Source organism: Rissa tridactyla, chromosome 4 (genome assembly GCF_028500815.1).
Source record: "Rissa tridactyla isolate bRisTri1 chromosome 4, bRisTri1.patW.cur.20221130, whole genome shotgun sequence".
NCBI lineage: Eukaryota > Metazoa > Chordata > Aves > Charadriiformes > Laridae > Rissa > Rissa tridactyla.
The window spans coordinates 3,708,668-3,812,375 of record NC_071469.1 but is presented as its reverse complement, the minus strand read 5'-3'; the positions used below and the strand labels follow the sequence as shown (position 1 = coordinate 3,812,375).

Below are 103,708 nucleotides of genomic sequence, written 5' to 3'. Positions count from 1 at the left end.
GCAAAACCAGCTGGTGTACTTCACCAATTTTACTATCAATCAATACCTTTGAAAATCCTGAGTTTGCTTTCGCACATAATGTAATGCCCTTGGTTGTGCCTTTCCTCGGTTAGCATTCTTACTGTTTTGTAGAGTAATATTATGAGGGATACTTGCATTTAGGTTGAACTGAATTTTTTAAGGGTGACTTTTAATAATCGGTGACTCAAATAGGGTTGTACCATGTCTTCTGCCAGAAGAGGCCTCACCAGCGAAGTCTGATGTCTGTTGCTCAGGTCTGAGTTGTGGGGAGCTCAATTTGTTTTGCGAGGTCTGAGAAGTTCCTGCAGGCTAATTCAGAGGAACTAGGGAAAGAATTATGGAGAAATTAGATCACAGTTTCTCTTATTTAAACGGTACCTGAAGTGCCCTATAGGCTTGTCCCATTTTCTTCTTTAAAGGTTACTTTCATCCCTTATCTCCCTCCCTCAAACTCACACCCCCCCCATCATTAAATGTTGAACAATTATAACACACAAGCCTGAGGGAGGACAAACGCTTGTTTTCTTGGTGGTTTGAAGAGGACTTTGACATTTCTCGAATCGTCCCTAGTTATTCAGACAGACGGTTCCTGTGATTTTTAATGTATTCAAATAGGATACGACAACCTCAGCGAGGAAGAAATGGGCACGGATGGAATTGCCACAATACTTGTAAGCAGGTAGGGGATATCCTGTTTTTGAAACATTATCATGTCAAATGTTGCAGCAGCAGTAGCAGCTTCCTGCTTTTTCCATGCCAAGAGAAGGAACGGGGAGCTGCTGGCTCAAGATCACTGCCAGCTTCTTTTGGTCACGTATTTTGGTACTACAAAGGTGGCATTATTAAAGGCAGACAAAAAAACCCAACTCTAATCATGCAGCCAAACTGAAGTCTAGGAGCTGAAAAAACCTTCTATTGTGCACTCATAAACCTTGCTAAGAACTAACTGGTGTCCGTATACGCCGGCTTTTCTGCAGTATTTTGGCTGCAAACCGAGACAGGTAAGAGATGCTGTCTCTACGAACACTTAAAACGGGGAGTCAAGAACCTTCCCCGTTGCTCCCGCTGGACATCCTGACCTTTCTGCAGAATGCGTGATAAAGCAACCCAATCCAGCAAAACATCGCTGGATTTGGTACCTAAAACTTTAAATTGTCCTGTAGATTTTTTTGCTGGCATAAAATTTGATGATTCTGTTTACAGCAAAAACCTGGTACTGCGGAACTTATTTTTGTTGTATCACTTATACCGAATATTCCCCTTTTAGCTGAATATCCACGGATATGTAGCAGGTAAATACTTATGCATTTGTATATTTTGTAAATATATATTGGAATCAAACTTGTGCCGTGTTATTTTGGTGAAAGGGAACTGTACGGTTTATTATGGGAGACAAAGAAAGCGTTGGACGTGAAAATGACGTGCCTCTCAAATCCTGGTGTGCTTGCGTATATGTATATATACGCACATATCTCCCTCCATGTGTATATAGCCTGTGTATACATATGCATATATACACACACCCTTAAGTAAATTTATTTGATATAATCTGGAAAACAAGATTTTCCTGACAGGGCTATTTCTCAATACTGCTTCTTGAATTTACGTCTCTCACTGTAAGGAAATATCTCCCTACGACAATCTCCAGGAGCAGCCCTAGTTTTGCTAGAAACAACTGTGTCGTATTTCTGGGACAACACTAAACATTAAATACAAATTCAGGGCCAGCTGCTGCATCTTCAAGAGGCAGAGCAAAAGTGATTTTAAGCCATTGTTTTAATCTCACAGATTTAAATGCAAGAGTTGGCTTAATTCCTAGTATATGTTGGAGCGGTCATCAGTGACAATAATTTTCAACATTTTCCTTCAATCTAATATTTTGGGTCAATGCAAGAGCTGCGATGCTGTTTTCTTCCCTGTTACTTCTGCTCTTGCAGGCAGCAGCTTGTAGACACCAAAAAGAAAAGATTGAACAGGTACAGTGCAGTTTAGAAACGATCTACCTGACCACAGCGGATGGAAGACTCCTTCCCTCTCGTTCTGCGTGCACTTTCATGGTGCCCCTAAATGATTACGACAAAAGATAGGCGAGCCCCTGTCATTTCAGTCTTTGGCTTCACAGGTAAAAACTACAAAGAACAAGTTAGCGCCAAGTTCCTCGATGGCTTTTGTGGCAAAGGCAACAGTTCACTAGACCGAAACCACCAAATTAATCTCACCTTGGCTAGCCTTAATATTTCACATTCATATATGAAGAAATGTTAATGATTCCTGGAAGTTTTAGGCATCAGCACTTAAAATTGCTTCAGGGACAAAGGAAAGTTAGAAGTTTATTTAGATTTGCGAGAGGATGTGACCTGTATCTGGAGCACTGACTGACTGATTGATTGTAACACGAAAGGAAAAAGTGACCAATATTCCTCCAGCTCTTTGCGCAAAAGCTTAAGTGTATTGCGGCAGCTTAACTTACAGGCCTAAGCCAGAACCTGATCGTGAGTCAATATTTATGTTGACTCTTTTAAATGTGAATTACAATGCAAACAGATGGTACGGGTCAAAGGGTCTTTAATATGAACTGTGTTCAGGAGAACAAGGAATTTAGCTTTGAAATAAATCATTTGCCCTCCTTGTTACGGCACAGATGAACAATGTCAAGTCTGCTATTTTTTCTTTTATGAGTTATTACCCTTTATATTTTACATGTGGCTTTTAAACATTTCCTAAATGTTTTTGTTTTTTTTTATTTTCGCTTGTGAAAAAGTCACAAGATTTTTTCAGCTCTTGTCCACCTTCCTAGAAATAATGATTTCTTAACCAAGAGCAGGGAGAGGACTACCTTTCATACCCTTTTCTCTTGTCTTTTTTTCTCTTGCAAGCTACATGCCGTGTAATCTTACTTTCAGCAGCTAGATTGTAAATGGCTTTTTATTTAATAACTGCCAGCATTAATTACGTGTAATTTGACGAAAGCTATGTAAATACCTCCGTACAAAGGAACAAAGCATTCAGGCAAAGAGAAAAAGGCAAAAAGAAAACTCAAGTGACTAAGATATTATTTGGTGTAATAAAGGACAAATCGTTTGTTGGTAGCTAAGATGAGTCAAAGGAATACACGTGAAGACCTGGCACATGACTAGACTGGCACAAGACTACACGTGAAGAACAGCAGCTGAGGACACGCTGGATCAAACCTCAGGTGAAGATAAACACGCTCCTGTAAGATGCTCGAACTCCGAGGAGTGACCCACAGGGATGGGTCAAGAAGCACAACGTGCTTTATAGAAAGTGTGACTCCAGTTAGAGCAGGCAATGTGAACCGTGGTGGTGCCCGTGCTCATAAATGTCCACATGAGGGGCGGGAGTCCATTTTCACTCTTAGCCCTGCTATCGGCGCTGCCATCTCCGCAGGATGGCACTCTGCCGTGAGCGTCTGTGCACACCACTGTAGCGTGGGTACTGCTGCACGCACAAAGCCCAGCCTCATCTGGCACCTGGCACTTGTGGTTTTGGGCCAGACAGAAAGCCGTGTTATGTCAATATCAAACAGGAGGTTAATATAATTACTTATGGCAGCATTAGCTTCAGTTCCCAATGTAAGTACTGCTCAGTAGTAGCTCTCTGAAGCTGCATATGTCTTGCTCTGTTCTTAACAACAGATCTATTCTTTTTTCTAGAAGGGGATGCAGAAATTGGCCGTTTTCAGCTGTATAATTGCACAATTATACGCTGGGTTATCTTAGCAGCACTAAAATTATAATTTCAGACTGGAACCCTGAAACTGCCTTTCTTTAAAGGAAACATGAATCCAGCGGTAGGGACAACGTGTGCAAGCAGGGCGGTGCAGAGGCAGCTACCGCTCCTGTTGACGTTAGAGAGGATGCTGCTGGCACCCTGCCTTCTCCGGCAGGCACTGCCGGTTCTCCTCCCCGCTGCACCTCTCGCCCCGGTCGTGTGCTGCACGCCCTGGGCTTATAGACTTGCCGGGAATTTTGCTCAAAGTCATGGCATTTCTTTAAAAGCTAAGGACGAAAGCACTCGCAGCTCTCTTGGCTTACATGTTGACAGGCATGCGCTACCTTCCATGTATTTGTTAGTTCAACATCGGGGTAGGGTAGACTTTTCGGCACAAGGTATACTGCTGAAAGGTAAGGACAGACCAATAGAGAAGCAAGCAGGGAAGGAATTTACTTAAAAAGAACCTATGGTAACTGTACAAAAGAGGAGGAGGTCCACTTACTATGTTTCCATCATTTTTCTTCGTATTTGTTTCAAGTTCACTTGAGCACTGTTCCCAAAGGTCTTGGGTTTTTTTCTCTGGCAAAAGTAGAGCTGCTTTTTCTAAAGTATTGTCTGTTTTCCCTGAAGGTTCTCTTCTGACTCTGATTGCTCTTAAATGTCACTCTGCTGCTTAGGGCTACTCGTAGGTGGGCTGAGCTGAATGTTTACCATTAAATGGCTTATACCTATACTTATTTTCCATGTCAGATCCTGACCTAATAACCTTCTTCTCAAAATGCCGAGGGTGAAATTTAGTTTTAAATGACTTGCTTGCCTAGGCAGAATTGCTATTAATCAGAACAGGAAAATAATACTGGGAAATTAACTTTCTTTGATAGCAGCGTAATACACCATTATCTATTGGCAGACAATTTCACCTGTGCCTTAGGATCACCTTGAAACTGGGAATGGTTTTTTTGGTAAAACACATTGCTGCCATTCCAAGTTTCCATAGTTTTTAGAATTTGTATCTGTTGCGGTTTTCTTTATGACTTCATTTTGAGGCTGTGTTGTTTTTTAGTCACCATCTCAGCCAATTAATGTTAGCAAATTAATATTTTTAGTAAATACTGTGAAGACAGTGGGGAGTTCTCAAATGGTAAAAATAAGCATTTAACTTGTGTACATAAACCAATGATTCACTGAAAACGTTATTTGCATTGTCATTTGCCTATAAGCTGAAGCTGGTTGCACAGAAAAATCATTTTGCCGTGTTTACACCCATAACAATTCGGGACTGATACCTTAACAAAATTATTCTCGTCACATACACAGGTTAATATTTCATTTCAGCATGCATCTGAATAACGAAGATAGCGATTGCTGCATACAACTTCATGCGGGCAATGTGCATGTAATGAAAGGTATATTATCACTTGAAATCTAGTCAGTTAAGGATTAAAAATAGGCTAACGTGCTATATGAGTTCTCTTTATTTTTAAATGCTGTTCTCTACTTTACAGTAATATGAAGGTCTAATAATAGAGGATCCTGAGTACATAGAAATCATGGTCTGATTTGCTTAGTGCCTACTCCAAAGCCACTTGAAACAGTAGGAGCCTCTGCATAGCAGACAAAGTGAAAATAAACTTCTTTTTCCCCTTCAAATGCCGATTTACAGGAACAGAAGTGTTACTTCCCAGGCAAATCCTTTTTGCTCTAGTCAGACTATTTAGAAAGCTGATTGCATGTATTATTAAAATAATACAATCCTTTATTTTTTTTTTCTCTTAACAGGTCTCAAAACGTTCTAAAAGCTGGAGCCTCAATTTTGAAATGATCTGTGTAGAAACCAATTCCCGTTCTCTCTTGGAGTCTTGCGAAATAAACAGGTGAAAGGCTCAGCATCTACAGAGCTCACCCTGGGCTCAGTGCATGCGTAGACAAGGTGTTTTGGAATAAAAATAACATAATTCTTTTTTCTAGGTAATTGATTTTTTACATATCCTGATAGGTTGCCATGGTTCTGAAGCTATAGGCTCCAGTCTTGCAAATACAGTAACTTAATTCCAGACCAGTTAAAATTAACAAGACAGACAAATCTTGGGCTGCTGAATCCAAAGCAATGGAGCCAATAACGGCACTGCTTATTTCTATGGACATCCACATTCATTTTACTTGCTTTCCTACAAACAAATTCTGCTGTTTCTTGCACGTATCCAGCATCCCAGCCCAGATTCATCTCACGCTGGTTTAGACATCTAACCATGGCTCCCACGGCAGGAGTCCGGCTGCCTTAGGCTGCCTCTGTAGTCAATGAGAAGAGACAAGCATCTTGAGCGGGTGATTCATGGACCACACCAAAGATCTGAATCACTCCCATGGAGCGGCTCTCTCGCTCCACTGATTACAGAGGCAACCGAGGGTAAATGGGTTCATGATGTAGGTGGTCAGCCAGGTGGAATGTATCCAAACCTGTTCTAGTTAGTCAGGAGCTGCATTATCACAGCTGGTTCTGAATTCTTGACTCCAGACAGTTTCTTCTTCCAATATTATTCACAACTATGTCACATGAATCTGGCCTTTCCTAAAAGTATTCTTTAAAAAAAAAAAACACATAGCTAAATAATGTGCAACCCTATTGTCCTGAACTTATAACTGAATGTACTTTCATTATAGTTCCAAAAAAAACTATTTGAAGTTGTGCTGCAAGCAGTGCATTCACTTAGTGTAGACTATGTTTGCATTAGATATTAGAGGTATATTTCACTCAAGATTGAAATAAATGATACTTTGCTTTAGAAATTCTTTTTTGCTCAGGGGGATTTCTGCTGCTGTAAATCCATACAAAAAAGACAACAGCTGCAACAATTCTGAGCTGCAAATTGCACAACTGAAGCTGAAACTAAGCTGAAAACCTTTTTGAGTTCAGTGGGTTTGTACTTGAGTGGGCTTATGTGGCTTTGCAGGAATAGCAGCTAAATTTGGAAAATATTTATGGCATCGACATAGGGTATGATTCCCATTAAAATGAATCGTGTAAGTTTATTTGGTCTCTTAAGAGCTTTCTGCATGTCTTCACTTTCCTGTGTGTTTTGTGCGGACTTTTCTTCCTATCAGATGCAGTACGTCCAAATTCGGATTTGATTTACACCTGCTTAAATCTGACATAGATCCCTGTAGACCCATATTATATAAATAAAATGTCAATGTAAAGAAGAACTGTGTCAAGGCACGGTTTCTACAAGTCATGGCTTCTGTTGCCGAAGGGCTGACACATTTACTAGTGCACTTATCTTTATACATGGGCATAACCATTAATTACCTCCGTCCTCTTCTTTATAGGCCACCTTCCAGCCTCTTCCCCTCTTGTTCCTTCTCCCTCAGGCAAAGCGTCTCTTCTGTCTAGCAACCTCTGGAGACATTTGTTACGGTAACAGAATAGCCCAGGTCACGTCTATCTACTGACAAAAGAATAATCAGTGCTGTTGGCAAAAATCCTGTTCTTTCATCTATTCATTTTGGTATGAAATGCCTGAAATGTGTTCAAAATGCATTTTGCTGATAAGTCATTAAGTCATCTGTAAAGGACAGGGAGTAAATAAGGTACCATCGGCTTGATTCAGAAGGAAAAAAAAATGCGTAGGCGCTCTTGGACTATTTTCAGCGGAGGTTTTGTGCTGGCACAGGGTGGCTTTGAGGCTCACAAAGGAAATTTCAGTACAAATGAACCATGAAGCACTCTGTGGGCAGAGAAAGCAGCGGATGCAAGCCTGTGCTGCTGGGAAGTGAAGAGAGGAGCGCTTTGCTCCTTCACCTTCTGGTGAGAAGCTCTTCCTCGCGGGGAGCGGGTGGCAGCAGGTGTTTGTCCTCAGAGCCCCGCTGCCAACAGGGAAGGCAGCTCGGAACGGCCGGACCCTGACACCGACACCTCACCCTGCAAAACTTGCTGGCAGGAAGAGGTTGCTGTTTTGCTGAGCTTGGATAAACACTAGGATCTAATTTATCATGTGACAGGAAAGGAAAGCTGTTTTGTTTTGTTTTTTCTCCTCCCTGTTTTTAACAGCTTTTGTTTGAATTTCATCATGTGGATTCTAGGTGCAAAGAGATAATTTAACCTGGGTCTCTGAACTGATTACTTTGCTGTCAGCTGCTTTAGAGCATGGCTCTTTCTGGACATGTCTACAAGGGCGACGTTTCGCTAAATGACATGGACAGGGAGCCAGACCTCTTGCTGAACTTACAGAAGAAATATCATACTCAATTAGTTAAAAAGCCCTCAGCTGATAGTACTCATAATGTACATGGTATATCACGGGTTACAGGCCCAGGAGGAAGAAAAAAAGGCAACTGTTTCCCTTGTACTACAAAGTAAATAGGAATGCTGAAAAATATTTTGGTATTTTGCAGTAAACACCTAGGAGTTCTCCTGACTTTATTAGTTCATGTGTATTATGTGCAACGCAGAGCGTTATGCAAAGACCTGATTATTCAGTCATGTTTGTGGTATTTGAAGCGCTGACCCTACAATGATCCGCTCTGGGCTAGGGTGGACTGCACACAGGGATAGCAGTATGGCTTCAAAATCAGGCCTTTCAGATATTTTTGAGGCATCGCAGAAATTCTGCTGCATCCACAGGCTGGGCTTTGAGCGTAACGTTCACAAAGCAAGGTGCCTAACGAAGGTATCTGCAGTATGACATGTGGGAGGCATATTCCTTAGCTAGGATATTCTGGATTCAAGTTCCCTCCTGGACTGAGCCATCCTTTTGGGCATGAATAAATACCGAGCTCTTTATACATGAGGAGACAGTGCCTCCCTTTTATATAGCAGACATTTATATGCCATGGGAACGCTGTTCCCACCTGAGGCTGAAACCCATTTCTCAAGAAAGTGCCTAACCACTGACATTTCCATTTCTCCTCTGAAAGTTGTGTTAGGAGCGATACGTGGTTTGAAGGTGACAAAGATAAAGGTGACAACTCCTTGAGGCAGAGGAGGGTCTACAGCTAAAGCCACTTAGATGGGAAGTCCAACCACAGACGTGAGGAGCTGGGAAAGCTGAGTGTGAGAGTGTTTGTGCCTTGTTAACAAACTGGTTGAAGTGAAGATTAATATACAGAATTCATTCGTATTTATTCTCCACTTCAGAATTGTGTGGAAGGTTATTTGCTTTCATAACAAAGCATGATTATAGTTGGCAAGACTGTTTTTTTTTTTTTTATTTTAACCATTTAAGGACAAAGCAAAACTTAATTTCAAAAGAAAAAACAACCTCATTCCAAGTCATCCAAAATGGAGAGAAAAGGTAACGACACCTTTTAGGATCTAGGTGAATACTGAGATTCACTTACTAATTTATTACATATAACCTGGCTCAGGATCAGTTAATCTGACTGGATGTATTGCAGTGTCCAATCTGATACAGATTATCAACTCTGTGCCTATTACGGTGTTTAACATTTTGCCTTTGCATTCACAAAGTCTCCATTTGACTCGTATCTTAAATGCAAATCAAATCAGACCAGATGCTTTTTACTAACGTTATTAGGTTTCAGTTTTTATGTGTGATGAGCTGAAGTGAAATTGTGTTTGTTCATGCAGATGTAAATTCCACTTTATTTTTCAGCCTTATTTTGGTTTTGCTTGAACACGTTGTTCTGAAGATGCTACCTTGACGGCTCCTCAGACTGAAGTCCACAGAAGTGGTACAGCAAAAGTAACCAAGACGAAAGGTGAGGACTTTGCCTTTCCTGGCATGCACTTGAATTCTGACGTGGAAGGACTTCCTCAACTTGCAACATTGGGTAGGTGGAGGCAAGTCAAACAGTTTCAGCACACTTGAACTCTGACTCCCTAAGGATGAGGACAAAATAATGAGCACTATCCTATCAGTAAAGGTATCTCATGACTCCATTGCCCTCACCACCACAGCTGACACGCCTGAGAAACACATTCACAGGGAACAAAAATTCAGACCTCAGAGCTTAGGAAGGGGCAAAACACAACCTATAAGGTCTGCAGTGAAGATCTCCCCTGTGATGCTGGAACTGTTCATTGCTTGTCGACTAGTGGCAGGAAAAAAAACCTTGAATCTCCCAAAAACTTACTATAATTTTTTTAAAATGCTTTTCAGTTTTTAAAGTCTCACTTTACTAGACTGGTATCAATTTGATTTATTTATATTTTTATATTACCCTGCTGAATATTGCATAACAGAGGAAGGAAAGAATTATCTGAAATCCTAGTCAGAGAGGTAAGGAAATACTATCTCTCCTTTTCTGCCAATACATTTTCATTCTATGTATTTGTGATCATGCTTAGAAAACTGGGTTTGTTTTTCACTTGCACATGAAGAGTTTAAGTATTTTTACTAGTGGTTTGCTTAACTTTTTAACAAGCGGGTCAAGCTGGCAGGGTATTTTTGTTTTCTTTAAAGAATCAGACAAAATCAGCACCTCTTGTCTATAAGGAATACAGTCATCGATGAATTGTGAGCTATGGGACACAATTTTGTTGGTGCAGGTAAAGACAAAGAGAGAGTTTGGGGCAATGAAATAGAAACATTTACCTGTAGGAATGTGCTTAGAAATAAAGAGCTGATTGTGGTCAAGGTAATCTTCAGGACCTAGTTTTAAGCATTAAGTAACTGCCTTTGTTTGACCCCAGAAATACGTTGCTGTGCTTCTTAAGTACGGCCCGCATTCTGCTGACAGTTCTACATTGATGCGAATTATGTGAAAGAAACCCTCAGTTTGGGTTAAACCCTCAGTAGCAGGTTGAAGGAAAAGGCCAGGTGAATGATGCTTTCCTTCCTCCCCTCCCACAATCATTTTAAGTAGTTTAAGTTAAAATCGAAGCCTAGAAGTTTCTAAATATATCAATATAAATATATCAAAGCTTGTAAGTAATAGCATTGAGCTATGCTGAGACTATTTGACAACACAGGTTAATTCACAACATTGGGAGGTTTCCTCAGGAAGAGCCGAATTGATTTTGGAAATTTTTTTGCTACTCTCTTTATATTGAAAAGTCAGATGTCAGTATTTATGCAATTACACTTAAATAGTGTATTACTTGGCGTTAAACCTGTGCTAACCAGTATTTGGCAAAACTTGTGATTTGAATGTGCCTCATAATATTTGATTTTTTCCTTAAAGTTCCAGCTCCCGGAGTTGTGTGATTATATGAGAAACTTCAAGAGGAAAAAAAAAATAATCTTAGACCTCATGGCTGTAGAGGAAAAGTTTAAAAATGTAATCTGAACTCACCCTAAAGCTCAACTACCAAAGGAAAATAACACAATATAGTAAATTTGTAATGGTAAAGATTTTCGTATTTGGGGGAAGGATGAGTGACTCATTAACGATCCTTTCTATGCAGCGCTAGGTGTCGATATGTTGTATTTACAAATTAAGCGTCATGTAATCCAGTCACAAACCTGCACATCCTTCAGTGCAAGGACTGCTGCTTTTTGGCACGACCTGCCTCTCTCTGCGTAATTGGCCCTTGATGCTTTTCAAAGCTTTCCACTCTGAAAAAGCAAGAATAGGGTCTAAAATGCAAATGCTCTATTCATAGTGGTAACACAAATGGAAGAGAGAAAAGCTACATTTTTTTCTAAGCTTTGCCTACAAACTCCAACCTTACTCAGGTGCACGTAAAAAGCTTTAGAAACAGGCTCATCCAGGAACAGAGTAAAAGCAAGTGGAAAATGTTTATATGCTGTTTTGGAAACAGATTACAAAGGGAAAAAATGGAGTTATTTTGTCAGTGCAGCCCAAGCCAGTTTCCTGTGGAGAATAGGCGATGACGGCAAAGTTGTCACGCTGGAGCTGTGCTGAGGACATGGTGGCACCGCTTCCTCACAGGGCGAGGCGGGAGAAGCCTTCGTTGCCCACACCAAGCCTTCACACAGCACATACGTGGATGAATTACGGCAGCAGATGGCTTTGTTACACCACTTCAACTGTTCACTGTGTCCCACAGACTCACACAGGTGTTGGCTCCTCCGGTGGCTTTACTCACCACACAGCCATTAGTTACACCGTTTAATTGGTTAAACCCATCACCTCACAGCTCTGTGAGGCATAAGGCTTGCACACAGGGCTCACCACCATTCGAATGTACGTTGCAAGGGTGCAGGTGGAAGGCACTGGCTGCCGGCTGAGGCCGGGGGAGCAGGTCAAGGACGAGAGGGTGGGCTGAGGCGACGGGAACGGGCTGAGGGATCGGGGCAGGGCCCAGCTCCTGCCCAGCGGGCGATGCCTGTATGCAGGAGCGGGCAGACCCGCCTGGCAGGGCCCTGCCGTGACACGCAGGCCCCGGGAAGGACTGTGATTGCCGGGGCGACTCTGGCACAGGCAGCGCTGATGACTCCCGTCCTGCCCTGTTGCTCAGCCCCACAGCGAGCACGCCTCCTACCCCGGGGCTCTGCTCCGGAGACGCGGCAACCCTCCTTTTGGGCGGGCACCCGTGGGCGGCGGGAGTGTCGCTTGCCGGGGAAGAGAACGGGCGCTCGCCGGGGCCTCCGCGGGGGAGCGGGTCTCGAACCCGCGCTGAAGGGGCGCCCGAGCCTCCCCGCGCGGTGCATTCTGGATCCCGCACTGATTTATGCAGGAGCCGCAGAGGGCGCCGGGAGAAGCGGGAGGAGGCGGTGGCGGCGGCGCTCGGTGCTGGCGCGGCGGGTCAGGGGCCGGCGGCGGCGATCGGGGCTCTCCCCAGCGCGCAGGGCCTGTGCCGCCCCCTCGGGCCGCGGCACCGTCGTCGTGGGACACAGCGGCACCTAACCCGGCCTCAGCCGGCCCATCGCCGGCCACCACGGACGTGGAGGCGGCGGCGGGCGGAGCCGAGCCGGGCCCGGCCCGGAGGGACGCGAGTCCTCCCGCCGCGGGGGAGCCTGCCCCGCCGCTCGGTAGCGAGGGCCCTCACGGCGCCGGGGCCTCCACGGCCGGGCTCGCTCCTCCGGGGCAGCGCTGAGCCGCAGCCGGCTGTGTGCGGGCTGCGGGGCTGCGCTCCCGGCGCCGCTGGGGCCTCCGGCGGGGAGGGAGGGAGGCCCGGCCCGGCGCTCCCCGTGAGGGGAGGCGGCGGGGGGGGGAGAAGGGGGTGAGCAAAAAAGCCCCATCTCCGCGGCCAGCAGCTTTGTTTGTCGGGCCCTGCCGCGGGGAAAAGGAGCGGCGAGACCCGGGCGGGCGAGGTGCCGGTGCCCCCGTCTCCCTTCGGGGCCTTCCTCGCCCGCTTCTGCTTCCCGGGCGCTGCCTCCCTTCTCGGCGGGTTTCTTTCACCCCCCTCGGCTGGATATCGCCGGTTCCGGAGCATCGCCGGTGGGACCCGGCTGGGGCGAGAGCGAGTGGAGGATTAATGCAGAGGAAACAACAGGTCTCCCTTCTCCGCGCCTTCCAAAGCGATACCAGCGCCTTGCTCTTGGGATTATAAATGTTTGAACTAAGACCCAGGAAACTGGAAGGAGAGCCTCCCGTTGGAATTAACAGAAGAGGAAAGAAGGGAGGCTTTTCCAAATCCTTTACGAGAAAGCTCGTGCCGTTTTCCCATGCTGTCCACGCTCTCTTTAATAATGCGATTGTGACCTGAGTGGAATTTATGAGCGATGAACTATTGAAGCTTATTGCACCACTGCATCGGACTACATTTTTTATTATTTTTTTTTTCCTCAGCACATGATTCCCCCATGCCAGCTGTTTCAGGACCTATGGGCCAGTAATAGAGGGACAGGAAGCTGAGACAGTTTATTTTCACATTCTTGTGTTCTGGGGACTTGGCTAGTTAGCTGAAGCTGCTGCTGCTTTTTACCGGATCTGCTCTTTTCTCAGCAGGTTTACTTGTTTTCATGTGCACGGGGTGTTTCAATTAAACAGACATTGGACTAGAGCTGAATGGATGCTTTGCAATCCGAAAGGTTTTTGGGGGTAACAAAAAACTACTAAAAACAGAGAAGAACTGGTACTGCAGGAAACCTGGGGCCTGTTTTCCAAGCCTTTATAGTTTATTGAGCAAGGTAAATAATGTAGTGGTGTTGAAAATACAGGGCTTATGGTAATCATGCATGAAAATGTTATAAATCACTTCAGGCTGTTCCAAGTCTTTCAAGGGATTGAGAGGTCCCACTGTAAGGCTCAGAGTAAGTTTAACTGTTCTTTAAAATAAGTGTGATATTGAAGGCTAAGAACAAACTTTGTGGTACCTGAGAGATTGAAAGAACTATTTTTTTTGTGATCTGCCTTACGTTCTTGTAGGTTTGTGATGTTGAGAGAGGCGGTCTGAAGAACTTTAGAAGCCTTAGTGATTCAGCGAGCATTTGCAGTAATTATATTAGGGATTTTTTTCCATGCTTTTAAAAAACGTGATGCCTTAGCCCCTTGTAAGGATCTGTTAGGGTGTCTTAAAAGTCTTTCCAATTTAACAATAGTACAGTGTTTACATTTGCATTGTTAATTATATTCGTACTCTGCCTGAATTATTTTTGCTTACTTTTACTTTTGTTATCCACAGTGACAGCTGCTACCACTTCATAATGATATTTTTGCTTTTTATCTTCCTTTACATGTATATCTCCTGAATTGGACTAGTGGATTTACCACTAATTTACATGCATCACTTTTACCATAGACACAGCCAGCATAAGCTCACAGTACTGTTTTAGATACTATCTTTGTATGTTTCAAGTGTTAGAAGAAGCAGATAATGATTCTTAAAATATGCAGTGTAATCACTTACTGGTTTAAGTGTGTAATTTTTGGTGGCGTGCTGCATGCCTTATCTTTGTTTTTTTAAAGATCTCAGCAGCAGTTTACTCTTAACAAAAATATAAATCCATTAAAATGAGATCACAGTTTGAAACATAGCTGTAAAAATCTGGTTTTGCAAGAAGTCACAAGATTCTCATTATGAAGTGATGCCTTGATTAAATTGACTGTATACCTTTTCTCCTGCAGTCTTAATGAAATAGTGGCAAACACTAAGGTGTTGGCAACCTTTGCTGATGCTATCATTGGGAAAGCTGAGTTGGTATTATGGGTAGTATCCAAAGTTCCTATGCTTATCCTGTTTAGATTTGTTTGACTTTAAATTTATGGTCTTTGTTTTGTCTTATTTTGTTTCAAGATGATGTGTGAGGTGATGCCAACCATCAGTGAGGCAGAGATTCCCTCTGGGGGAAATGGAGGCCATGGTTCAGGTTCCCCGTTACAGTCAGATGCTGATTCCCATTTTGAGCAATTAATGGTATCCATGTTGGAAGAAAGGGATCGCCTTCTGGAAACACTAAGAGAAACTCAGGAGACGCTAGCATTGACCCAGGGCAAGCTTCATGAAGTTGGTCATGAGAGAGATTCCTTGCAGAGACAGCTCAATACTGCGCTTCCACAGGTATGGACATTTTGAAAGGAAGGTATCTTTCGATAATTTTTGTATTCTTTGTGGGTTTTTCTGTTGGCTTTTTGCATATTTAATTTACTGAAGAGTCAGGCTATGTTAGGGGAAGGTGAGTCTCGCTTAGTACTTTCCTGAAGTATCTGTTGGTGCTTGCTCACTTTGAGAAGGACACAAAAGCAAGGTGAGCAGGGAACATCAGCCCTTTCCCTCCAGTATGCTTTCCCAGTTTCTGCCATTTCTTTGGCTTAGCTCAAGCTTGAAGTCTTATCTACATCCTTTTGTTTTATAGAACTTGATGGACTTTCTTGTGTCACTAGTATTTTTTAATGTTGTTTCTAACCAGCTGATTCATTCACATGCTTAAGAATAACGTGCAGGCCATTCTGGGAAAGAAAGCAGGCCTTTCTGTTACAGTTACGGACTTTGATGTAAAAACTTGAGAAGTTTAGGACTGCTACCTTGTCATGGCAGTGTAGAAGTCTGAATGTGTTGTTTAACTCATAGTTTCTTTTGGAGAGTTTGGATTTTTTCTTTTTTTAGGAGTTACTAATTGACTTCTGGAGGATGCAGTGTACCAATATACAGCCTGTAGTGCTCCATGTGTTACGTAGGGCAGTAGTGTGTAGTTAGGAAAGGTGGTTGGTGTCTACAGGACTTGTTTTTTATCCATCCTAGTTAAAAAGGATACAACTGAACTTTGAACGCTTTGAAAAGCATTTGACTGTAGGCAAAGCAGAGGCCGCTTTCAGGTGTCAGTTAACTGTTGATAGCCTTAAACTTTCTAGCATGGTCGGTTGTTGTCCCAAGCATGTCATGATGATGTTATACTTGCATACGTTATTTCAAGAATATTTACTGTTTTTACAAACGTTTACGTATGCTTAAATATTGTGGTTCCTGTTTATACACTTTAAAACAGTAGTTCTAAACCCGTCTGTTTCTACTGCTCTCATTATAATGTAATCATCATATGACTCTTGGTATGGTAATTGGTACTGGCAATTACTCAGGGATAGAAACTAAAAAGTAACACATGTTAATCTAGTTGTGTTACAATGGTATGATGGAGATCAGAAAGGGGATGTTTTCAACCTTTGCTGCTCCCTGTGTTAAATCATGTGCTGCAGGCAAAAATCATTCTTTGGTGTTTTTTTTTTTTTTTGTAATAATTGTGGCTTCTCTTTAGCCGCTATTTCAGGTCTGCTACATTAATGGATGCCATTAACCAATTGTATCATCTGTAAACTGTTATACTTGAATTTGTGGATAAGTAGAATCACCCAAGCTCTAAACTGTACTGTTCCTCTTTTCCCTTTTCAGTTCTCAGCTTTCCTTCCTAAATCTAGTAAGCTACTCACATGTAAACATTTCTTTCTAAACATTTCTAAAAGATTAACGCATTTAAAAAAAACAATTCCCATTTTCAAGAATGTCGTAATTGTATGGTTTCATGTGAAATCTGTAGGAAGGCAAGTCTCACGGTTCAGCTGAGAGAGACATTTTAGTGCAATTTTATATAAATATATAGCACTGTAGATTTTGTAGATTGCTGTTGAAAAATACTGCTGTCGTGGTGTGAAAACTATGCCACTTTTGTCCTCAGTGGTGCTTAAGCTGAAAAGATTGTGGAAGGTGACGATTGATGCCTTCAAAAGTCAAAAATACTTCATTGTTCTTGCTGCAATCAGGAATAACTTCTGTATTTGACAAGTTTTTGTTGTTGTTATGGTGAAGATTCACTTACTTCATAGGTGTAAATTTCTGATGAGGTGAAAAGATGTGGGTTGTTTTTTTAAAAATTCTAGTAAGTGTTCACTAGGAAAACTTTGCGGTGACTGTAATATTTCAAACTATTCAAACGTTTTTGTTAATTATTTCAAGCTGAGCATTCTTTTGAACCTACTGCCTCAAATGACTCGTTGTTTAGCTGTGGATTTCAAGGAGGGGTTGAAGCAGGATAACTTTAAATTTACTGACAACCACGTTGTATTTTTTCAGGAAAGAAGGGATTTAGTAGTCCACATTTTTTTTTTTTATCATAGTAGTTGTTTTCAATTTAGTAGAAAGAGATGTGAAGATCAATTTACCTAGTTGTAGAAATACTAGTATAACTGCATGAATTACTACATCACTGTGTAACCAATGTATTATTTGTCCCTCAGACTTGGCATGTAGCTGTAACACGTCTTTGCAGCTGATTTTGGAATACTTTATCTTAAGGAGTATTGAATTGAATTGTTTGTGTGTACACTTTTCCTGTTTCATATATTTAGCTGAATCAGCCAGTTAGACCATTCTGATAACAGATGGAAACTCCTTGAGTAATAGAAGGAATGCCAGATTGACTGCTTCTGTACCAAAATGACTTTGCTGTTTTTAGTATGAAGACACACAATTTTTAATGGCATCACTGTACTTGATTCCTTACATTAGCTGAGTTTCTGTGTGTAAAGAAGAGGCTCGCACCGGTGTGTATGTAGTTATAAAGTGGCAAATTGGTGGTTGTGTATTTGCACATCTTGTAGATTATAAAAGTAAACAAAATTTTTTCCGCAGCAGTGATGTGCATTCTCTGAAGTATCAGAGAAGTAGACTTTTCTAGTGTACTTGTAGTGTGGTGGTCAGCTAGTAATTTAAAGACATCGGTTCTAGCTCACGTAAACCCGAAACAACTGTTTAAAGTAAGGAGACTTTTGTTCTGGATGTCTAATTCACAGAGAGGAGAGCTTTCTACTCTTACATAGATGTGCTTTATCTGTTCCGTTTACACAGAGTAAAACTGACAAGTTTTTCTTGTATGGACAGCTGGAAATGAAATACATCAACACTGTCTTGATAAAATAACTGGATTCTTGGCAATGCTTTTTGTTTTCTGGGAGTTACCTTCTGTTACATATTACCCTAGTCAAACTGTACTCTGACCTTGGAAAATGAACTTGATGAAATCAAGTTGCTGTGCAAGAACTTAAAATTAAATTTATTCTTCCTATAATTTTTCATGGAAAAAATGAAAATTAACTGTACTTTGAGAATTTAGAGAACTGTTACTTTTCATGTAAACACATTCAATTATGATTTAATTATGGTCAGAAAAATAACTCCTCTCTGTTATTTTTCATGCCCTCAATGTGTCTTCTAGAGTGTATTCCATAAAATTCAAGGTTAGCATGCTTAAAATTTGTAAGTTAATCTGTGAAACATACAGGATGCTACTGCATTTAAAAGTTAAATTTTGAACTTAAGGTAGCTGAGGTCCAAGTGACTATCGATTCTTGCTACGAAGGTGTTGCAGGCTAGAGTTCATTTTGCTGGTAGAATTTGATGTAGAAATTTCTGTAAATAACAAGAAGATGGTTGTTTTAGATGGAGAAGACTAGAGTTGAATTTACAGGGAGTCTGGTACCTAGCACAAATAAAAGCATAGTTGATGAATGTCACAGGATGACAATTTTAATATGTATTTTAAGAGTTTTATAAGCTGATGTACAAACATGCTTCTGTAAGACAGAAACATTCTTATGAAGATCCATCTTAAAATTGTGCTTCTAACCTTTTGGTCTTAAATTTGTCATACTTTCTTTTCATTTCTATGCAAGGTAAGGAAAATAAAAGAAGTTTTTTCTGCATTTGTGATGGTCCTGTTCAGAATTTCTGTATTTAGCAATGTATATATAGGGGCAGATGAGAACTTTCTGTCAAAGGCTGTGAGTGTCTGTGTGTAAATATATTGTAATGTGGATTTACATGTGGGAATAAAAACTGCCTATAACTTTGGTTTGGCTTCAGCTTTACTAGGTTGCCCGTCACATCTTAATTTAAAGTGAGTCCATGGCAGGCTGTCTTTAGTTGCTCTCTATCTATAGTAAATATTTTATTGCTACTGCACACTTCAGTTAAAAATAGTGTGTGATCGTTTATATTTGTATTCAGGTAAATTCAGGCACGTCCCTATAGAATGATCTTCCTTAGACCATCTCAGAAATACTGTTTGATGTCTCACACAAGAAATATCTAAACGCTTGGTCAGAAAACTGTCCTGTTATTGTTTTATAATGATGAACTTAAGGATCTAGTTGCCATTTTAATAATGGTGTTACTTGGATTTCCTCCAGACAAGTTTTCAATAATACAGGATGTCATAGATGTAGAAGGGAGGTTTTGAATTGTACATAATCTGAAGAATACAGTTGCAAAAAGTACATTAAGTAAAGGGCTTGCCAAACTTTGCAGCAGCTGAGATTTCCTTAACATTTTAAGTGCAATTCCATTTACAGTATTCACAATTGTTCAGCCTTGAGGTGACGTAGCTTATATTTCTTGCTCTAGCAAGATGTGGTACTGACTTCTAAATAAAAGACACTAATCTCAGCAGAGCCATGTGTCCACAAATGATAAAGATCCAAAAGGATTTCAGATGTGCAGATGTCTGTCAGAGCAGACATGTCCTCCGTTTCTCATCCCGTTCTGGCAGCAAAGATGGACATGAGTCTTTCCGTTGCGTTTTGGCAACTGTAATTTTAGTCTCATCTATGTAGAGTTTCAGTTGCTAAATTTTACTTCGCTTTTACTGTTAGTAAATTACTAAATAGATTTGTCTTTACCCTAAGTGAGATGGAGATAGGAGTTAATGTTCTGAATTCTTCCCTGACCGTATCAATAAACCTTAACTTCCCTAACATTTATTTCTTTACAAGGCATAGAAACAGACAACTTCTGTCCAAAACCCTCAGAATATGAAGTTATCTGAAAGTATGCTCTACGATTGGGCAAAAAGAGCAGTAGCTATGCTTAAATAATGTAGTGGAGTATATTGAGGACCAAGTGTCTAGCATTTGTTCTGACTTCTTAGTTTCTCATTTAAATACGTTTGGATGAGTTTGTTTATTGAAACATCCCATCCCTGCCCAGCAGACATCTGCCTGCCTATTGTTAGCAACTTGCTGTTTATACTGTGCTTTTAATTTAGGTTATCTTGATTATAAATAAACCTTTTAGCTAGATTAAATTTAGAATGAGTTTTAGGTTTTCTTGTATTTGAGGATAAACCTTAGTGCTGTTCTGATGTCCCATCAATCCTTTAATAAAAAGATTTTATGAAGTCTGAACCTATTGTTTTTATTTTCCTTAGTTTATTTGTAGGAACAATGTTTTGGTGACTACGCAAAAATGCTTTTTGTTTGTTTTTAATAGTGGATGTAGCCCAGAAAGATGAGCTGGTGATTATTTTTTCCCACTCTTCTGTTACTGTGTACAAATGTCTGATAATGGGTTTATTAATGTTTGGTGGGCTGCAGTCTAACAAACAGGCTGTATGTAAGCTTGGGTGAAAAGAGCTATATAGGAAACAAGCTGTTTTAAAAATATATGGTATATTTAGAACCAGGTGAACTTCACATATTTATTCATCTATGCTAACTTGCTTGTAGCCTCTGGTACAGCAGGTAGTGTTTATTTTGGTATTCTGGGAATTCTTTGTCTGCAAGCCCTTCTATTTTTCTCAGTTCTTTTTAAGAGTATAACTAAAAACTACCTTAAAGATGTTTGTTAGCAACACTTACAGATTCAGTTTGTCTACATAGTTGCAATTTCCACCTAGATCTTTAATAAAAAAAAAAAGGGAAAAAAAAAAAACCTCTTGGATTTTTTTTTTAAAGATAAATAAGAATTAAAAATGTAATTCCCTCCCTCACTTCCCCTTACAAGGTCTTAATGTTTTAACATTCAGTGGCCTGTGGCTTTGGTTTATCCTTTCTGGTACTTTTTTAGGAGAGGTGGATGTTGGTTTTACACACTATAGGATTTGACGTTAGAACTAAGAGTACACATTTGTTTGTGTTTTGATATATGTAGATCCCTTATAGTTAACAATGTTGTCAGAGAACCTGAATTTTTGGAGAGAACATTTCAGCTATCTATTAGTAATTTTGGGTTGCTTTTCCTAAGTTAGCACTGCATCCAAGAACTCAACTAATATACCTCACACTAACTTAATGTTGCCTTTTTTTTTTTTAGTTTTCCTGCTTGAAAGAAATATGATAGAGGTCTTCGTGTAAGCTACTTTTAGCAATTTAGGCAGCTTAAGTCACTTTAAGCATGTAAGGCTGACTGTTATCTGTTGACATATATTAGAAAATACTTACCATAATCTCTTGCACATATGGATCTCAAGCTACAAATACTGAGAAAGGATAAATTCGCATTGTGTGTGTCAGGTAATCTGGGTGTTCATCATTTTCCAAGTGTATTTTTTTGTAAGCCTGCCTGTGGATTCTCCCAAGTGTAAATGGGGAAATGTGTGGCAATTCTTGCCAGGAAAAATGTTTTCACATTCTCCAGGCTGAAGGAAGAATGATTATTTTGCTGTCGAGTGGAGTGAGCTTTTTATTCAGCTTGACTTTTCACGGGAGCACTTGGAAATACTGTTTCTGCATTTTGTAAACCCCAGATAATTGTGTAGTGAGCTGAATACGTATCTGTAGATTGCTTGAGGAGATGACTCTCCTAGTTCATATATTCAGAATTGGAGGAGGACTGCGGTTACAATACTTGTGAAAGTCAATGCTCAGTTTCCTTCTGATGTGTTGTTTTCCTTTAGGTTCTCTGTAAATTGATGTGAATAGTTGGTTAACTTGGTTTTTGCCTATGACCTTTATCTATTTCAGACTTTACTTTGGGTTTTGTATAAGCTCTACTGAAAATCATCTCTCTTCCTTCTAGTCGGCATGACAAGGCTCTGGGGCCTGTTCCTACAGTGTCCGGTGTTGTAACATTTTTAAGAAGAAAAGCTTTGTTGCTTAATGTTCTCTTCTGCTATTCCGTGGTGGCTAGCCTTGAACTTTGCTCAGGTGTTTATGTTCATGTCTACTTGGGATATAGTTTTTGAGGATGGTAGTGAAAATCTTAATGGGAATACAATTTTGGTTGCATTTGAAATAGACTATGACTTTTGATGGGTACATAGGAATAAGAACAGTCAACATATCTTTTCCTGCAGTTCATCTGTTTTATGGTTATGTTTTCAGAAATAGAAATGTTTAGAAATAGTATTTTGTTTTAGAACTTCCATGAAGTGCTCCAAGATTCCTTAATGAAAAGATCCTTACACTACCAGTATTAGGCATCATCAGATACCATCAGGACAGATCTTAAACAAGGACCATCCCTTGTTTAAAGGGCCACATGGAAAAAAGCTTGAAAAATTTGATATGAATGTCCTAGTTTTGTTGAGGAGAAAAAAGAACTTCCACTTGGAAAATAAGCAAGTGTTTTCTATTTCTTTCAATAGGAAAATGTGCAGCCTTTGGTTATTTTTTTAAATTTTCTTTAATTTTTAATTTTTTTTTCTTTTTATTCCCCCCCTGCATATAACGTTAGTCTCTATTTGGGTATGCTCTGAGCCATGCTGTGTTGTGCTGTACTCCTATTGCTAGTACGTGGTGGAGTTTGGTATCTAATTCTGTTTCATATCTAATTGTCTAGAAATATTCTGAAGCACAGTGCTTACTTTTTTAAATCCTACCTCCCATATAAATACATACTGGATTTGGTTCTGTTCAGTTTACATTACATGTAGGGAAACATTGTTTTTAAATGTGTTATTTTCCTTTTATAAAGAATTGCAGGGTAGAATATCTGGTAAAAATGAGTAAAGAGTGTAGACTTTTTACTGTTGAAAGAAGTGAGATTTTTTTTTTTTTCCCATCTCAAATTTACAGAACTGCGCACAGTATAAGGATATAATTATATAAGCTTAGGTAGCTGAATAATTTATATAGTAAACAACAAAACAAAGCCTTAAGATGTGTAGTTTAAACAAAGAATTTTTGTGTCGACCTATACAAAGTTTAGGCTGGCTTGATGGGTAGTTGAAAGATCTAACTAAGAATGTTCATGTGAAAGAACTACCTTGGAACTGGTGCCCATTATTAATAATTGTCTTCTCAACATTGACAATTTCCTGTAATGAGAAATGGTGTTTATTTTGAATTCCTTGAAAAGAAATTTTGGCTACCCAAATCCTTGGTGTAAAACCTAAAACTTTCTTTAACGTGGAGAGGTCTCACTCAATAAAGAGGATCATAAATTCCTGTTATTTTAATGATACTGGATTCCTGATTATCTCAGTAAATAGTAACCAATTTTGTTAAGCTGTTTTAGTACTATTTCTGAATTTTCAAGCACGATCATGAAACAACCCACTGAAAAGGGAGAAAGAGAGAGATCTGAAAGTGGAATTGCTCATTTGTTTTATTGTGAGCTTCACAGAATGCTTGATATGAAAGTTTTCTCACGGTGTAAATCAAAATTGTTCTAAAGAAGAAAATTAAGGGGAAAAGGGAATTCTTCTGTACGCATCTAAAAACATCTAAAAGGGCTTTTGTCTTGATCAACGGCATGATTTAAATTGTGGATTGGCGAGTTGTGGATTCTCAAATGTCATATGTGAGCCTATCACAGAAATAATTTAGCAATACATACTTTTGCCAATGTCATAGTCAAAACTCTCCTTTTCTTTGCACTCCTGCCCATAAATGGGAGATCTGCTAGCTGAAATGGTGGGTTCATAGGTCTCTGTAAAGCTTCCGGAATGAATAATACTGGATCGAAACTCTGTTACTAGTTGTGCTTTTCACTGTAGTTTGTGCTTGAGTGAGATGTGCGTTTACTGTTACCAAGGGGAACCTGAATTCTGTGTAATTCTATGTTCTTTAAGGTTCTGTTGTGTATTGTATTTAGAGTCCTGACTCTCATCTCCCACTTGAATCTCTTGCTTCTACTAGGATTTAAGACATGGGCTACCTTTTGTGTTTTAATTTAGAAACTCAGAAATAAAAGAAGCTTTTGACCCAAATCAAAGGTCATTTAAAGATTTAAGTGGGATTCTATTGTTCAAAGAGTTACCTGTAGTACTAGAAGTTCTTCCGATAACCTAATCATGGGGGTAAAGGATGATGTGAGAGGCCAAGGTTGGAACAGCAGAGCACGTATGGAGAGCAGTCTTGGATATTTGGGTGAATCCTGTTGGGGTTTTTATGTGTGTCTTAAGTAAACTTGTAATTTCAGAATATCTCTTCAAAGCGCTCCCTATTTGCTGGATTACATTTGGGTGAACAACTAAAAGTTTGGTTTAGATAATTTCAGAGGATGCCTTGGGATACCACTGTGAATCTTTTTTTTTTTAATTATTACTTAGGAATAAAAATAATAATACATTTTTCATGCAGTATTATCACCTTTTTGTAGTTCATGGGGGGAAAAGGCTTGGAAGGTCATAACGTTCTTTTAGCTTTGTGTGGAAGAACACGAGGCAGGTGCATCTAGGAATTTATTTCTCTTAGAACATGCAGCTTGAGTTTTCAGAATGTCTTTGGAGGGTGTGGTTCGCCAACATTATCTTCCAAAAGATGAGCCTTTGTTTTAAGAAATCTGGAATTACTTTACTTCATGTAAAGTGGAAATGAAAAAAGCTTTTTAGGATTTTGGCTCTCGCTGCTTGTCCATGCAGGAAAGAAGCCGTCCTTTTCCCCTCCTGTAATCTTATTTATGCTGATGCTTATATTCGTGTAACTCTGATCCCCTATAGGAACTGTGGTCTTTAGAGACTGCGTAATACTCTTCTCTATTTTGTGCAATGGTTATAAAAGATTAAGTCCTGGGAGGCAGGGAAGAGAAATGGGCCGAGCATGCCTTGGCTCTCTGCGGAGTAGGAGGCTGCAGGGTTTCCCAGTTGCATCATCTTTCCCTTGTTTGTAGCCCAGCGTGGAATAGAGCAGGAGCTTCTTCCTCTCCTCAGACCAGGTTCCTCACCAATCCATCTTTCACTTCAGCATTTGTTACTGGTTACAGCACATTAACAGACCGTCTGCATCTCTTCATCTCTTCCTTTTTTTTTTTTTCTCCTTCCCTGCCCTTTCGCGTTATTCATGTCCCTGGTTTTGTTCTGTGATGCTACACATTTTCTGGGTTGAGGTAGTTGATTATGGATATCTTTTGTGGCATACATACTTTGAACCTTAAAAGAAGCTTAACACCCCCCAACACACCCCCGCCTCCCCCATAAAACAACTCAGTCTGTGTTGCTCAGTTAAGTTTTTCAGTGTTTAAATACCAGGCTTGTCTGTTGTAACACCTGAGACTATACTCTTTCTGCATGGGCTTTAGAGTTGCCTTTATTTGTAAAAATTGAGCAGCTTTTCCGTGGAATAGTCCAGTTATTTTTATTCTGTATATTGCAGATTTGGATATATTTAACTTCAGTCAGCCCAGTAAACGCACTTAGCATGTAAACTGGGGTGATAGAGTACAAAGAAATAGAAAAATAAAATGCAAAGAGCCTGCAAGTTGAATTTCCTGCTGAAGGCATGTATCTGTGCTCATTGAGTATTACTTGCTTAAACAAGTTTGAAGTTATAAGACTGAAGTGTTCATCACTTGGCAAAAAAAATAAATAAATATATATATAAAATAGGAGAGCACTGAGGGGGAAGTACGTGTTGATGCTTGTTTAACGAGGGTGGCTTGGCCAGCCTTATTCAGAGATTCCCAAGCACTCCCTTTTAACATGGTGTGAAAAACGTACTTTACAACTACTGGCCACAGAACTAAACCTGACAACTGGAGGCCAAGATGAATGATTAGAATAGGGCAGGGCTGTGCCTCAGCTGCTGCTCACAGTTTCTGCAAGCAGAAGTATCTTGTCACTGAAATAATCGTGCATGACGGATCTTGTCCTGGGTCTGTTTCTAAAAAATAGTGAAGTATTAGTCATGTGAGGATTAATTTTTTTTTAAACAGACTAGAATGAAGTGTTTAGGATTAAATAATTTTTAGTTCATAAAAGTCACAGGAATTTAATAATAAATGTCAGCTGAGCCAGAATTGTGCTGTTTCTTGAGTGCAGTATGTTTAGAGTTGATATAAAAAAAAAAATATTTTTTTTTTTTTCTTGCCCAAGGAAACTGACAGTTTGTTGTTGTTTACAACTTAGAATACCTTGCTACAGCTTTTGTAGTAGCTACTTAGCCTTCATAATGGGGGATCCCAGGAAAAATACTGAACTTGTTAAATTTTCTCAGCGTATCTTGCAGTTTTATGGTTTGGCGTTTTTGAGGGACATTGTGTGCTGTGAAATCCTGTATGGGATCCCCGGAAATCTTGACCAACTTTATGCCGAGAGTAGAACTTCAATGCAATCTCTATAGTGTCATATTAAAGATGGAGGCTGGTTTTGTCCCATACCTTGTCAAACTGGTAATGCAAGATTCTTCCTCTTTAATTAAGTACAACTGTATTCTCCTTTTGCCATAGTGGGTATGGGTGTGGGTAGGTTTCTTCACTGACATGGACTCCAAAAATGGAGATGCCTAAAGCTACAACTAAGAAGTTGTGCTACTACTTACTGTATTAGTAACTAATCAAAATAGACTGGGCTAGGGGTGCAGGAATGTGGTAATTCAAATTGTGGAACCCTTAGAATTCACTTGATTCAGAGTGTATCTGAGAGGCATTTGGTTTTCTATCGCCCCTCCCAAGTACTGTAAACTTATTTCTGTGTTAAGATAAACTATTCTTCTGAAATGTTGGTACTTGGACTGGTTAGGACTTGGACTGGTGCAGTATTGGAAAGGATTATTCTGTTATTGACCAGTCCCAACAGTGACAGTTCTACACAAAGTAGTCAGATGCATCCCAAGTTGAAAAGCCTGTTTTTCAATGATGACTAAAGTTTTCCTGATACGTATTTTAGCTGATCTTGTACATTTTTTCCAAGTTGAACAAGCTTGGTATGGTTTTGAATACTTTGGTGCCATATCTGCCCTTTCAGGGGGCGTGTTCATGTACATCTAAGAGCAGCTTAAGGTGGAGCATAACCACCACGATGAAAAGATTCTAGCCATGTGATGGAAGATGGTTTTCTGCCACCATTGCATGTGAATAGATGTTAGGTTCCGTGCAAGTCTGAAGAACCCTTCTGTATTTCCTATCTTGCTGCTAGGCAGCTGTTACCTTAACAGCTGTTATAATGGTTCCACTTTTGGACTTCCTTACTTAGAGGATTCACAATGCTGCCTGAGTAGGGATAAAATTTTAAAAGTATTTTACAAAGACAAGAGAAGAAAGTAGCTTAAAACTAGAAACTAGTGTTTCTAGTTAGTGTTCAGTTTGCTCACTTCTTCTTAATCCTCTGTGCGTGCTGTTAAGCTGCAGGGTTTGCCCCCCCCCCCACTGGAGTATTTGGAGAAAGCTTTTCGGAGGAAAATAAGTATTTTGGTAGTTGGTTCACTGGTTTGATATGTAATCTTTGATACACACCTGTAGCTTTAAAAGTAGTTTAAAAGTCTGTGTTAAAAAGGTTGTGGTGAAAATGGGTAGTGTCTACTCTGGATTATCTGAAAATATACCCTGTGTGATCTACCATGCTTTGAACAAGCCTCAGATGCTGGCAGTGATTTGTTAAGGTCGATGAAAAGATTAACAAACTACCTGGAGAAATTATGGATTCTAAATCTTTCAGTGATCACGAGGCTAGTTGCCCCACAGGAAGATGCTTTGCAAACTGCAAGTTGTTAGACTTAAAGAGGAGTAACTGGATGAAATTTTCTGACTTATTTAAGGTACTTCATATTTTCTTTCCTTAATTTTGCAGACCTACAAAGAAGTTGTAGGATGCAGCTGTGGCTTAGTTTTGACTTCCAGCATGTTACCAGCAAAACAGTCTTAGAGATACCATTTGTTTCCTATATGACTGTTGTATTCACTGTGTTGTATGTTGGTCTAACTAATGGTGGAGCTTGGAAGATGCTGAGAGATCGGCGTGTGTACCTAGGAGTGCAAAGTACGGTATGTAATCAGTGACTGTTGGCTCTCTGGTGATGAACAAAGATATGTTTTAGCATGAGGCTTTGCCCCTAGTCTTGTGTACATAACAGTGCTGTTTTGCTGGGTTTAGAGAAAATTAAATGCAAGAGTATAGGCGGTAATGGTTTTGCTACTCTGGGTGGTTTATACAGGCTGTAGTTAATGATTTGAGTGTAGGTGGCTCCTGTTTGCCCGTGTTCGACCTACGCTTTGCTGTGTTTACTCGGGTTTACAGGCTCGTTTTCTGAGCTGTCTGTAGGGTGTATAAAGTTTGAGCATTGATTAGTGTGGTGAAAGGAAGACCTCTGGTCCTTCAAGGAGTAAGAGGCTGGATCCATCCATGTCTGCGTTTCGGTACTTTTACTGCCCTGACACCAAATAGGACCTGTCACAAACGTGTTAGTCTGGTGAGGGGGAGCTACAGGAGGGAGAACATGGAACTTGATGTCTTTCTACCTCCCTTTCCTGTTACTTTTGCATTCCTCTTGCAAAGCTGTCAAATACCACCCTCCTTCTTTTATGTTTTCTTGCACTTCAATACGCAGCGCTTCCTGACAGCTCCCAGCAATGAAGTCCGGATTTAGTGTTTTGCAGTTCAGGCTCAGTGAACACCGCACATAAATTTAAGCAACTCAGTCAGGATGGTAACTGGAAACCTATTTATCACCATGGAGACTTGGTCTTGCTATAAGCTTTTCCATTTTGCTCGTGGGCATATGTTTGGTACCTACTGGCTGTGAGTTAAGAGTTCTTTTGCTCATCGCTCGTCAAACGCTACGCAGTTGATTCTACCTTCAGCTCCAAAGTGGACTGGAAACAGCGAGTTTCATTCCAGAGCAATAACATTATGCAACTGTAAACACTTTAAAACTTAATTGCCTGTTTAGGATTGAGCAGTGTGGATGACAAAGCCTAGATAGGTCAATTCAAGAGGTAAGCTTGAAGAATACCGTACTAAAAAAGAGGGCCGGAATCATAAAAAGTTACTCCGGTTTAGTATTAGTCACTGACTGTCATCTGGCAGCAACAGTATCTTGAGTGGGTTTGTGCTGTGTTACAGTTTTTCTAGAGTGGGGGAAAAAAAAAAGTATTTTTTTTGAGTCAAGAAAAATGCAAACTTCTGAGCATTGACCAACGATGGTATTAAACATTTTAAAACACCTCAATGCCTCAAGTTGGCATGTGAGATTTTTTTTTTTTAATAGTAAAGAAGTCTGCACCTGTGTTTTGGTAGCAGTCTTCTGAGTTATAAACATCTTATGCATAAGGAGAAATAGGGAAGGAGGTTGACATGCTGTAGTTTATAATTAATGTATTCTCACTATGGTGAGTAGTTGGCTCTAGGTGGAAAAATAGCTACATTGAGCAGGAAAAACCTTTCAATGCTCTGAAACACAAGAATTCGACATAACCACATTTCAGTACTACATTAAGTATTTTCTTACATTCCCTTTTAAATTCTTGGGGTTTTTGAGAACAAAAGAGAAACTTATTTCATAGAACTGATTCTCTTAAAGCTTGAAATAAGTTTCATGTTTCCAGGTTAGAAAATCCAGGCTTCTTGATACTTCCTGGAAGTTAATTTCACTAGGTGAAAAGCAAAATATTTTTCTTTACACACTGTAGGCTGATTTTTCTCTTTCCCATTAGCACATGCCAGAGATAAGGGAAGGCTGAAAGCAATCTGATTTATATGCACAACAGGCAAAGCACAATTTTATTTCTTCTGGATTTGTTGTTGTTAAAGTGTCTCTAACTCTGTTTGCTTGGAAGGCTGAATTTAATGATTAAAACATGTCAGTTCTTTTCAGTTTTAACTCTAAGTACCCTTGAACTATTTCATAATTCTGACTGTTAGCTTAAAAAAAACCAAACCAAAACTGGTGTGACATAATAGGTACAAAAATTTGCTTGCTAGGAACTTCCAGATACACTGGGGGTATTGGTCACTGTGTGCTATGTAAACCCCTTAGGTTTCAAATGAAGTGGCTATGAAATACCCTGTTAAGCTTAGATGTTTAGGTTTTCTTTGCTTGTTTTGTTTAAGACTGTTTATTTGGCATTTTCACGCATGCATCGTTTGGAATAATTGTGGTTTATATGTAGTGTAAATAACATGATGGAAACTTATCTCAGATTCCATTGGTTTCTCCTCCCTGATGGCCTGCACTTTCCCCAGTTGTTCTTCTCGTGCTCTCTTCAGCTTCTCAGGTTTTTGAGTGGGTTGTTTGATATGCGGGCTACAGAACAGAATGTTAACAGTAAAACAAAATATTACTTAGAGATTAAACAGATAAATTCCGCTATCATATTTCTGGTAGAGATGTTCCTAAAGGCCTAACAGTTGCATCTTCATCCTTGTATTGCGAGAAGATACTACTTTAATACTAATTTAATAATTTCTGTGATAAATTTAATTTTTTTTTTTATATATATAGTTTCATCCTTTAGATAAGCTTTCTGGTCATGTTGTTGACTATAATCCATGATTCCTTTTGCAGTCAAGAGTGGTGTTGCGTATTGTTGTGGAATAAACTTTTTTGCGTGAGCACATTCCAGGCAAACTTACGGTTCTTTGTAGAGCATCCCTAATATGCAGCTGATGTTAACTGACTTTCAGGGACTACCTCTGTTTCTTCCAGGTATTTCCCTAAGTTAAACACTGTCTTTCCTGTCATGTAGCATTTATTGGTTTGTGATGTACTACCTGGAGAACCTATAAATTACGCTTGTAATAAACATGAAGAGAACCTGGTCCCTGAAAGCTGTAATGTTCCTGGACCGAGATCTCACAAGTAACCAAGTGGCTGTCAGCTGGGACATCAGCAATGGACGGGATTGACATCTAGACACTAGTTGGTCCAACTTTTAGAAAGATGTTTATGTTGTGGCCTCTAAAATACTAAAGGCTGAAGGTCAGTTCTGAAGGTTGATGTAGAAGAACCACTATTGCTTTAAAAAATTATGGAGTTTGTGGACAAAAAATCCCCCAGAAAATGTATTACTGAACAACAACAAACTTACTTTCTCTTATTTTAGCTTTTTGTTGAGAGTATTTATTTCTGGCAGCAAGAGTCATATTTGGAATGATTCAGTTGCTTCAGAACGTTACTTTCTTCAGTAAACATTTCAGTTCAGCATTGAGTATGGGTGTTTGTCAGTATGTTCTAATCAACAGGGGATATTTACCTAATATATTCGGCACTCTCCGACTAATTCTTGTAAGTGCTCTAAAGTGCATATTCTGAGTCCCATTCTTGTCAGTCCTCAGAGTTGGGTATTTATTATTTTGGTGGCAACCAGAAGCAGAGCAGAACTTCATTCTGAGATTCCAATCTTCTCCTTAATTGCAGAATAAGTAACCCAGCTTTTTGGATAAGCAGAAAAGTTTCTCAGGATTTTTCTTTTTCCTTTACTTCGTTCTGTACATTCATCTAATGCCAAGGAAGAAATGATGAGACAACTCAACCTTTTTTGAGATGATAAAGTTGCAAATAGTTTCTCTCCTTTTGAACTGCTTGAGGAAATAAGAAATTTTCTACAGTTGAAGGTTAAAACTAGAAAGGACATGTCTTTTGGCAGTGTCAACTGAAACTAAGGACATTCAAGTGTTCTTTATTAGGCAGCTTATGGGACTCAAAGCAACTATATTTTGTCAAAACAAACAGCGATGGAGGTATTATGCAATGCCAGAAATACGTGTCAGTCTGTTTATGCAGCAGCAATATAAATTCCTGTGTGCATTGTTCTTTTTTGGGTCATCTGACCGCGTGATGGTTCGTGTCATAATTGTGATATATTTGTGCTACAATTTATATTTGCACAGAAGTAGGCAATGGAACAGAACTGTATGTACTACAATCACTTGAAGAGCGAATAGACTGCCTTTCAAATATACAGCTGTTTTTCAGAAGATGAAGCTCATACATGTCTGAGATAAGAAAATGTATATTAATGCTATACCATGAGTTTAAGTTGAGAAAGGCTGATGGAACAGTGTCTGGTAGTCTGTACTGCTTTCTCTATCCTGTTCTCAGAGGTAGAGACTGGAAAAATAGACATTTCCATGTCAGTCCGATGTCCTTTGGAGAATTTGTATTGTCAATGCTTGTAAATTTTGATGTTGGCATTTTGAGTTCTCTTTAATTATTTGTTTTGAAAAGGGCAAAAATGCATATAAAGAAAACAAGTTCACATCAAGCTCTTTTGTGAATACTCTGATTCTATTAGTACTTCTGGTAGTTTCAATAGTACATAATTATCAAAGGCATAAAGATAAGTAGGGAAGAACTGCAACTTTGAAACCATATTCTGATTTCCCGAAGCTTGTATTGGAGCAAAAGGGATGTGTTCCATCAATTGCCTGTGAGTCTTGGAAGTTCCCACAGGTGGGATGTTGAAGGTACAGGAAAAGTTGGGACACGAAGGAGCATTCTGCAGGGAACGCTCAGAATAGAGTCAATTTTTCCATCAGCTCTTGTAAAGCTTGAAGTAGGTTTTTCCTTTCTTGGTTTACCTTGTACTCAGGAACCTTTTGTAGTTTAATTTGTTTGTTTAAAAGTTCAAGTAGCTGTATTTACAGCCCAGGTTGTTTTATTAAGTGTATTTCCAGGGATTTTTACTTGAAAATAGCAGGGCTTTTTTTTTTTTTTAAGGATGCAAATGAAATACTGCAGTGAAATATTTATGTGAGCATAGTTATTAAGTATGTTAAAGAAATCAAATATATTTTTTTTATCAGTTGAAAAAGGAAAATAAATTAAGGCTTTTTTGCAGTCATTTGCTGATTAACTAGGGGGACTACGGTGAATATTTTTCCCAATGAGCAGGTTTTATTTAGGAAGAGGGATTATGAAGATGGATTCTGCATCTGTGATGGCGGTATTATTGTCTTTTTCATAGCAACCTTTAAAAGCCTAATACGTTAATAATTCCAAAGGGGTTCACTGTAGGTACATGTTGCGCAACAGTATTTCTTGTCTTTACAGGCACAAGTGTGTGTTAAAATAAAGTTTACCAAATTAATCTTGGAATTTGCAAAGAGTGTCTTTTGACTCTGCTTATTTTAGCCGCATGCTAGAATGCAGCTAAAATAAGCTCCTGAAAGGAGGTTGTAGCGAGATGGGGGTCGGTCTCTTCTCCCAAGGAACAGGCGATGGGACAAGAGGAAACGGCTTCAAGTTGCGCCAGGGGAGGTTTGATTGGATATTAGGAAAAATTTTTCACTGAAAGGGTTATTAAGCATTGGAACAGGCTGCCCAGGGAAGTGGTTGAGGCACCATCCCTGGAGGTATTTAAAAGACGGGTAGACACAGTGCTTAGAGATATGGTTTAGCGATGTTTTTTGTCAGAGTTAGGTTGATGGTTGGACTAGATGATCTGAAAAGTCCCTTCCAACCTGGGCGATTCTATGATTCTAATCTGCAGATGTGCTAGTATAAACAGTTGATACGTCCTTTTGTTTTTAAGCATGTGTTTTCTGTCACTTTGAATTTCACTGCAAAACAGCTTCATCTTAAAGCTTTTACTTGATAGGCAGCTACTGTCTATTAAGCAGTATATCTTGCAGAGTTTGGAAAATTTAGAGAAGCAGCATTTGCACGCACAGTGTGTTTCCACAGTACGTGCTTCTTAGTTGGGCTTTTGTCCTGTTCGTCTTGTCTCGGTCATTGCCAGTTCAGCTGTACTAACCTACTGTTTATTAGATGTGACTCTTGTTTATTGAGTGTTTTCCTTATTTTAGACAATAGAGAAGACTAATTAATTTACTAGCATTTCAATGTTTTCTTATACAAGTGCTTCTGAAGTATTCACTGACCATTGGAGTGACTGATGTGTATTTATTTTTGCATCCTAACTTGCACTGATGACACAACAGTTTTTATTTTTCCTGTTTCCTACAAAGCCCTCTTCTAAAGCATGGACTTTCACGCTTACTGTTAATAATTTCTAATGTGGTTCAGATTACAACTTAAATTTTGCCAGAGTAAGTGGGTAGATAAGCTACACTCCGTATTTGCTTGTAAAGGTGGTGTATAGTTGTCTTTCTTGTTCTATCCAGCATCTGCTCACTGAGTTGATAGAAAGTTTACATGCCTTTTATGTTGAGTATTTTTAGTGAGGCTGTTGATAGAGTGGAAGTAGTTTAGGATGTAGTAGCTCTTTCTGATACTCAGTACAAACGTGTCTTCCTGACACAAACCCCAAAATCTAGAAATATATTCTTTAGATTTGACTAATCTTAGTGTTCAAAAATGTTCAAATAAACATGCAGTAACTGCTGTGATTTAGTTTAATTCCTGTTCCCCGATGACTTTGTACTCTGTATACTATTTCGCTTTGGTTCGGTTTTGTTTGGTGAAAGCTTTGTTGAATTTGAAGTGGAAGCCTTTTGAGGGTTTTGAACCCAAGGGCTTGGCTTCTAGAAAATTCTGATTCCAGTCCTCCAAGTTTTCTAGCAGGACTATAGGGAAAGGGCTGTTTCAGTTCTGTTCTGCGAGATTTGAAAGTAGGTATAAATTAAATCCCTGTGTGTAGCTTAAGTAAATAAATATCCATAAAGGTCTGAGACCTCCAGTGGTGAAGCTTCAAGCATGCTCTATTGCAATGAAGTGACCTGTGTATTCTGGTAGGTGCCAGGTGATTGTCTCTCACAATTAAATACTGACTTGAAATTTGTCACGTTTTGCTGGGTTCTGTTTTTGCTTAGCACACTGGTTTTCCAGCCTCCCTCACCAATCTTTTAAAAAAACCAAACTTTTTGAAACAATAACAAAGTGCATTACGAATAGGTTTTTTCCTTTGCTTACCAGGGATACCTCAATTCGGATAACTGCTTACAGAGATAAACAAATTCGCAAAAGTACTGGTCAGACATCTTTTACCTTTACGTTTGACGGTGTAACGGTTTTAAGTGTCTGAGCTTAAGCCTGCTTAGCATGACTAATACAACTGTATTGGCTTTAGATACCCGAAATGAATACTTTGAGAAATATGTGAAGTGTTCATATGAATCTACTTTCACTGTATCCTGATATTTGATGTGCTTATATTTCTGTCTGGTTCATTTCAGGAATTTGCAGCGCTTACGAAAGAGCTCAATGTATGCAGGGAGCAGCTGCTGGAAAGGGAAGAAGAAATCGCTGAACTGAAAGCAGAAAGAAATAATACGAGGGTTAGTTCCTTGTCTTCTCCAAGATTATTGTTGTTAAAGCATCCAGCTACATGGAGAAAAACATTGAATGTTGAATTTGAAAAGCTGAAAGTATTTTTTTTCCCTGATATTTGCACGTGAGCACCCCTGGAAGTGCGAATGTGTGTTAATTAAGAAAGTTTGGAAGCTTCTGTGCCGTTCCAAATACTGCTGTGCAGAATCAGGAAAAGCTTGTAGGACTGCACTGCTGTCTGTCATTCAGCATGCTGCCTTGTTAAAGTTTTGTAATCGTACAACACCCAAGATCAGCGGAATAGAGCGGCCAAACTGTAGCGATCTCTTCCAGCAGCTTCCACGGCTGCCAGCAGAAGAGTTGCTCTCCGCTTTCGAGCATTTCCTATGTGTATCCTTCTGACAAGCACGCGGTTCCTCAGGTTGGTGGCGGAACTGAAAGGACCTGGCTAAGTAGAAGCCTCATGTAAAAGCTGGACTGAACGAGCGAGGTAGGAAACGCGTTAGCCCTGGTATCGCTTCTGATAGGGCTGAAATGTTAAAAACAGGTCCTTATGCTTCATGCAATAGTCGTGTGCTCTCAGATTTGAAGTTTAGAACTCAAAACTCAAAGCTTTAGGAGGCAAAGTTTCCTGCAGCTATGCAGAACAAGAATAAACTTTGTTCCTTTTTTTTTTTTGTTTTAGCTGTTACTGGAACATTTGGAGTGTCTTGTCTCCAGACATGAGCGATCTCTCAGAATGACTGTTGTGAAGCGCCAAGCTCAGTCTCCAGCAGGAGTTTCTAGTGAAGTAGAAGTTCTCAAAGCACTAAAATCTTTATTTGAACACCATAAAGCCCTTGATGAAAAGGTAATGAAATATGGTAGCTAACATCTAATCATCCTCTGCCCTCTTTCATATGGACCATGCAGCTTTTTGTACTAAAGTTGTAAAAGTCAGGTCCTCAGAACTTTTCTCTGTGTTAAGATAGTGGCTTTGCTAGAACTACATTGGTAACTGCCCTCCTAAATTAACATGTACTTCGTTAACTGTGCTAATGTAAGCTAAGGGTGGTTCAGGGGCAATATATTTGTTGTAGGAATGCATACATTTGCTTACCTGTATAATATCAGGATTTAGCCTTTCGATCATGTAATACAAGAAATGGAGTAGAGGGAACAGAAGGAGAGGAATCTGCTCGCTCTGTGGTACAAAATAAAACTGAATTAAAGGAGCTCCGCCCTTTAGCTGTGCCTGGTGTTGGCAACAGGATATGCAAGTGGTAAAGTTTACTGTGAATTTTGCTGCCAACTCATCGTTTGCTTAACGTTTGTGACCTTTGTGTGTAAAGTCTGGCAAATTAGTTTACGTGGAGTTCTGTCTCTTCTTCCTTGTGGTAAGTAAGCAAAAGCGTAAGCAAAAGCGTACACACTCTGTGCCTTACAAAAGGATAGGCAAATTCTGGATATTTTTAATTCTTGCCTAAATGTGCAGGTCATGTTGAGATATGACTTGCTTATGACAAAAAAGGAAAAGCTAAATTTTAAGATACTCATTGTTTCTCTAGAAGGTTTTTTGTAGCATATGTTGTAATTAGTATGTAAGATTAAGCAGGTCTCTAAGTGTAATGGAAATAGTATCATTTACAATTTGAAAGGGGATAGCAGCATCGCAATCAGTGAAATTGATTTCTTTTTAATTGGAATGATTTCAAATTATTTGAAATTACTCTTTCAGGTAAGGGAGAGGTTACGAGTAGCACTTGAAAGATGTAGCTTATTGGAAGAAGAACTAGGTACTACGCATAAAGAGGTAGGTTTCTTTTTTTAAAAGAAGTCTTCACGTGTGCATTGTGGGTGTATTAATCAATATTTGAACACAGTAATTTATTCAGTTATTTAAGGTTCACGTCTTGTTTTTGATTATTTTTCCAAATGGGATAACTACAATTTTTAACATAGTCACTTTGAAAGAGCAGGCAAGGGGGGAAAAAAACCCCAACACTGCCCCCCCCCCCCCCCCCCCACCCTGCAAGCCAACAAAAAACCCCAACAAAAAGAGTTCCTGTGGCTTTCAAATAAGAATTTTTGGGATGCAGTGGCATAAGTTTTTGAGTGCCTGTGCCATATTTTATTAATACATACCTTGCAGTAGAATCAGTAATTGTTTCGCTCCTTTGCTTTTGCAGCTGTTCCTTATATTATTAGTGAGAAAGGAATTGACTTGAAACATATGTATATAAACTTTTCTTTTCTTTTAGTTAATGATTCTGAAAGAGCAAAATAATCAGAAGAAAACACTTCCAGATGGGATGCTGGATATAAATCATGAACAAGAAAATACACCAACTACAAATGGGAAGGTACAGCTATTGACTTTTTTAAGCTGATGTCTGATTTTTTAACCATTACCTATATTTTAATTTTAAACGATAATAAAATAGTTTGAGTGATGCTTTAATTAAGACGTCTCAGTTACTATAATTTCAATTTTTGCAGTCTATCAGGTAATAAAATTATCTTGGGGGAGGGGTGTTTACAGATAAGTAACAGTTTGTTTTTCAATTTCTGTGTAATGTGCAAATTTTTTTCCTGTTTAATAGCGATCCTCTGATGGTTCTTTATGCCACGATGAAAACCTTGCTAAAGTGATTGAGCTCCAAGACATCATAGATAAGCAAAACAAAGAGCAGACGCAAATGAAAGAACGTCTTACTGCTTTGTCTAGCAGAGTAACAGAGCTGGAAGAAGATCTTGACACAGCTAGAAAAGACTTAATAAAATCTGAAGAAATGAATACAAAGTTACAGAGAGATGTACGAGAGGTGAGGAATAAACTGTCAAAATTTGAGTAGTCGCAATTGCTTTATAAAATCTCAGTGTCATTGGCGCTCAGTTAGACCTTTATGCTTTTGAATGCCTTTGGTTTGACAGGTGATGTAGCGCATGGTGGTGCTACTTCTTATTTAAAAGACCAGTCACTTAAGAAAACTTGTCTTCACAATTAATCTATGAATAACTACATATTTCATGAATTTATTAAAATATAAGTTTAGTACTGTGAACTTTAATGTGTTCTTGAAGAGGTGCTTGATCTTGCCATAAATGCTAAGCTTATTCATGAAGTTTAGATTTTTTATTTTTAAAGCTGGTTGAGGAATCACTTTGATTTCAGGGGTGTGATTGACAATTCCTGTTACTGATCAGTCACTGATCCCCAAGGTGCTACGTATTGCTGTGTACTATATCCTTATTAAACAGAAAGGGAGCTTACTTAAATGCAAGAACACTCTTTGACTGTCCCCAGGAAGTAAAGATTTGCTGTTTGCTGTTGAAAACGTAAATAGCAGATCTGTGGTGGAATAAAATAGACCAGTCTTTTTTAGCATTCACCATTTTAAAAAAAAAATCATTGAACTTGTAAGCCTAGGTGAGACTATTCTTTCTTCTCCCTTTTTTTTACTGAGAGAAATAACAGACTATATCTGCTTTTTATTTTTTTCTAATCACTATTTTTGGTTTGTGGGTTCTCCCCTCAGTTAGATCGCTAAATAATTATCCCTTATATTCTAAATTCTCTCTTGTTTCTTGCATAGACTATGGCCCAAAAGGAAGACATGGAAGAGAGAATTACAACTCTTGAGAAACGCTACCTCGCTGCACAACGTGAAGCTACATCTGTGCATGACCTCAATGATAAACTTGAAAATGAAATCGCCACTAAAGACTCCATGCATCGACAGGTTGTGATTTGAAATAAGATAAAGTACATTTTGCTCAGCATAAAAGATGGGAATAATGGAGATAATTAGTGTTCATACTGTACTAAAGCTTTTGCTTTTAGGAAGATAAATATCATCTGTAATGCGCTATTGTTAGCGATTGTATTCCAGTAACTGGAGGAATGCATTGTTCAGGGTTTTACCCTGAAAATTAAGATCAGACAGTTTACAGGAAAAAGGAAACAGTTTTGAGCATTTTAGTGCACTTGATCATGGTGCAGCAGGGCTGTGTTCCCTACTAACGGGGGATTTTTGTTATATGTGTATCCCAGCATCTTTAGTTTCATGTGTGAGATTACTCATTCTAAGCTGAAACAGTTTTAAAATTTGTGTAGTGATTATTATAGCTTGTAATAGAAGTAAACATTGCCGTCCTGCGGGAGGAAATTTGACATGTGCTTGTCTTACTTTAAAACCAAAGTGGTTGTTTAGCCAGTCGCTTTCTAACTAGAGGATGCCAGGCAACTCTTAGTCAACAAGAGAAGTCCCTTTTAATAGAATTTTTAAAAGAAGTTGTGCACACACTTTAAATAAAAATAAATTGTGCGGTAACATGCATAGCATTACTTAAAATATGAAGGAATTGTTTCCTTGCTGTAACTTAAAGCACAGCCTTGACATTGAAAATTCACAACTTGTTCTATGCTGCTTCCCATACCATAATTATGTTTATCTGGTGATGTAGTTGCTTTCGGAATACACAGAATTGTCTGCAGAAAAAAATTTGTAAAGAAAAAAGTTTTCTCGGGTAATGAAGGAGAGGATGCAACGTCTTTGGTTATGAACAATTTTGGACAGTTTGTTCTCCATAGGTCTAGTAAAGGCAGTAATCTGTATCCTTACCTTCCTCTTTGATGAAAATTAATTGCCGTTTTAACACTAAACATTTGCTGATCATAATCTTCTGTAGAGTGAAGATAAGAACAGGCAATTGCAAGAACGACTGGAACTAGCTGAGCAAAAGCTGCAGCAGACTTTAAGAAAAGCCGAAACTTTGCCGGAGGTAGAAGCTGAGCTGGCACAGAGAGTTGCAGCACTTTCAAAGGCGAGTCAACGTCCTCAAGAGACTTTCTTCTCCATTAGTGTCCCGCTACATGAAATCTGTTCTTAAAGCGTTGGGTTTGTTGTAGTGTGTTTCTGGTTTTTGTCCAACTAGTTCAGAAAATGTTTTTCCTTGTTTTCTGCATTTTCTGTTCATCTCTAAGAACAGACTCTGATTCGCTTTTTTTTTTTCTTTAAATTTCTGCTCCTTGGAACTTGAGCAAGTTTTCTGTTAACTCTCTTACATGATGAAAATGTCTCTCTGAATTATTGTTTTGTTGCTTTTTGTTAAAATTCATTCAATAATAGGCATAAAGTCTTCTAGAACAAGAACTGTTTCTGGAGGGGAACCCCAAATTTCTTCCACTGTTAACAAAGAAAGGAATGTGGGGAGAGAGAGAGAAGTAATAGTACTCATTAAGATTTTTAGAAGGCTGCAAATGGAATAATGAAGCCTAAAGAATTCTATGTTAGTAATGATAAATGAGCCTTTTCATCTGCGTGTGTGTGTGTTTTCTTTTAAAGCCTTGGTTTCATTTCTTTCCCTGTTATCTTTCCTGTCCCTAACTGGCTCTGTAGTCTGACCTTTTGTCTCCTGGGAACTCTGCTGCTAAAGATGCTAAACTATTGGAACTTACCACCAAGCTTAGGAAGGTAGAATTTGTATCTTAGTCCTTGTTTCTGCTTGCTGCTTTCTGCTTTGTCATGATTACTAACAAAGGGTCATGTTGTCTAGGTTAGTGAGGAAAAGCTGAAAATGCATTTTTTTTTTTAATTTATTTTTTTTTATTCTTGGGGATATGAATGAACTTCTGCTGTTGCAAGCTCATTTGCAAATAGTAGTGGATTCATGGTACTTAAGGTTGAGAGGCTTCATCATTTTGTTACTTACCATATGAACTCTTAGTAGGTTCTTTTAGTGACAGAAAGGCATCTGTTCTGCGTTGTGATTTACCATAAATGGCAGTTGCGCAAAGCATGTTAGATATATTACTGTGCTTCAATGTTTCTATGCTTTTGAAACCTTCTTTTAAAAAAAAAAAAAAAAAAAAAAAACAAAACCAAAAAACAACCAAATTCTAATTTTGTTTTCCAATTGACAGGCTGAGGAGAGACATGGCAATATAGAGGAACGACTGAGACAGATGGAAGCACAGCTAGAGGAAAAGAATCAAGAACTACAAAGGGTACCGTATATATTCTTGGCAAAGATACAAAGCTGGAAGAAAGAATCTAATTCCCTCCATGGCTGCCTACCACTCAACAAAGCTGTTCTTATTTCTCATCTCTAAAATAAAGCCAGAGTTTAGGCTGGTTGATAGTTGGAAGATTGGAGCCGCTGCACTGTGGCTGACCTTAGATCTCAAGAAAAAGCCGAAAGTCTCCGATGGAAGTTTGAAAATACCTAATTGCTAGTCGTACTTTCTAAAGAGGAGACAGATCAAAAGCTTGCTGAATTAAATGCCTATGGAAAATTTGGTTCCTAGGTTATAAATAATGGAATTGGTTCTGAAATGTGCTTTTTCTTGAAGTGTTAGCTCAGACTTTCAACCTTCTGATCTTGGAGCAATTACTGAAGTCGTAAGTGTCCCTTGTACTCCCTTATAGAACCATGGAGGTACATGCAGTATTCCTTTTTCCTTGGGAAAAACATTTCTATTAAAGAAAATGCATTTGGATTAAATAAAACTTACTGTTTTTACAAACTGGAAATTGTTGTAGACATTATAAATTTTAAGTTGTTTCAGTAGCTTTTATGTATCTTAGGCTAGACAGAGAGAGAAGATGAATGAAGAGCATAATAAACGTTTGTCAGAAACTGTTGATAAGCTTCTGTCTGAATCTAATGAAAGGCTCCAGCTTCATCTCAAGGAAAGGATGGCTGCCTTGGAAGATAAGGTAACGAGTCACATTCCAGCGTATACATTAATTAGATGTTCAACATTCTGTAGTGATTTGTGTATCTTGCAATATGTCTGTAATTTCAGTGAATAAATACTAAATCTTTATTAATAAGTAGTTTCTGTTAAGGCTGTTTTCTAGTGAGGATTTGGAAAATACAGTCTTAAAAATCTTTTTGGTTTTGAGGTTACCTGTGGGCATTGTACCACAGTGTTGAGAAGGCATCTTTTCAGAAGCTTTATCCTTTCCTAAGTGTGGACTGGTGTGGACTGCATAAATAGGCTCATCCAGTGTAATACAGGAAGGCTACAGAACTAGGACTAGAAGTCTGGCCTTTTTACAGTTCGGTTTCTTGTATTTCCTACTGCTTTTGTCTGCAGCAGTTACCCTGAGTCATTGTGGGATCCTTGCAAGTGGAAACAATCTTGCGTTTTCTTCCCACGTAGACCATACTTCAGAAATTCTTATGGTCCTTGTTATGACATCAGCAAGGTTGCTCTAACAGTCTTTGTAAATTCCATTTTTGGGAAACAGCTGACTGTGTTTATTTTTTTTTTAAATGCTTGAATATTGGGGGGGGGGGGGGGGGGGTGTTTGTCTTAGGGTTAACCTTTTACCTTCCAAACCCTAATTGCGTTCGTGAATAATGGGGAAAATATGGTTGTCCCTCACTGAGTAACAGCTTCTAGAAGAGTATTCTTGCTGTGGCTTCCAGCTCATTCTTTTATGATAAGTTGGGAGGAAACACGCATGTAAAATGTTAAGACTTTCTTCTGATCACTTGGGCTTTTTTCCCCCGGAATGATTTATTTGTTCATGTATGAAACTTTATTGCACGTTTAAGATGCAAATAATGGTATTACATACTTCAAAGAAATGTGTTCAGCAGAACTTTTTGGCAATGGTGGAAAAGGCAAAGAAGGTGACGCAGTTATGAGTTTCCTATTAGGAGGAATTTCTGATTATTTTTTTTTTCTTGGTATCACCTACTATAGTCAAATACAGTTGTTGAACATTGATCATTGTAGCTCAAATGTTTCTTAATTCTCAGGTGATTCTTAGTCTGAATTTGGAAATTGCTTTGAGTAAAGAGATTGTGGTAGTCATAAGTATTTATATTTACTGGAGTTGTTTAGAAGTCACAGTATAGCTGTAAAGATGACAGCTCTGACGTTAATGAAGGCCCGTCAGTCAGTGAGTGTTGCAGTTCTGGAGGTACAGTACATCCAAGAAATTACTGTATTATAATTTTGTAGGTCGGGCAAGTGAAAATAAAATGAAAACCTAATGATAACAGCCAGTAAATGCCTTAGTAACCGCTCAGTGAATTGCTTTGAATTATTTTAGCTGCCTAATTATTCCTTTTTTACCAATTTTGTCAAACAGAGCTTTAAAAGGCTGGTATTGGTGTTAAATTTTTTTGGAGCTTGTACTATTGCTAAATCCATTATTTAGAGGCCTGTACACTTGAAAGGAGAAAACTTCAAATATAATCAAAGTGAAATGATGAAAGCAGCAAAGTAGCTGTAACTTCAGATGCATCTGTATACTGTTGACTGAAATTTTTTGATACTCAACTTAGTTATGGTTCAAGAGTTAAAAGCTTTTATAAGTAACTTAATTTGTGATACATTTTATTTTAGAATTCACTTCTTCGAGAAATTGAAAATTCAAAAAAACAAATAGAGGAACTTCAGCATGAAAAGGTATAATACACTTTTTTTTTTTTTTTTTAAATAATATATCGGAAAATAATTGCTGTTTTGCTACATAGCAGGACCAGGTTTGAATTCCCTGATAAAACTTAACATGACCTGGTCTGTTTAAAAGTAGGAGGCTGTTATTGCTTATTTTATGGTATTGTGTGCCTCAGTTTATGATGATTTTATAGGTAATTCATAGCTTTTTACCCAGAGACTTAACACACCTCTGAATATGTATAGTGGCTGGATATATTGGCAATTTGCTGAAGTTTGAAGATTGCATAGAATTTTTGTGAAAAGATATATAGACTTTTTTTTTATATTAATCACAATGTGCGTATGACGTTGAACAGAAAAAAGAAAAGAGAAATACTCTTAATGTTGAGTATTTTCCCCCAAGATATATATATTTTTTTAAAGCATTCAGTATCATGAAATGCTTGTTCAACTGACAAATATTGAAAGTTTTCTGAATTGGGAGGGAGAGAGAGCAATATTTATTAGACTTGGCTGCTCCTTCGCAATACCAGCTGTCTGGTGTTTTGCTTGTCCTGGAGCTGACAAGTTCCCTTCTTGAATTTTAGTGGTGCGGCCTTTCGTTTCTTTGCATCCTTAAGCAGTGGCAACTGATTTTTGTGGTCCCGCTATCTGTTTTGAAACAAGCATCTCCCCAAATCATTCTAGTAAGTAGCTAGGCCAAACTGTAGAGGCTCTGCTTCTGTAAGAAAAAGAACGTGTTCAGAATGTTTTGCAGAACGTGCCTTGAATTTTTGTGTGTGTAGGCCAGCGGTTTTCACACAAGGCACAGATGTTCATCATCAGCCACTTTTTATTAGGCTTTTGCTATTTTCTCATTCATTGGATTTCTCTGTTGGTAAATTCTGAGTTTCTAGAGCATGTAAAAATGTCCAAGTTAAAAATGAATGCATTTAGAACCTTTCGCGTGCAAGGCTTGAAAAAAATCTTCTTGTTTCTTATTAAATATTATCGCTTAATTACAGTAATGTTAGTAATACGTAAATTTCATTTAGTAGCTGTGTTTAAAATGCATATTGTCATTACCTAGAGTCACAGCGTAAAGAGGCAGCAGAATTGTTCTTGGGTGCCCTTTTGTGATGGTACTGTATTGTGTGTAGCAAAAAACATTTTTATATTTTACGTTGTTGAAGGGTATGTTTTAAAATCTGTTATTTCTGAGTTTCATAGAAATGAGGTCAAAAACATAAATGTTAATTTATAAATTAGTATTTGACACTGATTTTTATTTTTTTTTTAAAGCATATTGTTAAGTATTGTATCTCTTTATTTTACAGGATCAACTTGTATTAAATGTTGAAGCGTTAAGGGCTGAAAATGACCAAGTGAGACTCAGAGCCACATCACTTCATCACAGGTACCAGCACTTAATTGTAGTTCAGTTTTTTCTTATTTCTTTAAAGTCACTTTGCTAAATGTAATTTTGTCTATTATAACTGAAAATACTTTAGTCATAGCTATAAAACTTTATAGCTATGTATTCTTTATAGAGCTTATAAAGGAGTTCTAATACTGCTTAAAGAAAATTGGCACTGGTGGGACAATAGGAATCATTTGGGTGGGTTTTTTGGTTTGTTTTCCCCTTCCCCCTACCTTCCAACGGGTAAAATGTCTCTTTGTGTTCTAGCCGACCAGATTTCAGATACCCTGTGACATCTTCGTCTGTGGCTGACAGTCACACGGACTCCTATGGCACCTCATCAGTGTTAAGACGTCCCCAGAAAGGACGTTTGGCAGCTCTCAGAGATGAACCTTCAAAGGTAATAGAACTCAGAAATTAAAATGAAAATAAAACTTTGGGGGAAAAAAAAAAGTTAGATGAGGCTAATCTGTTGCAAGGAGTTTTTGGAATAGGAATACATAGCAATAAACTGATATATATATCCTGTTTTACTAACTAATGCACAGCTAATAGTCTTTTTAATTGGTAACAAATAATTGCAAAATTATTATTTTTAATTCCCATTTGTATTAAGTACGATAAGCCTGTAAAATATAGTTTGAAGGCTTTTTGTGTCTATACACTAATCTAACATTACTCTTCTGCAAGCAATTTTAAGTCCCTTTCAGGACACATAAGTTGTCATTACATAAAGCTGATTCCAAAATTCTCATTGGATTTGACAGTGAAATTCTACTGTAATTTAGAGTATATATAGCCAAGACGTGACATTTTCATTTATTCAATAGGGTTGTCCATTTTAAAATTCCACTTAACTGTAAGATGCCAAGTTTTCTACACTATAGCTTTTTTTTTTTTACATTTCTCTAAACATTGCTGTCTTGATGGATGCATTCAGCATGTAAGTGGGCTTTTTAAAAATTATTTTAAACATTTTGAAAAAGCGTAGAAATGCCATGTTTTTCCCATTTGAGTTTGGATTTTTTTTTTTTAATTTTTTTATTCTCTTAGGTTCAAACTCTGAACGAGCAGGACTGGGAGCGAGCCCAGCAAGCAAGTGTATTGGCAAATGTGGCACAAGCGTTTGAAAGTGACGTCGATGTGTCCGATGTTGAGGATGACAGGGAGACTATATTCAGTTCAGTTGATCTCCTGTCACCAAGTGGTCAGGCTGATGCTCAGACTTTGGCCATGATGCTTCAAGAACAGTTGGATGCAATCAACAAAGAGATTAGGTATGGTCTATCTGCTGTTAAGGTTTTAATAAAAATGAGTTCCTGTGATGCTAGAAATCCTTTTTGTGTGGTTACGCAGAAAATGGTGGTTGCCCATTCGGTTTCCTGGCAGAGAGAGTTGACAACATAACTAGTTTGTTTATGCCCAAGTACTCTTCGTTTTTTTTTATCTTCAGTCCAATTTATGGAAGGGATTGTGTGTTACTAGTTTGACAGAAACCCCTGCACAGTGGTAATAGCAGTGTGTTCGCCACTTTTTCAGATTTTTCAGTCTATTTATATGCTACTTGTTTCAATGTCACGTTCCTTTGGAACTTTTTTCTTTTAGACTTATACAAGAAGAAAAGGAAAACACAGAGCAGCGTGCGGAGGAGATTGAAAGCAGAGTGGGTAGTGGAAATTTGGATGCCCATGGCCGATTCCGGTCCATGAGCTCCATTCCTCCTCCCTATGCCAGTGGTTCACTTGCTGGTTCTTCCCCACCTGGCAGTGGCCGCTCCACCCCAAGGCGAATTCCGCATAGTCCAGCTCGGGAAGTGGACAGACTAGGTATCATGACACTGGTAAGTATCCATTAACTTTAATTTTTTGTAAGAGTGTTCCTTTTCTCTAGGAAATGGGTTGTTTAATTTCCCCTTCCTCTTCTTCTTACTCAGCTGTATTTTTCCTTTCTCTAGGTTTTTCTACTGCTTCCTTTCAACTTCTATAAAAAGTGTAAGATACAGTCATAATGATTAGGAAAAACGTTCACAACTCAAGTCTATTAATTGGTCAACATCTCATGCCTAAGTATTCCGTCTGTTGTTATGGTCTTTCTTCTGATTCCTCTCGCTAGAAGAAATAATGTTTTCTTTTCAACCCCTGGTACAGCAGTCAGTTTCTCCCTCTGCTTTAAAGTTGATTGTTAGCAGTCCACTGTTCCACTAAAAACTCATCTAAAAAGTGATTTGCATATATTGCTTTAATCTTGAAGACCGTGGAGGTATCACAGCTGTTTTAATGAGTGCTAGTGTCTTGTTTTAACCTGTTAAGACTGGCAGGTAAAGGAATGATCTGTTAGACCTAGTAGCTGATGAAGTAGCTTGGACTTAGCAGTTCAGTGAGTAGAGAACGATGGATCCATTCTTTTGACATTCTTATGACCGCTTAGAAAACGTAATCCTTCTAGGAGCTGCTTTGTGCATGTAAGCCTATCTGTAAAAACAAGATACAAGTTTTCCACTTTTTTGGTTTTACATAAATGTTAAGCAAACCGTAAGAGCTTCTCATATTTGGAATAGCTTTCGCTAAGGTGCCTCTTGGATACCGGTATTTATTTGCAAGCGCTCTCCAGGAAAAGCTCCTTCTCTAACTTAGCTCTAGAAGCATTCCTTTGTCTCCATATTTGCATATGCATTTGGAAACTGTACTTCCTAGTTGTACATGCCACACCACGCTTACTGTACTTTATTGTCTTGGATTACTGCCCCTGTATCAATGTCTGTACTATACCAACCAGTAGCCAAGGAATGCTCCCCATCGCTCTAAGAGCAGGTGGACTGTAAACGGTCCTGGTCTTGTAAACGGACTTGACTCATTTTAGTTTCTTATTTGTTTTTGAACACCCCTAGATTTCAGCTAGCTACTTTTGCTGGCTTCTTAAAATGAATGTGTACCTATACCAAAAAGTTTTGGGTTTGTTTTTTTTTTTTTTCATAAAAAAGGAATCATTTTGCCTTTCTTGCATTAAATAAAAAAATCATTGTACTAGCTGTAGCCATATATGTAGGGTTCAAGCACACTTCTTTTACAGAAACTAACAAATTTCAGAATGTGGAGTGCTTTACATCCTAATTTTTCACAGTAGTAAGTAGTTAAGCTAAGTACTTCTCTTACAGAAAACCCTATACAAATTTTAGTAGCTATTTTCATGAAGACTAGATCAGAAGAATGTTAAAATTCAGTGTAACTGAACAAAAGTAAAAAAATTAAGTTCACTTTAGATCATAAGAATCGTGACTCAAAGGCACTTGATCCATTGTTTGCGGTTGTATTTGTGTGACACTTCAGTACCTGGCAACTGATTTCTGAAAGCTTTTGTGAAAGCATGAAGCCATGCTTCTCGAATTGCAGAACAAGAGCTTTCTAGAAAGTTTTGGAATGGCTTATAAATTATCAGACTGAATGGGTTCTCATGTTCTCTTTTCCAGTGTTTTAATAGAAAGTTGCATTAGTTTATGAGCAGGATGGCAACATTAAATTAATGCCAACTGCAGTAATGGTGTTAGGCAGTTCAGTTAGCCGAAAACCCCTCGTGATTAAATTAAATGAAAAGTATCAACATGATAAATTGTGAAACCTACAGCTCTCTCGAACCGTTCTTGTGGGCAGTTTTTATTCCATATGGTAAACGTTTTCATTTTTATGGATTATCAGATTTAATAGGTGAAAGATCCAGTAAGGTTAAAAAGAATCTGCTGCGCTTTGTCTAAGAACTTGAGGAGGGACTAGATGATCTTTAAAGGTCCCTTGCAACCCTTCTGAAATAATTTGTCCCCGAATACAATGGTAATTATTAAACAAATTATCTCAATTAAACTTTTGTCAGCCTTGGTCTGAATAATGTGATAGCTTGTTTGTATAACTCAGGGTTGCTGCCTTGCTCTGTGCGCCGGCAGAGGTGGGGAGCACCTGGGAAGCGAGATAGAGGAGAAATGAAACTGGTGGTAGACTTCTGTGCAAACATTCCAGCAGTTTAAACTTAGTAAAAAGTACAAAACGCTGTTACTGTATAGAAAACAGCTGTTGTTGGCACTCTGTCTTTCGCAGCTATTAAAGCGTGGCCGCTGTTCATGCTGTGTAGGAAGCGGCTGCAGGAATGGCTAAGGTGTGAGAAGGGACTAGTGCAGAGACCGTACGAAGCTGCTGTGGCTACCCACGTGGCTTGTAGAGTTCAAGGCGAGTCCTTGACATACAACAGGAAATCCTCTCGCTTTTTAAAAGCAACACCTTACACCCCCGTGAACCTTACTGCTTTTCTTGCTGAAGACAATGCACGTTTCGTGTGCTAATTTGCCTGTGGTACCAATACATTGAAATATCTACAGTACTTCTGTAGATAAACAACACTAAGTCTTGTTTATGGTGTTTTTTTCTTCCTTATCCCCTCTTCAGGGTTGCATTTAAGTAATCTGTGATTTGAAGAGTACTTCATGCAACGTATCTTTCTCTGTGCCATTGCTGTAATTGTTATTTATATTCTCCCTCGTGTTTTGTCTGTAGTAGTTGTTTCAGTCTTTGCTACAGTTTACAATAAATATGGCTTTTCCAAATTTCTTCTCTTTGCATGCATCTATCAGCCTAGTGATTTAAGGAAACACCGTAGAAAGGTAAAAATCTTTAGTTTATTTACTGGTGTACCCCTTCTGTCTCCTTCCCTGTCCCCAAACTCATTAATGGATAACAGGAACATAAAACAAAGCACTTGCAGGGTAACCTTAATGCAAGATCATATGCTCTTTGATATTAAATGTAAAATGGTTTATCATCTTAACATAAGTGTGAGTTGGGTTTGTTTTGTGGGGGTTTTTTTTTTGTTTGGCTTTTTTGCTGGTACGGGGCACTGTTCTGTTGCTTTCTGTCTGTAACCACTATTTTGCGATCTTCATGAAACGGCATTTAATTTTAAAGGTCTGTTAGTGCACACACAAATAATTTCTGTTATTCAAACTTTGAGATAAGCCATAGCCACAGGTATGTAGAAACTGACTTCATAGAATTGGTAATCTTGCTAACGATTGTCTAAACACATAACAGTGAGAACTGAGACGCCTTCTGTTCACAGGACTCTGGTTTTTTTGTCTTTGTATATTAGTTTTATGGTGCTGAAGATGTTACTTTATTCATTCATAGAGCTAAGAACTAAAAGATGAGTGCAGCTTGCTCATTTCACTAGTTAAGACTGAAATTTAGTAGTTTGTCACATGAAGGTAACAGAAAATCCAGAAAGTCAAACAAAAAATAGGCAACTGCAGAATGGTAATGGCAAGAGTAATTAATCACTGAAATAACTGAGTTTTCCTTTCAATATTTTGTGTAGTGTTGATGTTGCATTCGTGTTTTGGTATTTCCAACTAACCCCTCAAGTTTTCATTAATTTTCCTTTAGTCTCCAGCTTCTAGAGAAGAGGTACGAGATGATAAAACCACAATAAAATGTGAGACATCACCGCCTTCTTCACCTCGGTCGTTGCGTTTGGACAGAGTCCAAAAAGGAGCTTTGCATACAGTGAGCCATGAAGATATCAGGGACATAAGGAAGTAAGTAGCTGTGAATCAGTCAAGCCTACCAGTAACTTGGTATTTCACTTAATGTTTCAGGATTTTGGCCTAGCTATTGAAGTGTTTCTCAGAAGTAAAAAGCATGAATGCGTAAATGGGTGTTTATGTTATATAAACAGTAAGAGCACAGATTTTTATTAATGATCAGAAGTGGCTTTATGTGATGAATTCTTCTGGAACTCAAGGTCTGCATTAAGTTTGCTTTGGAAATGCAAGACATACAATTCCAGTCGTCTTTCATAGATGGGAATTTAGCTAGAAATTCAGAAATAAGTTGCAGAATTACCATCATTTTGACTGACAGATGTTCTTTTCAAAGTGCCTGAGTATCTGGGGTGGACTGAACTCAAGTATTGTAAACCCTTGTCTGCCTCAGTTTGTCAGGAACTTGTGTTGTCAACTTTAGTCTCTCTGAATTGCACTCTAAACACTTGAATTCTTGTTTCTTAAAAAAAGTAAGAATTGACCTGTAGTTCCATGTTATAGCATATAAATATTATATCCCTTCGTTTCTTGCATGATTTAGTCCTTTCCACTGTTTTTTCTATTTAATGATAAGTATTTCATAGATACGTTTCTTTTCATGACTCATTAAAAGGTGAAATTAGATGTCATTAATGAGTTACTTTTATAAACTTGCACAGAAACCTGAACTTGTCCCTCACTGTTATCCCAGTGAATTTGTTGTACGTGCGCTTCTTTATGACTCGTCTTTTTTTTGTGAAGTTCAACAGGCTCACAAGATGGGCAAACAAGTAATCCTAGTAGCAGTAATAGTAGCCAAGATTCACTTCATAAAGCCCCCAAAAAGAAGGGGATCAAATCCTCTATTGGCCGCTTGTTTGGCAAGAAAGAAAAGGGACGACCTGGACAAACAAGCAAGGAATCGTTAGGACAAGGTTGGTTTGGGGTTTTGTTTTGCACAATAAGAGAGAGAGTGAAAGACTGAATTTTATGATGTATGTGTCAGTTTGTGCATATTTATGACTGATTATTATGATGCTGATGTACAGCATTTTTTGGAATTAGTATCCCTAAATCTTCTGGTAGGTCCTTTTAAGAGTGTAGGATGCAAGTTCAGCTGTTCAGCTATTGCTGTCTTTTAGTCTCATGTAGTCAGGTTATTGAACCTTATTGACCTGTTCTGGCTTGTTTTATGAAACCAAAATTCCAACTGGATCTCGGAAGTGAAAGAGGCTTTTGTTATTATTGACACCAACAGTCATGTCTTCGTTTCGGACCCAAAGGAACTCCCTTGAAACGAACCCAGCTGGCTTAGTAAACGCTACGGTTACCTTTCTCTTTTGTGTAATTCTTTGCCTAAAGCAGTACTCTTCATGCTGACGCCAGCCATTAGTGATATTGGAACACTGAGAATTCACCTTACAGATAGCTGAAACAGGAGGTACTTGGTGTGACTCCAGCTGGTTTTAGACAGCACCTGTTTGAGTCCATACAAATCTGATTTTCCTGTTTTTATACGCCATGTTGATGGGTATTAATTTAATTAGAAAATGGAGCGATAGATGGGACTGGAGGTTTGGCTTTGTACATTTTTGATCACTAATCACCATAGAATCGTAAAACGTTTTGGGTTGGAAGGGACCTTAAAGCCCACCAAGTGCCCCCCCCTGCCCTGGGCAGGGACACCTCCCACCAGCCCAGGTTGCTCCAAGCCCCGTCCAGCCTGGCCTTGAACCCCTCCAGGGATGGGGCAGCCACAGCTTCTCTGGGCAACCTGGGCCAGGGGCTCACCGCCCTCACAGCAAAGAATTTCTTCCTAATATCTAATCTAAATTTCCGCTCTTCCAGTTTAAAACCATTAGCCCTTGTCCTAATATTAGCAAGGATTAAATACTTGTGGTCAGCAAAGCAACAGTGATTTTTGAGTTATAGCTGGCCAGAACTGAGAAAATAACAAGACTGATTTTTGTCTTGGTTTTTTGTAGTTGGCATGGCAGAAGCAGATGGTTCCTCTCAGGATGCATTAGGTCTCAGCAAGCTTGGAGGTCAGGCAGAAAAAAACAGGAAAATGCAGAAGAAGTAAGTCATTGAATATTTTTAATCCTTTTTTGTTAAGGTATTGCTTTGTTTAAAAATGTATTGTTTTCTTTTTTATTTTGTTTTGTTTTCAGGTATTTTTCCCTAGTATGGTGCTATGGCTAATAAGCCTCTGTAGAATGTTTTTAAATTATTTTTTATTTATTTTTTATTATTTTTAGTAGTGGCATAGTTCATGATAAGTTTGAAACTAATTTCAATGCTGAAAGCTTAGTGCTGTAATAAACAAACTTGGAGATAAAAGTGGACTCTTATCAAACCTTTCCCCCGGATTTGTTATGTTTAATACCTGCTTTGGGTTTAATTCATTTGGAAGATTTCCCAGAGTTGTCTTTGGCTGTGACTTGCTCCAGAGTGTGAGAGAGTAGAGAGGGTGAAAGCGTGAGCTGTTCTGTACAGCCATCCTTCTGTCCTTTCTAGCAGGTGACTCTGCAAGTCTTTCCTTTTGTGCTACAGCTGCTAACTGCTGCTGTGTGCACTAATTTTTTCACTTCTGTTTAAGGTTCTCTCGACATTTTCTCTCGTACATTTCAACAGCTGAAATCTTTTTTCCTTGCACCATATACTCCTGATTTCCTCTTTTTTATAAATTGTGACTATTTCCTTTTTTTTAAGGCACCTTTTAGGTACGTAGTTACCTATTCCTAGTCGTGAGAATTTTTTCAGTGTGTGTCTGAGGACAATCTGTAGTTTCATGTTTACCTTTTGAGTAATGCATGCTTTGTTGTTCCCAGACTTAGAAGAGATGAAGCAAACGCTTTAGTCATAGTCATAGCTGAAAAATAGCTGTTGCTACTAGTAGAAATCTTGACTTAACGCTTATATGGTAATACAGGAAACGCTAAAATGTATAGAAGTAGGATCAGGCATTCTTAGCATTTTTCCACCCGAAGCTGAGCCGTATACCTTGCACTTTTGTTGCTTCTGTTCTGTTCAGCTTCCTTTACTCTGCCCAAGGTCAGACAGGTTTTCCTTTTCTTACTTGCCTTCTGAAGACAGAATAGCGAATGTTGAAAAGAAAATGTGCTTGTTTTCTCTTTGCAAGAGATTTCTTGCAGTACCTAAATTCTATTAACAAATAAGAATAATGCCCAGTGACTGCTAATGAAAACCAGCAGTGTGTTGGTTTGAAAAGTCAGAATGGAATGTGGTTTTGTTTGGATAACAGATCGCTCAGCTGTTTTTCTTCAGCCTGTTACACTGAAGGCAACCGTACATTATTATGATCCGGTATTTTCCCTTTTCTACAGAGCTTTAAAGTCATACCACATCTTGGTTGAATAAATAGTTTTAATCTGGTCATGTCGAAGTAGCGGTAGGCCTGTTCTTTGAACAATACAGATCGTTCTCAATGCCAGCAACAAACTGCATTCTAAAGTAAAGCAATCTATACTGTCTTGCTTTAATAAATGCAAGAAATGCGGTTGCAGATTAATCATGGCTTTCAAAAACATCATGGTATTTACTAAAAGTATGCCTCATGGCTGCATGTTGTTGGTTGCTTCAAGTGTCTGTATTAGACAAATGAAAACTTAGTTTGAAATTGCCTTGCTTAGCAATTAAATATGAGTGTGTGCTTATTCACAGGAAAGTGTCTATGATTCAGATACTTTAGTGAAAGGAGGTATGAAACAAGACTGAGATGAAGATAGGTATCATCATATTTAGTTTTATTACTCTTACTGCTGAGAGCAGCAGCAGGGTGCTTTGAACTTGCATAAGAAGTAAATCTTACCATTTTAAAAATCCCAGCAAAATACTTTAATCCAGCTGTTCCAGAATCCTGACAGGTATTCTGAACGTAGGAAGCAATATTATCACAGAGTGTCAAAGATCCCTTGCTGCCTTCGCGAGGTGCTTTGTTATCAAAAAGAAAAAGCGATAAAGCTGCTCTGAATTGCTTTTCACTTTGATATTGGAGGAGGGTGGGGTTAAAATAAGTTCTGGAGGCCGACTGTTCACTTACAAAATCCCGTATTCAGTGAAAATAATTCCAGTTACCTGAATGCTTGGAACAATGACAGCTATTTCTATTTATAGTTGTCTCTAATCCCTATTCACTTGCGTATCTTCCTGATTTCTGCATGCATGCACACAAACAGGCCGGGGGCGGTATTCAATGTCTTTACTAACAAAACCCTATTTATAGTTACAGAATTAAATTACAGTATTCATTATTTGTCTGTTTTTGTATGCTTTTAAGTTCAGTTTAATCCTAGTTTTATATTTTTTTCCTTCATTGTTTTATTTTCCTTTTGTTTACCATTTGATGTGGTAGTGCAAAATCAGGGTAAGTTTATATTTATTTTATTAGGATTGTTGTGAAATTATGATAAATCTCAGTTGGATTTTTTAGCAATATATTAAAAGCTTTAATTTTTTTTAAAAAAGTCTAATTATGAGAGGAGATATGAGATTAAAAAGAATTTATTGTGAAAATGTGTTGCTGAAATAAATCCATTGTCGTCTGGTTCAGTGTGAATGTTACTTCAGTGTCTCGTCTTAATTTGCACGGTGTGAATTTTTATAATGGAAATATTAAACCCTACTTAGATGGAATTAGTTTTGTAATTTGGGTTTTGAAAGCTGTTTTGCAATAGTAGATGTTTGTGGCAATTAATTTCCAAGGTAGATGTATTTCTGTAAAACTGTTGCTCTTTGTCTACTAAATTTAAGTTGGTTTTAGTGTTTTGTTCGTGCTGCTCATCTTCTTTGTGAGCTGTACTGTTGACAGTGTTTGCCACAACCGTACTTGTGCTTTTCTGTGTGCAACACAACAAACTTAATACTGTATTAATCAGACAGGAAGGCAACCCTAAATTTAAGATAGCCGCTCTTAAAAAAAAGTTATACAGGAAAAGTTTACTACATACTTGAAGTCAATGTATAATATGGATATTAACTTTACACTGATGCTCTGCCTGAAATTAGTCTATTTTCATCTCATATTTTAGTACTGTTGCTTCTCAGTTTTTACACCTTGCAACTCTGTCGTTGCCATCAGTATCACTCTCTTCACCACCTTCCCTACAGTCCCTCTTCTCTTGGCTTCTTCCAAATCCGTTATCTTCCGTTCCATCTGAGAAATCTAGAATATAGCATTCCCCTTTGGCTGCAAGTTCTGGATTTATCCCTTCCCAAGCTGTCTTAATCCAGTGACAAAGTGATGTTGCCCCGAGCTGCTCTGTTTTCCTTGTGGGGTCAGCGTATGCTTGCCTGCCAAGAGCCATTCTAAATACAAATTCTTCAAATAATCTTTAAAGGGCCTCGTGTGTTGCTACTACATCGAGCACCTGTGGTTTTGACATCATTTCTCATCCCGTATGACCACAATTTCTTTGCTCTCTCCACAGCTGGCATTAGATGCCTTTTGAACGTGTCTAACAGCAGCATTCCCCTCCTGCAGCAGCACACTTGGTCTGCCGTTCCAAGTGAGGTTCAGCCAGCTTTTTATTACGTCCGTAGACACCTATCCCTTGGGTTTGTCACCTAAGAGTTATTCCAGTAGCCAGCTACTCCTTTGACATTCTTTTGACCTTGAAGGTGCCAGCTTTATACCATCTGTTAAGATTGCCAACACTACTGCAAGATTTTTTTTTCTTTTTTTCCTCACAAAGATACGAGGCTGGATTTTTGCACTTGCTTCGGAAATGGTATAACTGGTTGGCCTGGGAAACTGAACTGGCCCATCAGTTGTGATCTTTACATAATCTGATCACGTATCGCTGGCACGCAGTGAGTTTCTTGGTGAAGTTGGAAGGGGATTGTTGGAAAAGTGAAGTTCCCTGCTGCAGGAAAAACCCATTGATGCATTGCTTGCAGATAAAACAGCAGCTGCCTTTGAATTCTTTCCATGAGCTGTTTTCTGCCTGTGCTCTGTCTTGAACTTTCAGGGGAGTGAATGATTTCCCGTGCAAGCAAGCTTCTGTCTCTTCTTGCATACGAACAAATTCCGCTATTAATTTTCTACTTCATGGATGTGTTTGCTCACTGAATAATTTCTGCATGAAGTTATCTCATAAACATTTTTGCTTTATTTGTTTCTATTTCTCCATGTTTACCTCCATCACATAACCCTTCCCTCCAGGCAGACGATTGTTTTCTGCATACGATTCCACCATGAGTTTAGAGTTTGCATCATAACCTCTCCTTGCACTTTCGGTACATGCCCTGTACTGCTCATCTCCGAATGATTTGCTGAAGTACCCAGGGGGACTTATAAAACTACCAGGAATTAAATTGCACTTCTCTGAACTCCGTAGGATGCCTCCGTAGGGGGCAGAGGCAGCGGTAACGTGCTCTCGTAGGGCCATCTTTGGGCATGTCTGTGCTCTTTCATCACTCGTGGACCTTCCTCGCGGCACCCTCGTCTTACCGCAACCACCAAAAGACAAAGACGCCAGTTTGGAAGTTAAACTACTTGGGGGGAAAAAAACTGCATTCCTTTCTGGCAAATACAGTATTAAGCATTTTATTCTGTTCTTACCAAGCAGTATTTTTTAATATCTTATTAATTTATTTTTCTCGGGTTTTTTAATCTTTAAATAACGAAGTGAAGCAGAACTGCATGTGTTCAGGGCTAGAGATTTGTGGGATTAATGTAATGTGTTCCGCCGTAGCAGGACAGTAGGTGATCCTTTATTCCTAATTTTGAAATATATGTAGATTTTTGAAGTGCACAAATATGTATTAGCTTTTATGGGCTTCTCTTCTTTGTTAGTGAAATCTAGCTATTGAGCTGCTAACTGCTGAACACTATTTCCACCTTAATTGTTGGGTCTTAAAGTGGGTACGTTAAAATGGTTATTTGTAACCAGTGATCTGGCAGTTCCTTCCTCTCCTTTTTTTAATTCGTAGGCAGCACATTTAATTAGGATCAAGTATTGGGAGATTCCTGTAGAGCAGTATTCATAAACCAGTTGCTAGTATATTTATTACTTCATTGATTATTTTTTATATTTAATTCTGTACCAATAAAACGCGAGGATCCTAGGTGTGCTGAACACTGCATATCTGTTTTGCAGAGGTAGCAAAGAAAGCTACTAGTCAGTCAGTGACCCCTTTGCAAGATGTCTTGCGGAGTAGCTCTTGAATATCTGTAGCTTTTAAATATTTCATCATCTTAGGTCTATTCAACGGTACGTTTCTGAAGGCAGGGAGATTTTATTTGTTTTAAATTGTGAGAAAATGATAAATACATAACATGGGATCTTGAATCTGTAGTATTGCTGCTTATCTTCTTAATTCTACTCTTGCAGGCATGAATAAAAAGCATAGAACAGTAAAAACTCTCCCATTAGGTGAAATTTTTCTTCTAAACTTCTGAGGAGAGTGAGTGGAGACTTAACCATATACAATTAGCTCTCAAAGGCAACTTAAATATCCTTTTTTCAGACTTGATCCATTTTTTTCAGACAGATGTATCCAAGCAACATTGCTTGCTTAAACCTGCAACACTAGTTTTTGTCTCTTGGTTTATCAAATATTTTTGGCAGCTATTTATAGGGCTCTTGTGGGCTTCTATTGTTTTTGTAAGCTGAATTGTCAATATTAAACGTCAGTCTCTTCTGTTTCAGAATAACAAAGGAAATGGTGTCATCGTAGGAGATGAAAGCTGAGTTTCAGTACCCGGCCTTTCAGAATACAATTGCCAAAGCGTGGCGCTCTGAATAGGATGCTTGTCTGAAGCTGGGCCTGAAATTCTGACAGGCTCACTGGTGCACACTAAAATTCACCAGTTAAAGGGTTACTGCCCCAGTTCCCAGCCTCGACAGCCTGATGGACAGTACCGTTTCGATGGCATGGGTATCTGATGTGCTCAGACATTTCCCCAGGTCTTAAATCCGCATGTGGAGGAAAAATGACTACTTTGCTTCAGTCTAATTTGCTGAACGGAAGATTGCAGCAATTGAGAATCTGAATGACAAATAAGTCTGACATCTCCACTTTGTGTTGGCAGTGCTGGTTAGAGTGTCAGTGACAGTTTCAGACACAAACTTCCGAAAGGCAAGGCATCTCTCCCACTCTGAAATTTCCCGTCCGCTTCAGCTTCCATCGCTATGTAGTCCTTGTGCGTGTGCTGTGACTGCCTTAGTGGCTATATCATATAAGGCTGAGAAAGGATGAAAGTTAACTGTTGAAAAGGAAATAGTAAATTGAATGCAAAGTTTAAATTGTAACATCTAGTTATAACTAGCTTCTCTTTTTTATTAATAACTTTTTCTGTAATTGTAGGCATGAGTTGCTAGAGGAAGCCAGAAGACAAGGTTTGCCTTTTGCACAGTGGGATGGACCTACTGTGGTGGTGTGGTTGGAGGTAAGTGGTCTCTCCAAAATAAATAAAAAAAACCCCGCACCTCAATGTACAGACTTCTAAAGAATTACAGGTTTTGGAGGCCAGGAATGTTTTCCAGATCCTGCTTACTTCCTTTTTTTGTGTTTCAGCTGTGGGTTGGGATGCCAGCCTGGTATGTGGCTGCTTGCCGAGCAAATGTGAAAAGCGGTGCTATCATGTCAGCGTTGTCTGATACGGAAATACAGCGTGAGATCGGAATTAGTAATCCTCTGCACAGGCTGAAGCTGAGGTTGGCCATTCAAGAAATCATGTCGCTAACAAGTCCATCTGCCCCTCCCACCTCAAGGACGGTAAGGAAAGTCATCCAGCATTTAACATCTTTTAGAACCATTAGAATTTCCAAAAATTCTACTGCAGACATGTAACTGAAAGGATTTGAATGTCAAATAAGAATTTCTGGAAACATTAAATCGTAGAGGAACGCATTATTTAAGTATAGGGTGGTTCTTCCTTTCATGAAAATTAAATGAAGGAATATCTACGTTTTCTTTCTCAAAGGAAAGAAGTTTATATCAGTGTAAGTATGTGGTCCAAAATATTTAGAGGACATGTTATTTGCCTCATCTTTTGGACTCAGAAGAATTTATAATACAGATAAAGTACGTAAAGAATGTGCGTACAGAAATTAGTAAAATAGTTGGAGGCTCTGTTAATTGAGGTATGAGGCCATTAACTCCAGAATACATAAACTAGGAGTCTACGTGTCTCTCTATACTATAGTATATTTAGACACTTAAAGTTAGTGTGAATTCCCTCTCATGAATCTGTCTGCCCTGCAATCTAAAATTATTTCTGAGATTCCTGGGATTACGTACTAGCCTACAAATGGATTTTTTGCATTAGAGCAAAGTCAAGTGTTTGCCCATTAATTACATCAGCGTAAGCTATTTATCGCATTCGATTTTGTTAATGTCTGTGACGAAAAGTGATCCATGGTAGTAGGCTTTTATTCCATGCCATTACTTTCGATAGATCTACCTATACTTAAGACTTTAGAAACCATTGCTTTTGCCCATGCCTGCTCCTTACGTGTACCGATTGCTTATATGTTCTGCAACCTTTCCTCTTTGTTACTGCTTTCCTTTCACTGGATGGGATTGGTTCCCTGTGGGGTCATATTAGACCACGGGAAATGTCTGGGTAACACATGAAGAAATGGAAAATCTTACAGCCACACAACAAACGGTTAGTTTATAGTGTTGCCACTTCTGTTCCTTAGAGTGCTTTTCCCACTTTTTGAACACTTGAATCAAGTGCCTTTTGGTCTTTTTTTCTTTTCTTTTTTTTTTCTTTTTTTCAAATTAATACATTAAAATTCTGGATCATTGCTTCTTCTAATTATTAACCTTGTAATCTGCATCTTGATAGTTTTTTTTCCAGAAGGGGGGGGGGGAAAATCAACACTGATAAAATTGTAAACAAAGCTCTTTCTAATCTGTAAAATGGAGCTCTGATTTGATTAACTAATAGACAAATTGAATTATTCGTGTGGAAATTTCTTCTCTCCGGAAAATTTAATCAGTAGATGGGTTTTGCAACCTCTCATACGAAAATGAGTGCCTTACATTTTCTTTTTTTACAATGCATGATGCTTGCTTGATCTAGATTTTTTTTGGTATGCAGTAGACGTAGAGTCTTGCAGTGCATCTTTTATCTTTGATCTCCTTACTAAACTTAAAATACTAATACGTATGTGTTCTTTTGCTTTTCTAACCACGTAACAGGAAGATGAGGAGGGAAGCTGGGCTCAGGTTGGAAACTTTATGTAATATTATGTAAACTGTCATGATAATTAGAGCATGTTTCCTTTATAGCAGTTTCTTTTAGTGATTTTTGGTGTGGCTTGGGGGTTGGAAGTGGGCTTATCTCTGTGTAATACATACTTGGAAGATACATTTTTATATTTAGGTGATTTAAATATTTTAATGTTTTCTAGAACTTCCAAGAGTTGGTGGTTCATTATTCAAAATTTGTAAAATACGTTGCTACACAGTACATCACAAAAAAGCTATGCATGAGGATTTTTAATAATAGGGCTGTTAGGGGGAAGAATATTCGGAAGTCTTTGTTACCATTAGCTTTCCGAAATACTTATCCTCTAGCTTACAAGTCACCAAAACGTGGTTACTCTTTCTTTATAAGCATTGTTGTATTCTATGCATTGAACATACTAGATCAAATTTTAAAATAATTTCATGACATAAAGCGTGGAGTGTTTTGGTGGGGGATGGCTCTCTGGGAAGCCAGAAGTCCGAGAAGAATATCTGCTTTGTGCAGAAAGTCCCTGTTCAACCTGGCCACCGTCACAGGTGTGCTACAAGAGCCTGGGTGGTTAAGTAGATTTCTGTGCACTAATTCTGTAATCCTCCTTGATCAATTGTTTTCCCTTAAAGTGGTGACAAATCCTAATTGTATTTTCAGGCATTGATATAGTTGAGTATTTTATACAGGGATATAAACAAAACTCAGGATTTGCCTGTGACCCATATCTTTGGACAGTAGAGTTTCTTCTCACCTGGCTGCCCTCCAGCTTAAACCTGTTTAAGTCTCATTAATTACGACTGGGATACTCATTTGCAGATTGTCAGTGGTAATAATCGTAGCTTGCCTCCCTGTTTCAGGAGTAACATGCTCTTTCAGTCCGCTACCTAGTGATGGCTTGTAGAAATGCGTTTCTATGGGGCCTTGCTCCTTTCTAGAGGATACTTCCTCCAGAGGAGAAACCAAGCTTTCGACATTTAATTGCACAGTAAAAATGAATTATTACCCTCGACTTTTGAAAAAAGGAGCTGCGTTTTTTTCTTGCTCAAGGAATGATAAGATGCGTAGTTACAAACTCTTCTCATGCAAGCTTTCTCCAAAAAAATGCCTGGTGATTTGCAGGTCAAAAATGCAGTGAGATAAGTCCCCCGTCCCCCCCTGTCAGGATAAGGACTAGCATTTAGAATTGCTTGTTCTTCAGTAGTGGGTTTTTATCAGTTTCTGAAAACAGTTAAGTGTATTAAAAAAAACCTGCAGGGTGGTTTGGTTTTTTTTTTTGATATCTTGTGTTTATATGGTCATGTGAAAAATAAGATCCCCACTCGCCCCCCCAGTTTTCAAGAGATACAGTATTTTCAACATTTTAACAAAACGAAACTCCATGGCTCTTGCTATCAAGACCACGTAGATTAGTCTTTCTTTATTTTCATTAGCTTTTGCATATTTTTTCATACTTGCTGATCTGGGTGTTTAAACTTGCTTTTCTTCATGCAGAGGACTACTTCTTCAGAAAACACACATTTTTCAGTATTCAATTGAAAATGTGTATTCACAGTAGTATTCAATGCTTTTATTTGCTTATATTTACAGGCTTAAGAATTAAGCAAGCGTTGTTTCACTTTTCTTTATTCTTTAAAATATGTTGCCTAAAAAAGCTTTTTCTCTTTTATTTCTCACTTTAACAAGCTTATTCCTTAATCTTTTAAAACCAGACGCTAGCATATGGTGATATGAACCATGAGTGGATCGGCAACGAATGGCTCCCTAGCCTGGGGCTCCCTCAGTATCGCAGCTATTTCATGGAATGTCTTGTGGATGCTCGCATGCTGGATCATTTAACTAAAAAAGATCTGCGTGGGCAACTTAAAATGGTGGACAGCTTTCACAGGTAAATAGATTTAAGTTGGAGACCTAACCTACAGTAAATGTTTCCGTTATCTCTAAATGATTTTATTTTCCTAATTTTTTTTTTTCCTAAACAGAAACAGTTTTCAGTGTGGAATTATGTGCCTACGAAGACTGAATTATGATCGAAAAGAACTTGAAAGAAAAAGAGAAGAAAGCCAGAATGAAATTAAGGGTTAGTGCATTGTCTTGACCTCGGTCTGATTCTACTGTCTTTTCACTGATCTGCCTCAAAAATTTATTAAAAAAAAAAAAAAGGCATTAGAGGGAGGAATTATTTATAAAATATCAAAAGTTAGAGATGTGTCTGGATGGAGGCCCTGAACAGCGAATCATGAAACACGTCTTTAAATTGCTCACTCGTGCAGAGATGTGCTACAAATGCAGGCATTTTTGAAACTCTGACTGCTCTGAAGTTTGAAACAGTGTTTTAGAAGGGTGAGGTTTTTGAAAATCTTTTTTTTTTTTTTCTCCCCCAGTTCTGACATAACAACTTTGCATCTACATGATTCTGTTGTTGCTTGTGGCTGGTAATTTTTATTGCCCATCACTTTATGAAAAAATATCCAAGCGACTTAGGTGTTTGTCTTCCAGATTCATGGTGATTATCAAACAAGAGAGGAGGAAGAAGAAAAAGCGGGGTGGGAATTCACAGTCGTTTCCAAGACTTCCCATAGAAATTTTGTCCCCTGCCTAGTACGAGATGTCTTAGGCTAAAATTTTAGGGTTACCTTAGACGCAATTTCCTTAGAAGCCTCTGTGCCTGCTCTTCCCCTTTTCCTTTTAAAGCGTTGATACCCTCTGGAGGTTATTCTACTAATTGTGCCTGAGAACATTCCCAGGAGTTGCAGGTAACTGCCATGAAACAAGCCTGTGTTGTGGCTCGTAAGCCTTTTTTAGTCTCTGAAGTGGTATGGCTGCATCTATTGCCTACAGGGAGTTGCTTCTTGAAACATAAAACTCGTTAATTCCTCCTGGGAATTGTTTGGGTAGAATGCTAGTTGTCACAGGCCAGAAACATGCTGTGGATCATTATAACAGTTCGATTGACATAGACATTCCTGAATAGTGTAAAGACACCTACCTGTAAGAACACAGTTGTTTTCATGTTTGGGCTGAACATGTAAATGCTGCTTTATAATATTTTTCCTTGAAAAAGTTCTAAGATGAGAGTATATTGGTTGTTAGACTGTTACAGTATGAAATGCCTTCCAGAAAGCTTCAAATAGGTTTACTTTCTACTTTAAATTTCTGATTGTGGGAAAGCGTAATGGTATGCGTACACAAGCTGAAGGAAAGTCTGCATTACTGAACCGAACACCTTCAGAACTTGAAGGTAGATAAGATATAAAACTAGTAAATAATAATTAATTAATAAATCGTTAAACAATAATAATATAACTATTATAATATTATTACAATGTATTTAGAAATAAAATGTTATAATATAATAATACTAAATAGAATAATTACATAATAATAAATAATAACTGAGGCCCCATCCCTGGAGGGGTTCAAGGCCAGGCTGGACGGGGCTTGGAGCAGCTTGGTCTGGTGGGAGGTGTCCCTGCCCAGGGCAGGGGCTTGGAACTGTATCATCTTTAAGGTCCGTTCTAACCTAAACCATCCTATGATAATAAAGCTTTAAACAATAATAAATAAAGCTTATTGTTCAAATTCAGTAGGAGGTACATGAGAAGCTGCTATAAGATGTCTTTTTTTTCCTTTCGAGTAGTAAAATTTTTTCCCCAAAGTACTCGATCTGTCTTGGGCGAGGTCCAGGCCCCTAAGTGGCTGTGTAGAATAGAAGGTCCTGTCTTCCCCATCTGCGCTTCTGAACTTCAGTGCCCAGCTGAACTTCTCACTGTGACTGTAGCTTCCCTCTGCAGGCAGAGAGAGGAGGCTGCGCGAGGACTATTCCTTCTGGGTGCAAGGAAGAGCGCTGCATGGAAAGGATCCAGCACCGAGCGCTGGACTCGAAGCATGAAGTTTTGTTGCCAATTCAGAGCATTTCATGCACACTAAAAAGGCGGGGGCAGATTAGATCACAGCCTAAATGTTAAATAACACAGTTCCTTGAGGGCTACAACTTAACAGCATTTATGATGAATTGTGTATACGTGAAAATCAATCCTGACACAAGCATACAGATCAAGAAAGAACTGTGGGTTTTTTCTTCAGAAAGTTGTATTGTTGTAAATTGGGCAACTTTTTTTTCTCCACAGATGTCCTTGTCTGGAGCAATGAAAGAATGATCCACTGGGTAGTGTCCATTGGTCTTAAAGAATACGCAAATAACCTTATAGAGAGCGGAGTTCATGGTGCACTTGTGGCCTTAGATGAATCATTTGATTACAATGCATTAGCTCTCTTGTTACAAATACCCACTCAAAACACACAGGTAAGCAATAAGTAGTTACTTTATTGGCAATAGGATTTTTCTCCTCTCTAGGAAGGTTAAAAACGGAACTGAATGTGGTTTGTTTTTTTTTAATCTTAGGTAAGTGTATGTCTTTCTATTCCCAGCTCTAGAAACTTTAGAAGTGGAAGGTTATCCTTAATCATTTTATCCTGTAAGAGAAAAACATAGAACTGTGCTTTTCTTACTGTTTTCTAATCGTTACTAACAATTGTTTGATAAATTTGGTTTAAAAAAATATGTTAGGTATTATCCTCATAGCCCATCTTCACAGCATTAGCGTAAAACTCATCGTTTTTGTTCTTTGCTAGCTTTTACTTGTAAATAATTAAGTTTGAGCAAAAAATAATGAACTTTCTTATCACAACTAAGGGAAGGGGGAGCTGTTAAGTTTTCCTTAGATTTTTTTAATAAGTTACAACTTAAATTGTAACTTTTCAAATACTAAGTATGTTTATTAACTTGATAAGAAGGCATTAAGCAATTTGGGTTATATTAAGTTTTAAAAATTACTATAGGTTACCAATTAGTAATCTGCTGGAATTAATTTCCGTTTCTTCTGTACTATAAACTTTAGGCTCGTGCTGTTCTGGAGAGGGAATTTAATAACCTTCTTGCTATGGGCACTGACAGAAGACTTGACGAAGTAAGTTACTTGACTCATTTTATGGTCCTGGGAACTTTGAGAATTGTTAAGTGAAAGAAGTTAGCTTGAACCTCTTTAAGCTATTGACAGAATAGGGACAGAAATCTTAACTTGAAATTCTTTGTCTTGACAGTTTCTGAGTATGGCAGGTCTTGTGTATTTAGGTGAGATGACTTTGAATATGAAAGTATTGCAAGTTTGTTTTGTGTAGTTTGTGTGGTTAATATCTAATAGCAGCACTTTAGGCTGAATCTTTTTCTGTCTAAAATGTGGAAAAACTAGTGACCAGTGTTGCAGATGAATAAGCTGTAATGGAGAAAAGCACTGTATAGCTTGTCCAGTATTTCAAATAGTTTGGAATGTATTTCAAGAAATTTTGTGTGTTAATACCTGTTAATACCAGTATAGATGACCACCAGCTATGTTTGCACATCAAAGTGATTTCTGTCAGGCAGTCTGTGCTCTTACAGTGTATACGCTTCATTCAAATGTAATGAGTATAAAACTCTAACAAACTAGGTGTAAGACTCTTCTGTAGACCCTGTGAACCCATAGCGTAAAGGAGAGAGCGTTGCATCTTTAACGTTTTAAGTTGCTATACGCTGTAACTCGGTGAAGGGTTTCAAGCTGGTGTTACTTCCCCCAGAGACTCCGAACTCTGAGCTACCCCTTCTTTGGTGCTCATGGGAGTTTGTGGTCACCCGTCTGGGCGGAAGTGGTTTGGGTTAAGACTAAGGTGGTGAAACCCTGACGTGGTTAACCAGGCCACGGAACCAGTCAGATATCTCAGAAACATTTGTGTTAGTATGAGGAAGAGGACGGGGGAAGTGTGAAAGTCCTGACTTCGGCTGCTTTTGGATCAGCGAGGTGAAGCACAGGCCAGTATGCTGAGGAAGGAGGCTGCTGTGACAGACCTTGATTGGTTTTGTGCTCATTTTTTGCCTAACAAACTTGTTGCAGCCCTTTTGTGGCACATCCCGACAGCTCTCAGGATGCATCTTTACTAAGGTTTTAATAACATCATCAAAAAGCAGCTTGATATTTTTCTAAGGTGTTTTTCCTTAAGTGATTTCAAACTGCAAGAGTAGGAGCTTTGAGGGAATGGATGTTTGCTCTCTTCTAGCGGCACAGGGCAGTTTGTTGATCTTGAAGCTCTCTCCAAATAATGCAGACGCTTGTCGCCTAATTCTAAAAAGGGATAAATTTTAGGTCAAGTGGCATTCAAGTGATTGAACTGTTTCTAAAGGTGAAGTTGGCAAATGGAGATGCACAATGGGTATATTTGCATTGACACAATACCTTCACTGCAAAAGACATTTTTGGAAGTGAGACTTAAACTGTTGTATTTAGGAAGTGCAGTATTGTATTTCTGAAGTGGAATATTCCTTCAAAGATGCACATTTCTTAATGGGGGTGGGAAGTGCACCCGGGTAATTACAAGTTAAGTTTATCCAAGTGCTTAAGGAAAACGTTGCATGGCAATATAGTATTTGCTACGCTTTATTTTTTTTTTTTCTTCCTCACTATCATTTCCCAGAATTTGGAGCATGAGAAAGCATAATAGCTGTATCATCATTTCCTGTAAGACAGAATTAAAGGTTAAAAGCAATTGTTCAAATTAAGCCTCTATATGGCAGTGTTCCCAAAGCAGCTTTTGTGACCTGCTCCACTCCTCATACCCCCTAAGAACGAGTGATGTGACACTTAGGAATTAATGCAAACCATGAAGTACAAACATTTGAAGTTCAAACCTTTTTCCTAAATGTGCCGAGCGCATGAATTTCCATAGTTACTGAGCCGAAGAGCCTACACTCTAGCAAATGAACACAGGCTGTTGCGAATGAAGACGTCCGCTGCTATTGCACCTGAACCGTTAGCTCATTGGGTGGTGATGCGTTTCCTTAAGATTGCCAGTAATCCTTTTAATGTCAGTAACAGTCCTACATTTTCTGAATCGCTAATGATGTTTATCAATGTAACAGGATGATGATAAGAGCTTTAGGAGAGCACCTTCATGGAGAAAGAAGTTTAGACCAAAGGACATAAGAGGTTTAGCTGCTGGATCAGCAGAGACTCTTCCTGCAAATTTCAGAGTTACAACCTCAATGTCTTCACCCTCTATGCAGCCAAAGAAGATGCAGATTGATGGTATTGATTTTGTTTTATTTTAAGCATGATGCACTTTTTTGCTTGAGTTTACAGGGGAATTAAATTCAAATTACCTTTTTGCTGCATAAAAGCATCTGCCTTGTGCATGGTTGTGTGTATATATGTATATATAACACCGTGTTTAACCATAGGGTGCTTTATCATTTCAGGAAGCTGTAATAGATTTGGAGTTTCTTTTTACTTCATTGGAATAACAAAATGAGAATTGTCGTTAGAAATAAATTTATGTTAAAGCAGGAAAATAAAATTACATTTTAGTAGAAATCTCTTAATCACATGATGCATAATTTCTAGTTGGCAGCACTTAGACCAATGTAAGTCCTATATCTGAAATGCAGTAAAATGCATTAAAAAATGCAGTAAACTCCCTCGGATAACTTTGAGATTATTAAAACTTCATTAAAAGGTGCATTACTCCCCTGCAATGGTCATCTAAGTATTGATCATACTTGAAATCACAACTCCCACCGTTGCTGTGTGCTTAACGATCTATATTGTGTATGTGTTCACGTGCACAACACACACAGAGAGATGTATTTAAAAAAATCAAACAACCCCCAAAAAAACCCACCTCCAAGTGGAAATTGATCACCTGTCACATGAGGGATCTTGTCTGTTTAAAAATGGTGTCTTTACTACCACCAGAATAAACTTTTACTTGGATTTGATTTACAAAACACAAGTGAAAATAAATGGAAATGCGTGTAATCGGAACAGACAAGATGAGAACTTCAGCATAATCTGTCAGGGTTGTCTCAGATTCCGAAAATTGTATTTATGAGTAAAGCTCAAAGAAACAACCTTTGCCATCTGATGTTGCTCTCTAAAATGTTTTAAGTATTATCACTAGCACAAAACATTTTCCAGAATTCATGTGGAAAATTCTGTAAATTAAAATAAGTGAAGTCTTTACCATGTAAAGCCCCTTTCTTACTACGATATAAAACCCCAGAAAAATATGTAAAAACTATATAAAATAGAAGATAATTTACTTTTAAAATTACCTTTGTCAATTTCTGTGTGCTAGTTGGCACGCAGGTTTGTTTCTTAGAATTCTTTTTGTTCACCGCTGAAACTGGAAGTGGGTAATAGACAAACTGCAAAACAAATTCTGCTTTTCTAACTTGTAACCTTAGAGTTGGGTGAGTGCGGTAGCTGTAATCACATTGCTGTGAGAAAGGGTGTTGTGGGTTTTTTTTTGGTTTGGTTTTTTTTTTTTTTTTTTGGAAAACTAACATGCATGCTGTGTTCTGCATGTCTTCCCATGCTTCTTGAAATAGGCAGTGTATCAGGAACACAAAGATTGGATTCTGCTACAGTAAGGACCTACTCCTGTTAAAGCCTTCTCCTGGTGAGTAAAGTTGATAGGTATAATAGTAAAGCAGCTATTTAGGAAATAAAATGTCAGGTGTTTTAATACAGTGAATTTACACGCTTACAAAACTGTTTCAAGTTTTCAGGGTACATTGTTACATTGAAAATCTGGAGATTATTTCCTACCATGAAGACTATGAGTGTTTAAATATATTAAAGATTGTATTCTTTTGAGGGTTGTTTTTTTTTTTCTTTTAAACAGCCTCAAAAAGGACCCGTACTAATTAGCTATGCAGAAAGTGTTGAAATCAAAGGTTGGATGAAAAGTGGGGAGGAGGGAAGGGAACTAAGGTAGGCATATAGAGGAAAAAATAGTTTGGAGTGTGACGCTGCAGTTCAGACTATTGATCTTTCAGAGTCTTCGCTTGGTCAAAGGTATCCCACAGTATACTTCAATATTGAATTGTTATAGGGGTAATTGCATAGTTCTGCAATTCTTGGATACTTCATGCCACCGTGATTGCTTAGGCTGTCTGCTTGGATTGAGCTACGTGCAGACTAAATTTGGGTAGCTGTGAGCAGTGCTGGCAATAAAAGGCAGCTTGATAACACAAAATGCATGCATGAAAGATTTGAAATTATTTTTCTTACTCCAGGATTTGAAATTATTTTTCTTCAGCAGTATTTCTTCTGCAGTATTTTCTCATGGAGCAATATTTCTCTTGTTTTGCAAACAAGCCTGGAAACTAAATTTTTTTATTTTTACTATATTGCATTTTAAAAAAATCAAAATCCAGTGAATCTTTCTGTCACCAGCTGGTATCTTCCACAGGCTATAAATTGCCTGTCTCCTCTGCTTACAGCTTCTTTCTTTTCTTCTCACCAGTAAGATCCCTACCAACTCAAGTATCGGCTGCCTTTACTTCAAATTCTGAACCTTTTTGCATATACAAGTTTAGTTCTAAGGAGTTCTTATGTCTGAAATGTTGAGAAGGGGAATCTCTTGCACATAGCAACTCACATCATATCAGTTTCTAATCTCAGGGGCTATCTGAAATTTTTTTTTTTTTAGTTTCAAGATGATTGAAGTTTTACGCCTTCCCCTCCCCCTGATTCTCCCCAGTGTTTCAGGATTTTCTGTAGTCAGATGACCTAGGATAAAAAACTAGGAAGCAGAAATATTTGACCTCATGTGCTTTACTTTGCATTGCAAGTGAAGATTACAGAAGGCGATAAAATCGTATACATCATGGCATGGCAATTAGTCAGTGCATGACTGCTACAGTACGGAGCCGTTTGTGAAAAACTTAGAATTAAATGTTTTTACAAAAATGCTAATGGATTTTTGTGTGTTTTTTGTTTGTTTTGTTATTGTTTTTACAGTTTACCCACACTATTTCTACCGGTGATATGCAGCATTTTCAACATTTGGAACCCTTAACCTGTTAATACTTGTTAAATGGACACTTTGAGATATTTTATTACAGAGTTTTTAATTAGCAAATAAATTCATGAGTACTATAGAGAAAATATTTTAGAATCTAAATGTTTCTTATATTTATGTGACTTCTCATTTATATAGTTACTTACTTTTTCTGTTTCTATTCAGTCTACAAATCGAACCATTGCTGATTTTTTTATTCTAATTTTAGTCTTTCCAACTGAATGTACTGTAATGCTTGTATGTATATGTCCCTATAAGTAATATAGGGTTTTTGTAAATTATGCAGTTACTGTAATTATCATTGTTTTTTAATAATGAAACTGAAGGTGAAAAGGATTTTAATACCTTTGTAAAAGTATCATGACACCAAGCAGTATATATTTTGTCTTTTGGAAATGTTAGCTTAGGTCTGAAAACAAGTCCGGCTTTTTTTCAGGTAAGCATATGTTGTTGTAGGAGGTATGGTACCTGCTTGTTCTTCTTTTTCAGAACTGTCCCTTTCCACAAAGAGGATTTGTCAAGTAGTGGGAATTTGTCTTTATTTAAAATTATAACTTGTTTTAAAAGCTGGGAAGAACTATTAACACTATGGAACACGTTTTAGAAGTGATTGACTCGGTCATAACACTCTGCTGTATTTATATAGCGTGTCTTCACAGTGACTGAAAACAAGCCATAAACCACGAACTGTTTTTATTTTATTTTTTTTCCTTAACTGAGGAAGATAGACTTCACGATAATTCCTGGTCGTAATCCACAGGCCACAGAGGTTTTGTCCTTGATCTTTTTGATTGAAAACACTTGTGGAAAGATGCTGGTGAAACTAATTTTAACGGACCAATCGCGAAGCACTGCAGGCTCATGTCAAACCAGTAGTGAAAGATGAAGGTACAATGGGCTGAAAATTAAAGCAGTGCAACTTCTAATAAAGGCCTTACTTTTCTTATGTAAGTCATCTTTTGTGTTTTGTAAACTTGTTCTAAAGAGTTGTCTGGACTTTTAATTTTGATGGTTGTAGCCATTTTGGACTGTACGAGTAGAAAATGTATCCAACACTTGTAAATGGCATATTAAAAAGCCAGCAAGAATCTGTTCAGATGGTGCATTATTTATTATGCAACAATATATATAGCATGTCTTTTTTCTTATTTTGTTTTCCACTTTTAACTTGCTTGTAAAACTGAAATTCATTGTTACTGTTCTGTTTTTCTATTAATCTTTTGTGTATTTTCAGATTATGTAACAATATGTACAGTCTACTTTTGAACTATTTTTATCACAGTATTATTTATTGCTTTCTTTCAATAAAGTACTGATGCATTTTTCCACTGCCAATAAAACACTATTGAAAAGCTAAGCTCTAATTGTATGCAGGCAGATACTTTTGCGGTGAGTGGATATTGTCAATAAAGCATCTTAATGATTGTTTGCTGCCCTGTAGATCTTGTTTCAAATGACGATTTTTCTCCAGTAGAAAAATGTTCTGTTAGATGTGACGTTTTCTTTGAAATTGTTCAAGTTCACGCGCATTAATCAGTTTTTGAAAAAAACCCAGTTTTCTGAAGAAAACTGCTTTATTGCCTACTTATACTAGTATTAGAGCTATGATTTGCTTTTAAAAATAGTAACAAAAACTATCACACAACTTCAGTGTATTCTGGTCCACGTGATGAAGACTGAAGTGTGCTGTTCTATATAGCAGCAATGGTTGCTTTGTTAATAAAATGAGATTATGACCATAGTGATATTTGGGGAGAAACATAGGACTTGAGGGAACCGATACAATATTGGGTCGCAATGGGGCTGTTTATGTCGATTTTAATATATTGTAAACCATTTCTTGTGTAGAAGAGAAGACAGAAGGATAAAGTTACAGAATAATTGAAGCAGTAGTGAAGCCTATTTCATCGTGTCCTCTAGAGCGACAGCAGGATGTGGAATGCATGGAATGGAGAAATATTGTGATTGATGCTTTAAACATTGTTCAATAATGCATCTCTGTTTGTCTAGCTTGTCTGTATGAGTTGCTATCCGATCATTTGCAGTCTCTTTTATATTTCCAGAGAATCTATCTTTCTAGAAAAAGCTAAAATGGAACTGCAGAAAGAGATCCTGACTCACTGTTCAGCTAAACCTCACTGTTTAGAAAAAAAACTGCATAGACGTTTCCGGTCACTGATGTGATAGTAGGTGTTCAAAGTCATGTATTGTTGCTTCTCAAAAGTTGAAAACAACGCGGAATAGACTTGTAAAATGTGAAAAGAAAATACGTTTATTATTTTAAGGCTGTAAACCTTAACTGTTACGGAACAATGGAATTGACATGAGAGCTAGAATAAATGAGTGAAATAGAAAAAGCTTTCACGAACTGGCAAAACTGTGTGGTGACTTCCTTCTGAATTATATAGCAAAGCTATCTCGGAGAAATTGGGAAAAACACTTCTCGCTCAATTTTAATAAACCCTCCCGGAAAGAAAAACACGCAATGCGTATGTAAAAGGCATGGATAAGTTACAGTAGTCTTTAAATAAAGCTTGGTTAAATATAACTTTTTGTAAACTGCCAAATGTCTTTAAAGGCTTTAGTTGGAAAGAGTGCTATAACAATTAAAGTATGCATTTTATCTGCAATAAGGAGATGGTAGAATTATCTGAGAGAACTTTAAACTTGCAATCTTTGCATGCTTAGAGGGCAGGGAATCTCAAAACTGATGTTATAACTTAATCTTTCTCCTTTCAAACTGATGTAGAATTGAAAGACGAGAAGTTGCATTTGCATTGTCTTATGGACAGTAGTAGATTTATCATGTTAAAACTCAGCAGCAGAATTTATGCTTGGAACTAGGTAGGTGAAGATTGGGGGGGGAGGGTGTCAGCAAAATTAATTATTTTCAGGTAAATAAGAATTGACACAATGTTATGTTTGAGGAGTTATTTGAGGGGTGATATTGTTGTTGAAACTAAGGAATTACTTTGCCTTTAAAAGGAAAGTGGTTTTTTAATTCTTACTAATGCAAGTTTTGGGGTTGTAGTTTTGGTGCACTGCTTAAACTCAATTATTCTAAATTTTATTAATTTCATTTTTTGTTAATAGTAATTTTTGAAAAGAAAAAGAGGGAATTGTCTAATTTAGGTAACGGCACCTTGTGGTTTTATATGGCATGTAGGAATGGATGGATGAAAAGTGGCATACAAGTGTTGTTGTGAACAGAGGGACAGGTGAAGACTCTCCAAAAGGGCACAGCAGCAGAACCAGAAGTAATGCCAAAAGGATCAAGGTGCTCAGAGCCTGCGTTCTCCTCTAGCAGACATCTTTTTTAAGAGTAAGTTTAGCCCAGCTTTTAAATTATGCTATATTCAGATTATAGGGTAAATTACCTTATGTTTAATACAGAAAAAAATTTATACTGTGAACTGACCACGTTTGGCTTCAGGTGACTGGAGGTGGCAGTCCCATTAAGACTGGGAATTAGTTGTGTTCCTCCTTCCAAAACTTGTGAAAACTTCATCTGGATTTTTTTAATCTTGCCCTTTATTACAGTTCAAATTTGTATATTTATTCGTAATGGGGTTTTTTTGCTAGAAGTGACATTCCTTGGAGTCTTTTCTATAAACAAATAATGGAAACAACAATTAACTCCTAAAGCATTCAGGCTGCATTTTAAAACCCGGTTGTTTTTCCTTTTGGCATCTGTTGGCTTTAGATACCTTGTGCCCAGCCAAATGTGACATTTTTGCTCACTGATAAAAGAGGTGGAAACCCTCGAAGACAAAACCTGATGCTACAAAAGAGTCAGTATTGAGACTTAGAGAAAAAAAAAAAACAAACAAAAACAACAAAAAAAACCCCCCAGTATGTTTGAAGCCATCTATTCTGCTGGAGCCCTTTTTAAACCCCCTGACGGTGCATTTTTTGAAGTAGTAGAGCTGGTTCTTCATTTAATTTAGTTTTTTAGAAATGGGGAAAGGAGCAGCTACGCTATAGATTAAAAAGAATAATAACATATATGTTCCCCCGCTATTTTTTAAGGGGCTCGGAGCCGTGCTGTCCGTTGATACCTCCCCCCCGTGGAGCCCGGGGAGGCCGTGCCGGGGATGGGGGGGGCCGGGCCGGGCCGGGCGGGAGGCGGTGCCTCCCTCTTCCCACCTGGAGCCGCCCCGCCGTGCGGGAAGAGGAAGTGGGAGCTCGGGAGAAGCGGAAATTGCAGCAGCAGCCGCCGCCGCCGCCAGCCCGGGAAGCACCGGCGGGGAGCCAGGGCAGCGGCGGCCGCAGGAGGAGGAGGAGGAGGAGGCGGCGGGCGGCAGAGTAAGCGGGGAGGGGGCGCGGGGCCTTTCCCCGGCCCGCCGTGCCCGCCGGCGGAGTGGGGTGACACCCTCACCGTACCCCCCCCCCCCGCCCTCCACCGGAGCCACGGGTGGCTTTGTGGGGCCGAGGCGGCGGCGGGCGCGCCCCGCGGGGGAGGAGGAGGAGGAGGGCGGCTGTGGTGGGCCCGGACGGGCGTTCCCCGGGCTGGGGCCGGGGGGGAGCGGCCTCTCGCCGCAGGCCCGGGCGGGGCGGTGAAGGGGTTCTCCCCGCCGAGCTCCCTGAGGGGGCCGGGCCGGGAGGGCGCTCCCCGCCGGGCAGCCGGGCGTTCCGCTGGGGAAAGGCCGAGCCAGGCTTACGTGACTATCTCTCTCTCTTTTTTTTTTCATTTTTTTTAAACTCTATTAAGCTGACCGTAGCTCAAAGGCAACTTAAAAAAAGAAAAAGCGTTTGCTCTACGACTCTTGGGGGGCCTGGAGAAGGGACTGGTGGCGATGAGAGGAAAATGGGGTGGCCGTAGCCTGTGAAGGCTGGGCCTGAGGTTATTTATCACAGTGGACTCAGAAGAGAGGAGTTTCCCTGCAAAAATCCTTTTCCTCGGGTGTCCTGATGGTGCTGCCGAGGGCATGGCAAGCTGCTGGGGCGGCCAGCGGGTCCCCAGCAAGTAGCCAGGCTGGGATGTGTCCCCGCTGCCCTCATCGAGCCTTGGTGAAGGCCTAGAGCTGCTCTTTGGTTCCCTTCGCCTGTGGTGCTGTGTCGTGGCTTACGGCCTTGGCATCCCCCTTTGTTCCTTCCAGGAGCTGGTCCCAGGCCCTGGGGAAGAGGGAGTTCCCGAGGGCGCCACTAAAGGTGCCCGGTAGGATGCTGTGATCGCTGATTAGTCATAACAGCGGCGGAGAGCGGAGCTGGCCGGGTAAATTCAAAGCATATATTTAGCCTCAGTTTGCATTTGAACCGTGGCGTTTTCATTTTCCTTCAGAAACTTGACCATGTGAGGCGGTGACTCATAAATAGATCATATTTCTCCACGTTCTGCTTCGGAAGAGATGCTGGAATAGCAAGCTGCTGCGGAAACCGGGCTTATTCCTGTTAGCTCCCCACCAGGAATCAGAAGTCTTGCCTGAGACCCCTTGTTACTAGGCTGCTTTGGTCCCTTTTGTCACTCACTTTACAGAACGCAGGCTTGAGGTGTGGAAAAATGTTGGCGTTTATGTGCATAATGTAGGAAGAAACGTGGTGGATTCTGGATTTTGTAAGGGAGTGTGGGTGAAATCCTTCCTTCCTTCCTGTTCGTGAGAGTTTGAGGAGGAAGCAAAGAAATCTAGACTTCAGTCTGGCTTTTGTTCTTTTAAATGCCCGAGCACAGCTGAATGCACAAAGCAAAACAAAAAAATCAAGTGAATGCTCAGACTAAGTAGTTGGGGAAAAAAGTTGTGTTTTGCACAAAATATATATAGTAACCACATGCGTATTTATCGTCACTTCGGCTCTTGTCACCTGAATTCTGTTTCTGAATGACTCGTACAGTGTGGTGGAGCACGGAGGGGGGGGTACCAGCCGTCCCTCTTAGGAGTGACCATAGGTTTGTGTTTGCTTACAAAGTTAGACCTTGGACCCCACGTTGAGTTTCCTCACTGAGCTGTTTCGGTTCCGCTTTCCAGCAGTTTTTATTATAAATATGTAGTCTCATGAGCTTTCTAGATATTAAGTAAAGTAATAATTGCTAGTTCCTTAATTGCTGTAGGAATTTGGAGATGGGAGACCTGAAGAAGCAGAAAGGGAGAGGTACTCCTACTTTGTCAGGATGTCATCTGCTCTGCTCTTACACCCTCCTTCCGGGCTGCTCTGTCATTTGCTACTTTGGGGTTTGACAATCAATTTTTTTGTTGCTCTTGTTCTTGTTTCCAGCCCTGAAATTTCTGAAATGCTCCATAAAACTGGCTCGTCAGCTTATTCTGTCCGGCTGCAGAGCCAGCAGTGTTTTTTTTCTCTGTGCACTTTACCTTTGGTTTATTAGTTACTCGTTTAAAGGGGGTTTTTATTCTGGCTACTGGATTATGCTCGTGTGAACGAAATAGTCCATGATAATCATCCTTATAATCTATTCTTAATTAGAAAGATAAAGGTAAGCGGACAGAATTATGGTGTGTTAAAGAACTGAATTCTAGCAGAATAATGATGAAGAAAAGACATCCTTCTTCGGACTTGTGTTCCTGAACAAGCTGGGAGAACAGAAAGCTTTTTTTTTGTTGTTTTTGTTTTGCTTTTTAGAATTAATTTGTTTTGATTTTGATAAAGAATATAAAATACAGCCACTAACACCAGGCAGGTCAGATATTCTGCTCACTAGTCACGTTCCAAAGTGTTAATTAAAAGCGTCCAACTTGATACTCCATGGGGGATAAGGTTTCCAGAAAATGAGATGCCCAAAATCATTAGCCACTTAGGTGTTGAATGTTGTTTCAAGGTGTTATTGCTTGTCTTTTTATGAGTTTTGCTTCCTGCTGTCGGTACTCCAGCACTCGCCCTCCGTTTCTCCTGAAAGTCAGACAAGACACTTGAGTTTGTGTATGTGTTTCACAAGGGGTTATCTGAGAAATGCAGTAACTCACGTACTCGGTTGTTCCAAGCAGGTGGACTAATGTCTACACTGCATGCAAATTCTTGCAGTTGTTTGGATTTCTTTCATAATGCTGAAACTCCTTACACAACAGAGGAAATGCGTAGGTTATATTGCCTAATAAATATTATCACGCTCATCATTAGTAGTGGCTGGGAAAAAAAGCGACTGTTCCTATACTTTAAATATATGCATGGGATCTAGAATTAGCGATAGTCTTTGGAAGTGGATGTTGGGTTTTTTTGGTTTGGAGACCCGTTTAAAGAGAAGTCTTTCAGTGCAGTGAATGAAGAAAAGACACATATTAATTTGGGTGAGAAAAGACTTCCTTGTGCTATTTGAAATCACGTCAGCGATTGCTCCTAATGTTTTTGCAGTGCCAATAGGAAAACTAAAAGGGGTTTTCAAACTGGCTTGAGAAGACAACCTGAGAGCCAATGTTCAAATCTACTTTCACTGCAAATATAGCTTCTGTTCGTGTGGTTAAACAACATACTTTATTGGGAATTTTGGATTGTGTCTCCATCAGCTTACACATAATATAACATGAGTTGACGTAACTGGAGTGTGACAGTACTTCTTCTGATGGTGTTGCAGATGTGGAAGGCTACTGTAGGCCACACCATTTCTGTCAATCAGGATGACGGAGCCGATGACTGGGAGACAGATCCTGATTTTGTGGTACGGCTTTAGAATTTTGTTGATTCAGCAGAAGTGTGTTCTGTAACGCGATAAAGAGTAATTCTTCAGGGCGGGGGCTATGTCTCAGCAAGGTAAACTGATGGGAGTGTATTCCTGGAGGGAGGGAGAATGAGGGTTTTGTGCCTGTGGGTGGTTAACTATGAGACTGCCTTGTCTTGGCTGGGTACTGCAGGGAGGTCTGTACAGAAGAGATTTGTGTCAAGAAGCAGCGCCTTCTTGGGGCTGAATGTGTGCTCCATGCGTTTCAGCAACGGACAAAGCACGGGGCTCACAGCAGAAGTGAAGGTGATATTAACTGCTTTTCTGAACTCTTCTGATCTCACCGACCACTGAAGGCTTTTGCTGTGAACTCTAAAGTGCAGATAACTAGTAATGTCTTTGGGTTTTTAACTCTTTGTGTGTGTCCTTCGCAGAATGATGTGAGTGAGAAAGAACAGCGCTGGGGAGCTAAAACTGTGAAAGGATCCGGCCATCAAGAGCACATCAAGTAAAGCAGCTCTCTTTTGAATTTATTAATAGTCACAATCCCAGGCGACTTAATCAACTCATGTTCTCCGTTACTTGTATCTTCATAATTAAAACAAGAGTCTCGTAGAAGATTGATTATTTGCCAGATTGCTGGTCTTTCAAATACGTCAGCATCTTCAGATCTGAAATTAAGATGAGAATTATGGTGCAGGGACTCTTAAATCTTTCTTTGTAACTGGAAATGTTACTTTTCCTGACTCTTTGTGTCTGGAAAGTTTCTTTGTTCTGTTTTGGTGTAAGAGCCAATACTGCTGGGGAGAAATTTGTGTTGGGTGATCTGAGCAGCTCCAGTTTGATACTTTCAGGATACATTTGGTCCCTTAATTCTTAGGCTTTGTTTAGCAAACTGCTACCAAACTCATAAAAATTCTGGCAAAGTAACAAATTGAGCCCTGTGGCAGAAAAGCAGATGAATGCATCATGAAGGGCTATGTGAGACAGATGATCCACATTCTGAATCTTGTACTTGTTATGAAAAGTGTCTAAGACTTCTCTTTAAAGTAGTTTTAGGAAATCTGTGATTGTGATCTTCATTTTGGTTTTGCTTGTGTATTTCTGGGGTATCAGCCCGTGTGGTACAAAGCTAGGAATAAATGTCGTCAGTGTTGTAAACAGAGAGAGACTGAACTCTGTGGCTTACTTCAGGGCTCAGTTTTATTCTGCCCTATTTGGAGTGCAGTGGGGACGCCTACTGGCTGAATTATGCCTGAGGAAGCTTTAAACTCAAGTGGGAAGTGTTTTAAGGTACAGATTACCACCTCAGTTTGTCCTTCTTGTATGTACCCTGCACTACTGTTGGTTCAGTTCCTGCATATTGCAAGGGAACGCTTGGGGAAAAGGAGGTGCATGTCTCCTTGCATCCTTAGTTTGCGTTACAGTTGTGTCCAGAATGCTTAGTTAGAATTAGAGTCCCGTTACCATAGGGACTGTATGATAAGAGATGATCCCTATTCTGAAAAGTTGCCATCTAAATAAAAAGTGTTGGAAAGAACTTAAATTAGGACATAAGAAAATATGTTTCAGGCACATATGAATTCTGGGTGATTGACTGTTCAAATAGCAAAATAGCCTTCCAAATCCGTCTTAAAACCAACAATTTCCTTTTGGTTCTTTTTTTTTTTCCAGACAAGTGTTTTGCGGTGGAATAAATTCTGTTTCTCAGAATCTGATGAAGTGCTTTGTGCACTGAAAAAATAGGAAGGGCTTGAAAAATACAAGTTGTCCAACTTTTAAGATGAGATTTTTATCATCATACTTTTTATTTTGCATCTTTTTGAAGTTGTCTTCTGAAACTTTTGTAGTAAAACTTGCTGCTTAACTATCTTTCTTTTAAAGTATTCATCAGCTGAGAGAGAACGTATTCCAAGAACACCAGAACCTCAAAGAGAAGGAACTTGAAACAGGACCAAAAGCTTCCCATGGCTATGGAGGGAAATTTGGCGTTGAACAAGATCGCATGGATAAAGTAAGTACGAATGCTTCCCTGGGATGATATCATAAGCCTTGCCTTGCCTTGCCTGTGGCCAGTGCAACTATATATGTAAGTTAAGCTTGTAGAAGCTGCAAAGTTGGAACAACTTTGCTAGGTTTGGAGACATAGAAACTCAGATCATGGCATAAGCTCATTTTGAGGGCAGAAGCACAACACTTACAGTGTTCTAACAAGAACACTTGTAACCACTATTACCCAAATCTGTCAGACTATCATGCTCCATTCCCCAATTAAATCAAGGTACTCCTACAGAAAGAACTGAACTAAAGTACCTGAAGCATCAGGAACAAGTATTTCAGGTGGCAAATTAGGAATCTGTGAATGATGAGAAGTTCTGGGCTGTGCAGTGGCCCCACATATTTTTGTTTGATGCTTGCTCTGAATTCTAAATTCTCTCTTTTTGTCTACTCACTTATGTCCTGGGTGGATTCCCCTGGAGTCAACATTCAGGTTTCTAAAAGTATATTTCTAAATTAAGGAAGTACTTCATGCATGAATAAATCCAGTAGTTTTTTTTATTTCGATGCTGCGCCAGCTCTTCTGTGCTTATAGAGGTTGCCAAAGAACAAAGAAGTGCTGCTTCTTTTAAATTAGAGGGCAGTTTTCATAAACAGTGGTAAACTGTGAACAGTGACAAGTAATCCAAGTATTTAAAAAAATCATTGTACTTCAGTCAGACGGTAGCGTTTTACATAAGGACTTGATGGCTATTTAAGTTACGCTCTATTAACAAAAGTAGTGATAATTCTTAAGACGCGATAATTAGACAGGTATATCAACTTCTGGCTACTTTATTTCATGTACTCTGTTAAAATAAGAGCCAAACTGTTTCCTGAGTGAGAATGATTTTATTTTCTTACTGTATTTACTTTCTGGGTTTCTAGTAATTTGACATCCTTAAATTTTTTCTGAATTCTGATATTCCAGAGTAAATTGCTGTATAATTCTTAATGGACCTTTGAAATAGGCTAATCTAACCTTTGAATGTGGGCAAGGAATTGCTGAGCAGATCTGACCATTAGGCCTGTTCTGCAACCGCACAGCTCTCTAATGTCAGCAGTTTACCCCTCACCTGTGTCCATGGGGGAAAAAAGAAAGAAAGAAAAGTGAGTACTGTTTCCTGTAGGCCAGAATTAATCATCAGGAAAAACATAATGGTCACACCCATCTGAGTGGTACTGGTGGCAGGAGATGTTCAGAATTTATTTTTTTAATAAAACTTTCTTCCTTATAACTATAGTTCTAAAACCTTATCATTGGGTTCTCTCCTTTGCAGGTATCTGTGGCTCTGTGCAGATGTGCTAGTATTAAGGCTTGACTCACCTTAAGTAAATGAGTGTTACTGCAGTATCGTCGATGGTACACATTTTTCCTGCATTTAGGACAAAACCTTGATGTTGACTTAAAATGAACAGTTACATCATTCTATGTGCTAGACCTCCATAACTGATTTAAAATGTAGCAGAGTATTGTGCTGAGGAATTATGAGGGCAATTTACTCTGAAGTACAGATTTCCGAGAAAAATCTATTTTCTAAGTCTTTTCTGACAAGGGATGTGTTGTAATGCTTGGTATTTGATGAAATGCAGAAAGTGCTGATACCAAATAAAGAAAACAACATGCTTAAACCTTTACCTACCTCAGTTGGCATAACAAAAGAGAGATCATGTAAAACCACATAAAACCTAGGGTTTTCAGAGCTTCGTGTCTTCCCCATCTAATGGGAAGAAGGAAGGGAGGTGGGAGCCTTTTCTGTCACATTTAACAGTTACTCTACTACAGAACACCTGCAAAAAGAACAAGTAAGTCAGGAAAAGAAAGGAGCTTTTATATTGCTTAGAAGTTACGGTGGTGTCTTATTATTGACATCCTTGTTCTGTTACCTGGTAGTTCCTAAGTGCTGGGAATGTTTCTCCCCAGCACCTATGTAAAAAAAGGCAAATACTGTAAAAGCCCAAGTTACTTACAGTTTGTGTCCTCAAATTAATTACCCTTGGTCCAGCTCTTTGTTACTGGTACGAGATAAGCAGGTTCTCATTCCCCAAAGGTCAGAGCTCGGGGCAGCTGCGTGGAGGCGGCTCTGCTGCAGCCACAGATGCTGATGGCCCCGTGCACGGTGCTGGGACCTGTGGTGCTGCAGGTGGTGGTGTTGGGTCAGGAGAGGTGCTTGTCACAGGGTGCAGCCTTTCAAGCTCAGTTTTGACACTGGGCAAGAAAAAACCGTTTTTTGGCTATAATACTTAGCACCCCTCAAGGTGCTAGGCTCTAGCATCAAATCCAGGATCTAGAAGGGTATCCTAGTACTAGGTTAATGTAACACCAGCAAACGCTGCATATACTTTCAGGTGTGTAATTACATATCCTTGTATCTTACCTGAAGCCAGTCACAGTGCGATGTAACTGCACTTCGGCTTGCTGTTTTCAGTTCCAGGGACAGGCTCAAATGGGAGACTGCGGGGCTGGGATGCCTTTAGCACGGAGAGCTCTGTCTTGATGTGGATGCACCGCTTCATTTTGCGATGCTGTTTTGCAAGTGAGGAGAAACTATAGAGAGAAGATGCCTAATTTTGATTCATGCAGAAGATCAGGGTGCCTCCCTAAAAGAATGTCAATAGAAAACCTAGCTGTAGTTGCGTTTGGTTGCAATCTACTGTTAGCTAAAAGAGAAATGTAGCCATGTGCCTAAATACAAGGCTGTGAACTTTATCTAGAACTAACTCTTTTTTTAAATTCTGCATGAACACCATCAAGATTCTGTCTGTATCTTTCTTGTTCTCATTCCTGTGATTTTGAAGTAAAAATCCAGAGTGTAAAACAGTCTTCCTAAAATACAGTTGTTGCTGTCAGAATCTTTCTTGGCACTTCCCTTGCCTAGGCTGTATTGGTCACAGCGTGACAGTCTTTGTAAAGACTACTCAAGTGAGTAGCAATTTCCAGGGAAGTTATTTTCAACAGGAAGAGTGGCAATGATGCATGTAGGCAATGAAGCTTATCCTCAGGTTACTTGGTTGCAGTGTTTTCTCTTACATACAGAACTGTATAGAACTGCTGGCCATTTCTGAACTTCCCAATTTCTTTTAGTCAGCCGTTGGACATGAATATCAATCCAAGCTTTCCAAGCATTGCTCCCAAGTGGATTCGGTGAAAGGGTTTGGTGGCAAGTTTGGAGTACAAACTGATAGAGTTGACCAGGTAAGCAGTTTCAACTCGTACTGCAGCTGCTCGCAGTAATTGAATTTCTCATTTTGTATGTACAGCTGAAAAATTCCAATACCTTAAAATGCTGGCGTGGTCTGCTCTTCCTGCTGGATTCAAAGTTTAGCAGTAAGCTAACGCTGACTGTTAGGGAGATGAATTTCTGTTTAAAGCAAAACATAAAAAAGCCCTTATGGCAAATTGAAATGAGTTGAAAAGAAAACTGAAAAGAAAAGTTAAAATATGCCTTTTAGCCAGGCTGGGTTCTTTGATGAGGATAAAATCAGTGTGAATACTACAGAAGGAGGAGGACTTTGGGGATGTTTTGTCCTGTGTCGCAACATGAGCTACTGGGCAGGATAATTGGCATCCCGTTCCAAGACTGTTTAACAATCTCTGCATGGAAATGCTGAATTCCTGTTGTACTGAATTGCTGAACCTGGCCAGACTACAGTATGTTGCTAGAACAATTTGCTTTGGCAAGGGGTGACAAAATCCTTGCCACGAGTACATGTACTAAATTGTCATGTAAATGAATATGGGCTATAAGTTAAATAGCTATTTATGTTCCTGATCAAGAAGGTCAGAGCGGCATGGAAAGACACAGAAGCTTTGCGTGCTGTTTGTCCACTGAAGTGCATGCGGTTTTTCTACTAATATGTAACTCTTTGTTATACATGCATTTTTATTTCTCTTCCAGTCAGCTGTTGGGTTTGAATATCAGGGGAAAACTGAGAAGCACGCCTCCCAAAAAGGTAAAGCGGTGAGGTGGTCACTTCTGTAGACACTCAATTTTTATAAATAATAGAATAGTACTCTGTTCTTCTACTGTTTGTAAAAGACCTTGTTTAGTGAAGCCTCACTGTGGTGTGCTCAGTGAATCAAATGTTGAGGGGTTTGGGTGGAAGAGAAGGTGAAAAAATGAATTTCAAAGCAATTTCATGAGGTGATGGGGTTTTAAGACAAGGAAATAGCCTGTCATCATGAGTCTTACTTTTCTTTTAGAAGTGAGGTTCAAGGACATTTTAGAAAGACTGGGAGTTGTTCTTTGCTGTATTGCACCCTGTTGGAAATGGGGAGTAGATTTAAGAGGAAGCGTCATAAACTATAGGACTGTTGCCTATCTTGTTTTCTGTGTTTAAAATTAAACTCGATTTTGTGTGCTAATGAGTAATATTTCAGTTCTGAAATAACTTTTTTTTTTCCGCTCAATTGCTAGGATAAGAGGCTGTTCTATTAAAAGCTTCTTAATTTAATTTTTATTGTGCTTCACTCTCAATGCAGACTACTCAAGTGGTTTTGGTGGAAAATACGGAGTACAGGCTGACAGAGTGGACAAGAGTGCCGTGGGGTTTGATTACCAGGGTAAAACTGAGAAACACGAGTCGCAGAAGGGTGAGTAGACACACGTGTTGGTGGGCTCGTACTGTGATGTGGTAGGCATTCATGATGGGCAGTGACATAAAATACTAATTTTTTACATCTGTTGCACTCCTAACCTGCTGAAAGTTAGCACTGAATAAAAGTTATGTTGCTGAAAGCTTGAACTCCTGAAAAAGAAACCTAAAACATAGGTCTGACTGGCTTTAAGTGATGATCCAACTGCCATTACTTTGGAAGAAGGGTACGTGGGTTTCTCTGCAGGTTTTTTGCAACTTCTTTTGAAAAGCTGTACATTAAAGTACTGAGACTGTAAGCAGCTTAACCGCAACAGAGGAGCGTTTCTGGAAGAATCATCTGTTTATAGATTAAAACATTTATCAAAGTTGGTAGTGCTTAGAGTTAATATTGTGTTGCTAATCGGGTTTCCAGGCATATCTGATCAAAAATCAACCATCTCATTGGAAAATTTTGACATTTTTGCCATCTGTTTTGTGTTTATCTCAAAGAAATGTTTGCACTCTAGAAATGCTAAAGAGAAGAAGGGGGTGTTTGTTTAAAAGCATCCAGGCTGTTGCTGACATGGTTTTTGAAGTTCACTTTGCTGTAAATGTCTTTACAATTTTATCAAGGAGTCAAGTGGCAGAATTGCTGATACTGCCCAGCAGTTGAACTATATATGATGTTATTTTATTTTCCATCCTGAGAGAATGTATTCTGAAGAATTTATGATTTCAGTGCCTGGAATCAAAATTAACTGGGGATGTCAGTGCTTCTTTTAATATGTAATGTAGTGATAGCAGGTCTGACTATCACAATTTTTCAAGGTAGTATTTTGTTATTGAACACTTCTTTTCACTCTTATCTCTAGATTATTCCAAGGGCTTTGGTGGTAAATATGGTGTTGACAAGGACAAAGTGGACAAAAGTGCTGTTGGCTTTGAATATCAAGGCAAAACGGAAAAACATGAATCGCAGAAAGGTTTTTATTATCTTATTTAAAAATACAAGTTCAAATCAATCAGCCTTTTAAACCTGGGAAAAAATACTTTGTTTGGGATTTTTTTGTGTGGTAAACATGTGTTTGTCCTTTGTGTATGCACAGATTTTTGTCTCCCTTAAATGAAAAGGAAGGCATTGTAAACTGTCCCCGAGTTTCACAATCTGATTTCCAAGGGACCTTCTGTCCATATGGATGTTATTGCAATAACTGTGTAATTGCACAGATCTATAGTATTCAGAGGCACTGTGAGGTCCTTCATTATTTATATATATCTATGTTGTGCATATATATATATATATGTGCGTGTGTTATATGGCTTTAGTTGGAAAGTGCATCAGATTCTTCAAATCTCAGAATATTATTGAGTCTGTATGCTGTAATCTTCACTGGATTTGTGGTGCTTCCTTGCATCGTGATGCTGGAGTTACTGAATGGGTATCCTTCCCTCTGTTGAGGTAGTGTAGCAGGGGGAAGGAGCGTGAAAAGGTAGTATCATTAATGACAGGACAGCTTATCATGTCATATGTTACTGTTTTTTTATTAAATACTGTTTACAGTCATAAACTGCAATAATGTTTTCTGAAACTTCATGCATACAGATTATGTAAAGGGGTTTGGAGGCAAGTTCGGAGTGCAGACAGACAGACAAGACAAATGTGCACTTGGCTGGGATCACCAGGAGAAAGTGCAGCTGCACGAATCCCAGAAAGGTATATCAGTTCACAATTCTCTGCCATTCTTTTGGACTTCCCTCATTTTGACTTTTCTCTTCCCTGTGTGAACCCTCCTCCCCGGTATCTTTGGCCACAACCTTACAGGAGTTGACATGAGTCTCCTTTTTCCATGTTTGAACAGTTGCTGTGTATCGGTTGTACTGGTGTCTGCGAAGCAGGTTTAACACATCTGGGTCGCTGAAAGTTCAGGCTTTCTTACTGCAGAACCTTCATGGGTCTGCACGTAGCCTGGATTATTTTTTTCCTTTTTCAGTTGAGTTGTGCAAACCACAAATTAGCAATTCCTTTGTACTTTCCACAGATAATCTCCCTTTTCTGGTTTCTGTTATGTATACCCCTATTTTCATGCGAGGGAAATCTTAATACCTAATGCAGTCCTGTCTCATTGCCTGTGAGGTACCTATTCCCATGAAATACTGGTACCCAGACAAAAAGTTACAAAATAATGATTACTCCCCACCCCTCTGCCCGTCGCTACTCTTTACTTAAAGAAATTAAATTAATTAATTTTTTAAAAATAAAAATTAAAGAAAGTAAAGTGATCCTCGGATTACTGTTCTGTTGGATGCTCCAGCAGATTTCTTGTAAGACGATTACCTGCAGCCCTCTTTTTGTGCCCTTATTTTATACCATATATTAAAATGGCTGTTCTAAGGCAGCAGTAGGGAATGGTCGTAGCTCTTAGTTGAGAGCTTTTTTTCCTCAAACTGTGTGGCAGCAGGAATATTCTTCCTTCCTTTAAACAATGCTGTGTAGAAATACCTGAAGGATAGTCTCTGTGGACCCTATCTTAACACCTCTTTAAAAGTCAGATCTATAGTGTACAAATGTTAACCACATTGATGAAGGAAGCTCATTTTATTCTCTCGTATCCTTTTGTATGTCGTTTTGTTTTGGTGAATATACTATGTGTGTGTTTGTGTTCACAAAGTTGATCAAATGCAAGTGCATTGTGCAGTATGTATGAAAAATGTTGAAAAGTGCTTTTTTTCTGTGACTTCAGAATGGTGTTCTTATGTCTGATAACTGATGTTGACCTCTTCTTAATCTCAAGTGGAAATTTCTTTTGAATTTGCTCTTACAAAAATGTATTGCGATTTTTTTTTTTTTCCCACCATCCAAAATTATTGGTAATTGAGAAATACTGCAAAAATTATTTTGAGTATCTCTGACTAAACTTCTTTATTTTTCTCCCTTCATTTTAATTTATTACATGTGGCTTTTTCAGACTATAAGAGTGGTTTCGGAGGGAAATTTGGTGTACAGACAGAAAGGCAGGACCCATCTGCTGTGGGGTTTGATTACAAGGAGAAACTAGCCAAGCATGAATCTCAACAAGGCACCGTTTTCACTTGTTACTTTCTTAACAGTGCAGCCACTTCTCACACAGTCTTAAATAGTCGTCTGAGTAGACTGATGCTAGTAATGTGCAGACACTTTCTTGCGCTTCTGTTCCTACATGATCTATCAGTGTTCTTCCATTTTATTCTTAAAATGTTGCATAAAGCAAGCCTGTATTCAGGAAACAGATATCCAATGTTTAGTTAACAGCTCTACAGCATTATGCATTTAGTTAATAGCTATGCATACACTGTGATAATAACGACATTAGTATGTCAAGTATTATTAGTATGATGTTAATGACATCCTGCTTACCAGTATTAGAGTCTAAATGTGAAGTTTTGCCTAGATAAATTGGTGGGAAAATATTCAGATAAGAACCATGCATGTAATCTTTAATAAGCAATGGGTTATGGCAAGATCATTTTAAAATGATTGTAGTCTTTAAAACAAGAAGTAGGGAATGTTTGTGGTTCTTGGGTGAGCAAATACTGTTATAATGCTCTCTTTATTCATTGTGAAATAGTTGGGGTACAAACCATGAATTCCTGGTTTTCCGTTATCTTAAAGTGAGAAGTCTGGATCAGGAAAATGTAAGTGTAGTATATTTATTCTGGCTGAAAATACATACAAAGCTGAAGAAAATGAGGTTGTTCATTTTGATAGTCAATATTTTTCCGTGCTACAGTGACACAAATTCAAACTTTTAGAGCGTCAGATGTGCCTTAGCCAGATCCGAAGTACAAACACTAAAATAGCTGTCTAGGGGGCCCAAGTGGTTTTGGGGCTGAAAGGAGAAGGAGTAATTGTAATTGTATTCCAGGGATGAATAGGAAAGCCTGTCCATCTACAGAGTCTAAGGGCACATTCCTACAGCTCGCTGCCACCAGAAAGAGGTTTTTTTTCCAGCCACACACTCTTGCTGCTTCTATTGCGCTGACTCTGGTGCTCATCAGACATTTCTCTGAGTACAACTCACTAGACAGAGCAGAAAGCTACTCTTGTTAGGGTTTCTTTGTTGTTTTTCTTGGTAATGCCACTAGTGAGTTTAAATTGATTTGGGAATATAACAAGTGCTGGAGACAGCATCAGGTGAGAGCAAGAGTGTGGAGCTCAGGGGTGGTACGGAATAGCGTGGCCACCCCATTTCTGTGGTGGTGAGTTGTTGCAGGCTCGTGCTGTCTTGTGGAATTGCCCCTTTCCATATGTAGAACAGGAGTTACTACCAATGACTTCAGTGTTCATCAGTTGAGTATCACGACTAAATCCACTGGAATGAGAAATTTGTTATATTTTCCTGCCATTCATAGAATTTACCAAGTTAAAGAGAATAAAACACCTCTGTGGTCACCGAAGACTGGATATCGCTCCTTTGAGCAAAGCAAAATGGCTTAGGTTTTATGATTACTGCAGAGGGCTAAGAATTGGTGCTGTGAAAGGCTGTGTTACAGAAGTGATGCATTAGAAGGGCTTATCCCTTATTCCTTGCTTGATACCTTATCAGTCCTCAGCTTAATGTTTACTCAAAGAATGCATGTGGCCCACAATCTGTCATCTGCTGGTGTACCTGAAGGCTCTTGCGGTTATGTATCCTTTCTGCATCAAAAAACAAGTTGCATTTTCTTTGGCGGCTGTCACTGTATCTCTGCATGCAGCTGAAATGGCTATTTGCATTTGAAATGGCTATTTGCATTTGGCAGAAAGACGGGAGGGATGACAAACTCCCTACTCTAACCTTTTTATCCTGCTTTTAGATTATTCGAAAGGATTTGGTGGGAAGTATGGTGTACAGAAAGATCGGATGGATAAGGTAAGTTGCTTAAAAGAGCCGTGACTTAAATAGTCTGTAGAGATGCAAAATAATCTGGTTACATCTGTAGCATTCAGCTCTTTATTTCTGGATACTTCTCCAGCCTAACAGTAGAGTTCTTTGCTTTTCTAATCCTTTAAAAATCAAGTTTATACACACAGAGCTGATGCCAGTTAATGCACACATATGTGTGTGTACATGTGTAGTGTATATATATTTAAGTAGGGAAAACTGAAGCATGGAAATAAAAGAATAGCAAAATTTATATGAAAGAATGAGAAAATCCATTAATTCCACAAGTTCAGTCATGTCTTCTAGCAACTAGCTAATGCCTTATATCTTGAGGATATCCTTTCAGTGGCCTGCTTAAAATAGGTGTCTGATGTCTACCAACTTTGCCCACTTTGATTATGGGGGACCTTGTCTTTAGGAGAATTTCGTTTAGTATTCTATAACAGTGAAGGATAGGGCAGCTGATACCTCTTTTTTACCTCTCCATTTCTAAATTTAAAAGAAGATGAAAAAGTCCTTACTGAGATTTATCTACTGAATAAATTTACTCTCAGCTTTATGTAGGACACTTAAAAGTGAGAAAGTACAGGAGTTTGAAAGTCTGTAGGATTTTTTTACTTGTGGCTTCAGGACTCAAGACCATTCATTTAAAAAAAACCTAGCTTTTGAATACTGTTCTCAAAAATACTCGCTCTGTTTTAACAATATCTGCTTCTTTAAGGGAACTGGATGCTTTTACCTTGGTAGAAATCCTGCACAATATGGATTAGAACAGTGACAGCTACACCATAAATGTTTTGGACGTTGCCTCGTTTTTAGTTCTGATAAGTCATTTGTTCATAAACAACATTTTTTAATTAATAGGATTTTAATGTGCTTAAAACTGTCCCTGAAGATTAATTCTTACATATTTTGACGTACAGAAAGAATTATTCCATTTGTCACGTTTTGATTCTTCCTGATTTTGTTTTGGTGTTCTGAAAAAAAAGCCATAGGTGCAACATCACAATAAAACATCACAGATTGAAGCTGTCTGAATGTCTTCATGAATTTGTGTTTTTTAAATGTACTCTTTTTCTCTCTGTTGATAGAATGCAGCAACTTTTGAAGATATTGAGAAACCAACATCAACTTACCAGAAGACCAAGCCAATAGAAGCTGGTAAGGCATTGGCCCCATATCCTCTCTTTGGAGGTGATTGTTTTCAAAAGCCTAGGAGCACCTATGCTATGAGGACAGGCCGAGAGAGTTGGGGTTGTTCAGCCTGGAGAGGAGAAGGCTCCGAGGAGACCTTATAGTGGCCTTCCAGTACCTAAAGGGGGCCTACAGGAAGGACGGGGGTGTAATGATGGGACACAGGGTAGTGGCTTCAAACTGAAAGAGGGTAGATTTAAATTGGATATCAGGAAGAAATTCTTTACTGTAAGGGTGGTGAGGCACTGGAACAGGTTGCCTGGGGAAGTTGTGGATGCCCCATCCCTGGAGGTGTTCAAGGCCGGGCTGGATGAGGCTTTGAGCAGCCTGGTCTAGTGGGAGGTGTCCGTGCTCAGGGCACGGGGATTGGAACTAGATGATCTTTAAGGTCCTTTCCAACCCAAACCATTCTATGATTCTATGATATTACTGTTGATGTAGTAGTGCTGAGTAAGCATCATCTAGAGGGAACTGCTGTATTTGCAGGTCTCTAGCAACCTCAACTGCTTGCTTCCTCCTCCCTTTAGAGGTTCTTTTGGTTTGTGGTTTTTTGTTTTGTCTTTTTTCCTTGAGGGTCATCAGAGTTGAGAAAGGGAGAATAAAAAGCATCAGAATGGAGAATAGAATGAGTAGGGGAGCAGAGTGGTGGAGACTGTACCATGAAGGAGAGGAGGGAGAAGTGTTGCGGAGGTTTTTATATAAGAGAAAAGTGGTGCACAAGAGGTTTGGACTTGAAAGGGGAGAGGGAGAAGAGGGATAGAAGGACTTCCTTCAGCTGAGCTCAGAGACCAGAAGAGCTGAAGCATGTTCAATCCTAGCAGAAATTTGTACCAAGAACTCATGCCATACTACCTTTGTAGAGAACGTCAAACAACAACATTTGACTTGAATTTTTTTAAAATGTTACAGTTGCTAATAAAACAAGCAGCATCCGAGCTAACTTTGAAAACCTAGCCAAGGAAAAAGAGCAGGAAGACCGAAGGAAGGCAGAAGCTGAGAGAGCACAAAGAATGGCCAGGGAGAAACAAGAACAGGAGGAGGCTCGAAGGAAACTGGAGGTCAGTAAGATTCAGATTCCATTTGAGCAGGGCGTCTAGTCTTGTTTCAATGCAATGTTGGGAGAAAAGATAATCTTTTAAGAAAAGATACTTTTCCTTCTTTCCAGCTAGGCTTTAAAGCTCTTTGTGCATTTGCCTGTGTTTGTGCCTGTGTTTGTACCTGTGCTTTACCTGTTTGTGAATCCAGACACCTGTGAGCAGGCACCACAGGTATATCAGACATCAGATAGGGTGATAGGGTAAAACTTAATACTATATCATTTTTTTTATTCAGCCTATCCCAGAATATGTATGCTAGTTTTGACCACTAATCTTTGCAGTCTGACCTTTTCCTACTGTACTTCTGCCTTTTGGTGATACCAGATTTCCTTGGGCATGGAGCAGCTCATAAGGGGACATGTTGTCCCCAAAAGGCCCTGTATGAATGCTTATTCAAGAAGTTTAATACCAGGGTGCTAGTTGGTGATGCAGGTTTTTTGGAATCAATATTGTAGAGGATGGAGGTGTTACCACCCATTGGTGTAGCACACACCCATGAGGGAAATAATCTTCCAAATGTTAATTGAATCTTAGTTTGAGAATTAAGAAAATTAGTTTAGTATTGGCATGGCCAAAAGCTTTGTGATTTCTGTGTTATTCATAAGCAAAATAATTCCAGGAAATGTTTAGTCAGAAACTCCATCTTATCTGCTTTATAGAATTTGCATATTTGGTGAAACTCTGCTGCTGATATGGACAGACGAGTGCGTTAATAGCAGCTTGTCCTTCGTGTCCCGTTCGTTTGCTTTATTACACAGTGCCTGAGGTGCCTTGTCATCAGCAATCCTGAGGGCCTGCTGTCTGCAGCAGTGTAACCTTTCCTGCCGTAGCAGTGTTTGTCCAGAGCCTCTGTGGCAGTTTCCCTTGTGGCCCCATGCTGTTACTCTGATTTCATGGCCTCACGCTGGTATTATGGCAGGGAGTGGGAATCAATTGATGCTGGCATAAGAATAGGCCCTCTGTTCCCCTTCTCCTTCACTTCTTGTTTTACAGATACTAGTTTATACTAGAGAAGACTGAACATAGGACACAAAAAGATAGGAGTCTTTTAAATTCTGAATAAATGCTACTTAGCCATACGTGTGCACTGAGACTTAACAGCCAACCAGTATGCACCACTGATGCTGAAATTGCATGCTCCAGCTAGTGCCAATAGTGTCCCAAGCAGGAATAACCAGCAGGGAGATTGAGCAGGTCCTGATGAAGAGTACATAGTACTCCAGGAAAAATGATGATCCTCATCATCTTCATCTTTGCCACTTGCTACGCTGAAGAGATCCCCCCCAGAGGAGAATTCTTGTCTGGGACCCTCATCACTGCTCTTGCTAGCTGGCTATGTGGGAGTTTTCCTGTTTCCTTCTTTCTTCCATCTCTCTTTCTGCTTCTTTGTTTTTATTTTCTGCCAAAAGTGTCTTTCATTGTTAGAACCAATGTATGCTGGCAGCTGCAGACCCCGCTAATAAATCCTCTTGCATATGAACTTGCCTCAGCATCCTCTGTGAGACATCTGGAATCCAGGAAAGACTGTCAGATGGTTTCTCAGATCTGTTTGGTCATTTGCCTAATGACAAATGGGGCAGACCCAATGGCTGGTTTCTCAGATGTGGTAGATACTTCCGCTTAGTGGGATGCTGCTACAGGATGTCAGGGTGAGATGTTCATCCCGTTCCATCAATGTGGTCTAATTCATCACAAATTTCGACTTGGTGTAAATAATTTATTTTACAGGCATGAAAAACGTATGCTCATAAGTAAGATCTGTGGATGGAGGGTGGTGAATTTAGGCTTTTGTTACCCTTTCAGCTTTTCATTGAGGTTTCTTCCTGCTGAGGAAGCAGTTCCCCAGAAGGCTTTAAATGTAGTAACACAGGTTCTCATGAGTCATTGAACTGTTATGTCTTTCCCCCCCACCACCCTTTCTCTCTCAAAAATTACTTTCTTTCTTTACTGTTATTTTTGCCGTAAGTGTGGGTTAAATTCAAGCCGTTATGCTTGATTTTTCTTGTGCTTCATCAAAGATTCTGTTGCCTGGACACAGCTGAAGTTTTTTTCCAAAGCTGGTATTTAAATTTCACCGTAACCAGATGATTAATGTTCTTCCAGACTTAACATCTCCATGGTTAATTGTGTGATTCTGCAGACACTGAGGGAGGAAGGATGAGGTTAAGGGGAAACTGAAATGGCGCTGTCTGCGCTGCCCCTTGCACACCAGCTGAGCGTGAAAAGGCAACGGATGAAAGCCACACCATCCACAGATACTGTAAAGGGTGGGAACGGACTTTGATTTAAGTGAACTTTATTTCTTTAAGTGAACTTTATTTCTTTAAGTGAACTTCCTTGCACAGACAGAAAGTTCTCTCACTTTAAGTAAGTACGTGGGCATACGTACTCCCACAATGGGACTGTACATATGGACTGCATTCCTTCAAGAACCCTGTTTACTGGTAATCCTTTTTCTGTTTTGCTTTTCACATATGTCACATAGTCAAATGGTGTTCAGGGAGCTCTTTAACTGCTGCTTTGAATCAACGGGTGCCTCATGATTTAGCTAGCCTCTGCTGCCTTAGAGAACAAGGCAGGATGCTCTTTCACGTGGAGCGTTTTGGTGTAGAAGAGACCCAGCCTGAGGGGGGGACTGTGCAATTAAATGTTTTATGGCAGTTCTGTTGTGGCTATTCTAAAATGTTGTCTGTAAATTTGTCCCCAAACTTAGATTTGACATCTAATAACACTTTGCTAGTGTTTTTTTATCTGTAGCACAGGAGTTAAAAGTGAGGGAGGCTGTTCACATCAGGACTGACTTTTTCCAGAAAGCACAGCACCAAGCTTTGAATTGTCTTCAAAGCTGGCTCTGTTCTCAAGACACACTTTGTTTTCTCTGTTAGATGTACTTTTTTTTTTTTTGAGCCGTGACAAACAAAGGAAAGGAAGAAATTTTTTTGTGGCGAAGTCCTATCACTTCATCTCTGGACTACAGTTTCTCTTGAGGATCCTTTGAGGACTTAAAGCTTGATGGACTTAAACAACTGGAGTGCAGTGTCTCCCATAACATATATTCTCCCTTCTTTTTTACAATAAAGAATAAAGTGCGGTCTTAGATCCACAGTTTTCTGTTTACCTATGGTAAAGAGAGGCAAAATCTAATAGCTAGCTTAGAGCCTGTTGGGTGGGGTGTTGGTTTTTTGGTTGGTTTTTTTTTAGGTTGTGCAAGCAATGTAGCATTTCTTGCACTACTGTGTCCTGTCTTTTTAATGAATGGCTTTCTAATGACGGTTGTGGATTTGCCCTCTGATTCACAGGTGGGATGGCACAGCGTGAAGTGCTTGAGTGCCAGAACACTTGATTCAGATCCACGTTCTTTGTGTCACAGAACACAATAGCAATACTGCTTTTATTTCTACCACATATGACTCTTCTGAACATTGGAATCTCTCATTGTCAGTATATAGGACTTAGTTTTGCCTGAGCTATTCAGTCTTTTGCCTTGGCAGGTGTTTTGCAGACCTGCAAGAGCCTGCATGATCATTTCTCATCAAATATAATGTATCAGTTGTATAATTAGAACATGCGGGCTTCAGGTTCTCTAAACTTATGCTAAAACGGGACATGAGGCCCAGCAAGCTAATGAACAGAATGAATCTATTGAACACAGAAACCCTGCAGCTCCTATGGAAACGTGCCAAAGAACATTGGGTACTCTCTTTTTAAACATTTATGCATACGTATTGTGTGGTTTTTGTTTCTTCACTTTTTTTCTCTTCTGCTTTGCTATATTTCTGAGGCTTTAGTGTACAGACAATCTAAACTTTCAGGCAGGTCTAATGGTCCAGCCTGCTTCTGCTCCCTATTTGCATCAGTTATTTCAGAAGTTGCTGGCTTATCTTTCTTGTTGGAGGGTTTTTTCTTGTTCAGTGTCATGACATCAGTGATTAAACTGCGCTGAAGTTTTTCTTTCTCTTCAATTAAGGAACAAGCTAAAGCCAAGAAACAAACTCCACCATCATCTCCTACCACGCAGCCAACTGAGCAGAAGGCACCCTCAAGCCCAGTCTATGAGGTTTGTTAGAATCGCTTTCAGTATCTGGTTTTTGATCCTCAGCGTAGGAACATTTTTACAAAACCCTGTTGAACCTCACCTGTGTTTCCACAGGATGCAGTTTCCTATGAAGCAGAGTCTGCGTCTGCCTACAAGAATTCCAGCACAACGTATTCAGCTGCTCGTGAGCCAGAGTCCGGCTACAAAGCTGCAGAGTCGGACTACCAAGAAGCAGTGAGTCAGCGAGAGGCAGAATATGAACCAGAGACTGTCTATGAAGTGGCAGGGGCAGGAGACCATTACCAAGCAGGTAGAGTGTTTGTTTCTGATATGAAGCCCTTTAAGATAAAGATTATTTCCTTGGGCAACAACTTAATGAATAGTTCTGCTGATAGCACTGTCCTGGTTTTCTAAAGTCTTAGTCTGATGAGACTTTTCACATTCTCCACCAACAAACTTTGATTAGGAAATTAAGATGTGGCTAGAGCAAGGTTGAAATTACTTAACTTTTGTGAGATGATGTTGGAATAATTACAGCGCTCTGTAGAATGTCAGTTCAAAAAGAAATGTAGGGGTAACCATTTCCGTGCTGTGTGATGCAGCTCAACTTGAGAAGAAAGCGCAGAGATGGAGATTAAATGTGTGTTGAGCCAGTGCTGGTGCTGGGCTACCAAGCCAAAAATTCTGTCAGCAGTTCTTGGACTTCAAAATCGATTGTGATGTGTTCCGTGCCTGCGAGGCAGTGGAGTGAGGGTGTCTGAAACTAATGAAACTGAAAGAATACAGCTCTTTTGAATTCCTATTTTTGTCATCTCTTCTGGTTACTAAATGAAGGGCAAAGAATGAACCTCCTTGCTCTGGTATGAAAACCGGCAAGTTTTAAACAGGCCCCTTCCTCTCCCCCCACAACATGCAACCCTAACGAAGTATTAAGTAGTCCCTTACACACTGATCTTGGTCTCAGCTGTTCTGTCACATTTTACAAAAGTGTTTTATTTTGTGCTGTATTAAATGCCTACTTGTGAACGCTTCCTTTTAGGCTTTAATTGTGTGTGATTTAGGGAGAAAATCCATTTCAGAAGGTACGTCAGCACTGCTGAAAACTTGCATACTTTGTTCCCTGCTTCCTCTGTGGGTTAGCAGTAGAATTACAGGAGGAGCACCACAGAAGAGAACTCGGGGTGATAGGTAGTGTGCTTCGTGCTTTTTATTTTCCTTCTCTCTCTCTTTAGAAGAAAATGCTTACGATGAATATGAAAATGAACTTGGAATTACAGCCATAGCCCTTTATGATTATCAAGCTGGTAAGCAAAGCTCTTGTTCTTAACCTTGTCTTTGAAAACTCCGTTCTGCACAGCTAAATCGGGATTTTTCCTTTGCCTTTCGTCGTATAGACTCTTGTAGTAATATCTGAAATGAAGATATGAAGAACTAGGAATTTAGTGATATATTAATAGCATTGAGATGCTTTTGAAAATGCCTAGCTGCTGTTTCTGGAAACGGTGTAAGTTTTCAAAATCTTTTTTAACCAAGCGGTAACACTCTCGTTAAACCCTTGGCATACATAGTTGTGTAAAATCTTGACTGGTTCATTCTGAGGAGCGATCAAGAAAGTGAAGCGGTTCTCAGTGTGTTAGGTAGCAACTGTTGCTCTAAGTTAGAAACGCACCCAAAATGCAGTAGGTAAGAACCAACTACCTCATCGCTCGGAGGAGGAAGCGTCCATCTCTGTGGATTGCAATTGCCCAGTGCCCAGTTGGGTTGGGTGTTCTTTTCAGCGATGGCGGGTTGGTAGGCGGGATTGTAGTGTGGACTCCTGTGTCAGCACTGAGCCTCTTCACCTCTCTTTCCAGCGGGTGATGACGAGATTTCCTTTGACCCAGATGACATCATCACAAACATAGAAATGATCGATGACGGCTGGTGGAGGGGTGTCTGCAAAGGCCGATACGGGCTGTTCCCCGCAAATTATGTGGAGCTGAGACAATAAAGACTATTGTCTACTGGTTATGCCTTAATTCCCCAGTCAATAAATCTGACTTGATACACTACAAATCATGATGCTTTTCTGAGGATGGAGGGGTATATACATATTGCTTTTATATTTAATACTTTGCTGATGCTTTTTAAAATGTTTATGCCACAGAAATCGCTAATATATTGTAACTACTATGTTCTTCACTAAGGCTCTTAAAATGATTTTCATGCATTTGGAAACATTTGTTCTCTGCCAAACTAGCAATTGTCATAAAAAGCTTTTTTGAGGACAATTAGCTGTCTGTCGTAATATTGCATGTTTTACTCATAAGTGAGCGGATTTACTTAGTGTTTAAGCCTAGTTAGTCTTCCACTAAATGTTTTCAGCTAAGAAAATCATGGCTATGCAGGTTATTTGCATTTCCACTAAGTAGGAGAGGAGGGGACTGGGGAAGTGCATAATTTTTTCTTTTCTTTTCCAGATAGTGCGTGAAAAAGCAAAGAGAATGCTTGAAAGTTGCAGCTAATGGCAGTTAATCAAATACTGTCCAATATTTATGGAATATTAATGTTATGAAGGAAACAGTCTGGTTACTTTTTCCTTCTTTTGAAGTTCCTTGGCTCTTGCATTGATTTTTTTTTTTTTTTTTCTTCTTTTTCCTGCTCCTACTCCTCCTGTTCATGTTATGCCAGAGGAGGGCTGCAAACACTCTCGCACTGATTGTCCCAATTTTTTTTACTTTTTGGTTTTGTTTCACCCTCCTCTTTCCCAGGAAAACTTGGAAAAGTTACTTCTACAAGTGTTGAGTCACTCGGCGAGATTCTTGCTTGTTCAAAGGGAAACTGGCATCCAAATCTGTGCGACTACCTGCAGGAACAGTCTCATTGCTTTAAACGGGAGAAAAAAGGCAGGATGGGATTGCGGTTGTGTTCTGTGTGCAATACATCCTTTGTTCATGCAAGGAATTGCCCTGCTGTGCAGTAATGACGTTTTATGTAACCATATTTGAGTCAAGGAATGTGAATACAAGTAATTAGATTTAAAACCCGTATAAATGATCTCGATTTTTAAACAGTACAAGAGACAACTGTACTTTTTGTACATTCAACAGAAACTGCCAGTAACGTTCTACTAAGCAAACATTAAACCTCTTCTTTGCCAAAACTAAACCTGAAATTCTTGTCGTTCTAGAAAGCTGACTTCACTGCAGATTTAGGGTCCCTACCAAAGATAGCAAGTTGCATCTACTAGTGCACATGTTCAATGTATGTATTGTCTGTTTCCACCTTCTGATCAAAACGGGAATGGCAGAACTGGTGTAGTAGCTAAGAAAGATTGCAAAGAATTTATATAAACTCTAAATTTGGACCAACGGAATATAGAAAACCTGTATAAAATGGTAAAATGTATAATGTATCTAGGAAGGAAGAAGGCATCATGTTGAACCAATTCTTGGACGGTTGGGACAATCCTTAATGAATGTCATATGTGTGTCATGATTATTTTTTTTTTTCCTTTCCATGGTCTCATTTCTGTGTTGTATTTGCATTACTAGGGTTGGGTTTTATATGCAGTTTATTTTATCCAATTTTGCATAGAACACCTCATAGGGATATGATTTTTTGTAAATTAAATATTCAATAAACTTTTTGAACCATTGGCATGGAATATTTCTGTATTTTTAAATTGCTTTGTCAGGCTGTTACGAAGAGTTCGTCTCGTCTCAAGCTTATCTGGGATGTGCTTATATCCGACGGATCATCCTTCCTACGGCGAGCTGCTGCGTGATGCTCAGCGCTGTCGTGAGGGGCACCTACGCTCAGGTTCCTGCTGCCTTCCATGTCCTTCTTTTCCTCAGAACCCCACTTGCTTTGTCTTTTTTTACTCTTATTTCCCTGTGGAAATATTTAGATCAAAATAAGCCTTTGGGTGAACTTAAAGGAGAGATGGTTATTTTGTTTTGGTTTGTTTTTTTAAACACCTTAGCATCAGGATCTGTTTTGGTTTATGTGTCTATTACTTTTGCTAAAAGTACCAGTGAGCTGTGGTTTTGATGCCAAGAGTTGCTCCTGCCTTTTGGGAATACTGGTGGCTGCAGGACACGGAGCGCTCCTGAAAATGCGGCCATCGGTTACGGTCAACGAAACATTTGGCATCACTTTAAAGCTGTTCTGCTCTTGCTCGTGTTCCCTCGGTCAGGTGCTCCCCAAAGCTTTGCTCCTGTGAGCCTGGGGGGGGCCTGCCTTGCTGTCTAAGCAAGCCCTTATTTTACAGTTTCTAATCCTGATTTTTGCTGAGAAGCTGAAGCTTGACAACGCGCTGCTGGAAATGCCAAAAAAGAAAAACCTAACACCCTTTTCCTAATTGTTCCTTAATGCTACTGTATTAACAGGAAAGCCAAAGCTTCAGAGCTCGCTGCCACGAGTCCTAAAATAGCGAGTGAGAGCCGTTGCTTTAGCAGATCGCTTAAAAACACGCGATTTGAGAAGAAAACGTGCACGTACAGGTAGGCCGCCTGCCCGAGAGGGGGTGCAGGGTGAGTGTATTAAAGCTTTATGGTGCTAAAGGCAGATTTGAGGGTCTGGTGTGGGCGATGAGGGGGAGCGTGAGCAGGTGGGATGGTGCCATGCGAAGGGTGGCTGCTGCGCTAAGGCTTTTTGATGGTTTTTGGGTGAAGGCAGGTGGGGTATGGCCACAAGGTCTGGGGCTGGGGGCTGCGGCTGCCGCTGAAAGGCAAACGGGCCCCAGGGAGGTTGCCACAGCTCCCTGCAGGGCAAGAGATGAGCTGCTGGCAGGGAGGAAAAAGCTCCAAGGGAAAGGAGAAGTGTCACCCTGCGTGAACTCGCTGCATTATCTTCATAAACAGCATCGTGGGGAAAATCCTGCAGTCCTGCATCCATCTGTGTTGGACAGTGAGATCAGGAGGAACTGAGTTACTGGGAGAATAAATTAGGTGACGCTTCCAGCAATATTATTGGTATTAAGTCTTGGAAGCTTATTAATGGATTGCCTCACCTAATGGAGAAAGTTTCAGCTCCAATTTAAACTCCTAATCTCACTATCGCAGCGTGGCAAGATGTTCTATATTAGATTGATTTAGTCTCTTGTCAAGCCCATTCAGGTAGCAGCGTTACGACTGTACCATTGCTACTCTGAGACTAGATATACTCAAGTCTTAAAGTTTTAAGATCACTCTTGTTCATTGGCAGTCATCGCTCAAGTTATCCAAAACGCTGCTGGAAAACACCGCCCCAAACTATCTGCATTTACCATCAGAAGGGCTGGCTCAGCCCTCCTCGTGGGGAACTAACGCGAGCAGCCAGCAGGCCCGTTAATGTCTGTTAATGAACGTCTTGCTGATTCGCTGGCTGACTTTGGGTGAGCCATTTGCTTTCCTGGCCTTGAAGTCATCATGGCGCTGCTTAATGTACATCCCCTTGTAGCTCCTACGCGCGCTGGGGCTTCAGCTGACAAAAGGCAGCAGCAGCACTGACTTTATTCGCTGTCTAATCAATTGATGATTTTACACTTCGGAGTGTCATTCTTCTAAATTAATTATAATTCAGCACGTAGTAAGAATGCTCAGTGAAGTGGGTTTATATGAAAATATTTCATAGCATTTTATAATATTTCATTTGCCTATTTCTGTAATAACTGCTAGTGACAATAGTGAGAGAAGGACATGGTTTGAAAAGCGGTTACGTGGGAGGTGGAGAAATTCTGGCAGACACGAGACACCCTTGGCCATTCTGCGTGGCCACGTTGGCGGGACAGAAACTGCAGCTGCCTTAAATCCCCGACTGGTGGCTGTCGATAGAGCGGAGGGAGAGTTTCATGTCATACAAACTCATGGTATTTCCCTACGTGCGTACATTAGTCCCACTTGGCGCCTGAGCATCTTCTCATGTTAATTGTAGGTAGCTAATTGCCTTCTTTTTCACTCACTGAATAAATTGCCTGAATTAGCTCAGCCTTTCATGCCAGTTTGGCAGCAACTTTGCTCTCACGGAAGAAGAGCTCTTGGCCAACGCCGGCACCAGCCAGCGTCTCTCTTATGACCTTGGCATTACCCTACCCACCGAGCGGGTGGCGCAGAGGCCAGCTGAGCAAGGAGAGTGATGAAGATCCCCTCTGCGACACAGGGTGAGCATCTAAAGGCATCTGAAGATCCTGGCAGAGCCTTACCATTGCATTCCTCGGATGCATTTTATCAAACCTCTCCTTAAGCTGCTGCTTTATTTTTAGTCTGCACAGATGGCAGGCTTAAGAGGATGGTGAAGAATGCGCCTGCATCCAATTTATTTTATATAAAGCCTTGAAGCCGTGGAGTATTTTGCAAGGTTTTTGTGTGCGATGGGCCATTACCAACCTGTTAATTTTGCCTAGATTTTCAATAGCGAGAATCAAGCTAACTGGTTTTTGACTGTTAACCAAGGAAGGGGAGTGGGAGGCCGGGGAAATTACAAAGTGAAGCGCAGGGAAGTTCCTCTGAAGAAGTGGTTTGGCTTAGATAAAAGGTACACCAGCAGAATTTCGTATTGTGTGCAGCGTGCGAGGCCTCTGCAGTTTTTCCTGAACTTGGAAGGTCGACTGTCACAATCATCTCAGCATATTCTCATTTTTAAGTCCCTTTTCAATCAAGTAGAGCAAATGCTAGTTACCAAGGATATTTATCTGAAGCACCCACTTTCAGATGAGTGCTTTTGCAAATGCAGAACTGCAGCCACCTCTGATTTTCTGAGAGACTTCAGCCTATAACAGGAGCTTTCAAAGTGCAGCCCACGGATGTTTAATACACAACCAGCGAGTCGAATCCTTGTAGTATGAAGTTCAAGAGCTGCTGCCATCTCCTGTAGTTAGTATTCACCTCCCTGCAGGCTTGCTACGTTATACCGGGACGTGGAGCCTTCAAGATTCGGGCTGCGATAATGTAGGCACGTTATTGCGTGCTTGTCCATATCAAAGTATCAACAGGGTGCTAACGATGTGGCGCTTAATTTTTTTGCTAAATTTGAAGAAGCTTCCTCAAATTCTCCTCACGTCGAGCGCGCTGCTTCTACCGTGATTTACGGGCGCTGCTGTAAAGTTAGTTGGCGAAAGGGAAATTGATATATTAGTCCATGGAAAGAGGAAAAGAAGAAAAATCGATCTTGACAGTGCAACGCTAAGTGTACAGAGTACTGCCTTGGATGGCTTCCAAAAAGGGAATTTGGATTGATCAAAATAGCTTTCCTTGACACATTTGTCCCAGAATCTGGGGAGCTCGGACAGAAAAGGGAAGATGCATCTTCGACTGCGGCAAGGGAACCTGGAGAAGAGGTGCCTGGTGCTCTAGTACAGCTCGCTGCAAAAATCAGAGTTTAATGGCCATTTTCTAAATTGGCCAAAATTAATTTAATTAATTACTGTTATTTAATTAGCCAAAAAAAATTTAGCTGTTTCAGCTGTTTCCATTATCTAAGCCCACTGAAAATGAGAAGCGGGGGCTGTGCCCACCGGGACCAGGAGTTGATGGTCACCTTTTGCATTCGAGCTGGCTGTTTGCACGGCAGCCATCCGTCCATGCGCTCACCTGAAGAGAACGAGACGGCGGCACTTCAGAGTTAAAGATCCCGCCGCGTTAGCCTTCAGACGAGGCGCGGTGCCCATCTGCTCCA

General features: G+C 39.4%; 2 protein-coding genes across 10 annotated transcripts; both read left to right on the top strand.

The window, feature by feature from the left end:
- Window positions 1–12,826: 12,826 nt before the first annotated feature.
- On the top strand, window positions 12,827–73,236 carry PPFIA1 (PTPRF interacting protein alpha 1). 6 transcript variants are annotated; one of them, XM_054199779.1, is made up of 30 exons: window positions 12,827–13,754; window positions 14,861–15,124; window positions 35,061–35,162; window positions 35,840–36,004; window positions 36,872–36,946; window positions 37,395–37,496; window positions 37,737–37,958; window positions 38,730–38,876; window positions 39,826–39,960; window positions 40,536–40,610; window positions 41,060–41,143; window positions 41,724–41,855; window positions 43,502–43,564; window positions 44,875–44,954; window positions 45,225–45,357; window positions 46,011–46,234; window positions 46,563–46,797; window positions 50,381–50,532; window positions 51,280–51,452; window positions 52,503–52,596; window positions 58,849–58,930; window positions 59,059–59,259; window positions 60,092–60,154; window positions 62,443–62,618; window positions 62,713–62,810; window positions 64,861–65,036; window positions 65,632–65,700; window positions 67,683–67,848; window positions 69,150–69,220; window positions 70,567–73,236. In XM_054199779.1, the coding sequence occupies exons 2-29, from the start codon at window positions 14,861–14,863 to the stop codon at window positions 69,206–69,208; spliced, it is 3,747 nt and encodes a 1,248-aa protein (XP_054055754.1). In that variant the 5' UTR covers window positions 12,827–13,754; the 3' UTR covers window positions 69,209–69,220; window positions 70,567–73,236. The 6 variants fall into 6 exon arrangements, with proteins under 6 accessions (XP_054055754.1, XP_054055748.1, XP_054055749.1 ...); XM_054199773.1 differs by lacking the exon at window positions 40,536–40,610 and having other exon boundaries at window positions 12,828–13,754; window positions 70,567–73,226; XM_054199774.1 differs by lacking the exons at window positions 40,536–40,610; window positions 70,567–73,236 and adding an exon at window positions 70,256–70,515 and having other exon boundaries at window positions 12,828–13,754.
- A 1,570-nt stretch (window positions 73,237–74,806) lies between these two features.
- CTTN (cortactin) lies at window positions 74,807–99,710 on the top strand. Of its 4 annotated transcripts, XM_054200447.1 has the most exons (17): window positions 74,807–74,932; window positions 78,147–78,230; window positions 78,665–78,738; window positions 80,115–80,244; window positions 83,353–83,463; window positions 84,167–84,221; window positions 84,751–84,861; window positions 85,718–85,828; window positions 86,449–86,559; window positions 87,812–87,922; window positions 89,679–89,734; window positions 90,838–90,907; window positions 91,850–91,998; window positions 96,005–96,094; window positions 96,188–96,383; window positions 97,306–97,377; window positions 97,927–99,710. In XM_054200447.1, the coding sequence occupies exons 2-17, from the start codon at window positions 78,147–78,149 to the stop codon at window positions 98,061–98,063; spliced, it is 1,668 nt and encodes a 555-aa protein (XP_054056422.1). In that variant the 5' UTR covers window positions 74,807–74,932; the 3' UTR covers window positions 98,064–99,710. The 4 variants fall into 4 exon arrangements, with proteins under 4 accessions (XP_054056422.1, XP_054056424.1, XP_054056423.1 ...); XM_054200449.1 differs by lacking the exon at window positions 85,718–85,828; XM_054200448.1 differs by lacking the exon at window positions 87,812–87,922.
- Window positions 99,711–103,708: the final 3,998 nt, after the last annotated feature.

Excerpts from the sequence above, each read along its gene's own strand:
- PPFIA1 (XM_054199779.1), top strand. The coding sequence starts at position 14,861 with ATGATGTGTGAGGTGATGCCAACCATCAGTGAGGCAGAGATTCCCTCT. Across the intron at positions 41,144-41,723 it reads AGAATCAAGAACTACAAAGG|GCTAGACAGAGAGAGAAGAT; the intron begins GTACCGTATATA and ends TATGTATCTTAG. Across the intron at positions 43,565-44,874 it reads AGGAACTTCAGCATGAAAAG|GATCAACTTGTATTAAATGT; the intron begins GTATAATACACT and ends TTTATTTTACAG.
- CTTN (XM_054200447.1), top strand. The coding sequence starts at position 78,147 with ATGTGGAAGGCTACTGTAGGCCACACCATTTCTGTCAATCAGGATGAC. Across the intron at positions 80,245-83,352 it reads AACAAGATCGCATGGATAAA|TCAGCCGTTGGACATGAATA; the intron begins GTAAGTACGAAT and ends AATTTCTTTTAG. Across the intron at positions 90,908-91,849 it reads GACCAAGCCAATAGAAGCTG|TTGCTAATAAAACAAGCAGC; the intron begins GTAAGGCATTGG and ends AAAATGTTACAG.